At 42.6% G+C, this 129,556-nt stretch overlaps 1 protein-coding gene across 2 annotated transcripts; it reads left to right on the plus strand.

Annotated features, from left to right (window-relative positions):
• The first annotated feature begins 1,179 nt into the window (after positions 1–1,179).
• On the plus strand, positions 1,180–120,037 carry RHBDD1 (rhomboid domain containing 1). 2 transcript variants are annotated; one of them, XM_021682954.2, is made up of 7 exons: positions 1,180–1,314; positions 26,937–27,445; positions 28,703–28,835; positions 62,915–63,003; positions 66,142–66,198; positions 72,937–73,080; positions 118,596–120,037. In XM_021682954.2, exons 2-7 carry the CDS (start codon positions 27,013–27,015, stop codon positions 118,688–118,690), a joined length of 951 nt encoding a protein of 316 aa, XP_021538629.1. In that variant the 5' UTR covers positions 1,180–1,314; positions 26,937–27,012; the 3' UTR covers positions 118,691–120,037. The 2 variants fall into 2 exon arrangements, with proteins under 2 accessions (XP_021538629.1, XP_044769370.1); XM_044913435.1 differs by lacking the exon at positions 1,180–1,314 and having other exon boundaries at positions 26,878–27,445.
• The last annotated feature ends 9,519 nt before the right edge of the window (positions 120,038–129,556 follow it).

Genomic DNA, 129,556 nt, shown 5'->3' on the forward strand with positions numbered 1-129,556 from the left:
TCAGTTGACTTTCTAGGAATGCAGTTTCTCATTGTGGGCAAGCTTTCTGATCAGCATATTGTTTTCAGAAGAAAGAGATAACTTGTAAGGCTCAAAGAATAACTTGCAATTTCCTAAGAATCTTTCCTGTCACTTGAAAATCTGTTATATTCCCCTGTCCCCTGTACATGAGCCAAATTTTCATCTAAATTTCAAACTCCAAAATAAACATTTCCATGAAGAGGGCTTGCAATAAACAAAACAAAAGACAATCAAAACTCTTCCGATTTAGGCAGTTTTTAGGTAGCCGCGCTAAACACAGCTGCCACAACTTCCAATAAATACAGAACAGCATATCACCACCTGCATTTGGAGTCCTCCTTGAAAAATGCATGTCTTCCTCCTAGTTATGAGAAAATTCCATACCAGCCAGTATGGTAGCTTCTCCATATTGCAGGAAATAAATAACAGCGTTACTGCATTTAACTTAACCTGACTCCTACAACTAAACATAAAACTCGTTCCACAGTAGAAGCAGAACCCCTAATTACAAGAGCATCAAAGGATACTTCCATCGAAATACTTCACACCCGAAGCCTTTAAATGGGCAAACAGACTAATAAATGCCGGCTCCAATCTAAGCTTTGGGGAGTGAGCAGCATGCCCATGACCTTGTTTGGGTGGCCAACTTTCTAAGTGGGGGCTCGGCCAACCAGACGGCCGCTCTCCTGCTGTCTGCGGCTAAGCCACGAAGGTGGGAGCTTCTGTCTCTCCCACCAGCACTTCACAGCCAGTGTCCGACTCCGCCACGCAGAAGCAGGACCTCACGGCAGGGATGAGCCAGTTCCTCAGCCGCCACCGAGCCCAGTCGCCGCTTGTCCCCACGTCCAGTCCCTGGAAAGCAGGTCGCTCCTTTGCTTCACGTGTGAGGAGGCGATCACCAGTTATTTATGGCAGGAAGGAATATTATCCTCGTGTCACTCGGAGCCGGGGGGATGAGTCGAGGGTACAAGGCCCCCACACGGCTGTCTGTGGTGAACCTTCTTCCGCGGGACCCTCGTAACCTGCCCCGAGGAACCGCCATAGCACGCGGGGGGGGGGGCGGGGAAGAGCGCGAGCGCGCAACCGAGCATGCGCGGAAGGAGACTGGCCCTCTTGCTTTACGTCCCCCTCCAACCCCCGCCCTGCCAGCCATGCTGCGCGAGCCGCGTCGCCCTCGCTCTCTTCTCCCCGCCCCGCAGGCCCCGGGGACCAGGAGCGTTGGGTATCTGGCGCCCGTGCGTGATGACGCACATGCGCGCGAAGACGTGGGGACGCAGGCGGGCCGTAGAGAGCGTGAGTTTCCGCGTCTGTTTGGCACCCCATGCGTCGTCTGTTCTGCGGGGTGTCTCTCGCCCTTTTCCCAGGGCCGTGGCGCGGGGCGCTGAGGGGATGCGGGGCGCTAGTCGGCACTTCCGGGGCCGGGCTGGGGGCCGGGCTGGTGGTGCGCTTCCGCATTCTGGGCACCCTGGTCAAGTCCGGGAGCCCGGTGGGTGCTTCCCGCAGCGAGTCGCCCTGGGGTCCCATCGTCTGCACAGCGGCCTCTTCTTGGGGCTGACCGCCCCGGGAACTACGTGCTGGGAGGATGGGGTTGGCTCTGTGGGAGTTTTAAAAGATTCCTTCGGAAAGCAGGAAGTTGAAAGTGACGTTGCATCAGCAACAACTTGCAGTTTCAGGCGCCGGAGGGGTAACTTTGTTTCTATTAACAAGTGTGTGGCAAACACAATCCTAACTAACTAGTGGTATTTCTCTTAATAGGGGATAGGAAATCCGCATGTGGATTTAACCCTTTTTCTAGTCACAGTTTAAAAAGCCTGTCCAAAAATGGATCACATGCTTCATTTTTCCAAACTGTGCATAAACTTTTGAAGACTCAGGATTGCTATTAGAAGGAATTTCTGCATTGTCATGATTCAGTCATCGAGTTGTGTAGGTCTTTTTGCAGGACACTCAGAGGCAGCTGGATTTTGCTGCTTTTAGTCTTAAAAGTCTAATGTCTCACATTTATGTCGCTTTTTTTTTTTTGCCAGCTCCAATAAAGTATAAATTTAAAGACTTATAATTTGCTGCTCACATGGCAGCTTGGGGAAGCAAGTAATTTTACAAAGAAGAATAGCAATACACTCCTAATCGTCCCAGGACTACTAGCATCAGCATCACCTGGGAACTTGGAGATGCAAATTTTGGGGTCTTATCCCAGACTTAACCAGAAATCTATTTTAACAAGATTTGCAGTTAATCCACTGCACGTGGGTGCTAATGTGAATATTGCTGTCGTGATAAAGAGGAGAAGTCACAGAATGGAATGTGAAACCAGGTGAAGCCTTTCCTAGGTGTAAGACCTTGGGATCAGTTAAAGGTTTCTTCGTAGGGCTGTAAATATTCAGTGTGAAAAAGCAGGGAAGATAAGTTTAACACTAACACATGTAAGAAAACACTCAAAGATGAGATGTTATTTAATAGCTTGTTAGAACTGCATAAAGTTAACTACTTAGATCGTGCTGAAAGGATTTTCATGGTGTTCAGTGTGAGTTGAAGTTCCTGAATATTGTGACCATGGCTTAGAGGGCATTTTATTTATTTCTGGATTCTAATTATAGTCTATATAGTCAAGATTGTTGGATGCAGGATATTCTGTTGAAAGTTATAGCAGTATGTTCTAATACCAGTGCTATTGGGGCTGCAGTATTTTTTTTTTTTTTTTTTTTTACAGGTTGGTTGGTTGGTTTTTAAAATATGCCCCATGCCCAATGTGGGTCTTGAACTCACCACCGAAGATCAAGAGTTGCAGGCTCTACCGACTGAGCCAGCCAGGGCCCCTGGAACTGTAGTATTTTTTTTTTTTTAAGATTTTATTTATTTATTTGACAGAGAGAGAGACAGCGAGAGAGGGAACACAAGCAGTGGGAGAGGGAGAAGCAGGCTTCCCACCAAGCAGGGAGCCCGATGTGGGGCTCAATCGCAGGACTCTGGGATCATGACCTGAGCCGAAGGCAGACGCTTAACGACTGAGCCACCCAGGCGCCCCACCTGGAACTGTAGTATTTTTAAGAATGAGATAAGTAATTGTGTTAAAGAGTAGCTTTTAATTCTTTGGCCTTTTGGTCTTTTCAGCTTAATTATACCTTCTCTTGATCCAGAACTTGGTAAACAAGTTGGGTGGATAACCAGAGATAAGCCTTAGCCATAGAGCTGAGGGGTGTTAATGACTTGCATGCAGAAGCCTAGGCTGAAGATGTTTCTGTCCTTATCTTTCTTTCCCATGTGTCATGTAGATCCAGGAAGTGGAGGAGGCCTCATGGTAACTACTCCCTATACCCGTTTCCTGGAAGTATCACAGGAGCTAAGTTAGCTGTGCCCTTCACCTGCTGTTTTTTTTTTTTTTGGATTTTCAGTTGCAGTTTTTTTTTTCAGTTTTTTCCTTCCCTTTTGGGGGGGGGGGGGGGTTATTTTGGACTTGAAGCAGTTGCCATAAAACCTAGACTCATTCAATTTTGAGAAGGATCAGTGCCACACCATGGCTCTTAGATACTGTGGGTGAGAGTTTTCGGATAAACATGAGTCACTTTGGATATCTGCTTCTGTAATAAATTTGTTAATACTACCACTAAATTAACACTGTCCCATCATGAAACATTCATTTTTCAAAGGCCCTAAACAATTTTCTTGTTCTCTGTGTTAAAGAGGCAGATCTATGGCAGTGGTTTTGGTCAGACCTTGTTTTGAACCCTGCCTCTACTACTTACTGAGTTCGTTAAACAAATTAACATCCTCTCGGCCTTAATTCTCTCTTTTGTAGAGTAGGAGTCATGGTGTGTGCCTATCTCAGGACATTGAATTAACTTAAAGTGAAAAGCATGTCTACCATGTGAAGGCAGAGAGACCCAATAAATGCTGCAGTTGGACAGGGGGAAAAAAGGTAGTTATCACCCCAAACCTAACTTTACCTCATTCATTTCCTCATACTATTTTTATAAATGAGGTAATTTTGTTATTACCTAACTGCACTGCTTTTCTTTTTAAATGCTAAAATCCCGGAGAGTCAAAGCTTTCACGTTGAGAGAAAGCAAACACATGGAAAAAATTAAAACTCTAAAACCTGGTAGAAAAACACTATCTTCAGTTTTATCACTCTAACAGAACAAATTCCATAAAATTGTTTTGGGTGTTTATTGGAAGGTCAAGGTCAGGGGATGATTAATATTTAAGTATCTTCAGTTAGTTAACCAGGACAGTCCACTATAGGGGGGACACTATGTTCCAGGAGGTGGAACCTCATTGAATATATGCACTGTGCATTTATCTTCCATTTAAAAAAAAAAAAATTATCTCCTGTGTTTTTATGTATATATATTATATATATGAGCATGGAAAATACTTGAAAGGAGTCATACCAGGTCATAATTTTGTTTACTTGGCAATGTATTATAATATGGAGATGGGATAAATAATCTGTACATTTATGTAAAGTTACATGGGTGCATGTATATATAAACATCCTTTAAAAAAAAAGATTTATTTATTTTAGAGAGAAAGACAGCATAAGCAGGAGAGGGGAGAATCTCAAGCAGTCTCCATGCTGGGTGTGGAGCCTGATGCTGGGCTCCATCTCATGACCCTGAGATCACGACCTGAGCCAAAACCAAGAGTCGGATGCTCAACCGACTGCCACCCAGGTGCCCCTAAACATTTTTTTTTAATTTATTTTTAAGATTTTGTTTATTTATTTGAGAGAGAAAGCACGAGCAACTGGGGGAGGGGCAAAGGGAGAGGGAGAGAGAATCCAGGAGACTCCATGCTGAGTAGGGAGCCCAACACAGCTGGATTTCACAATCAGGAGATCATGACCTGAACAGAACTCAAGAGTCGGACACTTAACTGAGTCACCCACGCGCCCCTAAACATTCTTTTAAAAAACCATTTAAAAGATAAATAAAAGCCATTTAAAAGATAGAAATGATGCTTTAAGAAGATAGATTTCCTTTTATGCTTTAGGTCTAGTCTCATAAGCAGTGGTCCTTAGATTTTTTTTTTTTTTAAGCAGGGAACCCTTTTTAGCAGAATCTTACCCAAAAAGCTCAGAAGCTGAGAGGCTTTAAGAGAGGTTGAAGGGCACAGTTCTGCTTGCTGGTGCTCATCTTGAACTTTCTGCAGTGATACTCCAAGGCATGTCCCCAGAACCCTGGAGTCCAGGGCACTGGGTATGAAACTCTTCATCTGTGGGATAGAAATCGTCAAGAGACAGTTATATCTAAAAAGTCATGGCATTAAGAATTATTGTGAGTGGGATTCACAAACTTGTTCTGAAGACAATTCCCAGGATTTTCGGCAATGTCAAATGTATGTGTAACTTCTCATGCAGAGGAGTGAGTGGTTATTTAAAAAAAAAAAAAAGGAAAGGAAAAAATCCAGTCTTCAATATGACCCATTTTTTTACAAAAAAGAGGAGTTCTATGAATGCTTTTTGAGAAATCATCTCAGTTTTTTTTTTTTGATCCCTCTAAGCCGTGACAGCTGTATCACTGTTAAAGCTATTTAATATTTTAACTGGATATTGTTTAGCATTACAGATGACTCAAGGAAAAAGAAACAAGAGGTCAATGGAAATATATTACCTGTGTTTATTGTACCTCTGTTTTTTTGTTGTATGAAAGCAGCTGGTTTGCAATTTGTATGGTAAAGGGTTTTTCTTAAAGAGTTAATTTTTAGTTAATAGTGAGCTTTCATAAGAAAAATAATCTCAAACGCTAAGTATTTGTAAGGTTGTTATTAATAGGGGTAGTAGTAATACCACATTTGTCTTTTTTCACACATTGAGCAGGGTTTCCTGGTGACAGCTGGAGTGTGGGGGAGGGGGAGTCACTTTCAGTCAGCCTGCTGCTCGGTGCAACATCATGATGGCCATAGTTCAAAGCCTGTGGGATAATTTTGGCTGTATTCAGAGAATAAAATGTGTCAAATTTCTGGGAAGCAATAGATAGTGCAGAAGAGCCATATAAGAGCTCTTTGGGATCTAGATGATAGTCAACTAACAATGTGTGCGTTCAGGTTTGCTTGTTGGTGTTATTTTACCATCTAGTTTCTTGGACATTGTTACATGCACATCATAATTATAAAGCAATAAAGTCTAGTTCCATGGGGGGAAAGGCTCATTACTTTATGGAGAGGAAGGGAGATTGGAAAACAAACTTTGGGAGTGTGCTACGTGCTTTCACATAATATGCTATTTCATTTATTCTTCACAATGACTCCAGTAAGTAAGTAGAATTTTTTTCATCTATGGATAAAGAAGCAGAAGCTCAGCAGGATTGATTATATGATTTGCCTAAGGCCACATACTAGTAAACGATGGCATCCATATTTGACCCCAAATCTGGCTTCAGCTCCAGGAATGTTCTCATTATACCAACAGCTGTTTCTGCATGGTGTAAACTTGCTTACGCATTTTTAATCCAAAGTCACAATATCAGGATAGTTATGAATGAAATTTAATACAGATTACAATGACTTCAACCTTATAAATAATATATAGGGGAGTGTGTATGTGTCTGTGTAGGGTCTGTGTGTGTTGGCAGCTACTTCTAATTTTGGATTTTTTTTTTTCCCTTGAGGGATTCTCTTGGGCAACACTGAAAGAAACTTTGCTACATTTTTTATGTTACAAATACTAGCAATTTGCAGTCATGTGGTTGTAATGAATCAGTTTGATTCTAAGTTGGAACCAATGTAGGAATAAATATTGTGCATACTTCCCACCTAGTCCCTTCCTTTCTACCAAAGTATTCAAGATTTACTCGTTTCTTTCAAGTTATGTTAATTTTGTATTAATAAGGGACCTTTTGGCTTTCCAAATTTTTAGCTTATAGCTATTATGTCCACCAAGTGATGACTTAAATCCTTTTATTTTTGTGAGATTACTCTCCTGCTTTTGATTATGAGTTTCACGGATCATTTCATCTCCTTCTGCATTGCCCACAGGATAATGGCTGCTCAGTATTTTCATTCTTTATCCTACACCCCATACAAAACCTTAAAACTTATTTTTGCTATTGTCTAAACATTCCGTGCACCTTTATATGCATTCCTGTTTTCGTTATCACACCATAATGTCTCTGTTTGTATTTCTGCTCTCTAGGCTTCTAGGCTGTGGTTGCCTGAAAGGACAGTACCTCTTCCTTCATAGGCATTCCTATTTATTAAATGAAAGAATACAGACAGTGAGATATAAAATTATCTGCTTGATGCTTTTACTGCTATAGTTTCACATTCATTGATTTTCTTCTCCGGGGCTTATAATTAGAGAAATGTGATGAATTACAGGATGGTGGAACAAAGGGGTAAACCCACAGAAAAGCATGCAGGATAATTCCGTGATCTTTCTTTTTTTTTAAAGATTTTATTTATCTGACAGAGACAGAACACAAGCAGGGCGAGTGGGAGAGGGAGAAGCAGGCTTCCCACTGAGCAGGGAGCCCGATGCGGGGCTCTCTCCCAGGACCCTGGAACCATGACCTGAGCCAAAGGCAGACGCTTAATGACTGAGCCACTCAGGCGCCCCTCCATGATCTTTCTTAATAGCCTTTAAGAAGGCTATCAGGTTGAAGGAACCTCTTACTCAATTTCTTTCCTCCTTCTTTCCTTTCCTTTTTTTTTTTTTGTAGGTGAATCTAAATGATTCATTGTCTCAAAGTCTAGTCAGAAGTGTTCAAGTGACAACATTTTATTAAATGTAGAGAGTAATCTTATTTTCAATGAAGAACAAAGGCAAGGAGTATGTTTTGAAAATCAGTAATTAGATGTATTCTTTTAAAAACCTTGTATAAACAAAAGACAAATTTTAGATCATACATTTTTCCTTCTGTGATTACATTTTTCATCCAGTGTCCAAGTTTAGACACTTAGTTTATGGCTTTAAGAGGACTTTGCCTTATTTATGCAGAAGTTGGCTCTTGTGCTCCCATCCTTAGCTGGGTGCGCTCTTCTTTCTCTGGTGATGGCATGGCCATAGCAGACCTTTGCTACCACTTATATACACAGCATGTTTTGGTTCTCCCATGAGCTAGAGTGCTGTACCAGGAGACAATGAGAGTTAGTAATGCTTGAAATAGACTAGAATCTGCTTGCCAGCCCTTTGCAAGTGTAGTGGTTTGGGTAGCGTTTTGAAAACAAAGGAAAGTAGGTTAGCTATGGTTTCGGGATAGCTTATTCAAGAACAAGAGATTTACTGGAAGTCTGTGGATAAGCTCAGGGAATAGACAGAAAACCAAACCACCAAGCCTTGGTAAAGGGTAATAGCTAGGTGAGCTCTCAAGGGTTGGGTAGACTTGGTGGACTTGGACAGTACTTTAAGTTTAAAGCTCTGTCCACTCTAGATGTTGTTGGTCTTAGTGTCTCTGCACAAGTTTTAGATTCCAGGGAGAGAGTTATTATGTCAGCTCTGGTCACTATCACCCTTGAGTCAGTGTGGGAAAGGGCACCTTTGATTGTTGGTCCCTCCCAGGACCATATCCAGTGAGGGTGGGAGGCAGCTTCCTGTTCCTGCAAGAATGAGGTGTTGTTGCTGCTGGGCAGGCCAAAACTCCAAACTGCCCCCACCACCCAGTGATTAATGGACGTCCTGTGTGCTTTGTGGGAACATGAACAGCATCTCTGAAGTCAGCCATGCTCATCTCCCTCTTGACTAGTTCTTGTGCTGGGAGGATTTCAGTCACATACATAATTCACTAACAGTTCTTACACAGAGATTAAGTGGGGGGATGGCTATCATTTTTTTCATTGACTTTAGGCAGATAAACGAAGAAATCTGGTGTGGAGCAAAGGTGAGCATGGAATTGCTCAAATCCTCCTGAAGGGAGTGATGGTGGTTGCTGGCATTGCTGCTCCACGTGTGTCTCCTGGTTAAGGGCCTACGTCTGAATGGCTGTCAGTCGGAGAACTTTAATGAGCCCTCATTACACTAAGACGTGTAGTCTGAGAGAAGGAACCGGCTTATGATTGATACTGGAAATCATAAGTGCTGATGGATCAGAATTGGAGTTGACACTAATTCACCTCACCATGGAGCAAAAGTCAAGATTATATACAAAATCCAGTAGTTTCATTTTTACCTGTATAAAGATAATCTAATCATTTCTGTTAAGACTGTAACACTTTAAAAAGGTGGAAAAAAATAAAAACTTTGTCATCTGACCTAGAGATTTTTTTAATCCTAAAATGGAGGCTCATTAAATTCTCAAATTATCAGATAATGTTGACAGAAACTCTGGTTTGAGACTTTATTATAAAATTTATTTTAATTAAAAAATGATTTCTGCTTTCATATACCTTCCACATACCCCATCATATTGTTTTTAAAATGTATGTATACTTGAATCATATGCAGTTTAAAAATAATGGATCACAGAAAGCCCAGAAAAATGATAATTGGTTACTAAGTTGTAAAAATACTTTAAAGCTATTTAGAATCTTTAATCTTCAGTCTTACTTTAGTTTGTTTACATGGATAAAAACACTATTATTTCCCAACTTACAATTTTATATATGTAATCTTATTTAATCCTTGCAAAACCAAACGAGCCTGCCTCATGTCCTTTTGCAGGTGAGAAACTGGCAAACAAATTTCTAAGGCATATTGTAGAATTTTTAGCAAAGACCATGCCCTTAACTACTGTCCTATACTGCATACGTTAATATTGCTGCCCCTATATATCTTTTTGACAAAAAGCATTGGGACATTTCTCTTCCCAAAGCCTGTTTACCCTGTTTCCTGACAACTTCTTTATGTTCGGAAACTGTTCAGATGTGTTGTTATTAGCCATCACCTTGAGCTTGTGTTTGCTGTGAATGTTCCTTCATTGCAGCAATATGCCCTGTGAAGCCTTTTGTCCTTTGTGTCTTCTTAGAGTAGCCTGACAGCCTTTCATGTTGAGCTCAGCAAGATTGCTTTTCATTTAACAAAGCTGAGTGTTGCTTTCTAGGTGAAAAATAATTAAATGGTTTTAAAAGATGTATTTGATTAACTGGAAGCTGATGTGTGTAAATTAATTATACCTGTAATGATGTCACAGCCTTGTCTTTTGTTATTAACCAGGTAATTGACCAGAAGTTTGGAAGCTTATTGTAACTGACAGTTAGTGGTTTGACCCTGTATGCTGTCTAGAAGTGAAACATGCACAATGCATGTAAATGCAGTTTTTTTCATTGAGCTGTGTGTATTGTCAGAGCATCTGATCTTGCGTTCTTAGTTTTACTCTTCCCTCTTTGCTGAAATTGGTACACTCAAACTATATATTATACTGATTTCTCTGACGAAAAGCATCTGGCCAAACACAAGTGTGGCCTATGTCCTTGAGTAATTATAATCAGAGATAAACATTGGCACATTAAGGAAATGTGATCAAGTAAACAACTGCCAAAATTAAAGGAATCTTGATTTTAAATTCCACGTGAAGGAAGGTAAAACAACTTTTGGTAGAGAAGACATAAAGGGGAAAGGTAAGGGCATATTTGATAGGTTGAGAGAGAGAGTTTGTCCCCTCTTACTCTAATTTGTCTGAGAAAGGTCAGGGCACATGGTATTCTAAATCTTTGAGTGATGGGAGCCTCTAGCTTCGGTGAGTTTGGTTAAAAGATAGGATTGTAGGAGTGAAACATGGAGTGAAGTGTGGTAATAATGACTGACAAGCAGCAGTTCTTAAGTTAGCCATCCTGCCTCCCATACACTTTACACTAGCGTTATAGCAGCTCTGCTATGATGAGACATAGGCATTCCTGAAATCACCATGCTGTGCAAAATCATGCAGTAAAACCACAGAGTTTATGATGCAGATGGTGGCAGGAGCAAAACACTCACAAAACTTTGTCAGTGGCTGGGCGCCTGGGTGGCTCAGTTGGTTAAGCGACTGCCTTCGGCTCAGGTCATGATCCTGGAGTCCCGGGATCGAGTTCCGCATCGGGCTCCTTGCTCAGCGAGGAGTCTGCTTCTCCCTCTGACCCTCCCCCCCCATGCTCTCTCTCTCTCTCTCATTCTCTCTCTCTCAAATAAATAAAATAAAATCTTTAAAAAAAAAAAACTTTGTCAGTGGTACATTTAAAAAAAAAATAAAATGGTAGCACAGTTACACGTTAAGTGGTTAAGACTTACAAAAATACTACAATAAATATGGCATGTTGCTTTCCAAAAATCCTGAACTATGCAAGTGAAAGTGGTTGTCAGGGGATTGCAACTTATGAATTATTGTCAAGTGGTAGAGTAAGGATTATCTGGAATTGGGAGGCAAGTTGTAATTGCAGATGTGAATGGGTGTAACTCCTAAAATACTCTCCGAACTTAGGTAGCTGGTAGATGTTTGAGGTGTGTGAGTATGTGCATTTGGTGAATTTCTTTGTAGTTTGCTTCAGCTGAGTGCAGTGTTCTGCTTTCATCTAATGCTTTTTGCAGATGAAATCACACATAATCAAATGGGAAATTTGCATTATGCTTCAGTTGTTCCCTGATATATTAATTGCATTTGAACAAATTTGCTTGTTACAAAACAAGCACTATAGCAGAACTGACCAGACTAATTAACTTACACTTCTCTAATACAGTTCAAGCATTTATGGTCACAGCACATGCATGCTGTTTCCTTTCTTAGAAATATCTTCCCTCCTTTTATCTTTCAAAGCCTGGTGCAGGCGAGGAAGCTTCATTAAGGTATTCTCTGAATTGGATTGACTTAACATTTCTATAAGTGGCACATATTTGTACATTTGCCTATTTCCAAAAAGTGTTGGGTTTAGAAATGACACAAGACACAAGTAAAGGGGGGATAAACAACCAAATGGCTAAGTGGTTCTTAGCAGAAGAAAGCATATCCATTTATTAGGAGAAATTAAGTTTTTTCTAGCTCTGATGGGATTTTGCACAAGGAATAGTAAGTTTGATTGTATAATGTGAAGTTGATTCCTATGTGGCAGTCCCTTGGGGGAGATCGATGTCAAGGCTTCAAATAATATGAAGGTGCATTTCTATAAGAGTCATTCTTCAAAGGCAAAGTAACATGATGTGACCATGCAGCTTTTGGAGATTTGGTAAAACACCGGGCTATAAGTTGGGATAGTGATCCTTTATTCCAGCAATTCTTAAAAGGTAGAAAAGATATTTTTGCTTCTACATGACTTCATTCTCAGATTAAACCTTACTTTGTAGGATAGGACTGCGGGTGTGTGTGTGTGAAAGAATGCCAAGCAGGGTGCATTTCACTGCCCCTCCCCCCCGACCCACCTTTCCAGAGGCCTTCCCAGCAAGGTGCCTGGCCCTGGTGGGAGAAAGAGAAGGCATGGAGGCTTTTGTTCCTCAGCTTCTCTGTTTGTATAGCATGTATATTCCAAAATGAGAAAAAATGACATTTGGGTTATTGTTACTTTTTTGTTTTTAACTTGATTCTTAAATTGATTTTTTTCTTGTTTCTTTTGGCTCTGACTGTGATAATTAACCAAAAGAGGTGGGGTATTTGAATGTTACTTTGTACTACTCTCTTAAATATAGATCTACAAATTGACTTGTATCAAGAAAACAATTAGATTTGATAGAGTAAAAGTTTTCTGTAGTAAGAATTTCTGTGTTTGAAATATTTTCAAAATACATATACATTTTGACATGTTTAGTGGAAGTCACCAACTGCCCTTTCTTGGGAAACTCTTCTTCAGGCTGAGGTTATGCCCTTCCTAATTTTTTTGGTGGTTAAAGTATCATATCTCTTATTAAAAGACAGTGGGGTGACTTCCTGTTTCAGCTCTGACGTGTATAGAGTTTAGAAGTTGTTACCCTGGTCCTCACAACAGGACAACGGCTGAACAACCTGAAAATCAAGACTTCTTAGATACATCAGAGAACTGAGGACATAGGCAAACTCACTCCCAAATCTGAAGAGGCTTATATCGAGAATCATAGACAAATTTGTGTAGGGGAGGAAAAATTTCTGTTCCCTTCTATGCTCCTGGGTTCTCCAGTTGGAGCCCTGTAAACCTGACTGACAAAACACAGATCAACAAAAGAAAAACAACTTTATTAGCATTTGGGTGTACACAGAGATGAATAACTCAAAGGGATGGTTAGAACTTGGGCTTATATAGCATCTTAACAAAAGAATAGTACTTTTTTGGAGAAGTGACAAGACTAAAAGGACTTTGAGTTTCTATAGGAGGCATATATGTGGGGGAACTAATGGAAGATACAGACTAGTTAGTAAAGTTTGTTATGTAGATTCCACAGGTGGCAGATCAAAGGTTGTCCCTAGTGATTAACTTTTGTCCTTCCTGGTAGATAGGGACGGGAACACCTATAAATTCATGTTCTGCTGTTAGGTAAATGAGAGAGCAAGGACCTTTACTTCTATCTGCTTCTTCTCAGTTGCCTTCAGCTCAGAAAAAATGTTTATGCCAAGTGACATATATTGGTGGCATATTCTGCTACCCTGCGATTAGCTTACCTGGATCTGGGTCCACTGAAGGTAGTAACTAGTAGGACCATTTAAGTGGTAATTTCAGTGACTTTCTGGAGCCTAAGTGTAGGCTACTTTGAGAGTTAAAAACACTCAACTTTTCTGCAGAGACAAATCTGACTCATAACTTCATTTGAAAAACAGGGACTCTGGAGCTAGATTTTATTGTGGTTAAAATTTCTGCTTGTCTATAAAATGGGGAAATAATAATAATAATACCTGTTTAATAAAGTTTAGAGGACTGAATGAGACACGTGAAATAACAAAACTAAGACAATTTAGTAATGAGTTTGGTATCTTTATCCAAAGGAAAACAATCCATGGATTTGGGGGCAGGGGATATAATACTCAACAAGCAGTGGATCACTCTTCCCTGGGGATTTTGGGCAAGAGAGAATGGTATAGGATATTAGAAGAGGCAATGTGGAAACAGGGTATGGTTGGCTAGGGGGTGAGGGATTTCCTTATGAGGCTGGCAGGTCCTGTTTTCTAGAGTAAGATGAGCTACCTAAAACCAAAAATGGAGGATTGGTATTAGTGTTTAGATTTCCTTGACAGTGAGGCCTTTCTTGTAAGTATAGACTGACTACGGTTTAGGTTTGTGATATGGGCTGGGCCATTGGTACGGCCTCCATCTGTGGGTCCAGATCTATGAATTAACTTTATCAGATAATAGCACACATGTCAGGTTTGAGAGCAGTACTACCAAAGATGAACTAGTAATATGTGTGTGTAATTGTAGCCAGTGATTTGACTTTTCTTTTAGACTTGTATTTTAGAAAAACTATCAATCAGTAGAAAATGAGTATTTCTGTTTTAAGTCATTAAAACAATAGCTAAGATTTAATGAGTGTTTACTGTGTGCTTGACATTATTTTAAGCACTTTGATGTTTTCAGTCATTTAATATTTACAAGAATCCTAGGATCATGTTTAGCTATTGTACTTACAACCCCGTTTTACGTAGCAGGAAGCTGAGGCTTAGTTTAGGTGACTTGCATAAGTTCTCACAGCACTTAATGCTAACGCCAGTCTGTGGGACCAATTTGGACTCTGGAGCATGTGCTCTCAATCCCCAAGACACACTGAAAACATACAGTTTTCAGAGAAAATGATAATAGGTTCTGGTGACATCCTATTGACAGTGGTGGGCCATCCATTCTGAGAGCAGTGTGGGACATGAGTGCTTGGTCAGGGAGCCTGTCAGTGAGGAGCCTGGATGAGAGCTGGGCTCTGCGACTAAGGAGGAATTGAATGGGTTGGAGGGAATGGGGGGGCGGGGGAATGTGTCCTGGGTCCGGGAGTGATGCCAGCAGGGCCCTGCCCACATGCCCTTCATGCATTCTGACAGACTTCTAGCCTCCAAGACCTGCAGTTCTTTGCCTGAGTGCTTTCTCTGGCCCCTGTCACTTGCTTTGCCTGCTGTGGCAAGCCACAAGTGACAGGGACTTAAGGCAGACCCTCAGCCCTTTGGGTGATAGCACTGGGGCATATCCGTACTAGCTCCCAGATTTCCCAGTGAAATTAAGCCCCAGGCACCCATCATGACGGCTTGCTTGATAATGCACACAGTTTTGGCTGTTTTGCCTTCCCTGTTTTGCTTTCCCACTCCTCCACTAGTCAGTTGGCTTCTAAATAAATTACCATAAATCCCAAGTGTGTCACCTCCAAAATAAATTACTTGCACAGAGACCCTTGTCTTAGCGTCTGCTTCTTGGTGAAGCCCAAACAATATATAATAATACCAAAACAAACTGCTGTAATCATCAAGAGTGTGCTAATTAAATCCTCATAGCAACCCCTTTTACAGATGGGGAAACCAAGGCTTGGATTGATGAGCTAGTTTGCTCAGGGTAACTAACATAGCTAATAAACAGAACAGCTGGGTGATCTGATCTAAGGCAGCCCTCGTAACCACCGCTTTTGCTGAGCAAAGACCTAGAGACAAGCATGACCTGATCAGGAAAGTAGGCACAGAAGAGTAATAGAAAATAAGGTCAAGTACTCAGTGGTTTAAGTTTAATAATTACAGGGGCCTAAGGGGAGGGTCTCTTGTTCTGCCATTACAAAGCTGCACAAAGAGGTTCTTCCTTTTAGTGGTTGCTTGGGTTGGATTTATGAAATCAGAAGGCCCCCACATTATCTAGACTTTGGCACGTTGGTGATTTTCCCAGAGTTAGGAAAGTGCAGGGAGGAACAAGGCCTGACTGCCCTTCTCAGGGGCCACCATCCTGGTCTTGCACATGCATGTGCATGATTCTGGGCAGGTTTATAGCGGAGGGGACCTTTACACTGCCCCCCTTTCCTGATGATCTTATCCCTGAGAAATCTAAGGCAAGGTGACTTAAGAGGCCCTGTGTCTGTGTATGATTTTCTGAGCGGCCCTCCCCGATTCCACTGAAATTGTTTGAAAGCCATCCAGCAAATGGGCAGCGGTAATGGAGTAGAAGTATCTGTGTGCATAGAAGGACTCCTGCTTACTATAGAATCATGTTCTGCAAAAGCAGGGTAATTCTGTAGAACTATTTTGTGTTTCTCTAAATCTACATCCTTTATCACCCTGTGGGGGTGAAGCACTGTTGCTTCTCTCATTATATGCATGGAATAATCAGAGCAACTTTAGTTTTTTTAAGATTTATTTATTTTAGAGAGGGGAGGCAGGGAGAGGGAGAGAGAGTCTCAAGCAGACTCTGCTGAGTGTGGAGCCCGACATGACACTTGATCCCATGACCCCGAGATCCCGACCTGAGCCAAAACCAAGAGTTGGGTGCTCAACCGACTGCACCACCCAGGCACCCCAGAGCAACTTCTTACCTCGTTTGAAACAAGAAACAGTTGTATGCACTTTGTCTTTTTCTTTCTCTGAGCCTAATTCTGCCTCGCCTATGGTAGATGGTCAGTATGTTGTTTGTTGACTGATCGCATAGGTGACCTTGTTAAAATTTAGCCTCTTCCAGGCTGAGAAGGAGTTAAACTTTCTTCTGCCAGGCCGAATGGATGGATTTCTCCCTCTGTGTGCATCTCTGTGTCTCTTTCTCCATCTGTATATCAGTCTCCGTGTTTGATGAGTGTGTTTGGGGAAGATAGATCAGTCTTATGACTAGACTCATACTTTCTGAGCTTTATGTGCCACAAAGCAGCTTGATGATCCAACTCAGCCTGAAGAAACGGCCCATTCCAGAGGTTGTGTTCTTGGACACTCAGAACCCCAAAGCAAGGAGCAGACCTAGGCTGAGTAAAACCAGGACAGCTAGCAGAAGTTGGGGACAGAGTGCTATCTCATCAAGAATAGTTTCTCTGGTTCCTTTTATTTATTTATTTATTTATTTTTTAAGATTTTATTTATTTATTTGACAGAGAGAGAGACAGAGAGAGGGGGAACACAAGCAGGGGGAGTGGGAGAGGGAGAAGCAGGCTTCCTGCCGAGCAGGGAGCCCGATGTGGGGCTCGATCCCAGGACCCAGAGATCATGACCTGAGCTGAAGGCAGTCACTTAAACAACTGAGCCACCCAGGCGTCCCTCTCTGGTTCCTTTTAATCTTCATTATGCTTTTGACCTGAAGTTTTCAAATTGCTGGGGGGAATCCCCAGAATATTGCTCAGCATGACCAAGGCTTTGTCTTTTCCTTTCACTTTGACAAAATCCCTGGTTCCTTGGAATGTATGGTGAATCTTAATTTCCTCTATTCTGTGTAAATAAATTGGCACCCAAAGCTCTTCTGTTGTTACTGTTCTTGAAACTATTTTAAAGCATTTCCTAAATCTGAAGTTCCTTTCCTGAATCTTTTGCCTTTATGTGAAGCCAGCTCATTGTTCCCCAAAGCAGAGACTTTTCCACAAGTTTGATGACATGTGGCCCCATGATAGAGCCAGAGGAGACAATGATCTTGATTCTCTGGTTCTTAGAAGGGCTTGGCCTAGTTCTGCAGCCTCAGCCCAAGTACTACTTCAAGAGTTATCTCTTGACCAAGATCACTGAGTCAGATGGGACAGTGGAGGAGCTCCGGGCTCTGGTAGACAGTGAGGGCAGGACAGAGACCCAGTAACCCATCAAGATAATCCATGATCACCAACACTTTCAGCCCTGGGTGAAGCCTTTTCCCATCCTCAGTCAGTCCCTAGTGAAGTAGAAAAACTTGGTTTTTGTTGTGATAGTGTTGGTGGCTTTCTGTGTTTTCTTGTTTTATCTTTTACTTCTTTGGCCTTTCTGTCCTCTTTCTTAATGGTGGGGCCGGGATGGAAGCTGATGTCTTCTTTTTAAACTTGTGTACTTTCTACTGCACCATATTCCCTCTTAGGTGAAGCTGATGGAACCTTTGCCTTAAGCACTCTGAATCTTATCACTTCCTGAATATTGTTAAGAATCCACAGGAAAGAACAGATTATCAGGTCCTGACCTGACAGTTTCTTTTGGTGATTCCATTTATTGCAGTGGGCATGTATTTCTGTGGCTCAGAGTAGATGATTGTATTATTTGAAATCACTTTCCCATCTTTAATTGAAACTACTCTTTTCATAGCTACCACCTAGCTCTGCCTCAGTTATTTTTGTGTTTATAAAATAAATTTTATTAAAATATCTGCATGCAGCAGCTCCAGAAATTCTGATGGCTCTAGAATTTCTGTATCTAAGGGTCTCAGAAGTAGAAATCTGATTGGAAGTGGGGTGCAGGTTTGGGAGCTAGTAACTAGGGGATGCCTTGAAGCTGTGTTTTATAGCAAGCATGCTGTTTTTAATTAGATTTATGTTAATTTAAGGGGGGATGATCATGAAGATTAACTTTCTCCACCAGTGGACACTGTCTCCATATTTCTGAACTATGCAAGTCTTACCCATTTTTTTTTTCCAATCTTGCTAACATACCCTTCTGCCCTCAGCAACTTTACGGTTTAAGCCCCAGAATTTCTTCACATTGGTTTGTTTTCTAGGAATTTTACTTTAAGATGCCTTTTACTTCTTTTGAAGTGTTAAAAACATAATTGTCTCCATATAATAATTTTTTTTAAAGAGACATTGTATTTCAGTGACCCTCATTGTTGAAAGCAATATCTAACTTAAAATGTATTGCTCTGCCTTATTGCTCTTGGTGAGATCTTTTCATAAAAGGAAGCCCTTTGCTGAATGGTTAAGTATTGAAATCTTCACACTTTTATTCACTTTTTCCTCATTATTATTTAAATTAGTTCTAATAAAATTTTACACTATGTCAGTAGCAATTGAACTAAATATTAAACATTGTTTTATTCCCTTTTCGTACTTTTAAAAAGTTCTCCCAAACTTGAGTTTACCCTCCAAGAAGCATTTATGTGAAAGAAAAGTAGCTGGCATTTTCAGAGTTCCTAGGGTAGTGAGTTAAGTTAAAAAATATTGGTTATGAAGCAGAACTTTGAACTATTTTCTGGCCTGCCTCTAGATCACAGCCCAGAATTTTCAAAGATTTTTATTTAACCACTTGCAGACCTTGGAGACATTTGGTACATGCTGTGGACGTGCAGACCTTTTAGGACAGCTTCTCCTAGGAAGGGTCACAGTAGTGAGAGAGAGCACTAGATAAGCAGTTCCGCCTGGTGGGAAGGGCTGGATTTGAGTCCTAAGTCCAGTTTATAAGCACTACCATCTTGGTTTATCTATACGAGAAAAATGGAATTTCTTTCTCTGTCTCATGGTTTCCCACCAAAACTGCTGAAAGGATTTCTGTCAAATTGGGCAGTTGTGTTTGGAATGGGCAGACTTAAAATGCAAGCTATGGGATGTGTGGGAAATTTGCTTTGGCGACCTCTGGTGATGAGAGCGCCCCAAGCCTGACTGTCCATCTGTGGAGATGGCCACTAACTAAGCACCTTGGACAGAGAAAGCCGAGGGCTGAAGTTTGAACATCCCCAGAAAGTCTCAAGGGCAGAAGCTCCATTGACCTGCTCCTCATTTAGGTAGCTCTAAAGAGTATGCTTCACACAGGTACCTGGACAGTTAGGTGATTTTCTTGGCAAGTGCTGGGTAGACCAGCTAGTGGATAACATGGAACTAAGTTTGTGTTCAGACATTTGTAAGAATTATATGAAACAAATTAGATACAAATACTTTGAAAACTATAAATAAATGTGTTAGATATTAGTTGTTATTGTGGAAGTATGTAAATATTATAAGACTTTGAATCCTAGGCTGAAATGCTTCAAGTTGATCAAGTATGAGGGTAAAAATTTAGTATCTGCTAATATCGGTAGGGTGCTTGTTAGGTTTCAGGTACAGTCCTGCATGGATGACAAGTATTAACTCATCAACAACTCTATGAGGCAAGTCTTATTATTATTTAGTATATATTTTATAAATGGGGAAACTTAGGCACAGGCTGACTGAGAATTTGACCAAGATCATACAATTCCAAGCAGTTGAGTCAGAATTTGAATGCAGGCCTTAGGCTTCGGAGTCCATGCTGTTCACTACGACACTCTTCAGTCTTAAGATGTTGTAGAGAATGCCGTCATACATGAGAAACAAGATGGACTGGGGGCAGGAGATAATACGATGAGATTGGATTTTCAGCAAATCTAGTCAGGCATCATATAAGTGGATTGGGGGAAGAGTGTCCAGTGATAAGTGTTTGACTTTTGGTGCAGTCTGTCACTGCATGGTATATGCCCTTATTAATGGTTTCTTACTTCTCTGGAACATTTTGTTACTTCTTATGTTGTTTTAGTGGTCTCAAATCCCATCCCCCTCAGAGGTCAAGGATTCTGCCTTGATATTCATACTCAAGGCAGGCTATTCTAAACAACAGTTGGGCAGTGTCTTATTAAGGTATGCAAAATCTTACATTTGTTTTCATTGGGAGAGATGGTAGATGAGGGAAAAGAGGAAGGAGGAAGTCTTGTGTCTTAAAAACTCTATGTCTGGTAGCTTAAAGTCAAAACGATTTAGCCGGTTGGCATTCGGGAGATAGCCTAATGGTTATATCGAGCCATGTAAGACAATTTCTCATGTGGTTGTAATGATGAAGCATATGAGGGTGGAGAACCGTTGAATGGGTTCTGAAATCTCAGAAGCCCTCAAAAGGGAAAAGTGCTTTCAATTCCCAGTTTCTTCTGGAAGAGTCCAAGTTGTGGATATTTCCGTGAGTGGGATGCAATTACTGAGAGTGTCACAATGTTCATGACTAGATCCCCATTACCTTCTTAATATAATTTGATTCCTGTTTTCATTTTTTATTCATGAAGTCAATTTTCATTCACTTGAGTGTTTTCATTTCTTTGGATCTCTCTGCCTTTAATATGAAATAGGAAAACAGAGTCCTACTCTGATTCTTTGACCTTAACATTATTGTGGTTCATGAAGCCACTTAGATCCAGATGGCTAGAAGAAATTTGTCATTTATGTGCAACTTGCCATTAAACAATTATGGTACTCTGACAAAGATTCCACCCAGGACCCCCAGGACTCCCCATTTACTAATCAGCCTAGGTGGATGATGCATTCTGGCAAATTGAACATGGGGTAGTGATGTGAAGCCATACCATTCGCTGTTACACTTAATATTTATTAAGTTTTAAGAGCATAATTTACATGTTATTCATATGACTGTGTATTACATTTAACAACCATATATTGCCTATGAGCTACGTAAACTTTGAAATTTCATATATCTGAAAAGAGGAAACAAATTACTTTGCAAGTGTTCAGTTAATTATTGTTTTTTTCTAAATGCAAATACATATGACACTGTACCATTTTCTTATTTTCAAAAATATTTTGGAAATGTACATTTTCTAATTGGGTTCTCTCGGGACCTAAGGAAGCTACTACCTTTTAGGACAAATAAAAGTATTCTAAGAAATTTTATTGGAAGAACAAAGAATTTTATTATTTTGTGCCAGACTAAAATGCTCCCATCTATTGGCCCTATAGTAAGAAGTAAAGAAGACAATCTTGTGTTTGGATTAGAAAAGCCATGAATGATAGGATTCCTGAGAGAGTTAGGGAGTGAGAAGAAATGGTTGAGTCCAGTTCATTCCCAGAGAGAGTTCATTCTTAGAGAAAAAAAATGCATTGTGTTTTGTGTATATTTTGACCAAGTTAATGCAGTATTTACAATGTGCTAATTTGTTGCACAGCTCTCATAAATTAAAAAGCAGAGGATGCTTTTATGTTTAACATGATCTGCTATTTCCATAGCATTTTTGCTTTGTTTGAAGCAATAAAACATACTAACCCTCTGTTTCTTTCAAAATTTTACAGTATTTATCGTCAAATGAGTGGGCCTGAGCCTATGACCCTGCTACTGAGGTACACTCACATTTACTCTTAACATGTCCCATCCAGGGGCATGGCAGTGCTGAAATCCTGGCAGGTGAACCACAACGATTTCTTTGTGGTTCCGTCTTTCTTTCTGAAGCTTTCTTTTGACCTGAGCTTGTTAAACTGTTTCTCAGAGAGAGAGAGAGGGGGAGAGAGAGGGCATGAGCTTCTCTGTATGGTTTTGCATACCTATCAATATGCGTGTTTATATTATATTTTAAGCAATGAAAATTTAGGCGTTTGCTCAATGTCATTAGTCATTAGGAAAGTCTAAGTCAGTACCACTTCACACCTACTCAGCTTGCTAAAACGAAAAAGGTGGATAAAAACAAGCAGTGTTAAGGATGTGGAGACATTGGAATCCTCATACACCGCTGGAGGGAATACAAAATGATGCCGAAATTTGGAAAACGGTTTGGCATTTCCTCAAAGAGTTAAACATAGAGTTACCATATGACCCAGCAATTCCACTTCTAGGTATCTAAGAGAACTGAAAATGTGTGCCTACCAAAAAAATATATACATGAATATTCCTAGCAGCATTATCCATTCAAGTCAAGAAGCAGAGACAACCCAAATGTCCATCAACTGGTGAACGGATGAACACTGTTATTATCAGATGCCCCTTTGGGGATATAGGGCATTTTAACTGAAAATTGAGACATTTACCACTCTAGTAAATTCTAATGATGAAGTATTTTGTGCTTTGTAAGTAGAATTGAAAATCACTGTAATTAGATTTTTTCCCCCTTTTTATAAAACTCCTTTCTCTCCCCTTTGAGACACTTTGGTTTCCCAAGTTATGATTTCAGTTTCTTTTGTTTGTTTTAGCCACTTAGCTTTTCTTATTACATACCTGTTTAATTTTTAATTTCTTATTAAAAGTAGATATGGCTATCTTTCCTTTCAATATTTCAAGAAGTCTTCCATTTCTCTCTGTCACAACTTTGATACAGTGCTATCTAGTGTGTATTACTACATAATTAAAATGCCATTTTTTAATCAAATAGTTCTGGCAAAACAACCTATTAAATACACTTTACATGGATCAGAGGTTTATTTCTGTAAAGTTGAGATAAATGTTATAAACATTCTTCTGGAACTAAAATGTAAATGGAATAGTATGCATAGTGCTATGGGGAAGGTCGCTACAATTGCAGGAAAAATACTTAGAAGATGAACAGATCGTAGTCTTTTCAGTCAGTCTTATTTATTGTATAATGTGGATATATTAAAAAATACTCATTTTGAGTCCTTGGGCAAAGAACTTGTAAGCACTGACTATATGCCAGTCATTGTACTAGGCTCTGGGTAATTAGTGGTAATCAAAACAAAGTGATTCTGCGGGCGCCTGGGTGGCTCAGTTGGTTAAGCGACTGCCTTCGGCTCAGGTCATGGTCCCGGAGTCCTGGGATCGAGTCCCACATCGGGCTCCCGGCTCAGCGGGGAGCCTGCTTCTCCCTCTGACCCTCTCCCCTCTCATGCTGTTTCTCTCTCTCTCTCTCAAATAAATAAATAAATAAAATCTTTAAAAAAAAAAAAAAACAAAGTGATTCTGCCCTTGGCCATTTCTGCTGCAATCCCCGAGCTCCTGTGTTGGGAGCACCTTGTGGAGGGAGCACCGTGACTGGGGCAGAGACCAGAGAGGTGGGCGGGGTAGTGGTTGTCACAAGTGTGTGGTTATGGTGAAGAGTTTGGACTTTATTCTAACTGTAATGATAGGCCATCGCAGGCTTACTGCGGGGAAATCCAACTTCAGTTTTACAGGGATTATTCTGGGCGGTGGTGGAAAAATGGTTGGTGGGTTGTAGGAGGATAAGCAGAGAATCCAGTTAGGGAGTTTGTTATAATCCAGGCAAGGTATGACTGGCTTAGATTGGAGTAGGTCTCAAGAGCTAGAAAGAAGTAGATTGACAGAATCTGTGGACCAATTAACGAAGTGTGTGGTGGAGGGGATGGGAGGATAGGAGGGCGATGAGGGTAGAGGGCGGGTCAGGGATGTTTGCATCCTGACTTGAACAGCAAGGGAGCGGGAGATTCTGTATCCTGAGATGCTGAACACAGAGGAGGAACAGAATTGGAAGGGATGGGTCCAGCGTTCAGCTTGAGGCGGGTTGAATGTGAGGGAAGGATGGGTTTATGAGCTGGGGAAGTGCAGAGACTAGCCTGCTCTTCCTTGGGCTGTGGTAACTGCTTTATGGTCCGGGTACAAGTTAGAATAAATGGATCACTTCCCAAACCAAACAGGCTGAACTGGTTTCCAGCTTATAGATGAGTTGCTATAACCGATCATGCCTCTGTGGTCTCTCTTACAGCTCAGCAGTCTGAACGTTTTTATATATTTGACGAGCAGAACAAAACAACATTCATTTACAGTCAGTGCTGGCTTATTGTGATCTCTTCTCTTTGGTATTCTTAGAACCCTGCCTGCTGGGCCCACAGGGTCAAGTTACAGATGTGACCTTCGCATGGACCACATGGATTTTCTGTGACCCTGTTAGAGGCTGCATCCCTCGCTTTTGAAGGCTGACTTGATAGCTTATTTGGAAGGAAAGTGGGCCGTAGAGTTGGTATGAAATATGCCCATTTATTTGTGCTACTGAACACCCCAGACTTACGTTCTAACCACACTGGTACTCTAGTGGCCTTTATTTGTAATCGTGGAGCCCAAAATATATTCTGCACTTCTCAAATTGGCTATGGTTCTGTCTGCCTTCCCATTGAGTATACATTTGTTGGGAACGTGAACCACATCATTTTATTCATCCTTTGATTTTCTATAGCCAATATTTTAATTTTTTTCAGCAAATAGAAATCGGTCATTTAGGGGCTGAGATAGTGAGGGTTTCTGTTCTTTGTGATACCTCTGCTGTCTGGCATGGAGACCGGCATGTGCTTGGCACTTGATATTTATTAAACAGATGAGTGACCTAAGGAATGGCTAAGTAGACATTTTGTGAGGAGGTGGGGGTAATTCAGTTTTCGGAAACCAAGAGATCAGACAGGCTGTATTCTTCCAAAAAGATTATGCCCCTGCAACCTACTGAGAAATCAAGGGTGCAAAATAGAAATTTGGGGATCCAAATGACAAAACAAATTTTAGAAGCCACGAGAGTAGAATTGCATGAGTGTGTGTTGAAGAGAGCAAGAATAGAGGCAGAAGGAAAAGCAGAGGAAGGGGGATTGCTGGGGGGAGAGGGGGTGTGTGGCGCTGCAGGAGAGCACAGGGTCCCAGGGAGACAGGGGCCTTCACCAGCCGGAGGTGGTGGTGAGAGGGATGCTCAGGGAAAGGAACCACTGGATTTGGGCAGAAGTCAAGCAAGTGCAAAACGAGCCTGGGTGCAGTGTGAAATACTATTGAGGAAGTTCCACTATCTTTTTGTTTATACTGCTCATCACTAATGATTCCCATCACGGTGGAGGGGGGTCATTTTTCTTAAGCAAAGACCTAATTAGTTTTGATTCTGTGCTGTGCATAGCCTGGCATCATAGGACACTATTTATACTGAGATTGAAGGGTTCATTTTGCGATTTCTTGTAAGCTGATTACTTAATGATCAAGGCCAGATTTTTCCATTGCTCCTATTATAGGTATTGAGGTTTGATATTAAAATTATTTAGGGAATGTTGCAAAAAGTCAGAGTAATTGGAGATTTGAAAATCGACTTGGATGTCAATGTGAAAAATATAGACTATTTCTCTAAAATAGCCTGGGAGCTCTTCAGTTGAGATTTTATTAAGTTCTCTAGTTCCTGAGAATGCTACAGAGCTATAATAATAAGCCCATAGCAATAAAAAAAAAAAACTTGGATTGTGCTAATAACGGGGATGTACACAAACGCATACATACATTAATGTGTAATTTTTTCTTGGTCATTTCTTAGAATGCATATGGGAAGAGGATGGGGGGAGTACCTTTGAGCCTTATTAGGATGCTACCATTTGCAAAGCTTTTTCACATAGGTGAGATTACCTTAGAGTATTGAAAAGTGTAGCCACTGTATATTTAGCATCTGCTTCGTTCCAGACGTGTTACAGTAATCCTGGGAAGGAGGTATTATCATTTCTAGTTTAAAGTGAAGAAAGTGAAGTTCAGAGAGTTTGAGTAATTTGCCCTAGGTCTCAGAGCTTCTAAGTAGAACTGTAACCATTTTTGCCCCCAAGCTCACATACCTTCCAGTGTCCTGTCCGAATGAGAATCTTTAGGGGATCAGATAAGTCACATATTTGGTTGGGAGCCCAAGAAGCTCCACAGAGAAAAACCACTAGATGAGAACTTTTCCCAGCGTCCTGACCCTAATCTGCCTCTTGACCCATATCTGCAACTGACATTTTTCTTCTTCCTTCCTGTTACTATGGAGAGGGCTGGTTCCCTCTAAGGACTTGATTCTTTTTGTGTATCTTTTGCATCTTTAGTCTGTGTCTCTTTCTTTGCCAGCTTCTTCCCATAAGCATAACCGAGGCCCCCACCAAAGCAAATACCTTCTGTATTGGTTAGTAATTGCTGCATAACATAGCACTCTAACACTTGGCAAAGCTACAGACTGATTTATTTAGCTCACTGTTCTGTGGGTCAGCAAATTAGGCTGGGCTCTGCCGGACTCACTTTTGTGACGATATAAAGCATCCTAGCCGTTGATAACTGGCGATATGGAGTAGAAGATAGTAAATGCTTGCATTTTAAAACCTGCCTGTGGAAGTTTAAAAACTTTGGGGCAGACTGTATTGAATATATCAAAATTGAATATTTCTTTTAAAAAAAATTAAGGGGATAAAGAATCCTGTTCAGCATCTGGAGTAGAAATCATTATTAAATATTTACACACTATCTTTGTAGGGTTTTTATGAGGTTACAAGCTTATTTATAAGGAAGACAAGTCTTTTTTTCATGGCATATTTGTCAGAGAAAGCATACCCATCCATTAACTGGTCCTTTGGGATTTGGGAGAAAATTCCTATTTTAGAATGTTAAATGAGGAAGGATGGCAGCCAGCATCCTGATGTTACTCTGGAAGACACTAAAAAAAAATGTTTCTGTCAGATGGGAGGTGGGGTATATATAATGTAAGCTCATCTTTAAATGAGTATGCCTTATCAGTTTATTAAGTCTTCATTGATGGATTTCCATGTGCATTTTGTGTTTTAGGTTCAGCTGCCTATATATCTTTCCCGATTCCTAAAACCTGATCACATTTTCCCAGTACTGGGTTGATAACCTAACCATGCAGCGGAGATCAAGGGGAACTAACACTGGACTGATTCTGCTGCTCTCTCAAATCTTCCATGTTGGGATCAGCAATATTCCACCTGTTACCCTAGCAACTTTGGTTCTCAACATCTGGTTCTTTTTGAATCCTCTGAAACCGCTGTTTGAGTCCTGCCTTAGCGTGGAGAAGTGTTACCAGCAAAAAGACTGGCAGCGCTTACTGCTTTCCCCCTTTCACCATGCAGACGACTGGCATTTGTATTTCAACATGGCGTCCATGCTGTGGAAAGGAATAAATCTAGAAAGAAGACTTGGAAGTAGATGGTTTGCCTACATCATCGTCACATTCTCCCTACTCACTGGAGTGGTGTACCTGTTCTTAGAATTTGCTCTTGCAGAATTCATGGATGAACCTGGCTTCAGAAGGAGCTGTGCTGTAGGTTTCTCAGGTAAGGCAGACACATTTCTAAGGGAGCATGCATGAAGACAGTAAGGGAGGTGTGACTGTTGTCATTTTATGAAACGGGGGTCCCTGTTTGGGGAGCGGACTGAATTCTGAGTGGCTAAGGATCCCTGGGGCTTGGATTTTGGAGAGAAGGATGATTGGAGCAGAGGAGGGACATAGATCTTGCTATTCTATTTTAACGCCGCATCGTTCACTCTTGGACAGTTTGGACCAGGGTCTGCTGCAAGGTAGTTTTGGAGGAGATAGTTCTAGAAATACACACTGGCTCCTTCATGGTGGAAAGACCCACTGGTGTATCTGTGATAAGGAATTCTCTAGAACGATGGGTATGCCTCTCAGTAACAGCATTAAAATACACGTATGACACCTTACCATGGCACGCTCACTATGTTTAAGGGACCATGATAGTCCCTCTGCCTGTATCTCGGAGGACGGAATGGCCATCGGGGCCAAAATGAGGTAGTCTAAGAGTTAGAATGTGACGGGCAGGAGGGAAATAGTGCTGGAACAGAAGGAAATCTAACTCTTCCCTCTACTTTCCCTGCAATCTGGCCCCCTTTCCTTTAAGATACATCCTCATGCAGCCAGTTGTGGGAAAGAAAGGAAACATGCCCTGCCCTCAACATGTCTTTGCATAGAGGTTCGAAAAATACACGTTACTGCTCTTTTTTTTCATGGACTTAAAAATCATGATGCATAGGGGCACCTGGGTGGCTCAGTCGTTAAGCGTCTGCCTTCGGCTCAGGTCATGAGCCCAGGGTCCTGGGATCAAGCCCCGCATTGGGTTCCCTGCTCGGTGGGAAGCCTGCTTCTCCCTCTCCCACTCCCCTGCTTGTGTTCCCTTTCTCGCTGTGTCTCTCTCTCTCTCTGTCAAATAAATAAATAAAATCTTTTAAAAAGAAATCACATAGCAAAAAATTAACAATGCTGACGTGAACAGTTAAGTGGCATTTAGTACCATTTCAGGTGTTTTATTCCCATTTTACATGTTGTATATTTTCTAGCATACTGGAAGTCAGTATGAACTTCTGCATTAAGAAACATCAAAAGAATGATTACCTTGAACATATTTGTCTTTCTACCAAAAGCTGGGTTGACTTGTAAAGAAGAGAGTGTTTCAAAACAAGAAGGGGGATTAAGTCAAATAATCATTTTTGCTTTCAGTTAGTTTTCTTTGTTAAGTGTGGATTATCTCCACATTTGGATTGTTGATATTTGTATGCTCTTTATTCTCTTCTAGGAGTTTTGTTTGCTTTGAAAGTTCTTAACAACCATTATTGCCCTGGAGGCTTTGCCAACATTTTGGGCTTTCCTGTACCCAACAGATTTGCTTGTTGGGCAGAACTTGTGGCTATTCATTTCATCTCACCAGGGTAAGTGTTTACTCCCAGAGAATACAAATGAAGAACCTGATGTTCCATGGAGAAAGAATTGCAATAATAATGAGGTAACCAGTTGGTTTTGTTTTTTTTTTTTTGCAGTGAAGTTTATTCTTTAAGGACGGCACTGAGCTTACTTGTTTCAATGTCATTCCTGAGTTTGAATCCTGTCAACTACTGAGCCCTGTGATTTTGGTCACTGTGCCTTATCTGACGTTCAGTGCCCTTACCCTTTAAGTAGGAATAAGAGAACCCAATATACAGATTGGAGGATCTGTATCAGTGAGACTATCTATTCATGAATTCTAATAATAGTAATGCAGAGAGGCACGTAGAAACCACATAATCATAAAGATAAAAAAATCACAAGACATGTTGGTCCAGTGCTTTTAAGGCATCTCAGTTGTGAGGTGTCTTGGTGATAGAACTCTTTAAACAAAAGACTTGACTCACAATCTCAATATGTAAAATGGATCAGTGATGCACTCTTTAAGGTTGAGAGCAAGCATAGGGCCCCATTCCCTTTGCCTTACCCTCTGTGCTCCAAGCAATACAGTGGGAGAACCATTGATCTAGATGAATCCCTTCCTTTTCGGATGAGGACAGGAAAAGTCGTGAGGTTAAGGTACTTTCCAAACAGCTCCTGGTAGACACTAGCGTAGTAAGGTTGCAGACCTCCTCACTCCTGGTCTGGTGCTCCTGACTGGGGTGCTATGCTTTCCCACTTTGGTTCCTTTCTCTGCTTTTGTTTAGAAAAGGGAGGGTGAATTGTGCTTTTCTCCCACCTCCCACCAGTTTCCCTTCTCTTAGTCTGTATAGGCTACTGGAAGCACATGGTTTTTTGTTTATTTTTACTGTAAGCACCTAGATACTCTTTGGAGAAGGGGGAAATTCAGGAAGATTCAGGAAGAAGTAAGGAGGTGTGTTTTTTTGTTTTGTTTTGTTTTGTATTTTTGGCCACTTTTCAGACAGCAGTTTTATTTTGCTTTTGGTTCGTGTGGGTGTGTTGGGTATTGGACTCTATTTGATAATTTTCTCTTTGTGCTGTGCCTCAGCCCAATAACCTCCAGAGAGAGTCCCTTCTCTGATGCTGACTTCCCATCATGGGCAGCCATTGGCAGCTGGTCTGCAAAAGGCAGGGATGTGACCACTGAGCACCACTCATTTGCAACTGTATTGTTACCTTGTGACAGTTCCACGAAGAAAGCCTAACAAAATCTTCAAAGTTTTCTTTGAAAAAGGGCCCAGTAATGTCTGTCCCTTGTGTGAACAGGCCTCTCTATACCTTGTCACTCACAGTTCCCTGACTTGCTTGATGTGACTTGGTTCTCTGTGTAGACGCGAGACTCTTGTTTGTGACCGCAACACCCAACATTCATATTGAAATCACTCCCTCTGATACTTGAACTTTTATTCCACGATGAGTCCGTTTGAATGGCTGTGCCTTTAATATTCTCATGCAACCATTTCTGAAGACTCTCAATCATCATGCACTTTATTTTTTTTTAGCGTTTCCCCCCCCCCCTTTCCCTGGAAAAGGCATGGTTGCATTTTTATGTAATATGCTTATTCTGCATGGAGGGACCTGATATCCTGAGCCTGGGAATTACATGAAATTTCCTATCTTTGAAGTTTGAAAGAATAAATCTCTTTTGGTGTTTTAAGATTTGACTACTTTGAATGATAAACTTCTGATACCCAAGCATCTGCTTCTGCCTGCGTCTACATAAAGACCAAGCTAAACACTGGTCCAGGAAACTAAGAAGTGAGTGCTTCTTTGAGATGGATCTTGGAAGAATGGGAGAGACCAGGGCTCTCTTTGCTCTGCATTGTTGCTCTCCTGCTGGTTGTCAATTAGATTTGCACTGGGAAAACACTGTAAATCTTTAGAACAAAGCCCGCTTTATTGTCAGACTTAATGAGCTGCCCTCTGGGGAGAAAAAAAAAACCTGCCAAGCAAACATTTGGTGGACCTCTGTGTCTTATGAAAGCCACAGAATTAGTAATTTCCCCCAGTTACAGCGTCTTATGGAGGCAAGCCACTCCAAACAGCCGGCCGTTCGTTAGGCACTGTGAGGGGCTGGACTTGACCAGCGGAGTGAAGGAATCACACTCATAAGTGGTGCTTTCGCTTTTCACAGTCCTTGTTTGTACCTTGTTTTCCGTGATTGCTGTGCCTCACATGGTCCTTTCATTCCCTGGCGTGTCCTGGGATCCTGCTGGGGAGGGGACTGTGTTTGAAGAAGTGTCCCTGCCCCTGAGGCGGCCCAGCAGGGACGTGTGCGGGCCCCTTCAGGAGGCTGCCTCCTTGTCCACTGGCTCTTGGTCCTTCCTGCCTCCTCCCCGTCCTGTTGATGGAAGAGAGGGGGTCTATTGCCAAGTGTTGCCTCCAACCTCTGCAGTTTCTCATATGGACCCAAGGCTATTTAGTCCCAAACTGAAGCTCAGAGAAATGAGTGTTGCCCACCGTGAGACAGCCCCTTAGTGACCCTGCTGCAGGTCAGTGGTCACTTGTGAAGGAACTGGGCCCGCCTGCTAGCCGTGGGACCTAAGGGGACTCCTGCAGCCTCTCTGAGCCTCATTTTCCTCCTCTGCCCATTGGGAATATTACTTGCTTTCTCTGTTTGCTAAGTCTGTTTTAAGGAGTCCAAGAGGTGGTCTAAATGAGGGTGTTTATAAATTATAAAGTACTTCACTCATCATTTTTATTATGAGATAAGTCACTGGGAGTGTGTAGTGTCCCTGAAATGAATCCTACTTCTTTTTATTCCTAAAATCAATAAAGTAAGTCAAACAGAATTTTGTTTGCTTCAGTTCTGTCTCTCCCCTGCCCCGTTGTTCCTGCTTGACTTTTCCGCCCAGAATGGCAGTTAGCAGTCTAAAAATTCCCTTGGGCTACTCATAAACACAAATTAAGCAGGCCATGGCTGCATTTAGACCCTGGGAGATTCTTCCGTGTAATATGGCTGTTCTGAAAACATTAGCCCCTGGGCTTTGGTACTGCTTCACTGCTAATGTCTGATGAGAGGAATTACTCTGACTCTGAAAAACTTCTTGGTTAGATTGACCAAGTGAAAGAAAAATAGATTTAATACATTTTTTTACTTACTTCAGTTTTTTAACTGTAAAAATTTTCAAACATAAACAGAAGTTGCTAAACCATTTGAAAGTAAGTTGCAAACATGAGGCTAACTTCACCCCTAAGAACTTCTAGCGTGTGTCTCCTAAAAATATATTGCTTTATATAAACACATTACTGTTGTCATATTGAAGAAAATTAACAGGAGTTCCCCCAGTGTTGTTTAGTGATTAGTTTAGATTTAAAATTCCCCATTTTTCGGGGCGCCTGGGTGGCTCAGTTGGTTAAGCGACTGCCTTCAGCTCAGGTCATGATCCCGGAGTCCCAGGATCGAGTCCCGCATCGGGCTCCCTGCTTTGCAGGGAGTCTGCTTCTCCCTCTGACCCTCCCCCTCTCATGCTCTCTCTCTCTCTCTCTCTCTCATTCTCGCTCTCAAATAAATAAATAAAATCTTTAAAAAAAAAAATTCCCCATTTTTCAAACATCTTTTGTAACTGTTGTGCTTTTTTGGGGGAGGGGGGTAGAGATGTAAGAGGATTAGGATATAGTTAAAGTTCGCACATTTGATTACATTTTTTTGTTCCCTTTTACTCTAAGGCAATCCTTCTACCTTTTTATTTTCCTATGACATTGAGAAATAACTCATGGAAGAGTTGTGAAGAGACTAGATTTTGTAGAATGTTCCAACTTCTAGATTTCTTGTTTACTTGTAGGGTTACTTAACTCCTTCCTTTAGCCCCTGCATTTCTGTAAACTGGGAGGTAGGTACAAAGGTTTACTTACATTCAGATTAAACTGGGTTGTTGGCAAGAATACTTCATAGGGGTGATGCCATAAGCCTACCCAAGACCATATTGCATCATGACAGGAAGGACATAATGCCTGATTGTCCCTCTATTAGGAATTCTAAATTTGATCAATTAGGATAGTCTCCGTTGTGAGGATACATCTGTCCCTTTGCAACTTAGAAAGTAATCTGTGGGGTGATAATTGGACATCATGCAGATAGCTTGTTAATAACCTTCTACCTTTTCAGTATATGTTAGGGGGAGCTATGAAGAATGATTTTCTAAATCTGTCATTCCTTCTACATTTATTAGGTGGGGTTAATCCAGGGTTAGAGGTTAAGACCCACAGGCAAGGGATTGAGGAAGATGAGTGTTCTGTCAAGGGAAGATCTGATTTTGGTAGGCTTGAAGCTATTCAGTTTTGTGGGTTCTTTTTAAGAAAAAAAAAAATACAAAATTAGAAACAAAATAAGAATTTTAAATGACAATACAAAGCACAACAATTTATAAATTTTAAAGAGCTGACAAATACCATAAACATTATAAAATCCCTAAAAGTAATATAATATTCTGTTAACTCCCTGGCAGGCCTTTATAATATTTTCCCCCAGGTTTGGCTGAGTGCTTTTGATCTCTTCTTCATCTGACAGTAATTTGGCAATAACATTTCTGTAGAGAGAATAGCATGGTGTATCAAAATTAATTTTTTATCGAAAGTTTAGGAGAACTTTTACAGCTTTTGTAAATTTTTAGCATTGTTTTCTGATTTGGAAAAAATCTCCATCAAAGCGTTTTTACATAGAAGCTATAAAATTTCAGGGCTTTTCAAGATTATTTGTGCAGTGACCAATATCTAGTGTACTTTGAATGATTTGAGTGTTGTCCCTGATCTTCAGTGGCATGGTAGGAGATTCACGTTTTCTTCACTGATACTAATACTTTGTGCCAAATCAACAAGAAATTTAAATATTAAAGCTCTTCATTAATTGGATTACCAGAACTCTAAGAGCCTATTTATTCCTTCAGTTTACAGCTTTTGATTTGATTTGAAAATATTTTTGAAAGCTACAAACACAGGAATTCCAATAAAGTTGATTTTGCATGATTCTCAAAAAAGAAGCAGAAAATGGATGGCGCATTTATGATTGCAAACGCTGCGTTACTGAGTAGATTCCTGGCAGAAGAGAGTTTCTGTTTCATGGCTGTTTTTACTGTGTATTAGTGGGAACTGAATTCCCCCATTTATAGTTTTACATGTTTGGTGATCGGGAGAACTTTCCAGACACTGGGCTCTGACACTACATTGGTGGTGCTCGCTGCCCCAGGACACTTGAGAGTGCCGAAGGACTTCTGCCCCTCGGCCTCCTGTTACAATTCAGGTTAAAGATGCAGAGTGGGCCTTAAGAGGATTTCCTGAAGCCGTTACTCTGCACCGAAATGACCATGAACCATGTAAATAAACCCCACTGAATCCCAACTAAATGTAGGTTCAACTCAGCTTCCCTTTAGCTGAATCCAGAAAATGTCTATGGCCACACCAGTGCCACCTGACAAAGGAAGTGTGATAGAGCGGAAGTTGGAGTACACAGAGATAGCAGTTTTAACCAGTGTGGTTAAGATATCCCACTTTCACAATTCTACAAAAGTATATGACCCTATGAACACATTGCTGGGACCTCTCTCATGCTCTGAAGGATCCCTGGCAAGTGAGAGGCCTATTGCTCCGTGAGCGTCTTGGCAAATTCACCTGTGGATTCTGTTGAAAGGGTTGTCCCAGTGATGCATATGGGGAAGGGAAGGGAACTGGAGAGGCCTAGACATGGTGGACAAATGGAGGGGTTAAGACCTAGGAGGTTTTGTCAAGTTTGGAATTGAGAGAGCTTTGAGAATAGGAATTGGCAGTCAAAAGACAGGATGTTAGGGACGCCTGGGTGGCTCAGTCGGTTAAGCGTCTGCCTTCGGCTCAGGTCATGATCCCAGGGTCCTGGGATCGAGTCCTGCATCGGGCTCCCTGCTCCGCGGGGAGCCTGCTTCTCCCTCTGCCTCTGTCTCTCTCTCTGTCTCTCATGAATAAATAAAAAAAAAAAAAGACAGGATGTTGGAGTTTTTACTGGTATGTCTGTGTAGGTGTGAAACTGGAGAAATGGTGGCTCATTGGACTCAAAGAGCTTAAGAGATGGTAGGGTTCAGGTGTTGGCTGGATTATCTACATGAGCAATGATATCACCCGGGGTAATTATAGGAGATAGGGTAGAGATGAAGATAGTGAGATTATTCCAGAATCCTCCATGGATGTCAGGAAATTATACTAGAGACAGATAGCAGACAACGTCTGTATTAGGCTCCTATTGTTGCTGTAACAAATTACCCCAAATGTGGTGACTTATAATAACAGAAATTTATGCTTTCATGATTTCTGAAATTAAGTGTCCAAAATCAGTAACACTGGGCTGAAATCAGGGTGTTGGCAGGGCTATACTTTCTCTGGAGGCTCTGGAGGATATCCATTCCTTACCTCTTTCAGCTTCTTGTGGCTGCTGGCGTTACTTGGCTTGTGGGCACATCACCCAAAAGCCACCAAAATCACATTGCCTTCTCCTCTTCTACCTGTGTCCAATTTCCCTCTGTCTCCCTCTTATAAAGACACTTGGAATTGCATTTAGGACTCACCCTGATAATGCACCATAATCACCCCATCTCAGAGTCTTTAACTTAGATGAGGACGTGGATATATTTCAAGGAGTCATTATTTGGCCTACCACACCATCAAAGATGGGTAGAGAAGGTGGTGAAGACCCAAACTCAAAATACCGACCACAAGTGTTTGGGCCTCTGGGAGTGCATCTCCTTTTCCTTTCTTTGGCATACCCTTTATTCTTTTCTCCTGTGAATTCCTGGATATCCTTCAAAACCCAAATCAAATGATAACCTGTTCTGTGCTGCTTTCCTGGATTCCTCCAGGCAGAGTTAATTCTTTATTTTTGTTCCAGTAGTGTTTGTAGATTTCTCTACCATAAGCACTTTCTTCATTATAATTTATCCTTTTCTTTTCCTTCTTCTCTAGGCGAGGAGCTTCTTGAGACTAAGCATCTTTCCTTACTCATCTTTGTATTTTCCTCATTCGCTTGACACATAGTAGGCACTGAGTAAATATTTATGGTTGAATGAACATAAGTTCACTGTGAATGGGCGTCATCCAGTCCATGGAGGGACTGAATAGAACAAAAAGGTGGAGGGAGGTTGAAGTCTTCTCTTTCTGTCTATTTGGACTGAGACATCAGCCTTCTCTTGCCCTTCGACTGGGACTCACACCGTTGGGGTTCCTGGTCCTCAGGCCTTCAGACACAGATTGGAATTTACACCATTGGCTTCCCTGCATCTCCAACCTGCAAATGGCAGATCACAGGACTTCTAAGCTTCCATAATCATGTGAGCCAACTCCTTATGATAAATTTATATATAAATTACATGTAAATATAAATACATACATTATATATACAATAGCTAAATATGTTATATATCCACCCATCCTATTGGGGTGTTTCTCTGGAGAACCCTAGTATAGTCATTGAAGGGACCTGTAGTTTCTGCGGTTACTTTTGGTCTGAAATCTTCTGATGGATTCCTTTATGACGTCTGTCAAATATTTTAATTTTATTACTTTTTCAGTTGATAAGGTGGACCAATATCTCATTGTTTTAGAACTTGGTATCTCATTCAACTGTACGGAGGGAGTAATCTTGAGCAATTTTGAATTCAATTTTGAGTAAGAACAGATTTATTTCTCTTGTGCCTTTGCTTTTGGGGTTCTTGTTAAATATTGACCTGAATCAATGTGCTATCCCTCGCTGTCCCCCTGCACAACTTCACAGTTTAGTGAACGAAACACATACCAACAACTAACTGAAACAAAGCAGAAGGCAGAAATTTTAGTTCAATAAAAGCAGAGGAACAAAAAAGGAGGATAATTAACTCCAATTTGAGAAATTAGGAGGCTTTGCAGAGGGGAGGGTATGTGCATCGAGCGTTGGGAGATAATAGGTAGACTACTCTTTGCAGTGAGAATAGGAGGAACAAAACCCAGGAAGCATGTCAAGTTTAGGGAACAGCACAGAATCTACCCCCGAACACTGAGGTTAAGACTAGCAGCATTCCCCCACATGTGTCCTTTCGAACACTAGTTCCTGAGACATCCCCACCACAAGGTTCCCTAGTCAGTAAACACAGCACATGTGTAATTCTGTGTTCAGTCCAGTGGCCACACAACACAGAACACCTGAAAGGTTCAGGAAGTGACTTCAGAAAGAAAGAAATCTGGGTAACCAGTTAGCTTCCCCAGTTTATTTGATGGTGGCACCCTTTTGTTCAGCACTAGCATGAAACAGTCTCTGCAGAACAAGTGTTCCTCAAGGTACGTTCTATAAGCACCTGGCTCCAGTGTTGGGATGAGGCCACTTCGTAGAGGGCCTTGGTTACCAAACTGGATGGCAGGTTAATGGATTCTGACCTTGCTTGCAGGGAGATGGCTTTGGTTTCTGAGGAGGTACAGCCATGAACTGACTGACCTGTGGCTTAGGACAGAAGACCAGAAATTGTCTTTAGATTTGGTGGTAGGAGTCTAACTTAAATGTTGACCTAGACTAGAGAAGAAACCAGAGACCAGAACTAGTGCAGGGGCTGAGAGAAAAGAACAGGAGGGAACACATGGGGGAGAGGTTGCTGAGGCTAATTCGATGGTCCCTGGGGCATAATCATCATGACTTTCCTGTATGGGGGACTTCCTACCTGCCAAGTACCTTTGTAAGCTCTGTATCTATTATCTCTTGTATTTCTTCACCTACTTTGCGAGGGAGGAGTAATTACTTCTCTCAGCAGATAAGGAAACTGAGGCATGAACATTTTTAAATACCTTATTAAAGTTAGTCAAATAGGGGCGCCTGGGTGGCTCAGCGGTTAAGCATCTGCCTTCGGCCCAGGTCATGATCCCAGGGTCCTGGGATCAAGCCCCGAGTCAGGCTCCCTGCTCAGTGGGGAGTCTGCTTCTCCCTCTGCCCCTAACCCTGTGTGTGCTCTCTGACTCTCACTCTGTGCTCTCTCTCTCAAATTAAATAAATAAATAAATATAAATAAATAAATAAAATAAAGTTAGTCAAATACCAGGTAATAAATGGGATAGTCAATGAACTGAAGCTTCAGCAATCAGGTCTGTGAATTCAACCTCTAAACCAGTGGTTCTTAAATTTTTTGGTCATTAGACAAACTTAAGGTCTTAAAAATTATTGGTGACCCCAAAGGACTTTGGTTTATGTGGATTACATCTATCAATTTTGATCATACTGGAAATTAAAACTGAGAATCTTTTTAAAAATTAATATTCATAATAATTCACTTAAAATCATAACCTCAATTACTAGTAATAATTCATTTAAAATAATAGTAAGCCTAACCCAATATATGTCCACATAAATAATATTTTTTATGGAAAGTAAGTGTATTTCCTATACCGCAAAAGGGGAAATGAATGGCAATAAAAATTTTTTGCAAAACTCACTGATGATTAGCTTAATAGAAAAAAATCTGACTCCTGTATTTGTTTCCCCAGTTAATCTGTTGAGCTATATCATTTTGGTGAAAGACAATTTGGCCTCACACAGATGTATGCTTAGAAAGATTAGGAGGGAGCATTTGAATAGCCTTTTCAGATAATTGTGGATACTCTTCTTTGTACCATACAAAAACTTGGCAAGTGGTACTTTCTTAAAGGCTAACAGGCCCACGGAACACACTTTGGGAACTGCTGCTGTAAGCGCTCATGCTGCCTCTCTAGTCACGTGAAGGTTTCATAGCTTGTATGAAAGGAAAAGTGGTGGCATAGAACCTGGGCAACTAGAATCTTTTCCAGGGATGCTTCATGCAGTCAGAGATGGGAGAGGGAGGGACGCGGTGGGGTGTGTGAAAATATACATAACCACTGAAACTGCTCAGTAACAACTGTCAAGGTGAGCAGTTAACTCTTTGTCCAAAGGAGAATGGCTACTTGTCCTTCTTATCCCAGAGACTGACTCTAAAATCTGCCTGTGTTCTATGTGGGACAGAATCCCTTAGACTGCGTGGAACGTCCATGCTACACTGAGTTCTCTTCTTCCATCTGCTTACAGTTTGTGGTAAGTTGCTTCTGGCATATTTGTCTAAAACACAACATACGGTTTTTTTTTTTTTTTTCCCCCAGTAGTACTGAGATAGGGAACACAAAGGAAGAGGACAGTGATCAGCTTGGCTGTGTTGCATTTTAAATGCCATTTGACACCCATGTGGATCTACGTACATGGTAGACTGTTGGTTCTCTGCCTGGGAGTTAGGAGTGAGGTTGGGGAAGGACTGTTTAGAACATGACTATGACACCATCTACTGTCCCATGTTCTTCTAGAACTTGACCACTCCACCATCACGAGGACGGGTCCAGTTCACCTCCCCATGAATTGGATCGTTTGTGATCCAGTGTAATCAGTAGATGGCTGCAAAGGGGCCTCATTACTTCCGAGGCAACACGTTTCTTGCTTGGTGAGCTGAAATACTTGGCCCTGGGGTCCATGTAGGAAGTCCAGCTCCCCTGATTGCATCATGAAGAGGTGGCGTGTGCCATGGGAGTGGATGGCCTTTAGAGACAGCCGTGAATCCACCTAGCCTCGATGTTATGGAGCAGAGACTGTCCACCCCTCCGTGGTCTTTCTAAATTCCTGAAATGTGAGTCAAAGAAAATGCTTGTGTTATGCCACGGCATTTGGGCAGATATGCTCCGCAGAACCTGTCGTGACCATAATGAGTTGGATGAAAAGGGGGAAAGTAGAATGAAGAACAGTGAGTACAGAGGACGGTATTTGGGGAGTGGCAGAGGTTGGAGGGGAAGCAAAGGACAGAGGTGTGGGGCAAATCCATGCCCAGATGCTGGGCTGCCCTGAGTCATAGCAACCTTGGCCAGCAATAATGGGGCTTTAAAAGCAGTGGTTTCCAACTGTGGATTCTAACCCTTTAAGAGACCCTGAAATCAGTTTAGTTGGTTACAGCTGGTATACAGAAAGAAAAGAAGGAAGTGGGAGGTGGGGGGGGGGACTGGAGATATTAGTGTTGGATACAGTAAGAATAAGTATTATATCCAGGAACCCTAGCTGTATGTGTATGTGAGCTAGGTCAAATCTAAAATGTATTTTTATTGTGGGACCCTGTACAAATTTCAAGAGATACTGCTTAAACTAGAGCGAAATGTGTATGTTTAGGAACAGTGTCATTCATTGTCCTCGGCGGTAATGAACTGCCAGGACGTTGGTGGCAATGAGAAGAATAGGCTGTGATCACAGAGTTTTACTAATTTATTGTCTTTAATTAGAATGAGTATTATTTGTTCACGAGGCTTGGTAAAGGCTGTACCAGCTCTCAGGATAGTTCTCTGTATAGAAATATGTGCTAACAGATTTAGAGTTCACCTAAACCAAACCTGCTAGTCACAGTTGCTCGTCATAAACAACATTATTAATAAAATCCTTTGAAAATCGAAGGAGGGGGGTTATTTAGAGCAAAGCAGAAAATGAGGTAGAAGAGTTAACACTTTTTCCCAAATGAAAGCATAACATTCCTTTCTAAACTGTTTAAATGTGGAAATATTTCCAAGAGCTTAGTAGAAAATAAAACCCAAATGGCTATAGGGTCAAAATATACACTGGAGGGGGGAGGTTTGTATAAACAAGCAAGTGACAAATAAGTAATTCCAGTGATACCCAAATTAATCATGCTGGGGAGAGAAAGCTCCTTCAGACATGGCCTGATGGATGAGCCTGAGAAGGAACTGTGGTCCCTTTAGGGTTGGGGCGGTGTTTTGGCAGCTCATTGAGAGGAGAGAGGGATTCATGTTTTTCAAGGGTGGGTTAAGTTGTTTTTCAAGAACTTATGCCAATTTCTTATATCATTTTTGTCTGCAATTGACCTGCATTCGGGATCATTATTTAAAACAGAAACTTTTTTAGTAGGTCTAATATAATGTTGCCAGGTTGTTTCGTGTGTGTCTGTGTTTATGTATGTACATGTATATGTGTGCATGTACAAATCTGTTTATTCATTGTCCAGGATGAGCATTTTCTGAAGTGTCGGTGTTCTGTTTATAATATATACTCATAGCTTTCGTTTGTTTCTACTGGGCTGTTACATTTTTCTAATAAGCTTGGATGACAAATGTTTATAGCATTGTTACTCACCTTCTGTTTTATTTCATGGAAACATGTTTTCACAGCCTATTAAGGAGAGCAGTTTGAGTCAACATTCCAGGACTATTCTGAGGAGATTTTGTGAAGGAGGGGAAATTTTTCTTCTGCATTCCTTGGATGTCCATTTATATACTTCCTCCCTCCCCTCTTTATAGGCTCCCATAAACGAAAGTTATATGAATCATATAAAAGAGTTAGTTAATTTGTCTGTCTCCCAGGAGGGCTTATATTTGAACAGAACTCAAGGTGAGAGCAATACTTAACCAAAGCAATGATTCCCTGGAGTTAGATTTTATGAGAAGAGAATGAGAAATTTCGAGGCAGGGAACTTTCCCTGCCTCTAGAATTGGAACTCCTTGAGGGGAAGGGGGTGTATAAATCATCTCTCTGGCTCTGGAGTCCAAGCCTGTGGACAGCAGGGAGACCCAGTCCTGCCCTGGACCACTTGGACAGAGTGAACTTTGAGCTGCATAGGAGGCTTGGGGAGAACAGAAAAGACAATTTCATCTGACTACTGAGTTTTCTTTAGTTATTCTTTTCTAAGAGATCTGTATAACGATTTCTTTTAAAAATTGGTTAAATTACATAAATAATTGAACTGAAAAAAAGCAGCAGCTAAGTGGAAGTGTGCCCTAATTTCTCAGTTGCTAATCTTCCAATTATCTGCATATTCATTGTAGAAAAGTTGAAAATATGTCAACATATGATGAAGAAAACAGATTGCCCGTGGTCCCTCACCCTGAGAAAACTACTCTTAGCATTCATTCTATCACACACCACTGCCCTCATACACAATTATGTTTCCCACTTAATTCCTGTAACTTGTAAGCACAGTTTCTTCAAAAGCCTCGGTTTTAATGGCTGTGTCAGGATTCCTGTTGTGGTTCCTTGAGTCTATTTTCTCATTCACTAATTTTACATACTAATTTTACTACCTAATCATTCAAATTACAAGTGAGGATGTCTGTCAGCGCATTATTTGCAAGTCTTGGCTCCCAGGCCTGAAGACGTCCTCGGAATCGATTCCCAGAAATAGAATCAGTGAGCTCAGGCTTTGACTTATTTTCATGGCTTTTTACACATATTACCAACTTGCTTTCTGTTAAGTTTGTTCTGGTTGGTAGTCCACTGACAGCCTATGAAGGGGCCCACTTCCTGGCCAGCCTGAATAGTCTCTTCGGTTGTTTTTTGTTTTATTTTTTTGAAATCTGATATATAACAAAAATTACTCCATTGCTATTATTTACAACAGCTTTTTTTATTAGTGAACTAGGACGATGCATCATTTCCTTTTCCTTTTCAGTAAGCTGTGTTTCGTTGTGTGTGATTTGTCTGTGTCCCTTACACTGTTTTTAAGAAGTTGTGTTATTGAATACCATGTAGTTCTTATTAGATTATATACTGAGAGACCTTAAGTACCCAGTACAGTCTTACGTTCTATAAATAATAACGGAGACAGTGGTTTGTTGTGTTTTGTTTTGTTTGTTTGTTTGAGATTTGTTTGTTTAGAGAGCATGAGTTGGGGAGGAGCAGAGGGGGAGGGAGAGAGAATCTCAAGCAGACTCCATGGTGAGCTCAGAGCCCGACTCAGTGTCCGATCGCACGACCCCAAGACCATGACCTGAGCCGAGACCGAGAGTCGGACGCTTAACCAACTGAGCCACCCAGGTGCCCCCATAGACCGTGTTTATGGGGACTTTTTTTCTTGCCGATATTAATGGTTGAAGATATTTTCTAAACTATAGCTAAGAACAGAAACTTCTTTACTACAAAAATAAATGATATATGATGGAGTGTTTTGGGGGAAGACTGAAGACAGGTTTTATTTACTTATACATCATAAATAAATTTTATTTTTTAGAATGTCCTTAGATTTGCAGAAAAATTGTGAAGCTCTACAGAAAGTTCCCGTATAATCCATACCCATTTTCACCCATTTGACATCTTAACATTAGCATAGTACATTTCTTGTAATTAATGAGTTAGTATTGACACATTATTAACTAAAGTCTGTACTTTATTCATACTTTCCTAGGGTCCTTTTTGCATTCCAGAATCTCATCTGGGATGCCATATAACATTTAGCCTTCATATCTGCTTAGATTCCTGTGTCAGTGTCAACGGCCATGACAAGATACCAGAGATGGTGGCTTAAACAACAGAAATTTATATTCTTACAGTTCTAGAGGCTAGACACCCAAGATGAAGATGCTAGCATGACCAGTCTCTGGTGCAGAATCTCTTCCTGGCCTGTGGATGATTACCTTCTCACTGTGTCCTCACATGGTAGGGAGAGAGAACAAGAGAGGGACGCAGGCTTAATCTTTGGTCTCTTGTCCTCTAAGGGCGCCAATGCCAGCATGAGGGCCCCACCCTCATGACCTCATCCAAACTGACTACCTCCAAAAGGCCTCATCTCCAAATACTATCACTTGGAGAGTTAGGGCTTCAACATAGGAATTTGGGTGGAGACAAAATTCAGTCCATAGTAGCTTCTCTTGGCTGCGATAGTTTTTTTTTTTTTTTAATTTTTAATGAGTAGTTGTAAAATATTATTCCTAAATGTCTGTGTGTATAAGCATTAACTTCCTTTTATTTGCCCTCATGTGATTCAGAAGCTGTGTTCAGCTAGCCACTAACATGACTTCTAAGCAAGTTTTAATTTAGGTGTATGAACCCATATTGTTTTCTGTAATTGGACAGTCTTGCTGTGGTTCCATTTTAAAATGTATACGTCATCACAGAGGGGAGTAAGAAATTTCCATCCCAACCAGAGCACACCAGAATAGAAGCTGCCTGCTGTCTGTAAATTAGACTTTGTTTGGGGCCTGCTTTACCCAATTGGCTGGCTCAGAATAACAGAGAAGAGCAGTAGGTAGAAATAAGGAGGCAGCTGGTTTTCCAGTTGAACATAGAGTTGTCTGGAATAAGGCTCACTACCCAGGTTAAAACTAATTGACCATCATGCTGTGATGTAACTGTGGGTGTGTGGATGGTGGCACCCACCAAATCTTAAGTAACTAGACTTGTTAATGATCAATTCTGGTGACTTGGTGACAGGTGCAAGACATGGGTTCACGGTGTTGGATGTCTCAGGTAATAATGACTGGGGGTTATTTTAAAAAGGTATTTTTAAAAATTGAAAAGTTATATATTCTGTGCTCAAAGGTGATATCAATAAATGCATCTTATTAAATTGAAGAGCTCTGTGTAATGTGTCTTATCGAAAAGGGATATTTTTTAATCTCAGAAGTTGATTACCAAATGTAGCAATTATTTTGACTTGATTTTCATTTTACTAGTATTTTTTCATTAAAAAAATAATGAACTTGTGAAGCACATCTATTTCCCTTTGGAGTATTTAGAATGCACTTTGGGCTGTTTGGAATTTTCTTTTCAGGAGTCACTGTTGGAAATAAATGTTATACAATTAAGTATTCACTCTCAACTAATAAGCTGATAAATCACATCTCTGGAGATTTCTGATATATTTACTGAATTCCCTTTCTGTATAGGAAGGGATGTTTTTAAATAGAAAGTTCTTTATATTTGCTAATTTCTTCTTTCCACTTCTGCAGTCTTAAGTGATTTTTAGTTAAAAGTCATGGGAGTTAAATAGGCAAGAGGACTGTTTTCCATTTACATTCAGGTTTGGTTCAAATTATGCAAAATGAAGGCAGTCAGTGCTATGAATTGAAATCATTAGTGCATCAATTATTCTGTGATAACCAGCTGAGAACAGGCTGCAGCCTCCTTCCATTTAAAAGTTGGCTTCTCATTAGCTTATGTGAGAGATAAAATAATTTGATTCTAATTTATCTCTCTTTAAATGAACATTGTTCCCCTCTGAATTCAAGAGGAGAGCATTTTAATTTTGTAGTCATTTATAACACAGGTCAAATAAACAAGTTTTATTTCTAGCAATATATGTCGCCTCTGTTATTTATATCAGCATAGTTCTTTGATTCTAAGACACTTTTTTTTTTTTTTACACCTTTTTAGGACCAAATAGGCTACAAACATAATAAAGACACCATCAAAAATCAGTAGGGAAAATAGAGTTATTTAGCAAATGGTACTTGAAAAATTAACTACTTGGATTTTTACTTGGAAGAAACTAAAGTTAGAGCTTTACCTCACTACACTTCAAAACAAATTTCTTATAGATTATGTTTAGACTATTTTAAAAACATGTAAAAAATATCTAAGACTATGGGAAGGAAGTTTTTCAGTTGTTGAGTTGGGAGAAAATTTCTAAGCATAAATGCAATGAACAGAATCTCAAATGAAGGCAAAGCAACACATTTTTTTCTGGATCCTAATAGGTTATATGGTAAAATAAAAGGCAAAAAGGGCATAAATTAGGAAAAAGAGGGTCACTTTTGTGATGAATAATACTACAAGAAAAATATAGGCAAATTGAAAAAGTTCATCAACAGTTGACAGAAAAAAAACATCAGTGGCTAATAATTGTATGCCATGAACATTGTTAATCGAATAAAGGCAAATTACAATAATAAGCTATTTTACTAATTAAATTAATGAGATTAAATAATTATCACTGTTGTTGAGGATTTGGTGAAATGGGAATATACATAAACTTCTGATGGGATTCCATATTGGTACAAACTTTCTGAAAAGTAATCTGATGAGCTATATCAAGAGCTGTAAAAAGTTTATACCCTTTAATTCAGTAACTGTCCATCTAGGAACCTGCCCAAATTATAAATAACCAGAAATACAAAAAAAGATCAGAAGTATACGTATTGTCATGAAGTATTGGAAACCACTTAAATGTCCAATAACAGGTAAATAATTTAATAAATCATGATGCAATAGAATATTATACAGCCATTAAAATGGTATGTTCAGAGGTTATTTTAATGGAATTAAATATTGGAAATATTAGAATTAAATTTGAAAATCCGTGAGATAAGGGTAGAAAGTAGAATGCAATGTATTATGTGTAATATGATTTCAATTTTTTTCCTAAAGAATAGTCACAGAAGGGACTAGAAAAAAACCTGTAAGAATAGGATTAATGTTTAATTCAAGGTTATGGAATTGTTTATCATTTTTTCTTTTATCTTTTTTCCTAAATTCTCTATAGTGAACATGTATTATTTACAGTAGAGAAAAGGAGTTATTAAGATATAAATATATAATAGCATATTTTCATGAGTATCTTCATATTGTCATCAATCTTAACTTGCTGGTCTCCTGTAAGTTCCAGGAGGGCAAGAATATCATCTGTCTATTCCATTCACAGCTTATCCTCAGTGTCTGAGATGGTGCCTAGCACATCACAGTTACTCAGTAAATGTGTTTGTAGAATAAAGCCAGAGTGTAGGGTGGCTGGCCCGATTAAAGACAAAAGGCAAAGTGTAAATAGCCAGGTAATTGCCCCATGTCCAGAAGTGTAGGATGGGTAGTAAAGAAAAGTCAGATCGAAAATCTGAGTACAGAGCTGGAAGGCAAAGTCTAGGATTCAAACAAGAGAAGGGAAAATAGGCTTCAGAAGACTGAAAAGGCAGCTCAACACCATGTGAGAATGGATGAAGCGCCCTGCCTCATCGCACACGGAGACTGCAGATGCCTGCATGAGATGGACAGGCGTTGTCCATGAGCCTACCAGGGCACCTTCAGTCAGCTCTGGAAACAGGGAGATTTCATAGGCCATATTCTGTGATCACAAAGTAATAATAAAGACTTAAAAAACTAAATATGAGCCAAAGGAATATACAATCCCAATAATCCTAATCACTTGGAAATTTAAATAACTCCCTGATTTAAGAGGAAATTAAAAAAAGAACTTTATGAATGAACAGTTAAGAACACTCCATATCAAATCCAGGGGCTGTGGCAAATTCTGAAGTGTTTTTTTTTATAATACAGCAAGAAAGTTTACAGAGTAAATAACTTAAACCCTCAATTAAAGAAGCTACGAATGGAACAAATAAAATGTTAGAGGAAGGTAAAGATGGAAGCAAAATTTAATAAACCAAAAAGGGAAAATATGATAGAATTGATCGTTGAGGAGTCTTGTCTTTGAAAAGACAAATCAAGTAGGCAAGCCTGTGGCAGGTTTGACTAAGAGAATTAGAATTAGCTGAAACAGCAGATATGAAAAAGGAAATGGAAGCATTGGTGTGGAGGAAGCTAGCTCAACTTCTGGAAGGACGTATGTTTGAGGGGAAATATCTTTTCCTGGTTTAAGAGATCACCGGGTTTCTGGGCAGCTGGGTGGCTCAGTCGTTAAGCGTCTGCCTTCGGCTCAGGTCATGATCCCAGGGTCCTGGGATCGAGCCCCACATCGGGCTCCCTGCTCAGCGGGAAGCCTGCTTCTCCCTCTCCCACTCCCCCTGCTTGTGTTCCCTCTCTCCTCGTCTCTCTCTCTGTCAAATAAATAAAATCTTTAAAAAAAAAAAAAAAAGAGAGATCACCGGGTTTCTGTGTGTATGTTTTCATTAAAGTTTTGGGCTGGTATTATTAAAGCCAGATTTTCTAAGAGAGAGAACATGGAGATTTTGTGATCCAAGGAATATTTAATATATGATTTGTTAAGTCTTTGAGTTTCTCTGATGTATTCCAACCGCTACATCACTGTTGCATCCAAAGCCATAGAGTTGATGAGCTCTTACCAAGAGAACACTCATTTGTAGAGTCCGTTTATCCAGGACTCTCGACCCTGTAACTGTGGAGGGAGGATTTCCCAGTGTAACTGACATTGTGCAGATTTTGATGAACCAGTTGATTTTACTTTAAGGGTGGTATAGTTTCACTGGATGATATATACCAAGTGATTTGAATTCTGAACGAAGGGTCACATCCCCCCCCCCCCATTTCTCTCAAGTGATTTTGTGAAGTGTGATACACCGGTGGGTAAAAATCTCTTAGGACTTGTTAACGAAAGACAGTGTGTACAGAATCTGCTTTTCTAGCACATATTTTTATAGATGTTGAAAATGCTGTTGTCAAACAGTATTTTAAAAACTGTCAGGTGTGTGTGTGTGTTTTTCAAATGAGTTTTAAATAATTCAGTACTTATGCGGGCGGCAGAAAAATGACTTTATAAACTTGCAATGCTCTTTTGTACTGAATATACAAATAGAGTATATAAATTAAAAATGAACACTATCCTATCCATCTTTTTACTAATAACCAGTGTAGTAGTGATAGAAATTTGCTGTTACTAATGTTTTGGGTTTTTTTTTCCCCCCAAAAAAACCCCCACAGAAAATGGAGGGTTTAAGGTGATTTCTTAAAGTCATTTCAGCATAGACACTACATGTGTGCATATGGAGAATAGGTTTCTTTTTTTTTTTTTTAAGATTTTATTTATTTATTTGACAAGGGAGAGAGAGACAGCGAGAGAGGGAACACAATCGGGGGAGTGGGAGACGGAGAAGCAGGTTTCCTGCCGAGCAGGGAGCCCGATGAGGGGCTCCATCCCAGGACTCTGGGATCATGACCTGAGCCGAAGGCAGACGCTCAACGACTGAGCCACCCAGGTGCCCCGAGAAATAGGTTTCTGAAAGCAAGCCTTGTCTAGTTTATCTAACTTGATGGTGACTCATGGCAGCCTCTCTCCCTTTGTTTCTCTCCTGTGAGCTGCTGAATGAGGAAGGATAGAGTAGACAGGGAGGATGGTTTGCTTAGAAAAGCCCCCTCCTTCAAGAGTCTAATTGTGTGAAAAAGTAGGGGTCATAGATTATTATGAATCTTAGCCACATTTCTCATAGACTCATTACTCAAAACTTATTTTTCTCCTGATCTTCCTGTCCCCAGTTTCTTTTTCTAAGGAGTGACAAAGCCAACCTTGTTTATGTGAAAAGGCTGGATGGAATGCACAGTACTTGCCAATAAAGAATTGTGGCTTTTCTGAAGGCAGAACAATTTTCTTCATTGTCATCATTATGAGTGTTACTTGGTTTCGTTTTCTTCAGTTGAGTATTTTGTACTAGTCATAATCGTATTATTCATGTTCAGGAATTATCAAATCTCTGAGATTCTCAGAGTTAGGAATTAGATCACTTTCATGGCAAAAGATTTAAGGTGTATTTTCAGGGCTTAGGAGCCAACTGAGTCATAGCCACAGAAAATGGAGGGTTATGGTTAGATAGTAGACACAGGAATGGTGAGAACACCTGTCTTGGAACGGTAAGTTGAACGCTTTTTGCATTGTAGCAGTCATTTTAAAGATTTGATGGAAGAAACAGTAGAAGTTCATTTAAAATTCATAAATTCCACTCCAGCTTCTCTGTGCGTACACTGCTGGTGATTGCTCTCAGGCTTCTCGAGCACGCTGATTATACACTGTTTGACACACATCATTTGTAATGTATTTCAAGTGCCGCAGACTGACTTGTCCCACGTATTTAGTCTGGAAGGATTCATCAGCGCTGTTGTTCCCGATACGGGTGGAGGTAGACTGCCTGCTTAATGAGAGGGGTGTTCTGCATGCGCTCCGTATTATTCCAAGATCTTCCTCAGAGGGCTTCGTCTTTAATGATGGCTCAAGTCAGGGTTTCATAAATTTTTGCATGTTAATTTCAGTTGAGTTTTCTTAAGGTCCTGCTCAGGATCAGTGGTAAAAAGAAGACTGGATGGGGAATGGGCAGCAAAAGATCTTAGAAAATAGTAAAGGAGATTAAAATCACCTGATGAAATAGAACTTTCAGTAGATTTGAAGAAGGTGCAGACTCTTTTTTGAAAAAGATCATTGAGGAATGCAACTTAGAAATCAGAGTAGATTGTTTGATTTTTGGGGGACGTGCCTTGAGGGTCAAAACGTGACCCATAGTATCGCTAGACTTAAATCACATGAACAGTTATCTGGTTCCTAGTCATACTTTTGGAGTCTCATTCCGTGTTCCTCATTGCATATTATACATCCTAGTTAAACTTTCTTAGATGTACGGTGTCTAAGGCAACATCGAGCAGAAGGTGTATTCATCAGCGAGGGCATCCTGGGGATGGATCCATTCTTGAGACCGCCTTTCTGCACACATTTATTGACTGCTGCTCCCACTTTCTCCTGGCTCTCCACTTCATAACCTTGGCCCTTGGTTTTACTTCTCTAAATCTCAGTTCATCATCTGTGAAATGGGACCAATAATAGTACCTGTCTAATGGACTTTCTGGGAGAATTAAAAAGATACCTTGGGGAAAGCCCTGAGCTCAGTGTCTGGCTCCTCGAAAGAGCTACCCCCACTTCAGTGCCCCTGGGTTGTCTTCTGTGGCTGCAGGAAGAATAACTGAAGCTAGTCCGAGCATATCAAAGTCTTCCAGAGCTATGTGAGTCCCGCAACCCCCTTGGAAGTATGTGCTAACAACTTACTGAATAAAATATCTATGAATTTCAAAGAGCTCCTTCATAGAAATAGCAAATAGCGTTTCTCAGTTAAAAAAGTGAGATGTTTGAATTTTTTTCTCACATTTTGCTTGATACCTACAATATGTCAGGCATTATATGGAATACTTTTATATGTATTTTCTCTATTAATCCTTTCAATGTCATTATTATTATCTCCTGCACATGAGGAATGGAGCTGTATCTAATATAAGGATGTAGGTTCTGAGAATTAGTTCAGTGACATGAACGTCTGGGTTAATAATTCTTCAATGTGGTGACATTCTTTTGACTCTGTTATTAGGATCACCAAGTCCTCCATTCCACCTGGAGTCTTAGCTTACACTGGAAATGAGATAGCGTATCGCAGAATTCCCCTTCAGACTTTGAGATCTGTTGGTTCTACATTGCCTCTGTCATCTTTGGACACGTTCATTGCGATTCTTCTAGTTATAGTTCAGAGAAGCCTGGCTCAAACTAACTTGATCAAAGGAAAGGACCTCTGTTGGCTTACATAACTAAAATTTCCAGTGCTGCAGGTCAGTGTTTTAGAGACATGAGATATGATGGAATTTGGGTGTGCAAGCAAGGGCATCAGGATTTTGTCTCTTCCTGTGTTGGCTTCTGTGTTAGTTCTTTATTGCTCTGTAATAAATGCTAGGTGTAGTGACTTAAGCGAACACACTTTTTATCTCATGGTGTTTGTGGGGCAGGAGGCTGGGAATGGTTTATCTGGGTCTCTGGCTGCCCGATTTCTCACAAGACTGCAACAAAGGTGTCAGCCGGCACTAAGGTCTCATCTGAAGGCTTCACCTGGGAAGGATCAAGCTATGTGGTTGATCAAAGAACATAGTTCCTTGTGGGTTGTTGGATTAAGAGCTTTGCTGTCACCTGTCAGCCAGGGGCAACCTCAGTCCCTTGCCACTGGAATCTCTCCAAAGGTTAGCTCAGAGTATGGAAGTTTCCTTCATTAAAGTCAGCCAAAAAAGAGTCTGCTAGTTAGGTAGAAGTTATAATCTTACGTAACACAGTAGTGGAAGTGGCATTCTGTATGCTGTTTTGGAGAAAGTCACAGGTCCCACCCATGTGCAGGAAGAGAGGATTGTAAAAGGTTTGAATACCAGGAATCAGGGATCATCAGGGCCCATCTTAGAATCTGTCTACCACAACTTCATTCTTCACATGCAGAAGCTCTCCCACATGGTGGCAGAGTTGACCACAGGCTCCTGTCTTGCATCATCTTAGGGTGAGTGGCAATTCTAGAGAAAATAGAGCAGCATATCTCAGCTTCCATATATGTACCTGGAACGTACCAGTTGGGATTCTTTGCTGAACACATTAGAAATCAGCTCCGGCACACTTAACCACAAAAGGACGAATTGGAAGGCTGTCGTTTTCTAGAATTGCTGAGAATACTGAAGCACTGGGCTGGAAACACGTGAGAGAACTAGATGGACCCTGGACGCTGCTTCACTGGCCTCTCGTCACTAGATTCTCAAGATTCAATGCAAGGTGTATCTCACTGGCCAAGTAGAGGCCCCCTGCCTGTGGACGAGCTGCGAGGAAGAGAGATGAGGGGTATCTACCCGCCTTGGACCTCCGTTGGAGGGGGACTGTTTCTTTGACTGTGGTAGTGCTCTCAGATGAGCTCATATGGGTCTCACGGCTTCCACAGATGTTCAGCCTAGCAGCTTACATCGCGTACACAGTCTCCTCTCCTAGGCTATTTTCAGAACTGTGTCGCTGGTGGGACCGTGCTCCTGTACCTTCTAGGCATCCCAGCAGAGCTGCTGTGGGAGCCATCTGGGATAGCAGTGGCACGCCCAGGTCTCTGAGTCAGACAGGAGGTGGGGCATCCAGACTCAGAATTTTGATTCAGTCCAGATTTAACCACAAGTAGAGTTTGATTTTTCTGAAATTGTAGGCTAACTTTAGGATCCAGTTTTGTGTCCCAGTCTTTGTGTTGGATCTACGGATCTGGGGATTACCTTAACTCTTTACTGTTGTCATCTTTGGCCATGTATATATGACTTTCTTGGGTATGTGGGTACACTCGCTGAATCATCAGGTTTTTATAAGTCCGAAGAACTTGTAGATCTTTTGAAGTCAGCTCACATGCTTCCTTGCATGAATTTCCGAAGTTATACTTACTCTCTTGCAGCATTACAGCAGACTATATTACGACCAACTTACCAAGAAGGGAAACATGTCACTTCTATGGGGTAATTTGCAGGGTAGAGAGTGTTGCCGATACTCAAAATGTTTTTCTTATTGGCCTGTTATGGCAGCTGTACTCTCACCATTAGAATTTGAACTTTGGCTTAAGATCAGGAGACCTCAACACATTAACATCGCCTAGGGAATTAACAAAACCAGAAAATAACCAAACAAAATGACGTCAGGGTCCTACTTCTAGAGCAGTTTTGAAGAATTTCTGGGGGTGGAGTCCAAGGAGCTGTAACTTTTAAAACCTCTTTAAGAGATTCTCATGTCCAGCCAAGGCTGAGAAACAGTGGATCTAGACCCCCTGCTGGCAAGGGCAGCCCATCTACTTGTGTTACGGTGGCTAGAAAGAACGTGTAAAAGTCATTTCCATGGTTCACAGTTGAGATCATTCCCTTCCGCCCTTTCTTCCTTGTGTGTCCCTGTGATGACCCATTAGTCGAGGTCACTTAGGCCAGTCTCTTCCTGCAGTCTGAGAGCCCTGCTAGCAAAGGGCCATGGGATTCTCAGGTATCCATGCTGCTTCTGCAAACCCCTCCATAAGGCTGAGCTCACAGGAACATCTATTTGCTTCATAACAGTAGCACATGTTAAAATCAGGCTATAAACAATCCAACTTCTCTTTCGTTTTATATTTACTTTCTGGAGGTGATGTGCAAATAATCATTCATGTGGTATCCAGAAATATTTTTGTCTATAGTAATAGCAGATGGCAGAGCATTTTTCACGTGCCAAGTTGCATTCACTCTACCACAGTGCAATGTGGAAGTGATCATGGCCTCTTTCAAATATTCTAACTCCCCATGTGCCTTTCAGTCGGTGGGAAGTTTTCTTGCATATCAGTTCAATATGTTGTAGATTTACTTGGAATCGTTGGAATCTGTGCATAGTGTAGTCACATGGGAAGTACTTTGGAAAGAAATATTTTTGAGGCCTAATGAGTAAAGGTCATCAATTCAACAAACATTTAATAAGCATTTACTGTGTGCTAAGCCCGTGGTTTTCCACTGGGATAGGTGGCTTAGTCCCCAGGAAGGAGTTTGGAAATTTGCTGGGTTGTGTTTTGTTATCATAATGATTAGCGGGGGTGCTAATCATTGGGGCATTTGGTACGGAGGGGCCAGAGGTCCTAACTGCCCTACACCGTGTGGGACAGTCCCCTACAAAAATGATCCTACGTAACTCCCCTGCCCCCACATCTGTCGAGAAAACATTTATGTAGGTGAACAAGCTGTTTATGATTATCCAAGCCTAAAACCTAATTGTGCTTTTCATATAAACACAAGATTTGTGTTTTTTTTTTTTTTTTTCTTGGCATGGATTTAATATACAATGACTTTTTCCAGGAAAATTGTAAATTGAATTGTAAATGTAACTTAAGGGAAAATTATACTTCGCTCTTTTTGGAATCAAAAGTTATTTTCCCTCACATAAAATCATGTCACTGATGGAACCCTGCATGTGGTCTTTGAGTCACAGAAAGCCCATCTGTATCTGCCTGCAATTATTAATCCTACCTTCATGCAGATTCCGTACATTGGGGCCAGCAAAGGACCATTTTCTGTGTCTTCTGGTGGTGGTATGTGTAAAATCGTTCCTATTATTTCATTGTATCACTTGTGAAATTTTTTCCTTATATTACAGCCAGGGCATTATGTTGAGTTGAGATTCTGTTTGTGTATGTGTCTGTGTTTTAAAAAGTATGTGTTTGTTTGTAAATTCCATTTCAAGAAAACAGAGGGAGCATTACAAACTGTTGGGACTTAAGGGGGCATTGGCTATGATAGGGTTGAGAGCCATTAGATTATGCAGCAGGGTGACAGCAGATAAATCAGCAGACAAGGAAAGGCCTGGATGCTAGGCAAATGCAGAGGATACTTTGCAGGAGCCAGAGGAGGAGCCCTACCCTGTCCTGCGGGAACGCACTGGCCAGGAGTGTGATTAGGGAGGCCGTTTTGCTAGGGCTTAGCTGGGTGAAGTGGAGGGCAAAGGGAATATTACTAACCAAGTCAAGAAGGGTGAAAGCAATGGCTCAAGCTTGGCGTGCAGTAGGGCTGGGGGCTGGCAGTAGAGTGGAGCCTTGGAGGCAGACAGAGGCACATGGAAGATGCAATAAGCCTCGCTTGTATTTTATTCTAGAAACACTGGGGAGCTACCAAGAGGCTTATGGATTGGGAGGAGGCTTGCTTGTTAGAGAGAATGCTTGTCACAGAGGTGAACCTGAACGGGGCTGGAGCAGGGCACGGGGGACTGAGCCCGGGAGAGGCCTGAGCTAAGGCGGTGGCCTCTGGGAGAGCCAGGGAAGGTGCACATTGGTCCTGAAGCTGTGTCAGACCCAGGATTCAGTCCCAGGTGGTCTAACTCCAGTTCTGTGTTCTCAGACACTTGCCTGGATTACCCGAGGGGCTGGGGTGTGTGTGGAATGGTGCAGAGCAGATGGAGAGACTTTTGGCACGTGATAGCTACTGAACAGTGAATATGGGAAAGGAGGGGCAGGGAGGTCTAGGATGTGTCTGGTCATGTGAAGTGTCTGGCAGGGAAAGGAACACAAGCCTCCCTTCTGGAATTGCATTGACTCTTTCACGTCCGTGCCCCAATTAAGTGTGTGTGTGTGTGTTGGGGAGGGGATGGTGGCTCATTTATTTCGCGTGTAAAATAAAACTTACCTGTTGCTTTCAATTTATTTGGCACACCTTTCATTTCGTTTTGAAAATCTGAGTAACCACAACAGACTCTTAAGAAACTTAGTAATACTGCCGAACTACAGATTTCATCTGGAGTGCTATTTAAAAACACTTGCCGGTGCCAAATGGGGGAAAGCATTCTTCACGATTTACCCTAACAACAACAAAAATATTTAGATTTATCCACCACACTGATGAGAGTAATACTGTTTTTTAAATGAGGGCCTTGCCCAATTTCTGTGCCCTTTATATTTGAAAAATAATAATGCAGTCATTAAAACAGTATTATAAGAAGTTTGGAAAATAGGGAGATGTTACTCCCCCGCCACATACACACATTATCTGTTGCTGTTTTAATGTATTTCCTTTAAATCTTATTTTTAGGGGCTCCTGGGTGGCTCAGTGGGTTAAGCTTCTGTCTTCAGCTCAGGCCATGATCCTGGGGTCCTAGGATCGAGCCCTGTGTCGGGCTCCCTGCTCAACGGGAAGCCTGCTTCTCCCTCTCTCTCTGCCTATCACTCACCCTGCTTGTGCTCTCTCTCTCTGTCAAATGAATAAACTTAAAAAAAATCTTTTAAAAAGTAATCTTATTTTTTAGGTATATGTATATTTGTATGTGTATAATGTGTTTTATGTTATATACATAAAGATATAGTGTATACAGATAGTCCAGAAATCCAATGAAGTGAGATATGAGAGCAATATTTTGAACCATCGTTCCCCTCAGTTTCTAACTTAGTACCCAGCTACCTACTGAATATGATACTAGGTGTCTTTACTTAGTTGTCTTGCAGGTATCTCTCCATAAACACATCAATACCGAGCCTTGAATTCTCTGCACCCGGTCCTCTCCTCTTCCCAGTCTCCCCCATCCCAGTAATGGGCTCCACTATCCATCTTGTTGCACAAGCCAGCGGCCTAGATTTCTCCCCTTCCCACACCCCCCACATGGAGTCCTTCTGCAAGTTCTCTTCTCTCTGCTGCCAGAATACACTCCGCCCCACTCACTTCTCTCCACCTCTGCTGTGCCCACCTCCTTTCAGCTGCCATCATTCTCCATCTGAGCTACATTAGCCTGCTTACTGGTCTGTTCCACTGGCCATTCTTGCCTCTCTAGAGTCTGCTCTCCCCGCAGACGGAATAGAGCATTTTTAAAAATTCTCCCATTTAAAATTCCTCTACGGCCTCCCACTGTACTTAGGAAACAACCCGAATTCTTCCCCATGCACGTAGGCCTATAGGATCTGGCTCTTGCCCATATTTCCAAATTCATCTCAGGCCGTAGGATGTCCTTATGCTACCTCACGATGCTCCAGTCACCTGAAAGATACCAGGTTCTTCCCAGCCTCACAGCTTTTCCCTGCAGGAACCTCCCCCCTACCTTGGGGCATGCAAGCTCCAAATGCTATGGGTGTCACTTTATTTTTCTTTTTAATTTTATTTATTTATTTGAGAGAGAGAGAGCGAGCATGGGCAGGGGGGGAGGAGCAGAGGGAGAAGGAGAAGCAGACTCCCTGCTGAGCAGGGAGCCCAATGTGGGGCTCGATCCCAGGACCCTGGGACCAGGACCTGAGCCGAAGGCAGACGCTTAACCGACTGAGCCACCTAGGCGTCCCATATGGATGTCACTTTAAATGTCACTTAAGGAGCCATCCCAGACCACTCTAGGAAAAGTAGACTCACTTCCTTATACTTAGCACAATTTGCAGTTAGGGAAAGAGAGAGAGAGAGTGTGTGTGTGTGTGTGCATGCGCACACACATGCTCCCACCAGCTTGTAAGCTCCATGAGGCAGTGACCATGTTTGTCTTATTTATGCAGTAACCAGTCAGTAAATATTTGATGAATGAATGAATGCTACCTTCTTGAACCAGCTCATGAAATTCTCTTGCTGCCAGGCTGAGGGGCATGGAATTGAGAGCGAAGGAATGGCTAGGCATCATCTATTCTCTCAGAGGCTCTTTTGTAGAAGAGGCTTTTTCTCCCTTTGCAATACCCTTGTTTTTCTCCAGATTGTGTTTGTCTGGGACTCAAGTAAATGTCAGTGGTCAGCTCCCAGCCCTAGGCCGGAGGTTGGTGCCATGTTTAATAAATCAACATGGATATTAGAGGTTGCATGGCCAATATTGCAGTGCCTCCCTTGAGAGGGAATATAATATTGGAAGGGGGATAGTTTTTACTTCTGCAGCCCAAGGTGGCAGGAGGGGGGTGTGCCAGGGAATGTGGTAAAGAGAAAGAACATATAGACCAAGTGTCTCCCACATTGCCATTGCCAAAGACACACAGTGGCATAGTGGTTGGAGCAAGCATCCAAGACAGAAACCAGACAATTTAAGAACAGTTTATGTTGGGAAGAAGCAATCCTATCAAGGTCTTTCCGAGTGGCATGACTGTTCAAAGTCTGAAAACTTCTTGCCACATCTTCTTGTTGTAATGCCAGTTTATTAAGACCATTTATTAAGATCCCCAAACAATGCAGAACTTCTGATCAGTGCAGTCCCTGCCTGGTATTAACTGCTTTTACAGGAGGAAATTATGGGACATATGATATGATAGACCACTCCTAGCTGACTGCCTCCTCCCTTACCTTGTTCTCTTGCCTTGTCTAACATTTTGTCTCCATCAAGCTCTGTAATCCTTAATGAGGTCGTTTGCTCTGCATACACCATGAGATTATGTCTCAGAGTCATACATTTTCTGCTTTCTGAGCTATGCCTGAGATGGAAGCTTCTTCAGCTATGGAAGGAATTTGCCATTTACCAGAGGAGGACCTTTATAGCTTGTCACAGCTTTCAATCATAGCTTTAGCTTTGATTCTTTAACAGTGGCACATGGGAGCAGGAACATTTTGCATAACCACTTAGCTCAACCTTCCAAGTCGCCTCTGAAAGGAGTGAGGGAGCAGTTTATGCCGGCATGATAGGAAAGAACACTCTGTACTGGTGTTAATAATATCTGCATATAGTTTGCATAACTGAAATCCACAATCATCTTCTTTCCAGCCTTATTGAAATATATTTGACATGTAACACACAGTAATATCTATAATATCTTCATCTTAGTTTTGCTTCAGAATTACTTTTCTACCATCCCTGTCCCTTACAAGTAATGTGTACCAACATTGGTTTGATTTTAACTTTCCATTTTTTTCTTTTAGTTTTTTTTTTTTTTTCCCTACAAACACGAATTGAGCCCCCATTCTGTGTCCGTGCTACATCTCTGGAGGTCCAGAGAACAAAAAATAATGGCTGAAGGTTTTTCAGAGTTGTAGAAAAACATGAGACCTCAGATGGAAAAAGCATGGCGAATCTCAAGGAGGGTAAATAAAATAAATCTACAACTGGAGTGACTTGGCATAATGACAGTGTACCCAAAATAAATAGAAAATCTTAAAAGCCCAGAGAAAAGACAGATGAAGGACTGTGCAGCTTACATTTCTTAGCTGGAGCCGTTGATCCTATGCCTATCATTCGAGTAGGAGACTGAAATAAAGACCTTTTCAGACATACAGAGAATGGCAGGATTTTTTACCCTCAGACTTGAACTAGAAGAATGACTAAGAGGCAGACTTTCGCAGGAAGGAAATTGAATCCAGGAGTAAGTTACGCTATTACAGAACAGTGGTGCCTTAGACAGATTGGGCTCATTAATAACCATCTAAACAAAATGGCTGCCTCTGTCTTAGGATTTGAGGACAAACAAGATGTTTTTCCAACTGAGTGTATAAGTACTTAGACTTGGCACTGAGGTTTGGAATTCCTGTGTTTGTGATGAATGATTTTCACTTCAGTCAAGGGTCTGGAATTCAAGCCATCCATGAACATCTTAAAATTATAGGTGACATATTTTGTGCATGTGTAATTTTTCTGCAGACAGGATTTGTGGCTTTCATCCGACACTTAAATGGGCTTAGAACCCGAGCAAGCTTAAGAACTACTGGATCAAGAAATTGTCCCCTATTGAAATGATATTACATTGGTACCTGCCCCGAAGTTGAGAAATGATGACCTGAATTTGAATATAGGATCTCTGCAGCACTCTTGAGACCCCAGACAAATGATATTTCTTCTCCCTGTAGTCCATCTGTGCAGTGCACAGCCTATGTGACTGTACATGGCCGTGATGTGTCTTACAAATCACAGTAAGGGTTTGATTATAGCTCTTAGGATTTCTGAAGGGAGTCAGTATTGAGCTATCAGAAGAAATAAAGCTTCTAAGTGACCACTTTTGGGATGTAATCATAGGTTTAGTGCTGCTGTTTTGTTAATGGAGAGCATGTTTTGTGTAACACATTGTCCAGGTATGCGGGATGGGGAGGGTGTTGTGTTCAATCACTCTCTCTCCTGATGAGATTTGATACTAAAACAACTATTAATGGGTGACCTTGCATAACTTGTGTTTTTATAATACAACTGTAATGTATGCTAGAAATGTGCATTTTATATGTAATTTTAATTCCACCTCTCCACTCCTTCAGTAGTTACTTGTTGAGTGCTAGTGTCAGGCTGTTTACTGCACAAGTAAGGTCATGGGTATAGGGTTGAATATGGTGGTGCTGTCCCTGAGGATTACTTTGAATTAGGATGGAGGGTGGCAGGCCGTCACCAAATCCTCAGTCCCGGTCTAAGACCCAGTCAGGTCCAGAGAAAGCCGTGTTGCCGAGAGCCTGACGCATGGGGATCAGCCCGTGGGCGTAACTCCGAACAGAGCAGCGCGCACACTTGGAGGACAGCAGTGGGCTGTCCCAGACCGCCAAACAATTAGGTTATAACTCAACCATGGGCCTCCTCGGACAGCAAAAACATCGAAACGTCTGCTTTATGTGTAGAGTGATGATCACAATAAGACGATCTGCTTCTGAAGCTGTTAACGGTCTTCCTCCAAAGCCCAGGCAGGGGCCTCCTTGTGGCTCTGCAGCACCCCAGGCAGGGATGAAGCATCCTAGTGCTGGGACGGGGGCTCCCTGTCCTGCTGGGAAGGAGACAGTCTCCAGTTCCATTTCCTCTCTCAGGACACAGGTGTCTCTTCGAGGGCCCAGGAGGTGGTTTGTCAAATGCTTAACAAAGGTATGGAGAAAGTTGATATGCCTCTTAAAATGGGCCTGGATTTCCTTCTTCGTTGGCGGCATCTCCCTTTTTTTTGTGTGTCGTGTTGGGAAATTCTCAGTTTGAGTTGATCAGATCATAATGTCTTCTTATTTTAGAAGAAAAACACCCATATAGAGCTTAAATGTAGGGATAAGGACAGCTAGGGTTTTGAGATGGGGCTTTTGTGAAAATTTGGAATCTGGGTGATAATGTAGTCTGGTCTCTGGCCAGCCAGCTTTCCATCCCTGGTTATTCGCAATGATATTAGGACAATTAGATTCTAACTCAAACTTCTGCAAACTCATTTAGAGAGATAAGAAATTCATTTCACTGTATTGTACTCTAAATTGTAAATGAGGCTCAGGACTGATTGTTTAATAGGTTGGGGTTTTAAATTGAAATTTTCTCCCATGTTATTTTATGTCTATATGATTCACCATAAAGATTGGTTTAAAAAGTTTAAAAATGTTGATGCCGTTTTGTTCTCTTCAGTTAAATCGAGGTTACTATTTTTAAAAAATTGATTCTGGCTTCTTCTTTCTATCCCTCAAACTACCACTTTCTTTGCCATTCCTAGCACTATTTGAAGAGTTTTATGTAGCCTAAAAATAGAGTAAAATAAGCACAATTTTATTTTTTTTAGAAAAGCATAGTTCATGCTATTCTTCCCTGAAAAATGGGAGCCCAAGCGTCTGATCCCATGTTTTTATTATCAGGTTACACATACTTTGAGGTAAATCTATGTGATGAAAGTAATAGCTCTCTTGACCGTGTGTGTGAAGTGTGTATGTGCATATGCATGCAAGCACACATGCTGTCACTTGCCGTGTGTGTGGACGTTTGCAAGAGCTTGTTTGAGCAACAGTGGGTTTGAATTGGCTGATGGAATGAATAGCAGTGCCTTCCTGTCCATAGAAGGCTGCCTCTCGTCTTTTCTCTAAAGTGTTCCATTGTCTGTTCTTTTCCTGGAAGCCAACAGGTCTTTTTGCTAGCTCCATGACAGGGAGAATGACTCGTGGCTGTCTTGCTTGTGCTTCTTCAGGGTCTTTGCCGCAGGGAGAGGGGAAGTGTGTTGGCTCTGATTCTAGGTCTCCTGGCGGGGCAGGTGGGGGTGAGGGGGCAGAACATTAGCCCCCGAGCTCCATCACTGCCGTGGCTGCGTGTGTGCTCTGAGTTGAAGATGTAATGGGTTTAGCTTGCCTTCTGGTCCTGGGACACTCGGATCACTCATTTAACCCACATTCGACTGTCTGTCCTGTGCCAGGCACAGCCCGAGGAGTGTGCAACACATGAGTGAAAACCCAAGATTCGCTGTACTCCTAGAGCTTACATCAGCTCCTTAATAACTTTCGGTTGCCCCCACTTCTGGAGTGAGGGTCATTTCCCCAAGCTGTGGAAGTATTCATGCACTTGACCTTTTTTGTTTTTGCTTTTAGCTCCTAATGTAGCATAACAGATGAGTAAGAAGACATCATTGCTGCCCTCAGGGAATTTGTAAGAGAGAGACAGACATGCCAGCATGTAAATGCGTCACGACCCAGCAGGCCGAATACAGGCTATAGGAAATGCAGAGGCAATGACTGGGGAAAGGTGGAAGTTTGAAAGAGGGACATGATCTTTGTGATAGGGGTGGCTGCCATTCAGCTCAGCCTTGTGGTCACCTGTGAGCACATGGGGGTCTGGCAGTGGGCCGAGGAGATGGGCTTAGTGGGCTATGAGGGTGGAGGGGAGGGATGAGCAAGGCCAAGTGCCCAGAGGCCACGACTGTAAGCAGACAGGTCAGAGTGTCCCCGGTTGGTGGTGACATGACATCCCCACTGTTCTAGAACAGCTCATGGCCGTGTGGGATGCACTGAGAGCAAGAGCTGGGGCAGGGAGACGGCGAGATGATTTTCTTTCATTTATTCTTTTACTCATTCAACAAAGACTTAGCTGGGGCTTGCCTTGAATTTATAAGCTTGAGTTGCCAAGCTTAGATGCTACTTTAAGAGGAATGGAGCCAATTTAATGCCCTAACTCATCTTTCAAGCTAGAAGTTTACAGTTTTGTTTCTTTTTGCTGAGTGACAAAAAGGTACCTACGAAGACAACTTCAGGGGGACGGGTGTGGACATTCTAGTCTCTCTCCTCTGCTGGGTTTCTCCTGCTCTTTGCCTCACTCGTCAGCGGTGAATAAAAATGCAGCAATCTGCTCTACTACACGGATAGCTAGTGGGCCTCACAGTGGCTGGATAATTCAAGATGTAATTCAGAGAAAACTGGTTTTATTTATGTTTTGAGATAAGAGCCACAGAGAAAAACTGGAAGAAACAGAATGTGTTGTCTTGACCAAACACTTCCATTGCTCTGGAAGGAGCCAGCCCACTTCTTTTGGCCAAGGAAGGATACTGCATCTTAAACACGTGGTGGTTGTTATTCATTGTACCTTTTTTTTTAGGGTAGGAAACGTTCTTTGGACGGCGTTAAATGCCGCACAGCATAAAGGACGTGATACGGAACAAAGCCTGCAGACTGTGACAAATTGACACGCCCCGGACTAATGAGAAGACAGAATGTATCTACTCAGAGGCAGAACAAATACTCACAAAGGGTCTCCTTCTCTCCTAGGACTTCCTTCGCTGGGCATCTGGCCGGGATTCTTGTTGGACTAATGTACACTCACGGGCCTCTGAAGAAAATCATGAAAAAATGTGCAGGTACAGAACAAAAACACCTTTGGCCTGACAACGGGCTGGAAGTTCATCTTAATTTTAACGGAAACAGAGGCAACCCGAGGTTTCCCTGTGGTTCCGCTTAGGATTTCCCTAATAGGCTCTTTTTAAACCAAGAGGCAAAACAGCTGGTGCAGTTCCTCACACTGCTCCAAAGAAAAGGCAGCAAACCCAAATTGTAAACCTGAAGCTTTCTTAAGAGACAAATAGCAGTATGTTTACCTTCAGCAGTAACGGCACTCACAGAAAACCGCAATTTTCTTGAAAATACAGAGAACTAAAGTGGGTTTAAAATGATGCATTCTTCTGTAGTATTCCACGAATTAATATATGTGCAAGGCAGAGTTAAAAAAGAAAAACAAATCTGTACTGAAGTGCAAGGCCAGTACTTGAAAGAAGTCAGAGTGACCGTTAGGTTCTCGGCAGGCAAGATGAATATTCATGCATGGCCAGAGCAAGTCTCCTATTGCTTGAAGCATGTCTCCTGCTTTTAAAAGTTTTGTTGTTGATTGTTTTGTTTTGTTTGGCTTTTTTCCCTGTCAAATTGATGCCCAATGAAAATACTTTATTTAGAAATATATGAATTTCGGGCGCCTGGGTGGCTCAGATGGTTAAGCGTCTGCCTTCGGCTCAGGTCATGATCCCAGGGTCCTGGGATCGAGTCCCGCATCGGGCTCCCTGCTCCTTGGGAGCCTGCTTCTCCCTCTGCTTCTCTCTCATGAATAAATAAATAAATCTTTAAAAAAAAAAAAAAAGAAATACATGAATTTTTTAGCCCTCTTAATTTAAAATGCTGTACTGGCTTTGACTTATAGGAAAACTATTTTGCAAACACTTGTTTTATAGACCATATGAGTTCCAATATTTCATCTTTTATTCATGGGAAATCTTCTGAGACTATTTTACCTTTCCTTGAACCATAAATAATTTGTTTTCACAGTTTGTGCCGACGACTGGTATTCTTGAGGACTATATAATATTCATGATATTAGAAAGCTTTCCAGGCACTGTGCTGCCGTCTTTATTAGTGGGTTGTGTTCACTTTCAGATGATTTTTACAGGCTCTGTTGCATCTAAACACATTCCCATTTTCCTACCTTTGCTTATTACTGTGTTTTCAATGTGTGTGCTTGGAGGAGGCAGCGGGAACTGCATTTATTGAAAATGTCCAGTTCCATTATATTTTTGATACAACTTAATTGTGGAAATCTAGTAATGAGCTTTGTTGCCCAAATGCTCTCAGTACGAATAAAGGAAAGGAAATGATTCTTGGGAGTTTAATGTTTTCTTTCATTTTCTATGTGTGTCTGAAGTTGAAGTGGTTTGTAAAGCCTTCTGCAGACATTTTATGGAATTTAGGGGAGTATTTTGATTTTAAAGAGGATTTCCCCCACAATTATACCATTTACACTCTTAGCTTTCCTTCTTAAAACCTTGCCTACCTTCTATGGAGACTTACTTTTTACATCGTGTCCTTTTCAAAGTAATCCAATAGAAAATTGGACATGAAAAGTCGAAACAAACACTCAGTGCTATTTACAAATAGCCTGAAATCTCTCTGCCTTTTTTTTTTTTTTCTTTTCCGGGGAAGCCTGAGAAAGTTCTAGAGTGACCTGAGAATTGAGGTGACACAGGAAGCCTGTGGAAAAGAGCCAAGTGTATGAAGCTGTTGTCTGATAGCTCCTGGAGAAAAGCAGCATTACGCTGAGGGTGTGCCTCTTGCACCCACTGTCTGTCCCTTCAGCAGAGCTGAATTGACGGTCGGTCGTACTGCCCTTCTAGGGACAGAGGAAGAAGAGTAAGAACCATGGCTCCTCTAACAGTCTTGTTGGGGGCAAGTCCTCTGGATAGCCAGAGTGTCTCTACTGGGATGGGGCCTCAAAGCCCAAGCTCAGTACCTCGGAAGGCAAAGACCCTCTTAGGTCAACAGAAACCTCTCAGGAACTGCAGAAAGAATTGAAGAGTCTCAAGGTTCCCCACATTCTGTTCCCTATAGGGCTAGCCCCAAACAAAAGGGAGTTTATTTTAACAGTTGTTTAGAAATCATTTGAAATGACTTGGCTTTGTTATAAAGAACCTCCTAACTGTTGGAAGGATTATCAGTTACTTATGGCTGTTTTGTTCCATTGGTTGATGTGTCTCTTCTTATGCCAGGACCATACTGTTTTGATTACTATGGCTTTGTAATACAGATTGAAGTAGGGAAGTGTTAGGAGGGCTGCTATCAGAAAGACAGGAAATAAGCATGGGTGAGGATTTGGAGAAAAGGAAACCCTTGTGTACTGTTGGTGAGAATGTAAATTGGCACAGCCATTGTGGGACACAGTATGGAGGTTCCTCAAAGACTTAGAACTACCTTATGGTATAGCAGTCCTACTTCTGAGTATATATTCAAAGGGAAGTGATATCAGTGTCTCAAAGAGAGATTTGCACTCCCAGGTTCATTACAGCATTATTCAGAATAGCCAAGAGAGGGTGAATGTCCATCAGATAAATGGATAAAGAAGATGTGGAGCGTGTGTGTGTGTGTGTGTGTGTGTGTGTGTGTGTGTATGATGGACTTACTCAGCTATAAAAATGAAAGAAATCCTATCGTTTGTGACAAAATGGATGAACCCAGAAGACATCATGCTAAGTGAAATAAGTCAGAGAAAGACAAATACTAAATGATCGCACTTATATGTGGAATCTAAAAAAGGTGAGCTCTAGAATCAGAGGGTACAACAGTGGTTTCCAGGGGCCGGGGACATGGGAGAAATGGGGAGATGTTGGTCAAAGGGTACACATTTCTAGTTATAAGATGAATAAATTATGGGGGTCTAATGTACAGTATAGTGACTACAGTTAATAATATGGTCTTGCATACTTGAAATTTACTGAGAGTAGATCTTATGTTTACACACGCACAATATGGTAACTATGTAAGGTAATAGGGTATTAACTTGATTGTTGTAATCATTTCATATGTGTGTGTATATCACATCATCATGAGATACACTTTTTAAGGATTCATGTTACACAACCTGAATACATGCGGTTTTTTATTTGTCAGTCAGACCTCAATAAAGCTGGGGTGGGGGAGTCCTTAGGGCTACAATTAAAATGTCTGTTTCCTTCATTTAGGCATTTTTTCCTCCAATATGCATTATTACGGACATCAGGACCACTTTAATAGTTCAGGTAAGCACTTATTTGATTTAATGCATTCTATCTTCAAAACTCCTGGTGTTTGCCGCCATCGAGCTGTGAAGGGTAATACCAGCTTGGCTGCTGTGGAGTCGTCTGCACTTACATACTCATGCCACTACCATGCCTGGAAGCTAGATGGAGCCAGACCCCAGGGAGATATTTGGGTGAACTGGTAGAGAAGGCCAGGGAAGGAGGTCACTCTCGCCTGAAGGTATTATATGATTGGTCTGAGGTCTCTCAACCATGGTAAGATTCAGACTAGACCTGGGTCCCTTGATGCTCAGTCTGCAAGTCCAGACTGCCTGCTGAGTGTTAGAAGTCAGTTTCTGATCTACGATTCTCCACATTCCACCCCACCTACACATTCAGGAAGAATCACGCCTAACCTCCGAGGCTAAGATAGGCATTCCTCTAAGAGTTGATGCCATGTGACTTAAAGAAGAGAATATATTTTTTCTAGATGTCTTTGCAAATATGTAGAAGGGACTTCCTGTTCAAGCATCTGCCCTGTTTTAGACGAAGGCCCTTACATTCCATGCTGGGGAGGCTGCCCTCCGGTTCCCAGGGCCAGTTCCAGCAGACAGGAGTTAGAGAAGCCGTAGGCTATGGAAGTCTGGGTGTCTTTTATAGTCATTCCATTGGAGGACCGTTTGATCCCTCTAGCGCTTATTTTTAAGTCCTTTAAGGTGGGTCTAAAGTAACTTTTATTCTAGGGTTAATTCTGTGCTGCTATTGAGGTATCACTTTTCTGGGATCTCTCCTAAATGGGCTCTCTGTTCTGGTTGGTTGAAAAGCGAAGGTCTCCCAGCCCCATCCAAGCTCCTAGAATTGTTCAGCTCATAGCTCTTTGTCATTCTTTGTCCGGTCCTGTGGCATTTCACTCACACATGTGTGGCTTAATAATTCAGCAACATCTCCAGGCAACCCCTGCAGATTTCTGAAGGTCTTTCTGTACACTTAAGTTTTCTCCTTTGCTATTCTCTGCCCTGCAAATTTCAGCTCTGCTCTAGGAGTCTGTTGCATCTGCTGTGTCCCCTGTCCCTATACCACAGTCTAGAAAGTACCTCCAGGCTCCTTTTCCTTTCCCTCAACGTTCAAAATCTTGTATTGCCTGTTAGACGATGTCTGAAAACGTTTGTTTCATATATGTTCTCCAGTTTTCTAGCTGATTATGGTGGAAGGGCTAGTTCAGTCCCAGTTACTCCTTCTGGCAGAGGTAGAAGTCTGGTTCTGCAGTATTAGCAGCGTTCAGCCTGAGAGGGAGGAGTAGGGCAGGTTAGTGCAGGTTATTCAGAGGAAGTGGAGGGCAGGGTCTTGGATGAGTAAGTAGAAGTTAAGGAAAGCAATGGGGAAGAAAGGGCTTTTCGGGCTCTTATTAAAGGGCCTGTCTGAGACTATCCAGAATGTGCTGGAGTGCTACTGAAGGACTTAATCAGTGGAGTAATGCTATTGGAGTTACAGTCAAGCTCTGTTTTTTATGTAGTTAGAAGGCTTGGATCATGATTATCAATCCTGGCTATATATATGAATCTCCTGAGGATTTTTTTTTTCTTTAATATATCCATGCCTTGAATTCATCCCAAACCAATTAAATTAGAATGAGGGTAGAGACAGGAACTTGGACTTTTTTTTCCCCAAAGCTTCCCAGGTGATTTTAATGAGATCAAGAACAGAGGCCTAGATGACGGGGTTTACCTAGACCTGGGGGCCACAGAAGTGAATACTGTTGATGCCCAAGAAAAGCCTCACTTCTGAGGCTTTTGCCTCTGCCAATCTGAATGATTAAAACACTAGAAATGTGGTCTTGGTGCAGGAGAGGAATGGTTGTTGGACAGTGCCAGCTCACCTAAAGAGAAGGGTGATGATTAGTTATTGACTAAGCTGATAAATACACTCATTTGGAAGAATGTCCATTCCTTTTTGTTGTTGGTCCTGGACACCAAGCTTACACGGACTTAAGTATAAGAGCTTTATTGGCCTACGTGACTAGGAAGAGGTGAGTTGGACAGGAAGACCATATTGGTTCTCTCTCCCATTGTGATTTCTCACTTCTTATTGACTTGATTTTCTCCACTTCACAGGGAACATGGCCCCTAACACCTGGAAGTTGGTAGAGGATAAAGGGCTTTTTGCCTGGTTGATTTATTAAATCCCCGAAAGTAACAGAAATGTTCCTCTGGACAAAGAGAAAAAGAACATAACTGTGCACAGACATGCCTTAAACTGTTGTAGATTCCCTAGTCCTCACATCTTATGTGACAACAAGGAAACTGAAGTTGGGAAATGTTAAGTCATTTGGCTAACATCATACAAATAGTGATAAAACAGGGACCAAAAATGCAACTCACTGATTCCTAGCCTCTGCTTTTTATATATTACAGGGATAGGAGATGGCCATTCTCCTGATTTATCCTTACGAAATAGGACAGTTCCCCTTACTGTCTTTTAGACTTTCCTTTTCTTTTTTTTTTTTTTGCATTTATTTTTTAAAAAAGGAAAAAGGGAAACATCTTTTCCTCCTCCGTGTAGAAGAGGCATAAGCCTAGCAGACACAGACCATAGAATTAAAGGCAAAAATAAAAGCCCCTTTTACCTTTCTCTCTTATCCCCTGTAAGATTACCATATTTATATCCCTTCCTCTGAAGTGACTGGATTTCTTCAAAAGCAGAGCTACATAAGGACAGGTGGCCATGCTAATGTTCATCTAGGGAACTTGTATGAGAGCATATGTATCTCTTACAAGTAATGATTTATTCTTAATATGGCCGTCCTTAGCTGGAAGAGTCTTTATAGGTCAAAGAACCTCATGAATGTTTAAAAAGCTGTTACCAATTTTTCTAATCTTGGTGGTGTTTCTTGATCTCTTTTGCCATGAAATCCTGGTATGTGTATAAGGAACAGATGGAGTAGTTAATAGAATAATGATAACCAGAATTTCTTTTACTACAGAGCCAAAGTATATAGCTACAAAAGAATATTAAACTGCTGTTCATTGCAGGATATAATTTAAACTTACTTATCCTAAGTGTTTGATTGTTGGGTTTTTCCAGCCGTGTTTATTATGAAGATTTAAAAATATCTGATTGGGCCAGAGGAACAGCTGAAGAAAATTTTTTGTCCTAGGAAACCTTCTCTCATTATAATAGATATTGATAGGAGTTTTGATCTTCTTGATGATTTATGACTGATGATACAGAACTTTTAACCACACTAGTCTTTTTGACTTAACACGGTGAAGCTTTCCCTTTTTTCCCCCATGTTTTGTCTGACAAGTACCAAATTAGATTTTATAATATTCAGATGTTTAGAGTTGTAGACCTTATTTCATTAAGGTCATGCTGTGTTGTTTTTTAAATAAGAAATAACATGAAGAAAAGTTTTTCTGTGTCAAGAAAATATTGCCTCAAATTATAGCGAATTTACCTGGCAGTTGAAACTCTATAGATGTATGCAGTATTTCTGATATCTGTATAGATGGGTATTCAGAGCTTTGGGGTTATTTTGGGTTCTGAGTGAGCTGAACATTTTCGAGGGTAGATAGGTAGAAGTCCTGCTTAGACCCTTCTGTAATAGAATGACTTTCCACAGGGGTTTGAAAGTGGTAATTGGCACTCTTAGGGAATTAGGTAGTCTCTCTGTTCAGGGATTGCTGAAGCATACCATGGTGTTCAGCGACTTTTCCATAAGTATTCTATTATGTTTTGGAATGGTTGCCCCTTTCTTTTGTTCTTTGTGAAGTAGACATATTGATTGTATTTTAACCATTTGCCCTTATAATAAAGGTTTTTCGTTGTTGTTGTTTTGGTGGGAAATCTAGAAAGCAGTATTTGTAACAGTGCCATAATCTTCTTTACTCTCAGGATACGAAACTTGCTGGTGGGTGTTCCCCAACATAGCAGTGGAAGCTAACTTTTTTTTCATGGGTCTGTTGAGTAGAGACCAATTTGAGGAAGGTTGTTGATTTTTAAATTGGAATCCAGATCCAACTTCAGTCCTACACTAGTGTGAGGATTTGGGAAATTTACTTATATCCTTCCCCTGTTACAAATATCATGATGTTAATATTCTGACATGGGAAACAGGAGAGAGAATGTGGAAGTTGGGTTATTGGAGGTATTTAGTAAATTCCCACTAATTTTTACTACTTCAGGAGCAAGCCTTGTCAGAATCAGTCCCCCAAATCCTGAACGATTTAATTTAATGTTTATTTAAATCACTCACTTTGTGACTTTCAAGGACATTGTAAAATATTACCAAAAAAGAAGAGTGTTGTAATAATCAGTAAGAATGGGCAAGGGCTCTAAATAGACTGCTGTCCAAAGAAAGATGTACAAATGACCAATAAACCTGTGAAAAGATGCTCAATCTCATTAGTCATCCAAACCATAATGAGGTACCACTTACACCTACTAGGATGGCTATAATTACAAAGATAGATAGTAAATGGAGAAATCTGAACCCATTAACATAGCTTTGTGGAAATGTAAAATGGTACAGCTTTGGAAAACATTCTGGCAGTTCCAAATGGTTAAACATAGAAGTTCCATATGACCCAGGAATCCCACTCTTGGTTATGGACCCAAGAGAAATGAAAACATATGTCCATACAAAAACTTGTCCATGAAGGTTTATAGCAGCATTATTCACAAGAGTCCAAAGGTGGAAATAACCCAAATGTCTATCAATTGATGGATGCTATATAATCATGCAATGGAATATTATTTGGCCACAAAAAGGAGTGAAGTACTGAATCATGCTACAACATGGACGAACCTTGAAAATGTTATGTAAAATGAAATAAGCCAGACACAAAACACCACATGTTCTATGATCCCATTTATATAATTGTCCAGAATAGGCATAGATAGCTATAGAGACAGAAGATAGATTAGTGGTTACTTAGGGCTGGGAGGGATGGGGGATGATAGCTAAAGGGTACAGTTTTCTTTTGGGGGGTGATGAAAATGTTCTAACATTGATTGTGGTGAGGGCAGAACTCTATGAATACATACTAAAAGCCATTGAACTGTACACTTTAAATTGATGGATTATATAGTATGTCAATTATGTCTCATTAAGGCTGCTCTAAAAACATAACCAATAGACACATATAACATAACAGATATTTATTGTAAATGTGTTACATTAGTTAGTTACATTAGTTAGTTACATTAGTTACATTAGATTATCAGCTGAAACTAGATCAGTGTGTTTTATTATCATTTCATTGTTTATATGAAAATACTTTTGGAGTACCTGAAAATTCTTATGGGAAGGAGTTAAACTGTTTCCTTTTTAATCTTGCATTTTATTTATAACCAGCACAAAAGTAAACTTTAAAATAGCCTTAGGACAGGGGCGCCTGGGTGGCTCAGTTGGTTAAGCAGCTGCCTTCAGCTCAGGTCATGATCCCAGGGTCCTGGGATCGAGCTCCACGTCCAGCTCCCTGCTCAGCGGAGAGCCTGCTTCTCCCTTTCCCTCTGCCTGCCACTCTGCCTACTTGTGCTCTCTATCTCTCTGTCAAATAAATAAATAAATAAATAAATAATCTTAAAAAAAATAAAATAGCCTCAGGACTAATTATCAAATATTCTGAATATTAAATCTTAATTAACCAGATTCTGCCGGATACTGTTCCTCTTTTTGGTCTTGTTATGTGTGTGTGTGTGTGTGTGTGTGTGTTTTTCCTTTAGTCTTAAAGCAATAAGAAATTTAGACTCAGGTGTGTACTCTGTTGATGATATGGAGACCTATGACACATGACTCAAAGGGTAGGAATGTTCATCAACAACAAAAAGCACATTAATTAACTATTTGAAAACTCATCCCCAAAGGGTATGATAATGGAAGAAAAGAAGGAATAAAGCTAAAGACTCTTCTCTCTCATTACACCAGAATTAGACTGGTAATCTTTTGGGGGAAAAGATTCTCTTCCAAACAAACTACATAAAAGTGGGCAGTTAAAGAAGATGTAAGGAGTAAACTCAAACCAACTTGAAAAGATTGATGGAAACACCTTGCAAAAGTGAACTCTGCTCTGTAATTGACCTTCATTAATGGGATATGTAAGTCTGATACTTAAAACATTATTTAGTGAGCAGGTTGTTTCTTCTCTCATTTTATCTAGCAACCAATTTCTTGAAAGTGCTATTAATAGAAACTATGTTCTTTGACATAAAATTATAATTATAGAGACATCGCCTTGTATATCTCAATGTAGTTATTACTGTCCAAAGTATCACACCCAGCACAGGAATCCTGCAGTATCTGCATTAAATGTTAGTCTGCCTCTCATTGTATGGAGCCACCAGACAGAAATGCTTGATCAACTATTATTTCAACCATTCCCTTGACCCTAGTCAGGACTTTACAGAAAATACTCCAAGTAGTGTATAGCTCTAAACTGCAAGAATCCACTCCAGATGAAAATAGCTCATACCAGCCCCTCTCCAGTACCCCTCAGACCTTCTAAATTAGTATCTTCTTCCTCTTCAGCTCATAAGGACTCACACATGTCCAGTCCCACGCTGGGCACTATTGGTGCAACAGTGATAAGACTGTCATTGCCCACGGTCATGGAGGAATTCTCCATTTGTCATCTTTTCTTATTTTGATTATTACTATACTCAGAATGATGACAGATTATTTTATTGTGTTTGCTTACAAATGGGAAGAATGGCAAGAACAGTACACAGCCGTGCTCTATAACCTTTCCCTTATGCCTGTAGGCTACTCCAGGTATCAGGATTATTACCCATATGGCCAGCCAGGTTACTCTGAAGACATACCCAGGAACTATGATGCATACACAGCAGGACTGAGTGAGGAGGAACAGCTAGAGAGAGCATTAAGAGCCAGCCTCTGGGACCGAGGTAGGAATTTTGCGCCCTTCACTTATTTTAAAGCATACCTCACATGGTGAGATGGTCTGAAGAAGGACTATTTGTAGCAAATTAAACTTTAAATAGTTTATAAAAAGGATATGTAGATGAAAAAAAATGTGTGCAGATTGTGATTACCAAGAATGGGGTGTGATGCCATATTCCCAGCAACCTAAGCTAATAAGGTGCCAGACTATGTATGTATTGTTAAAGTTGTTCTTTTTTAGGCCTGCTGCGCTCCTCAGTGCCTTGGCATTAAAGTTAAGAAACTTTAAAAAAAAAAAAAAAAAACCTTAGGTGTGTGAAAAAAGGAGTTTACTTTGGACTTTGTATCTACAAAGCAGGCTGTATGTCACTGTGTATATCAAAGTGTTGCCCGCAAACCTTCCCCAAAGTCACATGGACAGCTTGGTAGGAATTCAAACTTAGGGTTCTACTCCAGACCTACTGAACCGATCTCTTTGGGGGCAGAGCCTAGGAATTTGTATCTTCAACAGGCCTTCCAGAAGATTCTTTTATAGACTGATATATGAAAACCACTGTATTTATCGTGCCATCTTTGGCGTGGGGTTGACTTAACTACTGTTATTCTTGTTTTAGTAGTGACAAAAAAACCATCCATTCATTCGGTAAGCATTTATGAAGGTCTTACTATGTTTTGCGGTCTGCATTAGGTACCATAGGGAATACAGACAGGTAAAAGATATACTCTCCCTCAAAAAGTTCACAATCTCAGGTAGAGGAGTTGTCTGCTAGATGCATGGACATCTAGATGCATGGACAATGGACAGGTAAGCATAGTATCAGGTGCTCAGGTGAGAGCGCTCAGCTACGGGAGGCCCAGGCTAATTGCTAGATCCAGGGAGAAGGGGTGAGCTCTTCCTTCACTAGACCTACCAGACTCTCACAGAAGACTCGGACCTTCAAGAATGTGTCACATTTACAGAGATGTGGGGAGAGTCAGTATCACACAGACAGGAAGTAAGGATGTGGTCAGCCAGCCCTCACTTTGGAATGGAGCCTTAAGAGAAGAAGGGGAAGAAGAGTGGGGAGCGAGGCTTCGGCCTGATCACAGAGGTCCTAGAATCAAGTAAGCCAGGTGGAAAACGGACCTGGTATGTCCTGTAAGTGCTGGTAGGGTCCTGCATCGGGAGTGATGTGACCAGAGCTGTGCTTTATGAATCTGGCAACAGTGATTCCACAGACAAGGACTGAGCACCTGTGGGGGGCACCGGGCATTATGCTAGATGGTAGGAATGCATACATTATGGCAACCTGGCCTCTGACTTTAGAGAACACAGTCCAGAGCAGCAGCGTCCTGGAGGTAGAATGACAACAGCAGTCTGAACAAGGAATAAAAGCCCAAATGAGGAAGGGGGCAGGGGCGTGGTGGGGAATGGAGAGGAAGAGATAAGTCAGTATTCCTTGGGTAAAGAGTATCAGAATTGTTGTGTATAAGTCATCTATTACTACGTAACGAATCACCCTGACATGGCTGAAACCAATAAACATTTCTTCTTGCTCTTGAGCATATGGGTCCGCTGGCCAAGCTTACAGGATCTTGGCCTGGCCCGTGTGCTAAGGGGTCTGCAGGGGGTCGCGTGGAGCTGGCTGCTCTGGGATGACCCCATTGACTTGCCTCACTGACTGTCATTGGAGGTGATGGTGGAGGTGAGGCCGCACACCCCACCTCGTCCAGCAGGCTGGCCCAGGCTCATCTGCCAGGCCTCAGGCCAAGGGTTCCAGGAGAGTAGAAACAAGCAAGCCTTGTGCTGCTGCCACGCCAATGCCACTGGATTTTGTTGCTGAAACAAGTGACCGCCCAGACCCATGGGATTCAGAAACACACTCCGCCTCCTCATGGCAGGAGCTGCAAAGAGTATGGATAGAAAGAAAAGTAGAGAATTAGGGCCATGCTCGTAGTCATTGTATCACATATACTCAGTGGTTTAATAGTATCACGATCGCAAGCAGCCTGCCTTAGCCTTCCTAAATTTGGGGGTAGGGCCCCAGAGCCTGTACTAAAATAAATTTTCGTGGTTTTATTCCTATGCACACAGCAGTTTAATCACTACTAGGTGAGACAGGGAATATTATGGGACAAGTAAGGTTGGAGAAAATCTACTGAGCATGGACTTTGTACCAAGCTTCATTTAGGATCCCAAAGGGACAGTGGGAGGGAATTTTTTGAGGTGATGTAACTATTCTGTATCTTGATTATTGTGGTGGATACGAAACTCTGTGTTTGTCAGAACTCACCTACCTGTATATCACAAAGACCCGAATTTTCCTATCAAGAAATTTTAAAGAGGTAAATAAGAATTAATAAGGAACCCAATGAAATAACTGGTAGTCCTGCAAAGACCATCAAGGACTACAAAAACCATCACTTAGAAGGTTATTGAGAGACAGGACAGTGATAATGTATCACCTCATGGTGGAAGTGCTAATAACAAAGGGAAAGATGTCCCTTTGCAAGGGAGAGATTTGGCAGGTCACCACCTAAATGCCGTGATCAAGCTCAGCGGTATTATCAGTGAGCTGGCCTGTTGCGTGTCTCCTGATACGATGCAGTCTGAGGAACATAGCTTCAGGTTCTTGCTATAAGTGTTTAACCTGACTCTGAGTCTTCCAGTGTAAGCGTCAACATACTGGAAACACATGGGATAGAGGAACAAGCTGAGTAACACCATGGAGAAATAATCAGACAAAACATGGGATTTCTGCAATTCAGTGAGACTGGTCTCCTGGAGGGGAAAAAAAAATCCATGTCAAAAAGAAAAAAACAGGGTGTGGTTTTTATTAAAAGGACATAACAACCAAACATAACATGAAAACCTTGAAAAACTGACTATAAAAACATTTTTTTATAAAACGGGAATTTTGTATTTGGGTAGATATTAGAAGTTTTTAGGGAAGTAATCGGACTTTCTTGGATGTGATAATGGTGTTGCGGATAAGTAGCGGAATGTCCCTTATTCTTGGGAGATACACACTGAAGTATTTAGAAGCAAAATAATGTGATGTCTGCAACCTACTTTGGAAGGTCAGCCAGGGCAACCCTGTCCTGTCTCTCTCACCAGCCTATGCACAAGTACTGTATTCAAATAAATATGGAAAACACCGCAAAACTGTGAACGTATAGCAAACTATACCCCGTTAAAGATCCAGAATATCACTGGTATACTAACGATTCTAATTAGTTCTGCAATTAGGAAACCAATTTATTAAATTAATGTTTTCTAAGAGCATATGGAACTAGTTCCAAGAAAACTGACCTAAGGAGACGTCGTGAAGTGTATTATATAGTAACAGGTGGCAGCAAAGAAATTAGCTTTACAAATTGTTTATATTAATTTCAGTTTTATTTTCTTTAAAACACTTTGTGATTGCCTTATTAAGAACAAGAAACCAAAGAGACATTGTTTTAAAGACCTTAATATTTTTTAGCCTTTTTTAACCTATGGAAAAAATACTTGGTTTGAGTTTTATTTTATAAAATTCTGACCCTATATACATACTATTCTGTACCTTACTTGCTTTCATTCAGTGTTATTTTGTAATCAGATTTTCATACCACTAAATGTTTTGAACGTACAGGTCCTCCGTGTATTATCTTAGATTTATACCTAAGTATGTTTTTTGGAGGGGGAGGTGTGCTATTGTAAATAGTAGTTTTTTTTAAAAATTCTATATGTTGAGATTATTACATATTTTTTCTTCTTTTTATTAGTGTTCAGTGGAGTGTAACCTAGGTGAGCAAGTGCTCCCATACCTCTTTAGACCTCTGTTTAGTTAGTTGTCTGACTGCTTCAACTCGTGATGGGTTGAGAAAAAGTCACTAATTTGCAGATTGTCTCACATTTATGTTTATTATAAAATAGGAGTGATGCTCTTCCTAGCTTTCTACACCCCAAAGGGAAGCTGGAAACATTCCTTATTCTTCATTGGGGTTTGAATCTGCCATTCTTAGTACATTTATTTACTACCTTTTTTTTTGTTTTAAGTAAAGAAGATCTTTCCCTTATGAAGTAGGTAGAATCTATAGTCCTTTTTTAAACGCCTGGATAAATGCTTAATTCTTTCTCTTTGATTTCTAGTTTTCAGAGTAAGAAGTTAGTGTAGTAGAGTAACACTGAGACTTGCGAGGGCCAACTAATAGAAATTCATTTGGTAGAATGCCAGTCCAGCAAGAAACATCCAGAGCCAATTAGTTTCAAACTGTTCTTTAGTTAAATATATTGGAGGAGTAAATTAAAGAATCAAGGTAGCACCTTTTTAAGTTCAGAATTTGCTGTTTTCATGGTCCCCACCAGTACCTGGCCGTACAGGTCCAGAAGCTCATGCCGGAAATAGTAATACCAAAGTAGCCTTTGTAGGAGAAATCTCGAAATCCCTATTATTTCAAGGAACATGCATGTTTACTATTATCATCAGAAATCTTGTCTTGTTCTGTTGGCAGTCTCTGCTTTTATAAGCAAGTCCAAGAGGCAGCTGATACCACAATAATAGAAAAATTCTGGAAAAGAGCCATCCCTTTCTTTGAGTCAAAAGGCAGATGCCAAGTAGGAACATTAGCTCATTGCATTTTCCTCTCCCCACTCCCCCACATCCTTCCATGTATAATTTGTGCCTTTTTTTTTTTTTTTAAATAGCCTGCCACCAAGTTCAGCCAGTGGCTGGGTACAAAGCTGTGTCCTTCTCAGCTCCTATCTGCCAGCCTGGAGCATGTGTATTGGTTAAAGCTGGAAATCCTTATTGGCAAGTGGCATAACTTGTGCTGATTTTCTTAGACTCCTCTGCAAGGCAAATGGCCACAGTCACACTTTGGCTCTCTCGTGAAAATCAAGCAGCTCTGTCGCCCCGCACCCCCTCCCCACACTGTACAGTTGGGGTTGCTGGTTAGCCATATGTGAAACTATGGTGGAATGGACTACAGAGGTCTTGGCTCCAGAATGAAACTAGTTGCTGCTTTGTCTCTCGGTCTTTGGATGTGAAAGTACCAGGGAAGCCATTTTGGGGAAAAAGAAATATTTAGGTTCCAAATTAATATCGTGCTTTTGTTGTTAACAGATGATTTGACAGTATCTTTGAATCTTGTTTATAAGCATCATGTGTTTGTAGGGACCAACTGAGACACATTTTAGGTAAAGAAAGAGAACTACTGTACATTCTTCCTTTTACTGAAGCTACACCAACGTATATAAGAGCAGCATTTGTCTTGTTTCTTTATTGTGTGGACATTTTTGAGAAAAATGAAATGCATTATGTTCGTTCTTTTTATCTTTCCCGGTGTGGTACAAAGGGAAAATGATGGGAATGTCAGTGGCCTGCATTCAGTCCTGGCTTATTAATGAACTTAGCTTTACTTGAGGTGTGAATGACTGAGTCTAATCAGACCTTTGTTTTATTATCATTTTTTTATAGTAAAGAGTTGAATTGGGTACTCTCTTTTTTTCCACTATTCTGTGGTAATGGACTGAGAAGGAGGGGTGTAGCAAGAAAGAGGTGGAGGCACTGGGAACCGTCAGGAATATTGGCGTGTGGCACGTAGATCTCAGGGCTCACGGATGGAAGACCGTTTCAGGAATATAAATTGACACAGCTATTGACAGCAGCTCTCAACCGATCCATACGTAGATTACGAGGTGGTATCTTATTCGGTTGCACAATTATATGGTCCTTCCTTGGCCCAGTGCAGGCATAATGCAGTTGGGCCGTTTTTTAACATAAGCAAATGTTCGTGGCTGGCCTGCTTGGCTTCGGAGAGGCACTGGAGGCCAGGACAGAGATGTGCAGCTAATTCTGTGTGACCGCTTCACTTTTTTTTTTTTTTTTTAAAGTAAATTGCTGTGTTTTCCCCTAGGAAAAGTTTCTATGTAATGAAAAAGTACCATCTGCCAGATTGTCTAAAAGCAGTTTCATTGCAGAACACTTCCTTTGGATTATGATTCTCACTTGCTACTCTGTGTTGGAGATACTCACTTCAGTGAGTGAAGTTTCATATTCGAGACTGTGTCTAGATGTCAAATTGTACACATAAAGAAACATAAGTATATGAGTTTTAAAATCTGTGAAACAACATGTGAATATCCCAGCCAGGGAGAAAAATAATAAAATGAGTGGGACAGAGTTCTGTGTAGGTCCCTATTGTAAAGGAGCCCGCTTCTCTTGAGATCCCAAATTTTAAAATATTAACCATAGCCTGCTGTTACTGGAATAACAAAATAGAAATAAAGATACATGAAATTTAAACATATTTGGGAACTTGACAGTAATGGTTATGTGTATATTTATAATTTTTCCTCTGCCACCCCCCCACGATCACCATTTATTGAAAGCATTATTCAGATGCTAATGAGTAGATTTAACAATAAAAGCTTAAACACAACGCTAATGAAATAAAATTCCACCCACCCATGTCCCCGCCATCCTCCCCACACTTGGAGACTGCTTTTGGGCTACCAAATCTTAACGGTTTCAGAAATATTACCTTGCACACTCATGTTGCTCAGATCATCATTCATTCTGTTACTCAGCAAATCTGCATTTGAGCCTCTTGTGTCAGATACTGTTAAGCATTGTAGGCTACAGAAAGGAATAAATCCTGTTCTTTACTATCAGACCAAAAATATTATTCTTTTTGCTGAACAATAGGAGATTTAAGTGACTTACTTCACTTCAGCGAACCAATATATTAGATTCACGAAAGAGATATAGTAACTCTTGAAATATTTTTAAGAGAGAGCGACAGAGAAAGAGAGCACCAGTGGGGAGAGGGGCAGGGGAGGGGCAGAGAGAGAATCTTAGGCAGGCTCCCACTGGGCCTGCCCAGGGCTCAATCTCAGGACCTTGAGATCATGCCTGAGCCAAAATCAAGAGTCGGACACTTAACCAACTGAGTCACCCAGGTGCCCCTAGTAACTTTCAAAATGAGTTGATCACTTTACTTAACCCATCTGTGAAATATTTCAGCAACCATGATTCCCTAAGTTATATAAGAATTTTATAGACTATCAAGTTTACTAATACAATGATTTGTATACTCAAGCTCTCTATACAGTTTTTAATCTCAGAAGTAATTGACGTGTATATTCAGTCTTTCATAAAATCAAATAATTGCAGAAAACAATTTAGGCCTAAGAAACTCTTGTTGTTTCTACAGAAGTGTATTAATTTGGAAAAGAGATATCATAGAGTGCTTTAAAATTACAGTGGATCTTACATTCTTATTAATCAAACAATTAAGGGTATGAGGAAGTTTCTAATCCTGCGTATTTATACTAAAATATAAAACAAAACAGTTGTTTTTTTTTGAGCTGAAGGCTCAGACTTTGTTACATAGACTCAGTAGTTGATATTTTCAGTGAATCGGATTTTATTTTCTTTTTATTTGAGCCTTTATAATTCCTCTTTCAGCATTATAATTACACATCAAAAGTATATATAATATTTTGCATGATTGTGCCTTAATATTCCATCTTCATCTGTGAGTTGAACTACAACACCAGTCATGAGTTTGGGGTCTGTAAAGAGCCACATCGTTGAGCATATTAAGCACATGACTTCAGTTTAAATCTTGGGGAGGATGTGTTGTTGTGATCCTTTGCTTAATTTATTTAAATTATTTTTAAAGTCAGTGACGAAGAATGAGACAAAGCAGCAGCATTTTCAAATGTAACTGTGATATGCTGGCAGTGAGCATGACCTTAGAGGTCATCATATCTGACACCTGCTTTCACCCAATGAGGAAACAGACTCAGAGAAGCCCTTCACCATCTATATACATGTCTGTGAGCTTGGCCTCAGTTACTGTTGACAGTGTCCTGCCCTGGGGACGCAGGTGTAAAGTAGGCAGGTGTGAGGAGCTTGGAAGTCAGGGCCTCCCTAGAAGGTGCGAGATTGAACCCACATTTCTAGGGCTCCTATGAGGCTACCCTAGAGCTGAACCCCTGCGTGAGCCTTCTGTTCTTGACCCCAGACAGACTTTCAGCTTTCCCCTGTCACCAGGGGCAGAGTCCACCTGGCCTTCCAGGGAAGGGGGAGATGGGTGAGGAAGTGTGACAGGTGGCTCTCATGTATGTGTGCTAACACCGGTTAAGATGTGCGCCGTCATTGCTGTGTGGGTCTGCTTTTGTTTTGCCATGGGAGTGGGCAGCACTCAACTCCTTTTCTGGAAGTTCTACCTGAATTCCAGATGTCCTAAGGTAGATGGTGCTGAGGACCTGAGACAGGTGATGACGGGTACCTGAGCTCATCTATCACGGTCTTTTATGATTTGGGCAGCATTTGTCATTCTAGTTATAAAAAGCAATATATATTCACTGTGGAAAATACAAATAAGAAAAGAAGACAAAAAAATAATCCATAACCCCACCACCCAGAGAAAAACCACATAACATTTGAGGTGTATCCTTGCAGCTATCCATAATATGGGCGCCCAAAAGAAAGCACCGCAAATGCTTTGGTGAAATTATTTCCAAGTCAACAAGAATTAAGTGCCTGTCCATGGTGCTGGGAAGGTTCACATACCCACACTGCGCTACAAAATAAGCATTTGTAGTTAGCTTCGTTTTTCAGATTGTGAAGAGGTGGCACAGAGAAGTTAAATGATTTGCCCAGGGTCACATTCTAAGTTGTAAACAACAGACAAGGAGGCCAGACTTCTCTGTTCCTAGTTGGGACACTTTTGTATCATACAACAGACCCTTTTTAGAAGAAGCTTTTCTAGGCTGCCGCCGAATTGTCAGTTACAGTAGAGACTGCTCTCCATATAGTCAGGACGGTATTGAGCTGGAGTTTTGTTTGTGCTCTGGGAGGTGGATTGGCTGTTGTGATCTTCCCGAATTCAGAATTCTGAGAACTGAGATGGGTGTGGCTGCTCAGGAACAGTCTGGGCTACATTTAGAAAGACTATTACTTCTAGAATAACAAGGACATTTCTCTTACTGTGGTCCTCATCTGTCCATAAATGGTTGGCTAAGTTCTTCTGTTTGGTTGGTTTTTACACAAGAAACCTGCATCTCAGGTACCTTATAGGACACACACACCAAAAAAAAAAAAAAAAAAAAGCTTACTGTACACAATCATAAATCATCTGCTTGGCTGTCATTCATTTCTACAAAAATTTGTAGCATATGAGCATGAAAATATTTTTAATACAGACACATTAGTGATATTTTAATTAAAGATATTTGTATCGTTCATTTAAATAGGGCTCTATTTTTGTTCAGTAGCTTTCCTTTTTGAAGAGAAATGATTCAGAACAAAAAAGAATATGTGCTCACATTAAGTGTGGCTGAAGACATCAGAATTCTACATCAGGCTGTTACACATTTCTCCCGCTCCTTGTGAGTGGGAATTATTCCCGAGAGAATTTCTAATGCTGTCCGCTCTGCCTCTCAAAGTCCTCTTGCTCAGAGTCGTGCAGTCTTCTATCCATTTTGTTGTGTTGTGTTGCTAGTAAGAAAAATCAAGAGTCATATGTTGATTTCCATTTATTATAGAATCACAAATAGCTTTCACAGTGGTCTAGTTTCATCACATGGCGGTTCTCCAAGGGTCCAGAACTATTTATAATTCTGTTGTACTTAGTTATGGAGAGCCAGATGTGAGAATCATGCATAATATGTATTTATATATCTTCATGAATCTCAATTAGGGACCAGAAATCTTCCTGTGTCACATCTGTGTTATTTAAATCTATTTTTGTTATAACACAGGACTGAAATTGTGCAATGTTATGAAGATTACTATAAATATTAAGCCGATTAAAATTACATTGAAATCATCTGCTTTGGAAAAATTGCAAATGGCCTAATCATGCCACGATAAGGGACAGAGTAATAAATCATGATGTAGAATAATACTCAGCCATTAAAAAGACAGAGAGGCAGGTTCACGGTGTATCAGATGAGAAGCAGGGATATAAGCAGTATTCTTAGTAAAAACCCATTTATTTTTGGAAGACCTAGTAAATGTGCTGTAAAAAAGATTGGGATAATATTTAACAAAATGCCAATTATCCTTATTTCTCAAGAATAAGATTATGGTGACTTTTATTTTCTTGTTTTGGCTTAACTCCATTTTCTAAAATTTCTGCAAAATCATGTGGAACCTTTAGAAGGAAAAACATATTATTAAAATGAATCTGTGCATTGCTAAAAATATTCAGTATTAGCCATGCTCTTCTCTGATGTTCTCTCCAGGCCCCATTCTGTTGAAGGCATCAGGTTGCTGCAGAGAAATTCAGACACCTCTATGTCATGCATTCATGCTCCCAACCTCTGCGGGCTCCTGATGAGCAGTCAGAGTGATGGGGGAGACTGAGAAGAGCCCAGTGAGATCCTGTCTCCCCTTTTCCTTTTTTGCTTATCTCTTTCCCTTCTCCTCTCTGTTCTGAACCTTCCAAGCTAAAGTTATCCATACCCTGCAGACAAGAAGGCCCACTGCTCCTGTCATCAGTAGCTAGCTCCCCCTGCCTATGTAGTGATTTCCTTCTTAAGGTCCCAGGACACACTGGATTCCTAGTTTGTGGCTGCTTTGGCACACAGGTTAGGAACCATGGCACCAGGCAGTTCCATTTTACCTGACAGTATGTATGTGAAATGTAAAGCTTCGTACATTTTATGGAGAGTGGTCCTTTCCTATCTGTTCTGCTTCATCTGAGTGAAAGGTTGTGTGGTAGTTGGAACGCAGAGGTTTGGGTCACCAGGGAGAGGAGAAGTATGGCGTGCTTTCTGTGGAAGAGCATTTTTGTATTGCAAAATACAGTTTTGTGTTACCAGAAAACAGTATGGGCTGACTCTTGAATCACTGCATTTAGAATTCTTTACAAATCAACCTAAACCACCCAAAGCCCAGTAGTTTTTAATTTTCAGCTCAGTGAGACTAAAAAGAAACAGTTTGCTTTTGGCTACAGTGATGCTGAAAGAAAACAAAATGCAGCTAGTCCTTCGACATTAAGGGAGATAAAGTGTTTAATAAGTGTCTTCTAGAAGAAGTGACATCTGTATAGAACACCTGCTGTCTTCATTACAACTTTAAATAAGCTGCGTCTCTGGGGGTTCGCAGGGCCCTTCTTTTGGCACACGCTGTGGTGACAAAGATAAATTCTAAACCCCCAGTAATTTGCTGTTGTGTAGAGGATGCTTTTTGGTGAGACAGTGGGGGTGCAGAGGGGACTAAGCCCCTGACTTAGATAACTCAGGCCAGCAAGGCCCATTTTGAGCATAATTTTGACACGATGACGGTTGTCAAGTTACAACATTTCCTAGCCCTTGGTAGCCCTGATGATTTGCTAATTATCATGTTAATATTTTCCGTATCACAGAAACATGTAGACCATTCTTCTTGGTATGTGGGCATCTGTTCAGTGGAATTCTGGATTTCTTTGTACGCTGTGAGGAAGGGACCTGAGGTGTGCCTACGCTGATGGCGTGTTTCTGCTCTGATTTTACTCATTATGGTCCCCTGCATATAGGGACGGGTGGGTGGATGTGAAAGAGCTTCACGGGAGAGCCTTTCTCCGGAGGAGATTACATTTTGGCAGATTACAATCGAACCAAAAATGATTTCCATCAGCAAAGGTTGTGAAAAACCATGTGGCCCCGGAAAAATAGCATTTAACCAGCAATGTGGTTCATCTTATTAGCCCGAGGAGAAAATAACTCCCCACCAAATTCTACTCGATTATAGATAAGATTGTTTAAAGCCCAAATCAAAAACATCTGCTGTTTTTTTAGCTGCATGAAACTAAAGCTTTGTCCCCCAAAGCAGCAGCTGTTTGTACAGATGCTGTGTACCCTGTGTCTCTTAGACCTTGACACCGTGCAAGGGGGACATCTTCAGAGTTAATGAGCAATTAGGACATTCTTTCCTGTCAATTACCTGGCCGAATAATGAGATCAAATGAGCGCTGTCCTTAAAATCACCCAGACTTGTATTTTCTAAAAAGCATGCCTTGCTCTGCTCTTTGCAGTTCCATGAACAGAGAAACAACTCCTTAACGTGAAAATAACTTAAAAATTGCACCTACAGCAAACAGAAGACAGAGGCATACAGAGAGGACGCCATTCACTCAAGACTCAGAATTCAGGGATCTTCCTCCGGAGTAGTGACGTCATAACATCTGCCATCACCTTACGTGTCATAAAGTTCGGCAGTGGAACACGTGGGTAGTGAGCATCCTTTCTCATATGAATGGCTGTATCGTATCTAAGTTGGGGGTGATCTGGGTTATTGACCCTAAGTTTCAATTAGTGGGTTCCAGACCATGGCCCATCTAAGGATTATGGTTGTTCCACTGAAAGTGATGAGTCATGAAGGGTTTGAACCAAGAGGGGAACAGAGAAAATGGATGAAGACCCCAAGCTGAGAGGATGGCCCATTGGAAAAACTAAGTTGTCTGGGCCTGCAAGGTATTTTTCAGGTGGAGCCCCCAAGTGGTGAGCTAGGTGGGAATCCACTTGTGAAAGGTCCTGTACATGGTGTTTAAGGGTTTTGTAGCTGGCCCTGGGGACGGTGGAAGCCAGGGAGAGTTTTAAGTAGGGGAGCAATAAGAGCAAATACGGATTTGAAGGTCACAGTGCTGTGTGTGAGGATCAGGTTGTAGGGGGAGAGACGGAGTTTAAGTGAGTCCTGGCATACCAGGCACCGTTGTAAGTGACCTGCATCTGTGTGTATACGTGCGTGTGCGTGTGCACGTGTTGATCCAACAACAATGAGGTGAGTTTTACTATTTACCGATTCCAGAGAAGACGAAACCAAACGGATGCTGACTGAGGTCACACAACTAGTAGGCGGTAGATGTGAGCCCAAACAGTCTTGGCTCCAGAGTCTCTGGACTCAGTCACTGTTACTTTCCCTCTCGTACTATATTGGTAGGGTTGTCATCACCATATTTTAATTAATAATAATAGTACTAGTATTCTATGAAATGCTACTAGAAATGCTAAAAGAAAGTGAATTCTTTTTTTGTATTCATACTCATTCCTATTGGAATGAAATTTTAGAAATTTTAGTGAAACAGAGCTGTGTAAATTATTCATCAAAAAGTTTCAGATTAAGTTTTCCAAGGAGAGGTTAATGTATGTCTTCTTGGCCCACTTTAAGCTTTGTATGGGAATGTGTGTGGCAGATTTCATGGTTGAGTCTTTTCAGGGCCTACAGTGGATACATGTGAGAGTCCAGGGGATATGAAATCCCAAAATGTTTTCCAACCCACAGGTAACATCAGCTAACTGTAGATGGAATCTCCCAATTCAGTGGAAAGACAGGAAAGGCAATATTAAGAATAAAGGAGAGTGGACTTTTCTGAAAGATACAGCTCACCGTCAGCAAGGAGAACTGAATATATTCCTAACTGCGGTGACCTCACTTGGTTTCTGAAAACAGAATAACCATTGTTGTCCTGTGTGTTTCCGTAAGTGAATGGTGACCGTGGGTGCATCCAAGGACTGTAATTCAAGAAAGACCAAACATACAGTTGACTAGTATTTAAGTAACTAGAGGAGATGGTTTAGAGATTTTGGTGGTGCTTAGCTGCCCTTCTGTTAGAATCACATTGGGACCTTTTTAAAATTACGAGTCGGGATCCACAGCTGGTGGGGTTGGCCTGAGGGAGTGTGCACAGAGATTCTTTGTAATCTTGCCCAGTCTTCAGGTGGAGAGATCCTTGAAGACCAAGGTGAGAGGTTCCCATTAATCTCTGCATCGCTCCTTAAGGAGCTCTAACAGAAGGCAGTGAACGCTTTCGTTTTTTTAAGTTGGAGGTACAGATAATACCACCCATTTCAATAGTACCTAGATTTCTAAATTCTTTATATATACTTTTTAGAATGTATGGAAAACACATATTGTGCCAAATAGGGGCGAGATAGCTCCCCTTCTTCCCCCAAAATGAAGATGAAGACCACATTTCCTGCCTTCAGAGAACTTGGTCAAGTGGGAGAAAGAGGAAGGGTGTATGGAGGGAGGGAAGTACTAAGGCATCAGCAAAAATAGCTCTTATTTAGGTGAAACCATTGTTAGTAAAAGAGAAGGGGGAAGGCTGGTTGGGAATGTTTAGGGATGTGAAGGATGGAAGAAAGGGTGGTACATGGTTTCTTGACATGTCTCCATGACAAAAAAAAACGAAAAAACAAAACAAAAAAACAAACATTAAGCCCGTCTTATATCACATACCAATTCTTATTGGAAATCTTGCAATTAAGAAATTATAACATGTTTGGTTTTTGTTTATTTTATTCTCCAGACTTAAATATTACTGAACAATGCAGTGAATTTTAATGATTATTGCTCGTAGTCCTTCTTTGTATTATTATTTTGCCTTTTAACATGTTTCTTCTTAGAGGAATGAAATTTACAGGCCTTTTCATGGTTAGGGAAGTTGCAGTTCACGAGATCACCAATTAGAGATGATTCTAACCTGACGGGTCTGCTGTGCCATTTAAAGAGTTCCGCTAACACTCCCAGCAACTGCAGAACTGTTCGTCTGTGGGCCCCGTGGCAGTGGTTTGGCCTTATGAGAATCACCCAGAGTTCTTGTTAACATAGTGATTCCTGGGATTCTAAGTCTGTAAGTGCATTAGGAATGGCCTGGTCCTAACCACCTTGGCAATGTGTACCCTGGGGAAAAAGGTTGTTATTGGCTAGAGCTTCATGGCTTATCCATCCTGGGGCTTGTCCTGGAATCCACATCATTACACTCCCCTCTTAGAGCTGTTTCTACTGTATCATGCAAGTTCATTTTTAAGCATAATGTGCAATCAAAAAAAAAAAAAAAACAACAGAGTTCTTTGATGTGCAATAATGCACATTCTAACCATTACTAAAGATTCTCCACTACCTTAGAGGATTGTCAGGAGGATCCTTTGGTGCCTGTTTTGCTTCGAAAGCAATTAGTGAGCAACTAGAGTAGAGGTGGGAAGATATATCCTTAAAATAAGTTTTAACAGGTTCCAGTGGTTAGTGTGGATCAGCTTCCTTTTTAATATCTTTAGGAACTTCTGTGGATTTTCTGTTATCTTGCATTTAACAAATAACCTTGTGAAATGATCCAGAACATTCTCCAACTAGATGTTCTCTTCATATAGTATTTTGATGCTATAAACTTTTGACCTGATTGGTTTTAAGGTATTGCACGATGTTTAGACAAGATTAGGTGTCAGACTTACCACATTTTATTAGTTGTCTAGTTTTATATGTTTTATACAGAAATAGATTTTCAATTGAAATCAATTGTAGTACCGACATCTTGCGATATTCGGAAATAGAAAACCTTTGGACTAGGAGAGACCTTAGCAGATGCCCTCTTCAGTCATTTCTGGACCACTCCCTGCAGCACTGGTGAGATAGGTCATCTTACACTGTCAGAAATAGGAGTCCCTGGAAGGACCTTGTCAAATAAAACACAGAATGATTCCGCCTTTTGTGGGCTGGTGCCAACTTGGTACTTAAGGGAATTAAAAGTGAAACGATTAACTGACCCTAATTTAACATTTTATGGTATTTTATGGTAGTTATCAGGTAAAGTTTAGCCAACCAGCCAGAACAAGCTTTTGCCTATCAAGAATTTGATTACTATTTTTTTAAAGATTTTATTTATTTGCCAGAAAGAGAGAGAGAGGTTGAGAGAGAGAGCACAAGCAGTGGGGAGGGGCAGAGGGAGGGGGAGGGTTAGAGAGGGAGAAGCAGACTTCCCACTAATCAGGGAGCCTGATGTGGGTGGGGCTTGATCCCAGGACCCTGGGACCATGACCTGAGCCGAAAGCAGATGCTTAACCGCCAGAGCCACCCAGGCGCCCCTGATTACTATTTTTTATATGTAAAGGGAAAAAGGAAGCAGAAAGAGCTTAGTGTCTGTATACCCCTAGTCTGTGATGAAGCTCTTTGCAGCCTTACTTTCCCACCTCAACACAGTCTGGGTCTGGGCTTTGCAGTCAGACAGGCCCCCAGTTGGAATCCCAGCTGTCCCTCCTTCACCAATGAGCAGGGTCATTAAGGGATTTATGGAGATTTGGTGGCTAGGGAGTTAAGCCGTGCTCGAGGCCCGTGGTGGTGGCCGCCACCTGAGACATGGATGAAGGACACACGGCACAGAAGGCACTCACTCTAGCACCTCTTCTTGCCACTTCGCTTTCCTTTCTTCTTTGCCACACCTTTTCTCTCTCCACTTATCTTAGATCACTTACCGAAACCTTTCTTTTGGCATCCATTTCGATTTCCGAGATTTCTCCCAAAAGGTAATAATGGTAATGAACACTTAAGGCACTAACATTTAGCAAGCCTCTTACAGACCACGCAGAGCATGTACATTACATGCATTTTTTTTTTCCCGTTTACTATTCACAAGAACTTCCAAGACAGGCACAGTTGAGGCTCAGAAATTAAATGTAATAGAGTCAAGGTATGAATCGAGACCTGTCTGACTCCAGAGCTCTTCATCACTGTGCAGGTCACTCTACAGATCTCCTTCCAGGAGTCTTCACTTCTGTCTCTGCCCCCATCCCAGATGGCGAGTGTTATGAAAACAGTAAGAGCTAGTACATGCTTCACCTGGGTGCTGCTCGAAGCCCCTTGCGTGTATGGCCTCATTAGAAGCTCACCACAACTCTGGACAAGCTTGGGCACTAGCCCCATTTTTCAGGTGAGAAAACCAAGGCACAGAGAGGCTAAGTAACTTGTCTGCTTACCCGGGGTCACACAGAGTTAAAAGTGGTGTTCCAACTCTGGTTCTTTGTCCCCCAGCTCTCTTTCCCCTCTGTCTCAAGCAGTTCTTAAAACTTATTTTACAGTAGGTCTGACAACTCAGAGAAGAGACAGGAGCTCCCTACTGCCTACCTTAACCATCCTGGCTGTGCTTTCCAGTTTTCAGTAACGTGCACATTCTTTCCTTATCCTTGCCACAGTCCTTCCAAAGGAGTGATGTATCAGCTATTTCGTTTAGAGGCTACACGGAGACTAATGCCTAAGCAAAGAAGAACAAACAGCAAATTCGTTAACTAGGAACCTATTTACAGTCCATTCCCAAGGCTCATTGTGTAGCCGGTGCCTCCACATCATTTAGAGCTGCTAATAAATGAAAGTCTTTGCATCTTTCCAAGTGTCTTGATATTTACAAGCCTCGTATTTTACCATAGGAAGCAGCCTCAACAAGCATATTCATGTGTTGACAGTTCTAATTAATATAAGTAATTAGTCCTGACAGTGGAACCGTGAAAAGAAGACCCATTCATAAATTTGCTAATTATGTTACTCTGCTCAGACTTTAATCGTGGCCTGGTCTTTCATCATTTCTATATATGGGCAAAAGGCTGTCTTACTAAATTCTTCCAACTTTCACATTTACTTCTGGTAAAGGAATTTTGTCAAGATGAATTTATCATTAGAACTTAACTCTCCAGCATGCGGGAAAGAAGTAAACGAGAGGATGGGAAAGCAAGGCAAGGAAGGAGGGAGAAGTCAAGTGCATCCATAGGCTTTCTTACTATCTAAACCTTGTGCCTTTTTGTGTACTTGTTTTGATGCCTTTTCCAAAAACTAAGTTGGTTTTGTTTAGGCCGTTGGAATGTTTCTGGGACAGAAAATTTGAAGATAGTTACCTCGATCCCACAGTTGAGCCCTCTTCTGTCTGTTGTAAATGGCCTGCATTTTCAAGGAGCTTTGCTCTGGAGCAGGCTGTCTTTAGCAGTATTGACCTTTTGGGCTGGATAGTCCCTTGTTGAGGTGGCAGGGGACTGTCCTGTGCATCATAGAATATTGAGTAGTACATGGTCCCACCCACTGGATGGAGTGCACCTGCCCGCCTAGTTGTGACAGCCAAAAATATCTCCAGACCTTGTCGACAGTCTCCTGGGGGGCACAGTCACCCCTAGTTGAGAACGACTGCAGTAGAGAGAAGCTTTAAAAAAGAAATCAGGTAGAAGTTGTATTTAGGACACTTGCCTAGAAAGATTTATTTATTTATTTTAGAGAGCACAAGCAGGAGGGGCAGAGGGAGAGAATCCCAAGCAGACTCCACACTGAGCACGGAGCCCAATGTGGGGCTCAATCCCAGGACGTGAGAGTTGAAACCAAGAGTTGGACGCTCAACCAGCTGTACCACCCAGGCGTTCTTCTCCCAAGGCTTCAGTTTCTGTTTGTATGCCAGCAACTTCCAAATTTATCTCCTCAGACCAGAGGAAGCTCTTTTTGAGCTTCTGAAATTACATATAACACACTCAAGGACATTCCAAATGCAGCACGTACAAAACCAAATTCATAATACCTTTCTACCTCCGTGACTTATTCCTCATCAAGTGTTGTCAGTAACCAAGTCCTGTTGGTGCTAATTTAAAACATGGCTCACGTTCTTCCAGTTCTTCCCACATGCACTAGTCTGAGCCAGTGCTGTCTGCCCAGAAGGTAGGTGAAGATAGAGAGGTAGAAAAGCCAGATCACGTAGGGCCTTTTAGGCCAGTCTAAGCACTTTAGTTTTCCTCTGACATGAGACCGTGAGAGGGTTTTGAGCAGCAGAGTAACATAATTTAACTTTTTTAAAGGATCACTTGGGCTGCTGTGTTGACAGTGGTCTGTAGCAGCATAGTGGGTTGAGTGGTGACTCCCAAAAGACCCCATCAGAATGTGACCATATCTTAAGTGTCTTTGCAGATGTAACTAAGGTAACGATCTCAAGATGGTGGACCCTAAACCCAATGACAGATCAGTCCAAGCAAGCGGGGACCACAGCTCCCATCAGACAGCTGCCCTGGAGGAGATGCAAAGAGGTCAGCTTCTGGGTACATTTTGAAAGTGGTGCAGAAGGATTTTTTGACAGAATAGTTGTGATGGTAAGAAAGGAGAGAGAGGGGACTGAGGTTTTGGCTGAGGGCACTGGAAAGTTGGAATTTCCATTAACCTGAACATGCAGAGAGAACAGATCTGTGGGGAAAAAACAGAGTTCAGTCTTGGGCCTGGAGAGAGTGAGAGGCTTATGAGAGCTCCACATAGGGATGGTGAGGAGGTGGTTTGTAAGAGGCCAGATGATAGGTGTGGTCTGGAAATATGTTTGCAAGTCCTCAGCATGGCATAAATGGTATTTAAACTCATAAAACTGGATGGAATCTCCAAGGAGGTGAGTGTAAATAGAGAAGACGATTGAGGACCGAGTGCCTGCGCTCCGACATGAAGTTTGGAGAGAAAAGAAGGTACCAGCAAAGGAGAGTGAGAAGAAGGAGCCAGCAATGTGGGGAGAAAATGGAGAAGAAGAGAGGGTGGCTCCTTGAAGATAAATCCAGGAGGAAGGAGCGCTCAGCTGTGCCAGATGGCCCTCGTAGTCCTTGTGGGATGACAGCTGAGAAATGGGCCCTGGATTCAGGAAGGCCAAGGTCAGCAAGAGCCTTGACAAGAGCTCCTTAGGAAATGAACAGTGGCTGGTGCTATAGATTCTGCTTTTGTCTCTTGTTCCATCAGAGTTAGAACAGGGGTCCTGTGCTTTTAAAGGCTTGAGTTTCTTAACCCCCCACCTCTATCCCTGATAACTAATGAAAAGGAACCTGATACCTGACATCAGTTGCATTACTGCCACTGGATCCCCCAGCCTTAGCTGGTGTTCAATAAGGAAACCCCTGATGTTACTCCTCCTGGAGCTACAGGAATGGTCCATGTGAGAAGAAGCTTCATCACAAAGCGGTTTTTGCCTTTGACTTGGACCATCTGGCCTTGTACTTTTCATTGTAAGGTTAATACGTGAAATTGGTCTTTTCTCTGCCTACAGTACCTGACTATATATGGAAAGGGTCTTCTAGGGGGCTTGTCAGTAACTGAGAGCAGCACTGTCCAACAGGACTTCCTGCAGTGATGGATATGGTCTGTGTCCTCGGTGTCCAGTAGATTAGCCACTAGCTACTTGTGCTGAGCCCTGGGAATGTACAGCAGTTCTCCCTTATCCTTGTACATTCCGTACATTCCAAGGCCCCCCATGGGCATCTGGGACCGCAGATACTACTGAACCCTGCATAAACGATGTTTTTTCCTATACATACATACCTATCATAAAGTTTAATTTAGAAATTAGGCTCAGTACGAGATGAACAACAATAGTAAAATAGAATGGTTGTGACAATAGACTATAATAAGAAACTAAGTGAATGTGGTCTCTGTCGCTCTCAAAATACCTTGTACTCACCCTTCTTGTGATGATGTGAGCTGATAAGATGACTATGGGATGACGTAGCCTTGGGCTGCTGTTGATCTCGTGACGATACATGGTTCACAGCGGAAAGCAAAACCACAGACTACTACTGTAGTCAATACAGCTGAGAAACTGAATTTTTAGTTTACTTCATTTGAATTCACTTAAGTGTAAATAGCCGTGTGTGGCTAGTGGCCACTGGACTAGTGCAGATCTAGAGCACGGTTTCTCAAAAGGTGTCCTGGGGAACCCGTTAGAAATACAAATTCTGGGACACCACCCCAGACCTGCTGAACCAGAAGCACCAGGGGGTGAGACCCTGCTGTCTGTTTCAGCAGGCTCTGCAGGGGAGTCTGATACCCACTAAGCAGAATGCCCCATCCGCAGAGTTCCTGAATTAGCAGGGCTGGGATGGGGGTCTGAGAATTTGCTTTGCTAACAAGTTCCCAGATGATGCTCTGATGCTGGTCTGGAAATCACCTTGAGGCCGTGATGTAGAAGATGGATCACCTGTTTATGAGGTCCCCAGATCCCCCAGAACGAATCCCATGAATGCCACATAACTAATATTTGAAGTCAGGACATCCCAAATGTACCCTCTGCACTCCCCGAAAATCTTTCTAGCTGTTTTCTCATGAGCTAGTAACAACGAGTTTCTGGCTCACAGAAGGGCTCCTGAGTATTTGTTGAATTAATAAAGAGATGTATATCCTTAGCCTGGGTAAAGTGTCTGAAGTTGAATCCCTTATCCTGCCTGCCTGTGACTTCCTGTATGGGGTCGCTTGTTGGCATTCATGATAACCTGCTAGTCTGTTTCCACTTCTGTGATCCATAATTCCGCAACTTGTTTTAGGAGAAGCCATTGTCGGTATAATTTTTTACTGTGTATTTTGATAAATTTTAATTGCTATAATGCTAAGAAGGCAATTTTTGATAAGCATCGTATGGCCCCCTGCAGGGGGCTCATTTGGAAACATGTCTTTTTTTGTTGTCGCATCGACAGGGTAGAAGGAGAAAGGTTGTAATCATCATTCAGTGCCACAGGCCCAGGAATGTTAACTGTCCTGCATGCAGAGGATTGTCCTGTCCGGCAAGGAGAAACCAGTAACCGGTTTGTAGGTGACAGAAATCTCCCCTTGGTGAAATCACCTGTAAGGCTGTGACCCTCCTTTGCTTGTCCTTCCCCGTGAGCATCTTGTCATCAGGTTTACTTGTTTCACAGGAGGAGGAGGCACTCTCTTCTGCTCTTGCATTACATAATTTAATTCTTCCGTGAATATTTATTCATACGTAAGGCTAAGTACTGTGTGGCTTACAGAGAGGCCCGAGACCTGGGCCTGCCTGCAAAGAACTTACAGTACTAGCAATGAGCTAGAGAAATGGCTTAAGAATTATATAAATGACAGGAACATCATTTAGAGGGAGAAACAACCAGTGGGAGACATGTATTAGGAGATTCATTGCAAGGAATTGGCTTATGCACTGGAGGGCGCTGAACAGGGTAGTCTGAAATATATAGGGCATGCCTGCAGGGCGGGCAGGCTGAAGCTGCCATCCACAAGTGGGATTTCTTCTTTTTCAAGGAAACCTGAGCTCTGGTCTTAGGGCCGTTCTGGATTATGCCCACCCAGGTTATCTAGAATAATCTCCCTTAAAGTCAACTGGTTATGGAGTTTAATCAAACTCAATCAAACCCGGTTGGGGTTTGATGGAGTAACTGCAGACCACAGCTGAGCCCTGTTGACACATTAAAAAAAAAACCATCACACTTAGAGGCTGAGTGTTCAAGGATCCTATCTTGACAGGTGTGGCATTTGTTCCAGTCCTTAAAGAATGGAGATTCTAGGACTCAGGGATAAAGGGAGGAGGCATTCTAGAGAGCACCACTATTAAATATTAATAAAAATGAACAGGGGCGCCTGGGTGGCTCTGTCCGTTGAGCGCCTGACTCTGTGGCTCAGGTCATGGTCTCAGGGTCGTGGGATCAAACCCCACGTCGGGCTCCACACCCAGCATGGAGCCTGCTCAAGATTCTCTCTCTCCCTCCCTCTGCCCTTCCCCACCCCCCGCGCCCTCTCCCTTTCTCTCTCTTTCTAAAAAAATAAAAATAAAAATGGACAATAAAAGATACCAAGACAGGAATGTACAATTGGTGTTGCTACATTGGCTAGTAGGTGCTCTAGGACCTTCCTGTGAACCTGATCTCCGTTTGCTCACTTAAGGGTCGAATGCTCATCATGACTGTCCCCTAGGATGGAATGAGATGATACTTGAAGGTACATTTTGGAATCAGTAAACACTACGGATGCTAAGGTAGTTCATAGTGATGATGGAGTATTTGCATGTGAAGTTCGGTTAAAAAAAAAAATGTCTGAGCAGGTAAAACAGTGCCTGATTATTGTGGACTTTGCCTAAAATTTGCAACTTTAACTCAGGGGGAAGAAAGGTATTCTCAAAAGTTTGTTCCAAATGGACTGAAAGGAAATAAAAACATTTCTGTGTACATAGCTGCACCCCATTGTCGAAAAGACACAGACGCCATTTGCTCTGGGCCCAAGACGACTCAACATTTTTTTTTTTACAGAAGCGGACCTCTGTTTTTGACACGATATTGGGGATGAAGAAGAGTCATTTATTATAAACTTATTAAATACTTTGCCTAAATAGGGAAAAAGAATTAAACCATTTCCAAGAAAGTTGTTCCAAGTTTCTTAGGTAATGGCTGATGGAGCCAATTGACTCAGTCACCAGAGAGAATTCCAGAAAGGGATGCTCCAGTGAGTGCAGTTTGACACGCTGCTTTTTTTTCTCCTTTTTCCAGAGCTGTGCTCTACAAACCAAGCTAATTTTGCCAAGCAAGTCCCCCCCCGCAATTGTTCAAGCCATATACATTTTGAAGGAAATTTAATCCATATGTTCCTGAGTCACTTATGCCTAAGTCATTAAAATGTTATTTTGTAAATGTGATTTCATGTTTGAAGTCGTAGTAAAGAATTTTTAGGAGATTTTCCTTCTTCATCACGCTAAATTTTTCTTGGTTTGTTTTCTTGTTTTACTTAAACACACTGCCCATCATCTTAACACACATCCTGTGGTGAGCCACAAAGGGAGTCTTGAAGCCAGAAGGAGGGTCTAGTCTAACACGTTTGAAGCCACCAGTTTTCTCTTCACACAAGTTGATAAATGTTATCGTTTATCCTTCAGTGTTTTCTGTTGTGTCCTGGGCTGCTTTTAACCTGGTCGTATCCCACCCCTGCTCTCTCCCATGCTGCTCCCCGAACGGGTGCCCACGAAAAAGAAGAGGGAAAAGAAGAAAGGAAAATAATAGAGCCAGACTGCCTCCTAGGGTCTGTTTCTCCGCTGTGCCACATAATCCTTTCTTCCCAAAACGGAGTTCATTTTCCCCTTTTACCTACTAGCATTGCCAGCTGGGAGGATTTAGGTGTTTCATAAAATGTCTACAAAAGAGAGAAGTAAAATTGAATTCAGGAGCAGCCTATGGCTTTTCATTCTTAGGGCAAGTAAATAGTGGTGCCTGCTTAGGGCTGAAGCTAATTGGTTTCATGTTTTTTCCAAAAAGAAGTTTGTTTTTTTTTAAACCTCTGTCTCTTTGGAGTCCCGTGATACGGACCAAGATTTGTCTGTGCATGAAGCATCCTGGTTTATGTGTGTCTATCCATCGTGAACATCTTTTTAGGGTTGGGTAGAGATGTGTCCATCCTGAGACCCAGTCCTTCAGAGGCAGCAGGTGCAGCGTCAAACATAGTAAGAGACATTTACCACCCAGAGGTCCCCAGATTTCAGGGGTTAACAATTTGACTTCTCATCAGTTTGAACTTGTGAAATACTTCCCCATCTTGTTTGTTTGTTTGTTTGTTTGTTTTTATTTCGGTCCTCAAAACTGCCGTGAAGGCTGTGGTTTCTGGGTTTGGGTCGGTTGTTTTTTCATAAGGGAATTAAGGTTCAGAGAAGTTACTTTCTCAGCTCTTTCACAAGGGGATGGTGGCTGTTGGTGTGTGCTTAAGACCCCACTCGACTATAAGCTCCGTGAGAGCAGAGATGTCTGTCCATTATGTGGGGATGTTTGAAGACTTTGTGGGCTTTTATTTTTGGAAGTCCTACCTTATAGCATGTCAAACATATTAAAACATATGACTGTGGGACTTTTTTTAATCCGAAGGTGACTCTTCATCTTTCTTCAAAGCTCTAGGATCTGGTAGCGAGTGACCTATTGAACATGGTGGAAAGCTAGAGAGAGAGCTCCTTTCTTATGAAAGAAAGAAATACAAAGGGACTAAATGAGGAGGGGTGAGGCTAAGATTATCTAAAAAGCCATCCTTTTCTTACTCAGACCTGATTTCACCCTAGAAAAGGGGTCCATGATTATGTGGATGCTCAATGGGAGTACTTGCTCCTCACAAACCTCTTTGGAGGCCACCAGAGTATACTTGAACTAAACTCAAAAGCCTGCAAAGCTGGTTGATGGGCTGAGTTTCTGGATTAAGGCAGAAATGGTGCAACTTGCCCTCCATCCATGAAAATTCTTTGGGATTCTGTCATTCAGCAAATACTCATTGGCCACCTGCACTAGCAACACCACAGTGACCAGGACAGACTTGTCCAGAGGGTCTGTCTCTCCACACTGGATCAAGCTCTTGCTCCTCAGGGTACCTTTTTTGAAGTATATTTGACATGTCTTGCTTTTTTATTGCTCATTTTTTGCACATGCACAAGTGACCTTGTGTATTCCTGAATCCTTCTGTATATAAGCTAAAGCTAGAATGGGGAAGGAAGCCTATCGCATAAAAATTGGGCATGTAAAAGTTCAGTTTCTCCACTGCTAAATTAGTCTTCTGTGTTTCTTTTCAAATCTTTTAGTAGACCTGGCCTGCAGAATAAGAGGATGCAGAGCCCTTCTTGAGTTTATACTGGGCCTTCTGGCACTGCCCTTCCTCATGGCGGTTCCTCCCTGAACTCCAACCCAGAGACTCTTGTTCACTTTCAGTATTTCCTTTCTGCATGCTTGTATATACCTATATGGTTCTTAAGTGACCTTTTCCTAAACTCATTGAGAGCATTTAATTTGTGGCAGGAATCCCAAAGCATATTCTCACCAGAGAAAGAACGAGATTTGCCTGCCATCAATTTAAGGATAAGTGGGTACCTGAGGGGAGACGTCTGGCCTCTTTGTCTAAGGAAATTGGGAAGGTGGTATTTTCATATTCCCTTTTCTACTCTGCTTCCTCATATTATTTGCAATAGCATACCCAAAACTATCCCCATCCAAAGACTGGTATTTATTTATTTAGAGTAAAGCTCCATGGCCTTGGGTGTATTTCCCAAGCAATTCCTAGATGTCACCTCTCCTATTGACTCTTTCATCCCTGCCCAGTCCCCTTCAGCAAGAACTTTTCTAATATGTTATATTCGAGTTGTTCTCTTTTTAGAGAAGATGGTAAATTAGACCACGAGGAAACAAGCCTGCAAGTTCTAGAGATCATTATTCTCGAAAATGTCTTTCATGACTATCACCATTATTGTCTTAAGGAGTGAAAACCAAATTAAAAGAATGTAGAGCTCCTTCATTCATGGACAAAATTGCCACTGATTGTATCCCCCTCCAGAATTTCTGTGAGCCTTAGAACATCTCTACGGTCAATAGAGCCTTTGGTCCTAAAATCATAATCCTGACCATTGACCCTCCTAGCTGCTCCCTCTTGAGAGTCCCGTCTTTGTTCAGGTACTAGATTGGCCGCCGGGCATGTGCTGGACTTGTGGGTTTGCGGGGTCTGTGGTGGGGCTGCCTCACAGCTTTGCCACACTTTGGCATCCTTACCCAGTAGCCTACACCTTGACGAGTGACCAGAGTCAAAGATTCCTTTTACACGGCACTGGGTGTAACAATTTGAATAAATAGTTAGGATTCCGACTGTCGTGTTTGCCCAGCACTCAGAAGTTCTGAACATACTTTGCTGTTAAATATAGGTCTGAAGTTTGGTTTGAAATTAGCTGCGCTGTTTGCTCGCTATTGAACCAGGTGGGAGGAGCAGTTCGTTGAGGAACACAGAACTCTTTGATGGGAGGTTCACTGCCCACCAACTGCATGTTTGAGTATTTGTGGCCTGACACCAAAGAGAAGTTCTAACAGAGTCGGGTTATGTGTTATGTGAGCAAGGCCAGCAATGCCCTGTGGCCGGCTGAGCCATCAGAATGACCCCTTTTGCTGGAAGCCTGGTTGCAGCACATATATTGTTTGAGTGCTGACTCGGAGGCATATCTGTAGTCCGTAAGAATGAGGAGGGCGAGGTTCTAGTTCCAGAGTTATGCAGGCTAGCTGAGGGAGCTGGGAAAGTTTTCTTAGCTTTTGTGAACTCTGTTTCAGGATCTGTAAGACAAGGGGGTGTCTAGGTGGCCTCGTTAGCTTTAGAAATTCTCTATACGTTTAATACTGGTTTTCATGCACTTCAGGTCTCATGGATGTGAACATATATACTCATTTAAACCATATAGCCATATTCATCTTAGGTTAAATGGGCTCCTCAAGAGAAGAAACTGTACCTTATTCGTCCTTAGTCTAGAATGGTGCCTGACCCCCAGTTGGTGTTTTCAGTTAATGTTGGTCATATAAATTAAGGAAAGAGGGGAGAGACAAGTTGCTAAAATTTCAGACTGCCTCAGAAACTTTGGTAGAATTAGAAATTACAAGCGCTAAACCAAAATAAAGGAGGTTAGAGAGATGAAAATGAGAAAACTAGCTGTGTTCTCTCTTGGCTGTCACTGGCTGGTAAGGCACACTCCTTCTGTCCATCACTGAGAGAGGGTCACGTCACATGATGCACGTTCAGTCCTTCACTCTGCACCTGACGCCTGGAAGACACACAGCAGAATGTCAGCTCTCATCGTAGGAAGAAGACAGTGAGTTTTCTCATTAGCTAAAGATTATCAAACGAGGGCGCCTGGGTGGCTCAGTTGGTTAAGCGACTGCCTTCAGCTCAGGTCATGATCCCAGGGTCCTGGGATCGAGTCCCGCATCGGGCTCCCTGCTCTGCGGGGAGCCTGCTTCTCCCTCTCCCATTCCCCCTGCTTGTGTTCCCTCTCTCGCTGTGTCTCTCTCTGTCAAATAAATAAATAAAATCTTAAAAAAAAAAAAAAAAAAAAAAAAAGATTATCAAACGAGGTGGGTCATCACTCAAAAGAACTGAAATTTGAGAGCACGTTTCCTTTCCACCAAATTTTACTAGACTTAACATTTGGCTCACAGGATCTTTTCAGGGTCAGTCCCCAGAAGGGCAGGTCTCTGGGCACTGTGGTGAGGGTGGAACTCAAATGTGGTTCAGCTGAGCCAGGACCTGACCCCATGGTGTTGTGTGAGTATTGCCTTTGACCATCCAGGTGGTGACTTCTGTCTGGTCTCTTGTTCATTAATGAAGATGTTCAGAAGAGACATCTGGCCATTTGATTCTTCTAGTTGGTTGAAAAATAAATTAGGAGTGTACCCTGGAAGTGATTTGCGAAGGCTACCCGTTAGTGACTGGTACCCCTCACTGAGGGCAGTGTGGTGGTGACCCATCTGGAGCCAAGGGCATTGTCCTGTAATTGGAGCTTGCTCCTATAAGGTGCCTGGCCTCACACGTAGGTGACCTGGTGCCCTCTTTACCATTTTCAGGCCATGTATCTCTTCTAGGCTGTGTTCCCACGGCACACATGAGGCCTGGGCCCACATATGGACCAGCAGCAGCGCTGGCTGCCCCAGCTCATTCAGTGCCGTGACCCCGCGGAGGGCGTGGGGAGAGTCGGGTCTCCCGGTGGTGCTAAGAAAATTGTGTTTTTAAAGCTGCCAGTACGTTCTTCCCTTTAGTCAGCAGTTCCATTTCTAACATTTGAGCTTTCAGACCTGAGCTCATGTGGGGTCTCCCAAGGTTTAACGTGGTGCCTGGAGGATAAAGGAGCATAGAGACTCTGACAGGACCATGTCGGACACCTGTGGAGTAGATGCCCTTGAGGCCCTCCCTCAGGAACAGTTTGCTTGCCTTCCTCAGAGTGGTCAGCCCCTCGAGGAAGGGCCCTTCCTCCTGGAGCGAGCCAGTTCTCAGTTTTCCTGACATGTTCTCATTTCCCCTTGGAGCCCTCAGAAGCCAGGCCAGTCCCACCTAGATAACAGAAACTGTTGGTTAGTCTCTCTCTCTCTTTTTTTTAAAGAATTTACTTACTTATTTAAGAGAGAGAGAGAGAATGTGAGCATGAGTGGGGGGAGGGGCAGAAGGAGAGGGACAAGCAGACTCCCCACTGAGTGGAAAGCCCAACATGGGGCTCAATCCCAGGACCCTGAGATCACGACCTTGCGCCGAAGGCAGACACTTAACCACCTGAGCCACCTAGGCTCTTGATGAAAGGGGGTGGTTTGGGAAGTCTGCTTGGATGCAAAGACACTGTCCAATGTTGTCTAGTGCAGAAGGGCATGGAAATGGGTATATTTCTACACAAACAAGGAACCCTTGAAAATCTGTTAGGCTTGGAATTTTCAATGACAATCTAAACATAGTCTTAGATACTGCTTTTTACGGGCACATTAGAAGTTGTGGTGATGCTTATAGAAACTACATATGATTTAGGGAATAGCTGAAAAGAGATGTTACACATAAGCCAAGTTTCGCCATTGCTGACTGGAAGCGAGAGCTGAAAACGTCCCCCTGTGGGCTCTGCTGAGCGTGTCCGGCTGCAGGAGTCAGCTGACTGAAACCGGGGCGCTGTGTTCCGTCTCTAGGTCTGAGCAACGGAGAAAATACGAGAGCAGTCACACTAGTGGGCTCGGTTTAAAATAGTCAACCTTTCCATCTCCACTGGCATGGCCGACCTGCCTGGTTACAAGTCTCAGTTTTTTGTTTGGAGACTAAACGCAGTGTGGATTGGAACAAGGATGAAACCTCCCAAGTCTTTGGCACGAGGGATGCTGTGAAGGTGTGACAGGACTGGCCGCTGTCCCTTCAGGGCCAGCCCAAACATAGCTTGCAGGCAGGGCCTTTGGGGGCAGCTGGTACCCTCCGCTCATCCTGGATCTTCGACATTAACCCCCCCACCCTCCATCCAGAAACACCATTAGACAAGAGAAACGAGGATGCCAAGTCACCGACTTCCTAACTCCAGCCACTGTGGCAAATAGCAACAGTGATGATTTGTTGTGAATTGCTAAGATGTGTGAGCCCGACCCACACCCACCCCACCCTCACCCCCACCCCCTCCACTGCTCTGATCATGGCATCCTCACTGATACAGAATGTGCTCAGGCTGAGTGCCACCTCCACTTAAGCTCTTCTAGAACATTCTTCTCCCTGAAAGGAAGTGAAAAGAAACAGTCTGAATTCATAGATCAGGTTACTATATCACTTTGGGGGGGGGGGGCGGTGAGAAAAGAGGATCAGGAGTAGTCGCCTGGTACCTGGGGGTTGCTTTGATACAGGAACTGCAGGTCCGGAACTCCAAGCAGCCTGCGGTGGGGTGGCTGGAGCATGGACTTCTGGCCTGGGGCAGGCAGGCAGCGGCGATAAGCCTCATTGCCCCCAGTGCTGTTCTTGTGATTTTGATTCCACCTGGCAGTATTGCATATATAAAACTTGCAGCTTCATTCATCCTGCTCCTCCCCCCCTTAAAGAGGCATGTAGGAGGCCCCAAACCAGTAGGGCCCTGGCGAGAGGCCTCACATTTGGTACAAGACGCAGGTTCCTACAAACTGCACTCGGAAAACAAGCGGCTGCTCTCCTGAGGCCCCCATCCTTGGGGAAAAGCGACTTTTGTGGGCATTTGGGTCCATGCCTTTGTTTTCAAAATGAGGCACTGAGGCCCAGTGAGGCGAAGGGACCGTCACGAGAATTTGTGTCTCTGGTTTCTCAGTTTGGACTTCTGTCTGCCCTTCGGTTTGTGCTCCTTCCGTTTCGTTTTGCATTCAGTAGAGCCTTGCCTTTAGGACTGCCTCCTCTTTTTCTCTGTAAACATTCATATGAAGTATATTTGCTTTGCTTTTCAGCCTTGTCTGCCCTCCGTGTGTCCAAAATAGCCAGCTGGAATTCATGAGAATGTTATGTCTTCAGATGTTTATAATCTGAAAGAATCCCTTATGGGTTGTTTTTTTTGTTTTTTTTTGTTTTTTTTTATATATAATAAAACTACTTGGATGTCAGTATTTTATGTTGGAAAGGCGAGCCAAGTTCACAATGCAGCAATTACAATGCAATGCATTATGTATAATTTGTAGCGCGCCCCAGGAGCGATGGTAAACCGTGAAATGCCGTCCCGGCCCCACAGCATAATTAGCAGGATCAAACGCTGTGTAGAGAGAAGCACAATAGTTGTCGGCCGAGGTCAGTAAAAGTGAGGAAAAGTTCTGATAAAAGCGGTACACCCCAAATTAGATAAAGAGCAGCCCCTAAATCAGGCTGCAAATATGTCAAAAGCCTTCCCTGCTAATTGAAGAAACCTTTTGAGGTTTAACAGCTCATAAATTTGCACTGGGAATGCCCTATTGTTCTGAGGTTATAAGTCTTGTCTTTGAAATTTAACAGTTGTACTTTTATATTGCATTCCTTCAAGAGTACCATTGTAAACATGAAGGGTTTGCATTTTAACATAAATTTGAACAATGTGGTTTTAAAAGGGTTCACCACATCAAAGGGAGGCTGTTTGGGCATGTTTTATAAATTCTTTTTTTCTACAGTATTTAAAGCTGCAAATGACTCATAGAAGTATGTTCCATTTATATCAGTCATGTTGGTATAATGTCCTCATCGGGGCTTTTTACTGTCCTTATTTTTTCTAACGTAAGAGCATCTGAAAACAGGTCTAGGCCTTTTGCCAAGTCAGTTGCCCTTAATCTACTATCTTCAGACCCATAGAAGCAATTCTGGAAATGTGGTTATACTTGGTCTAAATAGCAACGAATTCTGTGCCTTTCATGGTCATCTTTTTTTTTTTTTCTTAACTCAAAATATCCAGTGTATCAACTTGCAATTTCTTCCTTTTTCATGTACCAATTATGGCCCCTCCCGTGCCCTCATAGCCTCCCATTTTAAAAAAACCCACTAATTTTTTGCTGAGCCACTGGTTAGAGTGAAGAAAGTTGGATGTTAAAGGGAAAGATGTGGGTGCTGGTTTCCAGAGCAGCCTGGTGGTATACAGAGAACAGCAGGCTTAGATCCAACCCCTGGTGTCCAGGACACATTATTTGCTGGCTGTGAGACCTCAGGAAATCGCACACCTTCTGGAGCCTCAGTTTGGCCATCTGTAAAATGAGGACAGTAGTTACTCCTCTACCCGTCCCTGCCTCCCTCTCTCTCATTCATGCATCCATTCGTTCATTTAATCACCCCTGGAGAGAGAATGTGAACACAGCCCCTCACTCCTCTTAACCCGCAGAGCTCACAGCCCAGTGAGGACATACATTACTGAACTAATGAGTCCTGTCAAATTACTAATAGCAGCCTCCTGTGCTTTGAAGGAAGGGGACGTGCTCCTGTGAGAGCGGAGGGCAGGGGACCTCCTCACTGAGAGTTCCAGGGAACGCAGTCCCTTTCCTGAGGATCCAGTATTTGCTGGGGAAGGGATAAGCGGTGAGTGGGAGGTGATGGAAGGCAGGCGTCCTGGGCTAGGTACAAATTTTGATGTTTATACTTAAATAAAAGGAAGCCCTTGGCAGGCAGAGGATGAACTTGATGAGGTGTGTGTTTTCCAAAAGCTCTCCCACAAACTGTGTGGGGAATGGCCCATAGGAAGACCAGAGAGAATGTGGGGGGATCATTTAGGGGCCAAGATGCCAGTCCAGGCTCACAAAACAGGTGGCTCAGGCTGGGTTGGGAAGAAATGGACGAGTTCGGGAAATGTTCAGGTTAAAATGCCAGGATTTGGTGGTGTGTCCCAGAGGGGCAGCGAGGAAGAGGGAGGTGTCCAGGATGACTAGGGTCTGGGTATGTGTGACTCACTGGCTGTGGGGTGGGGACATTCCCCGGATGGGGCAGCCTGGAAAGGGGGGTCATTAGTAAAATAATAGGCACCACTTACCCTTGATTGTTTGGGGCCAGGCACTGACATCCTTTGATTCGTTCATTTCTGAGCACATCTATGCTGCACAGATAAAGAAAATCAAGGGTCAGGGAGGAGAGTAACTTGACCAAGGACACAGAACAGGGAGCAGAGGTGGTATTCAAACTCCAGTCTGTCTGGCTCCAGAAATCGTTCCCTTCCACTGTCCCCTGCCAGAGCCAGGTAAACCACCAGTGTCTGCTCCAGGTGTGACAAGGGAGCTGTGGGTTATGCAGGATGAAACGCCTAGAAGAGAAAATAAGGAAGCTGGGCGGTAAGAACAGACCTGCCTCCTGGTCCTGCATGAACTGGAAAACAATTTACCCTCTCTGGGCTTCTGTCTCCCATCTCCGAAATGAGCCGATTGGATGCCACCATCCCGAGTGACACCCCCCCCCCCCCGCTCTGAAAACCTGGGATTTTTAGGATGGTCTGGACGCATCTCACACAGAATCTCCTGCCCACACTTAATCGAATCTTCAGAGCTTCCTTCTTAAAGCCATGGACAGGCCTTCCAGGAGGAGCGTTTAATCTGGCTGTAGCACACACATAGCCCACACTTCCAAAAAGGCTCAGAAAGCAACATAATCCTTTCCTTCATTGAAATCATCCGTTTTCCAAGATAAGCCAAGTTTTAGGCTCCGAACTTGGCACTTAAAGTTCCAAAAATTTAGTCCCGAGGTCTCCCTTAATGTTCATAAAGTAAGTTTTATTTTACTAGAAATTATTAACAGACCTGTAAGAATAAGTCACTGTTTGTTGTTACTGAGTACCTCTCAAGAGCAGAGGCCATTTTAGAACCCTTTCTGAGCAGTTCTAGGTCAGTTCAAGGCAGTTCGAGCCAGGCTGTTTCAGGGGGTGAGAACAGTCTGAGAAAGCCCCCAGGTCTTCCCAAGGCTGGGAGGGGAGGGCTTGTTTATGAGAGATGCTCCTGTCACCGGGGTGTGTGTGTGTGTGTGTGTGTGTGTGTGTGTGTGTGTGTGTGTCCACATGCGCGCGCACACACACACTAATGGGGCACAAGATCAGAATGGGGTGTGTGAGCTAACCAGACCTGAAAGAACACACAAAAAGTGGCAGTTAGGCCCAGGGTTGGCCTAAATACCATCAAATGCAGAAGCAAGCATGTTTTTAAAATGACCGTCATACTTGTGGGATAGTTTATCACATCCCAGAAATCCATAAGCAGCACAGCTCAAGGTGGAGAATTTCTCGGCTCTGGGGCGCAGAGAACAAGGCTCCTGCTGGTTTGTGTCTTTCCCCCGATGGCCTCTCTCGCCCGCCTATCTCCTGGGGCTGATCCGCTGGGAAAGGCTCGAAGCTTGTGCTGTCCTCCCCTTCCCTGGTATGGATGCCTTGGTAAGAGGAGCTTACCCGTTTTCAGAGCCACCAGCCATCACCATTGAGAATTCACGGCTATCATACTTTTGACAAGGGTGCCTCATCCTTCTTTCCCTTATTTCCACCTCCTCCCTCTCCTGCCCCTTTTTTTTTCTTTAAACCATCGGGGCACAGTACTCACTGTTTCATCTGCTTGTGGCAGGGTGCAGAGCTTGTTTCCCGGGGAGGCCCTCCGCCTGCCCCCCCCCACGCCCCATGGACGTGGCCTGCTCTGTGGTGGGGTTTCTTAGAGCAATCTGACTGCAGGCAGCGTTCAGCTTTCATGAGAGCTCTAAACCACGATGTTCCCCATGGCCATCAACAGTGTCAGGGACGGTTTCCTAGGTCAGGGATTGTTTTTCAATTCTGTGTTGATATCAGTATCTCTGGACATGTGGTTATGCACTAATCAGGCCTATGGTATTTGAAAAGCAGAAATAATTGGAATTTTTAAAGTGTTTAAGATGCATTCAGCTGGGATGTACGTAATCCATCTCCTATCTTGGCCTGCTTCTGGCTACTGAATGTTCTCTAAAGTATGGTGAGCCCCAGAGCCCAGGAAAACTTCAGGAATTTCATAGAGGAAACAGGCTGAATTGTGTTCTGAAGCCTCGGGGTGTGTGGCCTCCCCTCACCTGTTCCTCACCTATGAACATCTCAGGGTTTGGGAGCTGGCTAGCGGCCCAGGCCAGAAACCAAGATCCCCAGACCTTGAAATTCCCTACCTGCCACCATTTATCTTCGTTTCTCTCGGTGCCCGCTGGCCCTCCTGTTCTGGCCGGGTCATCCTGACCCCCTCTCTGCCCAGCCCCAATGGATAGGACATCAGTTGGTTCTTTGCCCATTCACCAGACATTTGTGATGCACGCACCATGTACCAGGCATCAGGGACCCAGAGGTGAACCACTTTGTTCCGAGGACTGGGGGAGGGATGGTTGGCCAGTTTCCTCTACTCTGATGTTACGACTCATAGAATCTCCCGGGCAGTACCATAATGGTATTTGTCATATTCTTCAGGAGAGCTGGGTTACGCTGATATCTTACACATCATCCAGGATTGAGCACAAACATCCCATGAAACCAGCAGCATCTCCGGCTCATGAAAAATGTGACCAAAGACCTCCTTGTACGAAACCAGTCGCCATGCTGGTGCTGATGGTCAAGGCCAAACGACCCCCCCCCCCCGCCACCCAAAACACATTTTGGCATTCTTTTGATCCAGGTTTCTCCAGGTGGGGCCAGCAGCTCACTGTAGGTGCTTGAAGGGAAAAAATGCAGATTCCTGTGCCCCAGCACAGACATTGGCCTGGCATTTCCCAAGTTACAACCTAGAATCTGCCTCTCACCTAGCTCCTCCACATCCAGCTTTGGGACTTCCTGTTCTAGATCCAGTATCTGGCCTTTAGTGCTTCAACACGCCATGTTTCTTGCAGGACTGGGTGACAGGGAAGCGTTGGGTAGCTGTGGGGCCTGGTACCTGTGGCCACCGAGCCTAGGAGTCAGCTGTCCCAACCCCCGTGCCTCCCCAGGCCCCGCAGCCTCATTCCTCCTGACACGCAGGTACCTGCCCTGGTTGTCCAGGGCGACCTGGATTTGACCCCCGAGTGGTCGCTGTCAGCAGAGGTTTCCAACCTAGGTTCCCTTGTCCCTTTCCAAAGTTCTCCTCACACTGGCTCTCCATATTCTTTTTCTTATTCCTTGATTTCTTGGGATGAGGTTTATTTGTATTTTCATGCCCAAAGGCTAAACAGTGTTTTTCAGAAGATTGAGGTTTTTTGAGTGAAATATTGTCTAATTTTAAATGGTCTGTGATTTCAAAAATCAATGAAAACATTATTGGAAGCCTTTGCTTAAAGAGCTGGAACTTGAGCTGTCTCTGATTTGGAATTCAAGGCAGAGGGAGTGAGAAAAAAATGAAATAGGTCTCCATGTCATCCAAAATGCTTCTCTGTACCTCTGTCTGAACAGGGGCTTTGAAAGCCAGAATAAAAAACAATAGCATTGGGGACTTTGTTGTTTCTGAGTGAAGGACCTCTCCCTGAGCATGAAAGGGGGTGGACTACGCACCTGGCATCTTACCCCTTGGATCCGGGGAGCTGTGGGCCAGGCGGTTATGGACCCACCACCTCAGGCTGGGCCTCAGCCACCAGGAAGCACATCTCCGCCTCCCTCAGATCGCTGAGGGCTGCCCAGCAGCCGAGAACGCCAGACCACCAGTTACCAAGCTGCCAATTTCCAAGACCCCTTCATGGCCCCTCTGGGCCGTGGCTGGCCAGGACAGCGGCTAAGTGTCTGGGGTCATAGTCTAAGGAATTAAAAACATCCTCCAGGGAGGAACCATCGATGCTGGAGTTCTTTGCAGACTTCCAGAACTCAGAGAATACTCCGTTTATAAATCCTGGCCCTGCACACTCTGAACCACCGCATCAGGCACAGGCAAGAAGGACCCCGAAGGCCCTTCTTGATCTCGCTTCCTTCCTCCTGATATTCTGCTGGGGCGGTACGAGGAGAAAGGGCAGAAGGAAAGAGGATCGGGGGCAGGTATAAATGGAGGCTTGGGTGAAAATGTGGACTGTAAGCAGAACCGCTTTGACTAGGTTTTAAAATAAATCGTTTCTAGTATCACTGCATCCAAGATTGCCTTATTACCACAGATTGTATCTGTTTATCTTTTCTAATTTGGAGTTGGGGTGAAATAGATCATTGCAATAAAAAGCACTCTGGGATGCAAGACAGCAAGAGTAGATTCTGAGTTTAGAGCTGGTTAAAATATGTCTCCACATGCACGTCCGTACCCAGGTCTAACCCTCTGAGTGCCCCGTCAGTGCCCTCTGCTCTTGAAGAAGTCTGATGGGACCTAGAAGCTGCTAGATGCTGGCAAATAATCCCCGCGTTTCAGACCATCGAGACAATAAACAACTTCTTCATGTTCAGTGCAGCAGCTTCTGTAGAGCCCATCTGTTTCAAAATAACCCCGATTCTGCTTACGATGCGGAATGCTTTGTGGACTGGAATTTGCCCTAGTTTTCGTCAGCCGACTCCGTGTCACAGGCCTCTGGGTCCACCTGCTGGCAAGTGTAAAAACGGGACCGAAACCCGGGGTTGGAAGAGAAATCCAAGCTGTAGCTCCGTGGTTCCCCAGAGCTAGTGCAGGTCAGAATCACCTGGGAGCTCATTAGAAATACAGTGACCTGGGTTCCACGCCAAGCCGACGGAACTGGAAACTCTCAAAACAGCTGGTGCGGCGATTTGCACACTCGCATCAGTATGAGAAAAGCACAGCAGTTCAGGGACCTGCAGCCCGGGGACAAAGCCCGCTGGAGGTCCCCATGCCTGCTCCTCCCATTTTATCCTGGTAACGCTTGGTGGCGAGAGTCAATGCTTCATTCCCTCAGAACTCATCAAAAAAGTTTAAAAGTGGAGGAATCTGGCAAACACGACTGAACCAAGTGCTCAAGATTACATACATGATGTGTGATTAGTCGTGTTGATAGCGGGTACCCCAGATATGATCACGGAAAGGGTGCCTCACCTCTGTGGCCTTCTTCCTAAGAGCCATAACCCCAGTCCAGACGTGAGGAAAAACATCAGACAAACCAAACTGAGGGCCATTCCTAAAGGCTTCCTGGCCGGTACTCCCCGAGATCGTCAAGGTCATAGGAAGCAAGAAAAGATGGGAGAAGCTTCCACAGACCAGAAGAGGCTAAGGGGACATGGCCAACTAAATGTGCCATTGGATCCTAGTACGGAGAAAGAAAATTCGTGGAAAAACTGGTAATATCCAGATGAAGTCTAGAATTCAGATAATAGTCATTCACCCATCCCTGGAAATGAGTGCTTAGTTTTGACAACCATACCGTGGTGGTGGTAGATGTTAACATTAGTGGAATTGAATTGTCTGTATTATTTTTGTAACTTTTCTGCAAATCTAAAATTATTCCAAAATAAAAAGTTTACTAAAAGTTAAAATGTCAGAGCAGAGGGGCACTGAAATAGACCAGCTGAGTTGGAGGACATTGCCAAGGAGCACAGCATGGCCCATTGTGTGCTCAGCTGCCGGAGGTCACAGCCAGGCTGGCCACCGGGGGCAGGCCGGGTCCTCCAGCGTAGCGGCCCAGGCTGGGGACAACAGAGGAGGAGGCCGTGGCCCGTGTGGCCTGTTGCGCTCTCCCATCTTAGGCCAACCAGATGTCTCACTGGGAACCACACAAGTCTCGGAATCTCTGTGCAGAGGGTGAAATGTCTAGTCCAGCACCATCAAGGCACAGATGAGCACGAAGCCTGGGGAGGAGAAGTGACTTGTCCAGGGTTCTGGCGGAGTCAGGATGTAAACCTACGTCTGGTGAGGTGTGCTCATTTTCCACAGCACTTCTCAGTGATTAGATACACCTCTTACAACAGAATCCCTTGGGTGCTCATTAAAATGCAGCTTCCTAGGTTTCCTGCCAGCCCTTCTCCCACGGGTGAGCTTCTGCCCAAGAGATAAAAGGCCAGAGGGTCAGAGCTGACCCAGGGCTGAGGACCCCGGAGACTGGTGCAGATAGCCATTTGGACCTGGGGAATCCTTCATGCCTCTGAGAGTTCCTGGAGTGGGGTCCAGCAGAGAGGCAGGCTGGGTGGGTGTGCTCAACAGCTGCCCTCATTCTGAAGACCAGTCAGCACGGGCCCTGAAGCTTCTGAGAGGACTGTGGAATTCTCATTTCCCGAAGAGTGGGCCTCTTTTTTTCTAGCATTGTCCACACTCGTGTATGTATGTATGTGTTTGATCAGAACTCCTTCCTCCCTTGCAGATGGGAAGTTCTGCCTTCAGTTTCCTTTTTTCTGTTGTAAAGTGTGTTCTCAAATCTGTGTCTCAGGACAAGGCCCACGTTTGGTTTCTGTCATCCCAGGCAGACACATAGGGTCCCTCATATGTACCAGACAAGGAGAATACAGAAGTGAGAGCTAGCCTCTGTCCCCAGGGAGCACTGTGTCTGGTTTTCCAAGATTTGCGTGTGTTTGTCCAGCGAATATCCCTGGATGATTTTGAATTTAAAAAAAAAAAAAAAAATTCAGTCCCAAAGTACATGGATATTCTCAGAGAAAGTCAACCTCTTCAGTTCCCAAAATCAGCAGGTAGGATGGGTAAACTGAGATACCTCCAGATTGCTGACCAAATGGCATTTTGTTTTAGATCAAGGGAAATATGAAACATTCCAAAGCATCATTAAATGTATGTAAAAGGTGTTTGAAAACCATTGCTAGCGTCATGAAAACCCATCTTGCTCAAGTATGAAGGTGGCGATGGAATTTTCAAAGGATTTAAGACAGATGGATTTTAAAAAGAGGAAAGTCTTTTAGTATTAAAATTCACATTCATTCATTAAAAAAAAAAAAAGCAATCCAAGTGTCTGTCAATAGATGAATGGATAAAGAAGATGTGGTCTCCTATACAGTGGAGCGTTCCTCAGCCATAAAAGAAAGGATGAGATCTTGCCATTTGCACCACATGGATGAACCTAGAGGGCATGATGCTCAGTGAAATAAGTCAGAGAAAAGCAAATGCCATATGATTTTACATACATGTGGAATCTGAAAAATAAATGAATAAACAAGCAAAAAGCAGAAACAGACCCATGAATACAGAGAACAAACTGATGGTTGCCGGAGGGGAGGGACGGGGAGGATGGGATGGGCAAAATGGGTAAATGGGATTGGGAGATCCAAGCTTCCCGTTCTGGAAGGAACACATCATGGTGATAAAAGGCACAACCTAAGGAATATAGTCACTGGTATGCTAGCGTGGTGACAGATGGTTGCTTCACTGTGGTGAGCCTAGCATCATGCACAGCATTGTTGAATCGCTGTGTGGTGCACTTGAAACCGGTGTAACATTGCACGTCAACTAGACTCCAGTTAAAAAGAAAAGCCTCGTGTTCCAGTGATTGCTGACTACAGGTGGACACTCAGCCTCTCCTTCCTCCCATGCTGTTCCTCCAGCATAGTGAGGGAGAAAGTGCACCAAGAACTATTTCTGCAAGAAGTTATAAACTGTTCTCTGTTAAAAAAAAAAAAAAACAAAACAACTTGATAGGGAACTACCAAGTCTGCCCTTGAGCGCTGGGCCTGTTGCTAAATCTACATGCCTCATCAAAGGAAATCCTAATCCCAGATCCCTCCAATTACCCAAGAAAGGTTACTTCTGGCCACGAGCCCTATCTACAGCAGAAGGCAAACTTCAGATCCTGCCTCCAAGTCATGATTAAAGCAATAGTATTGTTTAGGTTTACAAAGTCTGGTTTGGGATTAAGGAAGACAACTCACACACCTCAAATCTGGAGCAGAGTAGAAAGGGATCCATCTGGGTTTGAGTCTTGACTCAGCCACTCACTGCCTGACTATGGGTCCTTGGCAAGGTACTTGAAATCTTTAAGCCTCAGTTCCTCTGTCTGTAAATAGATGAGGAAGTTCTTACTTGGAGGGGTAAGTAGAGTAAAAACCACATAGAGCAATATGGATCACAAAACAAAATGAAGCCACTCACAAAGGTTGCATATTATATGAACCCATTTAGGCGCAAAAATAGACCAAGGAATCCACACCGTTGGAAATCAGGATAGTGGGTATTGTTGAGTGTGGAGCCGTGACTAGAAGGGTACACGTAGAGGTTTGTGAATGCTGGAAATGTTCTGTATCTTGATCTGGATATTGGTACCACATGTTGAGTTCATGAAAATTAATTAAGCTGTGCACTTGTTTAAAAGTAGAGAGACTAAGTGAGCATGTAGCAGTGGTCCAGCAGACATCCCTTGTCTCTGGAACTTTCTCTTTGTTCCAGAGGTCAGACCATACATTGTTCATACTGCAAGAAAACAGACACAGTAGACCCAATATTTTAGGTTACTTGAATTGCTAACTGGGTAATACTCTATTTATTTTAAGTTCATTGTAGCCATAAAGATTTCCCAAATTAACTGACTTGAGATCAGAGAGAAAAGGACAACAGGTAATGTTGTAGCAACTGAGTGGGTCTCCATTTCAAAGCTTCTCCTTTTGAGATTCCAGGTACTATTTCAGAACAAAGAAATATCCCCACTGTGGCTGACTTGATTGGTTGAGGAGTAGAAATGGGATTATTTTCTCTCTCAGGTCACTTCTAAATGTTACCTTTCCTGTAAACTGTAACAAAGCTTCCCTTTGTATGGAGTTAGGAGGTTTTAGGTGAATTTCAAACTCCTTTTAAAGAGATAGATGGATAGAGAGATGTTACAATTAGTGACTCAAAAGTAAAGTGGTCTTATGTCCTTAAATATCTCCCCTTTTCAAAGAATGTCTTGCCAAATTGTTGGACTTGGAATTTCTTCCACCTTTTTGGTCTTTGTCAGTTAATGACTTAGCAACCATCCTTTCAGAAGGCATTTTGGGAGCTTTGTAATTCATGGAATTCTAATAAAGTAACCTTCTTAAAAGAGAGAATGTGGGTCCCATGCTTCTGCCCTCATTTGACAGTAGAAATCCCTGAGAACACTGGTGATTTATTTAGAGGTTTCCTGGTTAAAAAAAAAAAAAGTGATTGCCTCTTTAGCTTCCTAATACAAGGGAATGATATGCCATCCTGTGACTCACATCAGTATGATTTCACTGAATGGTATAGAGTGCTCATCAGATCATGGGCAAGGTCTGTGAATACCAGCAAATTAAACATCTCTATTTACAGGGCTGGCGGACAGGAGGGAAAATGGCTATCAACTCTTGGTGCTCTTTTTAGCAATTCTTATCTGGATGAAATTGCTTCTCCTCCCTTTGATGTAAAATGCAGAGGTTACTGCATTATACATAAGGGTAGAGAACTGAAAATTTTTCCATCAAGAGCCACGAATCAGTAAATCTTATGATCGCACTTCTGGTGCTATAATTGAGCTAAATCGTCTTAAAATGGGCACTGTTCCTGAGGTTCTTTGAAGCATGCTCACCGTTTCTTTGAGTTACATTGAGGACTGACCTCCATTTACAGGGACGCGGAGGCAAGGCTCATAAATACTAATATTCTGTACCAGGTTCACCGGAGCAGGGCTGTCTCAGCCAGGCCTGTAAATGTTCAGTGCATGCTTTAACTCGGCAGAGAGAAGGAGGTCTTGGCTGGGCCACCAGCTTTCCCAGTGACTGCAAGGCTCCTCCGTGTTACAAAAGCTGCTGCGAATGGGAGGCTATTCATCATTACCTTTTGTCGGTATCTGTTTCTTAGAAAGCAAATCTTCAGTAAGCAGCAGCTCCACATTTTGTACGAAACCCTGCCAAATGGGCTTCAGACAGAATTGGGCTCTGTCTTCTGAGCAGTTACTGTTTTTGTCATTTTATTTTGTATCTTCTACCAAGTTAGTTCACGATGCTAACGAGTAGACATCTGACACATGATTCATGATGATGTTAGAGATGAAAAATGATAACATCCAGCCCTCATCAGGCACTCACTGCATGCCTGGCGCTCAGCTAAGCATTTCATGAGCAACATTTCTCTTCTTGCCTCTCAACAATCCAGGGAAGGAATTCCTCTTTAGTCCTTTTTTATAGATAGGGAAACTAAGACCAAATGTAGGTAACCAGCTTGCTTCAGGATGTGCAGTTAAAAGTAGAGGGGTTGGGATTTAGTCCCAGGTGATCGGACCACACCGTGCTGAGAGGGACCCAGCAGTCACCTTGCTGCGCAGCCTCCCCTCACACATGAGCCCCCCCCCCCCCCCAAGAAGCTGCAGAACAGAGACTTGCCTGGGCTCTACCCTCTGGTTCCAGGTAGGGCTGGAAGCATTGCCTGATGCCCTCCCAGCACCTTTCCCATGACGTCCCCGGGGAGCGGATTGCGTCTCCTCCTACACCCAGCAGAGGCCTGTCCACATCTTTTCCAAGTGCTTAATAAATGTAAGTACATATCAAAACCACTTCTAAGACCCTTTGAGAAATGCCTGCAGAGGATCCTGGAGGCTGCGGAGGGAAGTGATAGATCATGTGACACAACTGAAAACTATAGAAACAGAAGCGCATTTAAAAGTGAGTGAATAGCAGGGGATTGGAAGACAGAGCTTAGCTGAGACTTGAATGGGACAGCAGAGGTCTCGTCCCCAGGGTGGCACTGACCAAAAGTACTGACGTGACAAATGGTGTCATCTTTCATGACTGACATCAAATGTGTTACTGTCTCCAAAACAGCAAAGATTAATTTACACTTGAGAACTTTCCAAAAAAATTAAGCACTGGGATTAAGGACAGTGTAGTGTTCAGAGCCTGAAATGAAGCAAATAAGGCATTCTTCAGAGAGTGGGGTGGCTTTGATGATACCAGAAACACTGAGTTTGAAGGATTTTAAATACCCACAACATCAGGCCTGATTACAAATCAGGTGTTGTTGTTGTGTTACTGTTAGAACCAGGGCCCTCTGCTGGTTCTGGAAAGCCAGGAACTTAAGGGGACCCATGTGGGAACGTTGTAGTCGTGTCTGTGATGACAGCAGAGTCCTGCCGAGTTGACAGCTTTCGGCTGGATCTCCTCTTTCCAGATCGCATGAGCTCTGCACATACCCGTCTAGGTTTGGGCAGTTGCGCACGGGATGGCAAAATGCCAGAGGTGATGACAACGATGTGGGGTCGTGGGGACAGTGGGTGGGAGCCCCAGGTGCAAGATTTGGCTGCCGCTTGGGCTGGCTTCATGACCTCATGTATGTCCCTAACGCTCTCTTAGCCTCCGCTCCCTCGTCTGTAAACTTGGGATCACAAAATTGGGAGTGCGAGCTGACTGACCTAGGGCACCTTAAAAGGGCTCTGTGAGCAAAAGAGTGATCATTGCTCCTTGATGTGGTTATTGGCTTCAATACGTGGCACTTCCCTTGGCTCAGCCCCATTCTCCCCAAATGCCCTGTGAGCGGGTCCGAAGTGCATGTGTGCGGGCTGCTCATTTTGAGAGCTGGACCCCAGGAGCCTTCACAGTCCGCAGCTCTAAGTCCCTCCCTCCATGGAAATGTTCATCCTCGGGCTTTCTCTTGCAACACTGTGATTCACTTTGGGAGTCTGAGTGCTCCTGCAGCTTCCACGGGCTTGTGGCCCGTAGCCCAGACTCAACATGCCACATCGAGCTTGCCTCTGGCTCTGCCCACAGCTCTCCCTCCCAACACAGGGCTCGATCTCACCACCCTGAGATCACAACCTGAGCCAAAATCAAGAGTTCAGATGCTTAAGCGATTGAGCCACCCAGGTGCCCCTTTCTGTAATTTCAAGGCATTTGCCTCTTTGTTAAAAGAGAAATTCCTTTTTAAATATATACAGTCAAAACTGTATCCAGTTAAACTTCAGTCTTAATAGTATTCATAAACTCTTTATGGTGAAAGTCTTATAAGCCCGTTCTATGTTTGAATGTCATCTTTAATGAAGGTTGATGAATCGACATAGGTTACACTGTCCCAAAAACTCTTGGAGGAGAGTGTAGCCAGCAGGAGTGAGCATGGGGCCAGGCCTGCCCAGCTCATGTGTGGGTTCCTGGGCCGGAAAGGCTGCAGGGTTTCTGGGGGGTACTTCTCCCATGGTCTCCAAAAGAAAGGAGAACCAAACAAGGGTAAGTGTTAGGGAAGCAACAGAATGAAAGCAGGGTTACCTTTTGCCTGCCTTTTAAAAAATTTCTTGTCTTCTGACCTCTGAAGTTCCAGTGGTGGACTGAGCAGACTGATTTTTTTATCAATTTTTTTTTATCCATTGTAACTGACATACAACATCGTGTAAACATAAGGCATGTACGTGCTGGTTTAATACATTTGTACATTGCGGTATGATTACTACAGGGGTGTCAACCAGGACTTGTACATGTCACATACTTACCAGCTCCTTTTTTGTGTTGAAAACAGTTGATCTAGTCTCCTAGCAACCTCAGAGTTTGTAATACCGTATTCTTGACTGTAATCACAGTGTTGTGCATTAGATCTCCAGATCTTATCTACGAGTTACAAGTTTGTGCCCTTAAACAGAAGCTCCCCAACACCTCCTCCCACAGCCCCGGGGAGCTGCCATTCCACTCTCTGCTTTCCCATGCTCGGTTTTTCCAGTTCCACGTGTAGGTGACGTCCTACGGTGTTTGTCTTCCTTTGGGAGAAGGCTGACTTAGTTTCCTGGGCTTTCTCTAACATTTTTTTCACCATAGTGTTTCTTAACAATCATCCTATCAAAACCTATGACCTGGGAACGTCTTTGAAAAGGCACTGCTCTTGGAGAATGAGCAGAAAACCCTTTCCAGGAATGGTGTCCATGGTCCTTCATGTGATTTTCAGATGTTACGCCTGCATTTTTGTCTGCCTGCCCAGATATTGGTCATCACAGTAACAGAGCCGCCGCTCTGTGGCCCCTGGTATTCTGTGGTGCGTGTGTGCTTCAAGCACACGTGATTGTGTCTGGCTGGGCTGGGCGTGGGGGGCTGCAGGAGGCCGCGGGGCAGAGGGAGGAAAAGGGAGGACCTGGGGCTGAGGAAGAGACACCAAACTGTATACTTGGTGGGGAAGTTAGAAACAGCAACGAGTTACTTCTGGGCATAAATAAATAAGCCCTGGGGACCTTGTAGACATTAGATGATGTCAATTACAAAGCATGATGGAAAAAAAAATAAAAGTGGGGAGTTTTGTCAAGAATCTTCGAAATGAGTGGATTAGATTCGTAGACTGGACCACACCAAAAATATTTACTTGATGTTGAAATTGAGTATTGACAGCAGAGGTTGAAATATGTTTGTTATGTTTCTGCTTCGTGCTAAAATAAAGACACCCAAGCCATCAGTCTTTCTTCCCCCTTGAAATCCTTGGAAACAGTGCCCTGTAAATGCCAGAACAATGGATGAGCAGCGCTTGACGTTTTTCCCCTGTGCTTTCTCCCGACAGGAACCAGCCAGCCGAGCCCCCCGCCCTACGGGTTCCATCTCTCAGCAGAAGAAGAAATGAGAAGGCAGCGGCTGCGCAGATTTGACCACCAGTGAGGGGTCCAGTTGCGGGATTACTGCCCACGTGGTTCGTCCCCCGAGCCCTGACTCTGCACCGAAGCCGAGTGCAGCCTGCTCTGCCGTCGGCTTCGGCCCGCCGTCCCATGGCCCCCGTGGGTCTCCGCGCACGGCCACTTTGACTTGCCTTGAAACCAGCCTTCTGGGTGCAGTTCACAGCTGTCGGGGAGTGGCCCTTCTCCTGCCCGCCCCCCCCCGCCGTCCGCCCCACACGCCGAAGGGCGGTTCCACCTCGCAGGCACCAGCCTCCTCCACACACCTCTCTCCTGATGCTCACTCCGCGGCGCCCCTGCCTCGTTCGGTCCACAAAGACCGTGACTTTCACCAGCCTGGAAGATCAGCGCCCCCGACCCCCGCCGTGCCCGGCGCGCCCCGGCTCGCTGGCAGGAAGTGAGAAGCCGTCCCTGGGCCTCCTGACACGCTGCCCTGGTGACCTCCCGGGAACACAAGGTGGCCACCGTAACAGGACGTTTTGTGGTCACCCCTGCCCAGGCGCCCCGGCTCCTGCGCCCCTACGTCTGGGTGGCGCTCACCGCGTCCTCTCTCCGTTCGTACGTGGCCCTGCCTTTACGGTTTGGCTGAAAAAGCTTGGGTAAGATCTCAGGTGGGGAGGCCACCCACACACTCCGTTAGAAGCCAGGTGGCACCGACATTTGGGGCTCGCACCAGCCCCTCCGGTGACAGGACGGGTTCCCAGAACTGTGACATGTGTTAGTGAAGCAGCCAGCAGGTCCGACGGGCAGAGGAAAGCAGACTCGTCTGGTGCGCTGGTCACTGAGAAATCCCTCCGGAGGAGGTATTTTTTCCTCATAAAAAGTGCCTTTTAAATGGCCACGGTAACAGCCACTTGTCTTGTCCAGGCCCAGGACCCCTGCAGCATCAGCCCACAGGCCGTCCAGGTCACTCCTGGCGCTTGGGTTCCATGAATAAAAAGACAAAGTCCGATATCTCTGCTGTCTTACTGTCACTGAGATACTTGTGTTTAAAGAGCACTGGAAGCAGAAAAGGATCCTCCTATTTTCATTTATATTCCTAGCATTTATATCTAGTTTTCTGATAATGAAAGTAATATATATGCCTTCTATATGCACAAAGCAAACACCTGAAGGAATTATGCCCATACGTTAACTAAAGTTATCTTTGGGGGTAGAGCACATAGGATTTTGCTTTCTGGTTTTTTACAGTTTTATATTGCAGTCTTTTTCAAATGTGTGTATTTGTATGTATGTGTATTGCATTTGCAATCAGGACAACTGATTTATGTAACAATAAAGCAAGAACTATATAATCAGGAAAATACACTTAATAAGTACTATGTCGGCACTGAGAAGATTCACAATATAAAAAGTACAAATAAATACATGTACAGTATTAAAATCAGCTGTATTCTCACCATTTGTAGGTACCCAGGGTTAACATTTTGGGGGCACGACTTTCTCATCTTTGTACACATTTGACAAACTTGGAGCATACCAGCCATGCGGTTTCGTATGCACTTTCTCATCTGAATTGATCTGGGAGAGGCTCTGACACCTGCATCCAGAGGAGCTAAGAAAACCCTCAGGTCCTGGGGCCCGTTCTGACCTGGACAGGGATACCTGAGCTCCGAGGGTTCATTTATAATCGATGTGAAGCTACACGCAGCTTGTTTGTAATAATGAGTCGTGTCTGTGAGTCTGGTTGCCTTAAACAGGTTAAAATGTTCAAGTTAAATGTCATTTCTCTCACTCCCAAACTCTCCGGATTTCTCTCCCAGTTCCCCCAGTTCTTACACTGTCTTCTCTGATGTCTTGCCCTGTTACTATTTGTGCACAGCTACACAAAAGCGTGACTTCTGCCCGGGGAGCGTGGACTGCGAATGGCTCAGGGACAAGGACTGTGTCTTATCTTGCTGCACTGTCCCTCTCTCCCCTGCCACCAGGAGCCCTGGCTCCTGGGACGCACTCCCTGAATGTTTTCCCAAACTGTTCTTTTTATGACATTCAAGTCCAACCTCTGTATCTGGAAGTATTTTTCTTAACGGCTGTTGAGTCCGGTAGTAATAGCTCCTTGCTCCGTTCCTAAACAAATAGATGCAAAGACACCGGAATTGGATTTTGAATGGTATAAGTAATATAACCTTCTTTATTTATGGAGTGGAACATCACTCAACTTCAGAGATGTGGGAAAGGTGGTCTTAGTTACAAATACAAACCAAATATCTCAGCGCAACAACGAAGGTGTTCTGGAAATCATTATAATTACTTTGTTGCTGATAGACTGGCCTGTGACCAATGCTTATTAATTTCAAGTGTCCATCTTATTTTTTTTTTCCTGCAATAAGGAATCCCCACAGTTTGTGTCAACGAACTGGAATTGGGCGGAGGAAGACGAACAAAAGCAAGTGTATTAGACGAATTACCTCTAAGAGAGAATAAGCATTTCGGGCTCTTTTTAAAATTTGGTTGGTAGTTTGGTTAATAGCAAGTTCCTGACTGTCTATTAAGCATCCAGTCGCCATACTTTGGTTCTGATCAGCCCCCTTAGGAGACCTCTCAATTCAGAATCTTTCTGAAGCTGAGGGAACGGTTACAGTGGCTTGTAATGATCTTGAGTGCACTGCCTGTGATTCCAAAGTCCTCCATTGCTAGCTCGGGCGCCTTCATTCCTTTGAGCCGTGTGCTGCCGAGGCATGGGCCTGCAGTGAGTGGCAGGGTTTGGTAGGAGCAGGGCCAGCCTACGTATCTAACACCCGTTCTGCCACTGCGGGAGCGGGTATAGAAGAGATGAGACCCGCCACCCAGAACAGCCCGTAAGACAGGGTGTGGCAGCCCTGGCCTCCTCGTTCCCAGGCTTTGTGCCTCTTGAGAGGTTCAGTATTCAGTAAAGAATTATATTCAGTTGGTCATTTTTATCAAACCTTGTATATACAGCTCTTCCTTTCTCTTCCTATGAGGTATTGCAATCCTTTCTTGGTTTTTTGGTTTTTGTTTTTGTTTTTGCCCCACTCTTGTATCTTAGAACCACAGACTCTCTACTTAAAGGACCTTAACATGTCCCAATTCATTGCTCTACTCGATACTTAAAATACCTCTTCACTCAGCTCTACCAGCTCTGCTAGCTCATCTTCCAAAATTGACCCTTGTGCTGAGCACTCATCTCCATACCCTTTATTGTCTCTTTTGGGCAAAGCACGAAGATCAAACTCAACAGCCAAGCTTTAGACCTCATTCCCAGTTATCCGTAACAGAGTCTGCACTTCTACTCACGGGTCTCCCCGTCTAAGGCATGAGCTTTCCTGACCCTGTGACTTAACTGTGACGTGCTTTGACGTGGGACAGTCTTTTCCTCTCTCTCAGCCCATCCAGACCTTCCCATCCTGCCCCCAGATACCACAGCCCAGAATGATCTACTGCTCTTGTTGGCTGCTGGTCATAGTTTCCACAGCCTCTTGGAACTGCTAGGTATCCTGCAGTGAGAGAATTTTTCTCTCTAGATTGTAAGCTTCATGAGGGCAGGGACCATGGCCGTTTCTGTGTATCTCCTCACAGTACCTCGAGCAATGCTCTGTCTGGAATTCAGAACCAATAAATGCCTGTAGATTGAAACAGAAATTCATTGATACCATCAACAGTGGCACATATAAAAAGATATGCATGTTGCTAATTGATACTGTTGTGGTTTTTTGGTGTTTTCTTGAATCCCATCAAGGAAGGAATAACTTGAAGGAGAGGATTTGCCCCTAGAAAGAATTTCAGGCTTTTCCCAGGCTTCGTAAGATAGCTCGCTTACTGATCAGAAGGTGGGGAGGGATCACCACCCTCATGAGTCTGTCTGAAGACACACCCCACGTCACGGCACAACATTCAAGATCCCAGTACATCCAAAAAACGTCACTGAGCCCTCTGTGTGTGTACCAACAAATCGGGTCATTATACTTTGCAGGAATGCTTTTGATGTGTCCATATTAACCTTTTTTCTTTCTATTGTAGTTAGGGGGAGGGGAGAGTGATCTTGACATCTTGTTCAGATGACAGAAATGAACTGGCCGATTTGAACGTGTGATTTATGCTTTATCAGCAAAAACTAGAACATGGCCAGTAGAAATCATTAAATTTGGTAGTAATACATATTGGTGCTTGGGAAGAGACTGGGATGATCAATAGTATCGTGTGGCTTAAGAGGCTCTTGGTATCTGGGGCACACACAAGCAGAACCCAAGAAACAGCACCCCACCGCATGGCTCCCTGTAAACACAACTGATGCAGGTCCCTTTCCTAAACATTGGAACAAGCTGTTCACCCACTGGCCGAGCTTCCTGCCAGGAAGTGGCGAAGTTGTTTCTCTCAATTTATTCCCTCCTGAATACCCAGTGTAGTGTCTGGAGGCGAGTGTTAAAAGCAAGAACAAATCAAAGTATGTGACTTCATAGATTCTTGGTATTTATTTGAGGTCCTTAAAAGTTATTGTCTGACTTTAACCTTGAGCTGTGGTCTCTTTGTAAGATCCCCCCCCCATCAATAATTTAAAAATATCCTGCACGTCCTTAGTAGTAGCAGATGATTCTTAAGACAACTGAACAAGGTCTTGAGAATCTCATTAAAGAATAACACCAGGGCCAACTTTCCGGCTATTCAGACTGTGGGCCCTGGGCCAGCACATCCAGCAGCACCTAGAACTCCCTAGAAATTCTGACTCCTGTTGCCAGACCAAATGAATCATAATCTGCATTTTAATAGGTCCCACGTGTGCATGAGTGGATAAAGACGATGTGGTATACATTTACAACGGGATATTATTCAGCCATGAGAAAGGAGCAAATCCTGCCATTTGTGACAACAAGGATGGACATTATGCTAAGTGAAATAAGACAAATACTCCATGATCTCTTTTATGTGTGGAATCTTAGAAAAAGAAAAAAAAATCCAACCCAGAAACAGAATAGAATGGCGGTTACCAGGGGGTGGGGAGAATGGGAAGATGATGACAGAAGCTTTCAGTTACAAGATGAATGACTTCTGGGTATCTTAACAGCACGGTGACTGTAGTTAATAACACTGTATTGTATACTTGAAATTTGCTAAGAAAGTGGGTCTTAATGGTTCTCATCCCCAGGGAAAAATAATGAGACTATGGAGGTAGAAGGGGGGGGGGGGGGAGAAAAAAAAAACTGGTCTCAAGTAGTTTATAGGCACCAAAATCCTTCTCAAATTTCAGTGTGCACAAATGCATTTGAAGATGATCATCGGGGGGGCGCGCCTGGGTGGCTCAGTCGGCGAAGCGTCAGACTCCTGGTTTCGGCTCAGGTCATGATCTCAGGGTCGTGGGATCGAGCCCGTGCCGGGCTCTGTGCTCAGTGTGGAGTCTGCTTGTCCCTCCCCTGCTCCTCCCCCCCCCCATTCTCTCCTAAATAAATAAAACCTTTAAAAAGCGAGAGAGATGATCATCCGTTATCTGCTAGGATTGTGACAACCATCCTGTCCGAGAACCAGGCACCCTGTTTTCAACTGGGATCCTGAGGCTCCAAGGGGTGAGGTGAGGGACCCCGGAGTCAGCAGCCAGTACCTGGCAACACCCCCTGCTGTTTCTGTTGTGTGGAGCAGGAAAGAGAGGGCTTGGTCTCAGCAGAAGGGAGCCCGAGGGGAAGAACTTACTTGCAGCCACATACCACCTCCCTCTTGCACGCAAGGTACCAATCAGAAGTACTTGTGCGCAGAGCTGTGGGGTCCGAACCGGACCGCCCTGATGTACTCTAGATGTGCAAGGTGCTGGTTACTCCTGGTTTATTGTGAGAGCAGCATAAACGGTGGATCCAGCCTGCACACGTGCTCACAGGTTGGTGATCCCCGGGTATTGTGTGTATCGCAAAGCAGAGGGGCTACTTGGCGACCAAAGCTTTTTATTCATTTTTAAAATTGTCTTACTTTTAAGAGTAAACAGATGAAAAAGAGATGAAAAGATTACTGGTTGAGATGAAAATGATTACTGGTTGAGAATTGCACAGTTAGCTGATAAAATTATAAAGCCTAGGTATTTTATCATTGAGGGTGCAAGCCCAGAATAATGTGTCACAGAAAGTGCCTTGCTGGCAAACAGGAGAATGAAAACAGCTAAGTTGGCTGGTGCCACAGCGACCGAGCCTCCAGGGAAGGACCTCCAGATACTTATTTCTCCAACTCAGAGAAGTTCTCCTGAATGGCTGAACTGGAATGGACATCCAGGGGCTCCGGAGGCCTGGCCAGTTTTCAGCAGACCCTGAGATACAGTGGGCCTTTCGGGCTCCCCCCAGATCACTCTGCCCTCATTGGTTCCCCCCACCTCCCTCCCTCCAAGGACAGTTGAAGACCGTCTCCACATCGAGCTGGGCAGACTGCCTAAGGACTGGGACTTTCCAGTGATAGCAACAGTTCACAGTGACATCTACATGAGACCCTTCATTTACTAGCCAACCTACAAAGGGGGAAGCTTCTGGGAGGTGATGGTTTAACAGGTAAGAGCACAATCTTTAGTGACAGACCAGGGTTCATGTTCCCCTGGGTGCTGACTGTGACCTTGAGCAAGTTACTTATTCTCCCTAAACTTCAGTCTTCTTGTCTGTAAAATAGGATCGTTGGGACGTTGCGGGGAGCACATACAACAGGGTCAATACAGTTCCTGTCATTTAGCAGGTGCTCAAGAAATGCTAAATACTGTTCTTTCTCCATGAAAAGTTATTGACTATCAATGCCTAACCCCTAACTTCCAGTTACTATGGTTATCAGTGACAGTACCTTCCATTTTTTTCTCTTTGTAGTTGTATCTCTAACTTTTAATCCTCAGGACAACCCTGTGAAGCAGGTGGTCTCATTCTCCTTCAACTAGTAGGACAACTGAGGTCCGCAGGGTCTGAGCCCCCGGGCTACTACCCACACAACTCAGACCCTTTGGCCCTGAGACCTGGTTCCTTGTCCATGACCCTCCCCGTCACTGTGTGCAGCAAACACTTCCCAGAGCCTCCGAATCCTATCCTTTCCTCAAAGGGGGCACTTCCTACACTCTGCCCATGCTCTTCCCCCCTACAGTCTATACCTTGACCATGTAACCCATTCTCCCCACTAAGCCAGCTCCAAAACGAGCCACAGTAGGAGTGAGGTACATCAGAAAGTAAACTGACTCTAGCTTGAAAGAAAATAAATGCACCAGATAAAACAGCTGTTTTTGGAGGTCATCACAGAATTTTATATATAATGAACAATATTATAACTTATAATACAACCAAGATTTAGGTGACAATAGCAGACCAGGTATCTTGCAAGTGTTACATGGTTAAAAATCTTTATACTTTACAACCATAGGTTAGAGAGAGGGATGCAATTTATTGGACACATCTCACATTTTTTCCTATGAACCATTAAATATTTAAGCACCATAAAATTCAAGCATTTCACATGGATGTGGCAGCCAGCCTTGGCGGTTTAAAATGCATTATGCAGAGTCTCTGGCAGATAATAACAGTGACAACTGCAGAGTACTGATTTTTAATGTCAATTGTTTTGTCCCCTGCAGAACTTCCTGATAATGTCCCTGTAGGAAATTGTGATTTTGTGTGTGCATGGAGGGGGGGGGGGGCAGGTTACAGTAACTTTGAGAATTGAAATAAAATAACATTCCCAAAGACACGAAGAATTGCCAGGTATAATAATTCTAATCAGTAATTTATATGCCCTGTAAGAATCATAATATAATTCAACTACGGAGAAAAACCCAAGAAATGTTTTTTCATATTAAATTGTTTTAAATAGAAGATGTGACCAGAATAAATGCACAATGATTGTTATGTGCTAGACGTATAATCTAACTTAATTTTCGATATAAGAGTAGGTGTTACGTCCCATTTTATAAATGAGGAAAATGGGGTTCAGAGAGTAGGTGTAACTCACCCCGGGTGACACAGCGGGGAAGTGACAGAGCCAGCTTCAAACCAACTCCAAAGTCCACATTTTCCCACTATTCCTGCAGTCGTACAAAATAAAAGTAAAAATTATCAAATTCGTTTGGCGAGCTGATCGAAACAAACCTAATGCAATTTCCTGGAATGCACAGAATGGTTTGCTTTATTATAATCTACAAGAGGCTCAAAATAAAATCTGATACAATCCAGTTTTAGTGGACCATTCCGTTGACTCTTTTTCTAAGCACAGAAAACATGTATACAAGCTTCGTCGATGTGGTCTTGTACTAGGAAGCTCTCACGTGATGAGGGAGGGAGTACAGGTTAGGGCATGAGTTTAGTCTTGTCACATTTCAGTGAAGAGCCTTCTCTCAGCCAAATCTCAAGGATCTTATCCTTTCTGAAATTTCAGTTTTGGAAAAGTAAGCTGTATTTCAGGAGGGGGTAAGGGTTACCGCTTATCAGTTGGCTTTCTGTCAGTAACTGTTAAGAGGAGATGGTGGGTGTGCAGATCTGTGGGCGCATTCACATATTTTGAAGTAAGAAATGGTTTATACTTGTTACCGTTTTGTCCACGAGAGCCCTACATGCACCTAACGCCTAATGGTACTTATTGAACTGTCACTGAAAGCAGAATTATCAGTAATGCACTCAGCTCTGTGTAGGCACTGGGTGTACAGTTGAGTGAAGCTTGGCCCTGCCCTCCAGGGGCCTGCACTGGACCAGAGAGCATGGAGGAAGTGTGAGCAGACCTTACCGGGGCGAAGAGGCGGCATGGGAGAGTGGCCAGGCCCATCTGTTGCCCTGGGAGCAGTGGAAGGGAGTCCGAGTCTCCCTGGGGAAATTCGCACCCACCTCTCCCCTCTAGCTCATTCCCTCTGTCAAGTAGCTGTTGCATTCCAGGGGACTTCCCTGAGCGGGGACGTCACTGGGAGAAAGAGCAGGAGCCGGGTCACAGAGCTGGGAACAGGCCTCTGGGGTGTGTGCACAGGAGAGCTGCGGGCAGCCTGTCACCCCACCGGAAGTCACTTGGACCTCACAGGCACAGGAGACATTGAACGATTTTTTAAGCCCAAGAAAAACAAGAACAAGTTTGCATCTTGGAGGAACGACTGGGATTTGAAAAGTGGAGGCGTCAGTTGGGAGCTGTTTACCATCAAAAGTATGGGGGAAAGACAAAGGCTGCATTAAGGCACTGAGACCAGAGGGGAAGGTGGCAATCCATAGGAAGTGGTCTCTGAGTTTCGGTCTGGGAAATATGAGAGGACAAGGAATGAGCCACCCACTACTGGCAGCACAGAGACCTGGGTACCTGGACACCTGTATGGATGGGGCTCCACTCACTGGGAACAAGAACCCAGGAGGAAACATCCCATCCTCCCCCGCGTGACCCAGAGCAATGCCCACTGGACAGTGTATATGCTTTCTAACCAAGGGGCTTCCTGGGAAGGAAATTTTGATAAGGATCATCACCAGTCATGGATTAGCCACCACTAAGCTTTGTTCATCCTTCACAGAGAAAGGACATTTCAAAGTACCAGGTGAAGAAAGCAGAGTCTTCTAATCTGAGGAGTTATCTGTTCCACAGTTTTGCCCTTTAGACCAGTTAAAATAATTTTCCAAAATTGGAAGGCAACAATTGTGCAGCATTTAGAGAGGGGTTCTTGCAATATCAGTATTTTGGACAGTCTCAAACACAATCCCAGGCTCACCGTGAGTAAATTGTCCACTTAATTCAGCCTGTGTTTTAAGATGTATCTGGCAAGCTTACTAAGATAATATTCTAATGTGCATAAAATACTTCAGCAAGCAAGGTACGTCTCTAACGTTCTATTTCTCACCCTTATCTCTTCCCAGAAAATGTTCTCAGACCAAATTCATGAATGAACAAGATGAAATTTTAGAAGGCTTGACATTTGGTAACACATAACAAAACTTGGGAAACAGAAAAGTGTAATAATTATAAGCGAGGTTGAAATTGGCTTAATTTCAGGTGCTCAAAAATACGTAACATGCCATAGCACGATTAAAAACAATCAATAAATGGGTCAAATGAACTGGGAAATACTCTGTTTTCATCTTAAAATGTACATTTTTTTTTCTTTTTACTGGAAAGTATTAAAATAAATTGCCATCCCGGGAGTAGCCCATAACAAGGCTCATTTGAAATATGTTCTACATATAAGAGCTCATTGCTAATCAATGTTTGGCAAGGAAAACATCTTATAAACAAAATTTTATTACGTTTTTCTTCTCTCAATTATTTTTAAGCGCGTTGAAACTAAGCACGAAAATGAGTGTCACTTGCTCATGAGAAATTTCTTTAGTTTTTTTCTAAGATGACGTGTTTTTAAATAAGGAAGGCAGGTTTCCTCCAATTTATTTCCAACAAGGTTTCTGACTTTTAGGATTAGACCACTGAATCCCTATCAGAATAGGAAATGTATCTTTTGCTATTCAGAAAACTACTCATTCTAAATTGACATATCTTCTAAACTTTTATAGAAAATATTAATACCAAATGTCAAACTGCTGCCTTGGTAGGATACTGACAAAAAATAGAGGAATTTTTTAAAATTGGAAAAACAAGATGCTTCTGTAAAAACCAGTAACAGGCACATAAAATTCAAATTGTAGGTTGTTTTTATTTTTTATTTTTTTCTAAAATAGCACCATATCTTCCTGGCGGGGTGACCATGACTTAAATGAATCTTCTTACCTAAGTTTAATTAAGCTGGCCCTTAATTTTCTCCCAAGTGCATAATGATAGCTCTGTCACTTCCCGGTATGAAATGCCATTATGTTTTGGAGGAAAAGCGTCCGTGGCAGGCTTCGTTCGAGGCAGCTCTGCAGGCGCTCCTGAGGAGGGGAGCAGGATGCTTTGTGTGAGCTGGTGCGTCTGAGTGAGCCCCATGTGGCTTCAGTCCCATTAGCGC

The sequence above is a fragment of the Neomonachus schauinslandi genome, chromosome 3 (assembly GCF_002201575.2).
Source record: "Neomonachus schauinslandi chromosome 3, ASM220157v2, whole genome shotgun sequence".
NCBI classification, from domain to species: Eukaryota; Metazoa; Chordata; class Mammalia; order Carnivora; family Phocidae; genus Neomonachus; species Neomonachus schauinslandi.

Coding starts and splice junctions, on each gene's coding strand:
- RHBDD1 (XM_021682954.2), top strand. CDS start 27,013: ATGCAGCGGAGATCAAGGGGAACTAACACTGGACTGATTCTGCTGCTC. Junction 27,446..28,702: donor CTGTGCTGTAGGTTTCTCAG/GTAAGGCAGACA, acceptor ATTCTCTTCTAG/GAGTTTTGTTTGCTTTGAAA. Junction 66,199..72,936: donor GGACCACTTTAATAGTTCAG/GTAAGCACTTAT, acceptor TTATGCCTGTAG/GCTACTCCAGGTATCAGGAT.